At 37.2% G+C, this 117,393-nt stretch overlaps 1 protein-coding gene across 4 annotated transcripts; it reads right to left on the reverse strand.

Moving 5' to 3' along the window:
• Positions 1-24,650: 24,650 nt before the first annotated feature.
• On the reverse strand, positions 24,651-112,451 carry CDK19 (cyclin dependent kinase 19). Of its 4 annotated transcripts, XM_032215151.1 has the most exons (14): positions 109,800-112,450; positions 109,348-109,499; positions 89,589-89,664; positions 75,255-75,365; positions 67,248-67,388; positions 55,133-55,190; positions 50,960-51,091; positions 41,759-41,902; positions 41,088-41,157; positions 38,478-38,550; positions 37,431-37,528; positions 33,775-33,853; positions 30,929-31,216; positions 24,651-29,115 (listed from the first exon to the last, which is right to left on the reverse strand). In XM_032215151.1, the coding sequence occupies exons 2-14, from the start codon at positions 109,473-109,475 to the stop codon at positions 28,984-28,986; spliced, it is 1,530 nt and encodes a 509-aa protein (XP_032071042.1). In that variant the 5' UTR covers positions 109,476-109,499; positions 109,800-112,450; the 3' UTR covers positions 24,651-28,983. The 4 variants fall into 4 exon arrangements, with proteins under 4 accessions (XP_032071042.1, XP_032071044.1, XP_032071045.1 ...); XM_032215153.1 differs by lacking the exon at positions 89,589-89,664 and having other exon boundaries at positions 109,800-112,451; XM_032215154.1 differs by lacking the exons at positions 109,348-109,499; positions 109,800-112,450 and adding an exon at positions 108,730-109,044.
• Between the last annotated feature and the right edge of the window lie 4,942 nt (positions 112,452-117,393).

Below are 117,393 nucleotides of genomic sequence, written 5' to 3' on the forward strand. Positions count from 1 at the left end.
TATTAATACAGATGGATTCGGAAACAGAATTAGTTAAAGATTGTATGATAAAATGGGCTCAAAATATTGAGGAACCAATAATGTTGGATACATGGGAAAGAATCTGGGTAAGAAATGTGAAATTTACACAAGCTCAAAATCTGAGAGAAAATTTTTACAAGATGTTCTATAGATGGCATTTAGATCCTAAAAAGTTGGCTTCTATGTATCCGAATGTACAGCCTAAATGTTGGAGGTGTGGTTCTCTCGATGCTACATATTATCATATATGGTGGACCTGCCAAAAGGTTAAGGCATTTTGGATAAAAATATGGTGGGTCATGCAAAATGTTTTTAAAAGAAGGATAAAGTTTAGTCCTCAGTTATTTTTACTAGGTATATGTACTGATTTTACAGTGGTAGAGACCAACTTGACTCTGCACCTGATAACTGCAGCAAGACTGTTGGTGGCGCAATATTGGAAGAAGGAAGACTTGCCTACAATCCAAGAATGGACATTGAAAGTAACAAACTTAGCTGAAATGGCTAAAATATCGGCATATCTCAAAGATCATTCAAATGAGAGATATAAACGAGACTGGAAAAAATGGATTGACTATATACAAAATAAATACGGGACTAAGAAATTCCAGTTAGCCTATGCTTAAGATCAGAAATGATTTAAACTGTTAAAAGTCAGTTCAGTAAGAAGAAGCTAAGGTCAATCTAGAATGTCATTAATTTCTTTATTTCTTTTTTCTCAATAGATTTTAGACTGTGTTAGTTAAAAATCCATACCGTGTACGGGTTCTGGGAAGTCGGGGGGGGGGGGAAGGAGGAGGGGGGGTGGGGGGGTGGAGGGAGGGAGGGATACACACAACAAAAAAAAATTGTACTTTAATGTCTTAATGATTGACAAATGATGACATATTTGTGTTTTTTTTTTTTTAAAGAAAAATAAAAAAGTTGAATATGAAAAAGAATGATCAAGTTGCATTCTAATATCAGTAATAAATTAATGGTAATGCAGTTCAATGCTGTATTCACCAATAAGAAATAATGAGATGGGGGAAGGAGGAACTGTTGAGGCAACTGAGATCATGTCTTTGCAACAACACAAAAAGAAATTAGCAGTTTGGTCCAGTTTGGTATCTGGAACAGCCTGTTATCATTTGGAGTTCCATGAAACTAGGGTTGCAATGGTAAATGGGAACTCTGCCCATTTTAGACAGGGAAAAAACATTTTTAAATGATTCACATTATGGAAGTTGGTCCTGACCATATTTTAACTTTAAGATGTGTAAACTTTAATTCTCACATATCCTAAGACTGACCATTTTGAGATGTACTAGTTTAGAGGAAGTTGAGCTCAAGACAGTCATCCTCAAATAACAAATATACATAAGCAACAAAATTCTTACATCTGGCTGAAAAAGAACATAAAGGATACACAAAAGGCAACTAACATATTAGTCCTTTCCTAAGGAAGAGGATTTATTGTATTATTTTAAAAGATGGTTTTATATTCATGTATTTCAAATTGCCACACTATTTTAAAAGGTATATTGAGAGGATAAAGTGGAAAAAGAAGTCCATCGGCAAGGATCTCAAGGTTAAATCTAAGTGATTTTTAATTGTTCACAAAAATGAACAAGTGAAAAAAATGATGCATGATGTTAACTGACTAAATGGAGGAAATTGGTAATATTTGGGGCCCAGAGAAATATTTAGGCCTTTGGCCAAACTTTGGATTATATAGTCACCAAAGGAAAGAATAGACACTTGGTCTCAACGTAGTTGTTATAGGAACCATTACCAAGCATAAATCCTCCATCACAAAAAGATAAACATTGTTAAAATTACAAAATGAATATCTTGCCCAATAAACTAAGTAGTCTCAAGTCCTCAAATCTCATATGAACTATTTATTTCCTTCTTTTACAAGAACATCAATTTCATAGAAATAAAAGCAATGAATTCACAGCAGGCCGTTCTCCTCTTTCCTCTAGGTTAAAACTCTCCCACAAGTTTTCGTTTTTCTTTTTTCACCCATAGGCTCTCTTATATGACCATTTAAACTTAACTTAATTCCCCTCTGCTCTTTCATTCTTTTTTCCTATGATCAGATTCCTTTCTGTTCTACTTTCTTTCCTTCTCTTATTTTTTGATCTTCTCTTTCATAAAAGTCACCACCAACTAATCAAAACTTTCAATTACCGTGAAGGGCCTAGGCAGCATTGAATCCAACGAACTAATGCTGTTGAGCCCCACTAGCTAAGATTAACATTATGAAGACATCAAATCAGTTATGAAATTAGATCTTGGCACACTGACAAAATTATGCACTAACATGCAACATTCTGTATTACGGTCTAATATTGTAGCTTCAACCATTGTACGCTTTTAGTGGTTGTGTGATGTCTTCTCTTCTCTTAGCTTTGTATCAGTTTCTCCTTGAAGCATATAGCTATAGATTTTAAGATACTGCTTGAAACTAGAAACCTTAGGATGAACAAAGCATCATGTGATTATACATGTAATTGTTCCATATGGTGTGCCAATGACACTGAAGCTTTTACATTTCAGATGCTATTTTTTATTATCATCATCCATTATTATTTTCATTTACTTGTCCCTTCTCTTTCCTTCCTAAAACCTGAATTCACCAGCAGATGGCAATAAAGGCTTGAGAGAGATGTGAAATTAGCCACACCTTATTCACATGCGTACATATATAAATTCTAAAGGCTTATAAATACATTCAGATATAAATGATTACAAAATGTTTAATCAGGGACAAGGCTAACCCACTCACATTCAAAGCATAAATAACCACAGTATATTGTACATGATAACTGGGTTCAGTTCAGGTGCTTGTAGCAGCTGTTCATATTCAGTAGCATGTTGATTAAACTATATTAATTTAAGAGAGAGAGAGAGAGAGATTTTCAGAGGATTGCTAAAAAAAAAAAAAACAGAGAGAGGATTGTTTCATATGATTGCTAAAAAAAACCGACAAGGCACTTTCAAGCTTCTATTTCTTAGGCTTAAATCACTAAGAATAAAATGAGAAATCTAGATTCCTGTGCTTCCTAAAAATCTAGCTGAACATGTAAATAAATTGAGAACCAGCTTGATATATTGGTGAAGACTCCAACCTGGAAACCAGGAGACTGGAAGTTTGAGTCCTAACTTTAGGCCTGTAAGTCATTTGAGTGACTTTGGGCCAGTGATGTATTAACTAATAAGCAGACTAAGCACATGCTTAGGGCATCAGAAAGTTGAGGGCGGGGAAAAACAATGAAGATTTGTACAATACATACAAAGGAGGGGGGGGCACCAAGATTTATCAGTGCTTAGGGCACCAGTGACCCTTAATCTTTCACTGCTTTGGGCCAGTCACTGTCTTTCACCCCAACCCACTTCATGGGCTTGATTTGGTAGAGGAGAAAATAGTAAGAGGAAGGAATTTGCAATTAAAACTAAAGACAGGGAATTAAGGATTAATAAAAGGAAATGTTTTTAATACAGTTCACAATTGGATATATTCACCCCCTCAGGTTATTTACAAAATACTAAAAGGCAGAATTTAAAAAAATCTATTAAAAAATTTAACAATTGGGGAAATTTATTGGTTTTGTTTCCCCTCACATCGAGGGTCACTACTGGCAAAAAAAAAAGTCACCATCAAGCCTTTTCCTTTATTCAATATGTGGTGTGATGGGAAAGTTCACAAGTAGACAAGAACTTGTGAGGGAAGGTATAGTTTCCTACTGCACACTTCATAGATTAAAGGCTCCACAGGTGGGAGTGCCCGAAAGCTAGGGCTTTTTGGCACCAGATAAGAAAGTATTTGGAAGAGATGCTAAATCAAAGGATGAAGTTGAGGCCAGAACTATTTTTATTAGGGATCACAAAAGAAAAATATAATAAAGGTGGACTATATTTAATGCTGCATATTTTAATGGCGGCAAGACTGGTTTTTGCGCAAAAAATGGAAAAATTAAGAGACTCCCTCGGAACAAGAAATAATAAAGAAGATACTGATGTGCGCAGTAATGGACAGACTGCACGGGTGGGTTTCTCGACCCGTTCCAACCGGTTCAGTTGGAACGGGGCCGGCGGCGTCCTCGTACGCACGCATGCGTACTAGCTTCTGTGCGATGCTCCAGCTGCTCCTGGAGGATCGCACAGGCGCTGTATGCGTCTTGCACATGCATGGAAGTGCAGAACTCGTCAAAACCGGGTAAGGAGCGCGGGTGGGCGGGTGGGCCAGTCGCCGTTCCCGGAAGTTACTTACTTCCGGGTTCGCCGACCAACCGGTTCGCAGGGACCGCCACAAACCGGTTGAAACCCACCCCTGACAGACTGACTCTAGAGCTCAAAGTGTGAGATGGAATATCAAGAAATCTGAGACAAATGGTACCGATGGTTAGAAATGAGGGGAAAAGATCGGGACAGAATTGAAAAATATGGTATTAAGATTGTGTGATAGGTAGGAATCAGATATGTATTTGTATGGCTAGTAATCAGATAAAAGAAAGGATTAATGGACAGGTAATCTGACTGACTACATATACCTATGTAATGGATATAAAATGTAATTGTTGTACGATCCAAAAACAATATGGAAATGTTTATGCCAGAAATGTCGCACTATGTCCAATGTTTTTAATTTTTATCTAATAAAAAACTTTTTTTTTAAAAAGGGTCCACACCTGACTCCTGATACCTCTGGGTATAGCTGCCTCTTAAAAGAGCACTAAACTTGTGGCTAAATACACACACTTGACCAAGGACAGGCAAAGGCTAAAGGAGAAGAGATCAGGCCCACTACATTGGAGGTGTTTGCTCCTGCTTGAAGCTGGAGGCCACTCCCATACCTATGTCAGTGCATATGCCAAGTGAAAGGCAAGGCAAGGGATTTTATCTGTCTCTTTCATTCATTAATTCTCTCATTCTGTCTATTTCTCACTATCTCTCTCTTGTTCAGTCTGTCACGTTGCTCAAGAAATTGCTAGACTTTTGTTTAAAATACAAGCCTCGAATATTAGTATAAAAAGTAATCAAGCTAAAAAAAAAGAATGAAAAGAAATAAGTGCAGAAAAAAAGGAAAAATAAAAAATGAGAAATATAAAAGTAAGAATATAGTAAAGAAAAAGAAAAAATATAAAGAAGTGACTTTCCACCTTCATTACAACTAAAGTTGTTACAATACAACTGATTTTTTCTTCTCAAAGCCCATCGTTTATCATTAAACAAATCCATAAATCAATGTCATTTCAGTCCTGAAGTTAGCAAATGTCCATTAAGGATTACCAGAAGACACTGCAGTCTGAGCACAATGACTATTCCTTCCTCTCCCACAACTCTAAACCTACAGGAGACATTATCTTGATGCCTCCTTTTAAGGAGCAACTGTCTGGAGCACTTATTGGCAATCTCAAGTCCTTTCCTTTTCTGGAGAGGAATCACAAAGAGCCAATCTTCTTGCTGGCTTTTCACTCCCCTGCAAACCCACTTTCTGCAGAGCCATCATCAGTCCACTATTTGTTCTACCGCAAGTCCCAACACAAACTATTTGGAGGCTAAAAGAGGGAAAACATCTATTTAGATGTAAAAACCACTAGAGATTACATTAAGACGGCTTTCTTATGAGCTGGAAAGGAAATTAATATGTGCTATTTTTTAAAAAGGGGTTAATTATTCCACAGTCAGAGAGATGCAAACATAAGCTAATATGTGCTATTTTTTAAAAAGGGGTTAATTATTCCACAGTCAGAGAGATGCAAACATAAGCATATAATTTTTTTCCCCAGGAGAGTTGTTCAATCCCAATATATTGATTGCTCTTCCATTTTGCACTTTTTCAGCCTTTTAATATCCCTTTTCAGAACTGTGTTCAGAACTGCATATTGTACGGCATATTAAATTACAGAATTTTTCTTGACCATCATGGTTGCTTCATGAAGGTTGAACAGTTGATCCACTTACTTTTCTCAGGTTTGGCAACTGCTCCTTTTAAACAATTTCACCTGCAATATTATAAATTTAAATAGATTTTTGAAGCTTGTTGATGAGTTATCTATGCTGCACATTGATATTACAGTTAGTGTGCCACTTTACAGGCTATGATAAGGCTTTTCTACAAGCCATTCTTACAACTCCCATTCTAGGAGACATTTGCCCATATACACAGACTGTCTTTTCTAAGTTTCATGAAGAAGAGGAATGACAATCGCATTTTATCAAAAGCTTGGGTAGACTCCTGGCTTAAATCCTTAGAGCAAAGCTGGGAATTTCATCTATTCAAACCCGTTTCAATGTACATAAACCAGGAAAAACTGACCACAGTTGGAGAACAGATCTACCATGAAGAAAGAATTAGAACTGGGCTTACCTTTGAAGATGTATTTACTTTAGCTTGCTGTAACCAGGGGAACGCATTGCTTGTGTGCATTAAATTCACAGAAGAAATTCAAACAACTATCGTTGGTCTCCATGGGTGTCCCCTAATGTATTTGTCATACTTCATTTTCACTTTTGCTGAACAATAGAATATGTCCAGCAGCTCTATTTTTTTCCCTTTGTGTGTGTGGCTCTTCACTGAGCCCATTTGTCTTGGTTTTCTGGAGCTTCAAAGCTAGATCCTGGGCACTTTATTTTCTGTTGCATCAATAATTTATCAGCCACATATTTGGCAGGCAATCAAAACGTGTTTGATTCAGAATATGCAAATAGCCAAAGAATATGAAATCTGTGAGGAAAACTAGTGGATTTGCTTCTTATTACACGTATACTGTAATCCTCAGCAGGAAAGTTCTCAGGGTGACTTTTAAGAAAAAGGAAACTAATAAGTAAAAACAGGCCTAATAATAGTAAGCCATTCTGTACAATACCCAACATTATTTTATTTCACTATGACAACTGCATATGAATTCGAACTGAGATCAGGATCAATATATTTTTTTTAATTTCTGGCTTTAAAAGTGACTATTTTGATTTAGTCTATGGAGATTCTCAGCCATCCAGGTCACGATTGTCCCAAAGGTGCTTTTTCAGAAGGCAACTGGACCTTCTTGTTTTTTCTTTGAAGTGAAAGATCTTCAAAGAAAAAACAAGGAAGTCCAGTTGCCTCCTAAAAAGGCACCTTTAGGACAACCGTGACCTGGATGGCTGAGAATCTCTACAGACTTTCAGCAGTAAGTACACTTTGGGATGAACACCCTTTGAATGGTGTGGGAGTATGAATGGATTTCCAGAAAAGTTGCAGACTACAGGAACCATTTGCACTTCAGTTTGAGATGCAGACAACACAGATTCATCCCCAACAGAGCCTGCACCTCTCGTCAACAGTGAAGGGACACAAGGCAGAAAAACATCCTACAGCCAAGAAGGCTCCACACCCATTTGCACTACTCAGGTGAGCCTGAGGACACAGATCAACCTCCAAGTGGCCTCAACAACTCCCTTAAAGAATGCAAATGACCAGCTGTCTGCAAGGAATATAAATCCTTCCATTCCCCACTATCCTGTCAGAGCTGAAGAAGCTCCTTGGATGAGAAGCAAAATAAAAAGAAGTCTTCAAAGAAAAAGAAAACCAAGAAAGTCCAGTTGCCTCCTGAAAAAGCACCTTTGGGACTATCTTGATTTAGGATTACACTCAGTGACGGAAAGTGGTACAAAGTGGATCTCGAGATACTTGCTTGATGTGGAGGTAATGCTTGAACTCCTACTGGACTGGAACGCAAAGAAATGTCATGCTTGGTTTAACAACATCTTTAAGGTTTAAAAATTGCAGCAACTTGAGAACTTTAATTTCATTTTTCTGTGATTGCACTCAACAACATTGTGATATTTTAAAGAACATCCTCTTTATCAAGGCACAAGTGTCTATAGACAGCTGTCTTATTAATTATGCATTATAATACCTTTTAAAACTTGATGGTATTGTTAACATTTCAATTTGTAAATGTACTGTTTGAAGCTTAAAGATAATGTATTATCTTTAAGATAATTGTTACAGTCCATCATAAGAAACTGTGCTTAACAGTATGCTTGTCTTTAGAAATATACTGCAAAATTCCTTTTTGTATAATCAAGCACATAATGTTATTGGTATGTTTTCTATAACACTGCTTAATCAGAATGGACAATACTCATATATCTGACTATTAAAGTGTCTTTGTTCTTCATATAGTATGCCTAGTGCATATTAAGCAGCAAGAAAAGAGTATGGTGTTTGATGATTTGATGCTGCATTTGCAAGCTTATGCGATGGTTCTGAAGCGAAGACTGCCAGCTTTGTGTGAAACTGAAGTCGAGGCAGGCTTTAGGGTTAAGTTGCACATTATTTCAAAGGAACAGAGGTACATAACCATAGTCAGAACCCATCAGAAAACAACTTGCAGAAAAGCTTCTTTGTGTCCTCATGTCTTGGGATGACAGAGGAAATATTTGAAATGTCCTAAATGAGTACATGCTACAGTTCTCAAGACTTCAGGACCTCCAGCTAATTAAAACACAGAATTTTTATGCTTGGACTTGACCTAAACCACCTAATACCATTCTGTAAAAGATAAACCCCACACATCCCCATGGTCATGTGAACAAAATGTAACTGTTTTTTCAAGGTTACAACCAGAGGTGGGTTCCTACCAGTTTGGACCTCTTCGGCCGAATAGGTAGCAACCTGGCTGCCCACTCATCCGAACCGGTTCTATCGGCGGGGCAATAGGCACCGCCATATTGTTTTTTGTTTTTGTGCATGCACAGAATCAATTTTTTACCTACTGTGCATGCACATGTAGCACGCATCAAGCGCACACATGTGCAAAGCACGTCCCTAAGCGAACCGGCAGTAAAAGAATCCAGAACCCACCCCTGGTTACAACCGTTGCAGCATCCCCATGGTCATGTGATTAAAATTCAGATGCTTGGCAATCAGTTCATATTTGTAACGTTTCCACAGTGTCCCCGGGATCATGGAATCACCTATTGTAACCTTCTGACTAGCAAAATCAATGGGAAAGCCAGATTTGCTTAACAACCGTGTTACTAACTTAACAGCAGCAGCAGGATGTAAATTCTGTTTTGGTCATTTTCTGCTGTCTCAAGGACAGGGCAAGAATCTAAATGATGAAGGATCAACAGAAGAAAGATATCAGCCCCTGTATTTTAAATAAACGTATATTGCGGGGAGGGAAGTAAACAGGATGTCTAAAGTAGATGAGCACAAATGCATAGCTTTCCAAATATAAGCATGCTTTTGGCTGTTTTAAACCAGGAGGGCTCATATACCTATGATTAACTCAGTATAAGAGCCCTTAGCTTCATGGATGTGCATATGTTTGTGTTTACACACAAACACACACACATGATACAATAGTGTAGAAGTCAATTTTCCTGAACTTGGTGCTTTTCAAATGGGTTAGATCTACAATTCTCAGCCAGTATTATCTTCTTGGATTGGAATTCTAGAAGGCATTCAATTAGTAAAGGGCGAATTTGGTATCATGATCATTCAGGTTGTTATAGATGCTAATAAGTGCATGCCTAAGAAACCTGGACAACCACATGCTCCTAAACTGCTCGGTACATACCAGGAAGAAGCATACAAGTGACTAGAAATTATAGACCGGATTGCTTGTTGCCCATTCCTTTGAGGCAGGCCAGATCTAGAAACCGGCACAGCAGGCATTTCTGGAATGCCTTTCAGTGTAGTAACACAGAATAACAGAATCTTGAAAGCCTGTCCAAGTTCCTCTTTGCCTCATCTTCCACTAGACAAAATCAAGGTGGAGTGATTTTGAGTTTCTTTCTCATGCTTAGTCTCTTCCCCTCCCCCCAGGAATCTGTAACCTTTCCTGAAAGCTCCCCCTGAATGGTTCATGCACTCCATAATATACCATAAGAACATAAATGTACAATTTTAATGAAAACATTTAAATTGATATATCCCAGGATTTTTTAAACAGGTAGTCCTCAACGTACGATCACTACTGAGCCCAAAATGTATGTTGCTAAGTGAGGTTTGCCCAAATTTACAACTTTTCTTATCACAGTTGTTAAGTGAATCACTGCGGTTGATAAGTTAGTAAACCGGTTGTTAAATGAATTAGTCGTTACTTTAGTAACACCGTTGCTAAATCAATCTGGCTTCCCCATTGACTTTGTGTCAGGTGCTGCTTCATTTAATAATCAGGAAAGAAAACCACTCAACTCCATTTGTTTGAAATTAAGTGTACTTTTACTAATTACAAATGATAAGTAGCGAAGCAAAGCTGAGTCTGGTTAATTGGGCAAGAAAGCAAAGAATATCATGTATAGGTCAATCCCCTCCCCTTGGTACCCCAGTCCAATTATAATTCACCCAACTGTCAGGTGGGAGATATCTTCAAAAAACATCATCAGGGTGGAATGCCGGACAGTTAACCTTGGCGGGAAACTCCCTTCTTCCACATGCGCAATGAGATGATCAGGACAGCTTCTAGAATATTCCTCCAGCACATAATGATTCCCCTCCCAAATACCATGCCCTCCCTCCCCGTTTCAATGGCAGCCGAAGCAGCAACAAGGCAGAGGCTGACACTTTGCTTGTCAGAAGAATGCAAAAGGTTAAGGTTATGATGTGGGGACACTGCAACCATCATAAATATGAACCAGTTGCCAAACGCCTGTATTTTGGTCACATGATCATGAGCTACAGCAGAGCCATTCTCCACTGCATGTAAACAAGCAAAATGAGAATCAAAGTGTCAAGTGAGTTTCGAACACTTTCACTTTGTCTGTAGAAGCCTAATCAGATGTTCTCAAACAACCTGTGAAGGTTTCTTTTTAAATGAAAAAACCTGATCAGGCTTTTTTGGGCAAGATGAAAACCTTTAGAGCAAGAATGTCAAACTCAAGGCTCGCAGGCCAGATCTGGCCCGCTGGGTGCTTAGATCTGGCCCACGGGCAGCCCTGGAAACAGCGGACTGGCCCGTGGTAGATCTGCCAGTGAAAAGGAGTTCAATTTTCACTGGCAGAGAGCTCAGGCCACCACAGGTGCCCCTGACACGAGTGACATTGACCTGGCCACGCACCCCTCTCCCGGGACCCCGAGGTCAGACACAACCCTAATGCAGCCCTCAATGAATTCGAGTTTGACACTCCTGCCTTAGAGGCTCCTGATTCATAGTTTGAGACCCCATGCTATTCTATATTCTATTCTATGAGGACCCAGATTGTTGTTGGGGGCAATATGCTGACTCTGTAAACCGCTTAGAGAGGGCTGAAAGCCCTATGAAGCGGTATATAAGTCTAACTGCTATTGCTATTGCTATTGCTATAGATTGGATGTGATGTGGAACTGATGCAGCAATGCAATGTGGAATCTAATAAATATATACCATAGTATTTGGCACGCCCTACAAAATCCTATGCATTTTCAGTCTCAGCACTGACAAGTTAACTAACTGCTATCCTGCAACGGTTCCACCACAAAACCGCGGAGGACAAAATCGCGCTCGAAGAAAGCGCGCATTTGACGTCATCACAGCGCGACGAAAACATCGCGCTGTGATCGAAAAATGTAAAAATAAAGCGAAAACCTTACCCTAACCCCCCAAACCTAACCCTAAACCTAACCCTTAACCTAACCCTAAATCTAACCCTAAACGTAACCCTTAACCTAACGCTAAACGTAACCCTAACGCTCTAAACCTAAACCTAACCCTTAACCTAACCCTAACCCTAACCCTAAACCTAACCGTTACCTTTATGTGAATCGGCTTGCTTTAATTTTAATTTTATTTCAATTTTTAATTTTTTTCATCGCACTGTGATGACGTCAAATGCGCGCTTTTGTCGAGCGCGATTTTGTCCTCTGCGGTTTTGACGGGTCACGTCCTGCAATAAACTACACAAACACTCTTTAAAATGTTCTTGCCTGATTTTGTTAAGCTACAGACTAGTTATAGCCCATAAAACAAGACAGGTAATAAAACCTTTAATTAATTAAATTCTAAAAGCTACAATAAAACCAGAAGCAACTGCAATACAATGAATTATTAGTTTCCCCTCCTGCCTCATTCAACCTTGATACCTCTACTCAGAAATGAAAAATGAGTTCTTTACCTCCAATCTTACAGGAAAGTAAAAGCAACAAGACACCTGTGATAGGATGTTGTCAGGATTAACGGGGGAGGGAGTGCATTCCAGAGTAACAAAAGACAACACAGGTGCGATAGTTTGTGTGGGAGAAAAAGGGTGAAAGTGGATGCTTCCTAGTTGTACATGTTTATGGTACAAGTAGTCTGATTTAATTTGGTTTATAGAGGAAGAATAATAAAGGAAAGACTCAGAAGGGTCCAGTGGTGGGTTCCGGATCCTGTTGCAACCGGTACACTGCAATGGGGCCCGGCGTCTACCATGTGAACACGCGCAGTGTGCGCATGCACTCTTACCGGCCACGATGCTCCAGCTGCTCGGTGGAGCATCGCACAGGCGCTGTACGCTCTGTGGTGTGCACAAAAGCCCCAATTGGCTCAAATAGCAGTAGGGAGAGCGGGCAGGCGGATGGGCCCCCCAGAGCACCATACCAGAACTGTACCTGGTGCTCCCAGCAGGCACCGGTATGCCCGTACCGGGATGTACCAGTCATATCCCACCACTGGAAGGGTCCTAACAAGTGGTGGGATTCAAAATGTTTTACTACTGGTTCTGTGGGCATGGCTTGGTGGGCGTGACAGGGGAAGGATACTGCAAACTCCCAATTCCCTTCCGATCAGCTGGGACTTGGGAGGCAGAAAATAGATGGGCCAGAGCCAGTCAGAGGTGATATTCACCTGTTCTCCAAACTAATGAAAATCTCCACTATCAATTCTCCAGAACTGGTCAGAACCTGCTGAATACCTGCTGCTCCTAACATGTCTTTCTTGTTTTTGGAGGATGACAAGACCTCACCTATAAAGACCGCGCCTTTACTCTTTTAGATGACTCTAAATTAGAATCTAGGCTTACATCTTGAACCTAGGAAATATATACAGCTACAGAGAACCATGGTGGCACAGTGATTGGAATGCAGTATTGCAGGCTAATTCTGCTGACTGAGAGCAGTTCAATCTTGACTGGCTCAAAGTTGCATTCTTCTGAGGACCCAGATTGTTGAGGGCAATATGCTGACTCTGTAAACAGCTTAGAGAGGGCTGTGAAATGGTATATAAGTCTAAGTGCTATTGCTAGTGCTATTCCCCCCCCCCTAGATTCCTTTAAAAGGAGAAGGATAAATCAATTCTAGAAACATTCTGCATAACAGGAACACAAGACTTAAATGTAACTTCCCACTTTAAAGGTGGGAATTAATCCAGGACTTCATAGCAATTGCCGCATTAAGTAAAGATCATAGAATCATGATGTTGGAAGGAACTTGGAGATCTAGTCCAATCCTCTACTCAGATTATTGGATGGAAATCCAACTCATTTGGACAACAGCAGGCTATGGAAGGTGTGTGGAATTTATATCTGGTCTTGAAAAGGAAGTGGGAGAGATGAAACAAATACTCATCTCTGGGAAAATATAAAGCACAAGAAAGATGCTCAGAATAGCTCTATCTTGACTTTGTGTTGTTTAAAAAGGGGCAATGAAGATTTGGGGCATTCTATCAAGATTCTGTTAATATAATCTTACTTAATGTTTCTTCATGTGCTCAACTAAATAACTTAGCTTGAAAGAGAAGTCAATTCAAAAATGTTGTCTTTTTGCTACCACCTAATGGTTGAAAGGTCGAACAATAGTCACAAAGTGGCCTAAGCCCTGAAATAATTTAGCCCATCTAAGGTTTAGAATTGAAAATGCACTTTAAAGAACTGAGCTCTTGAATTTCTAAAGCCTGCCTAGTGCAAAATTCCCATGACAATAGCCACAAGGGGTTCTTGCCAATAGAATGGGAAAGAAAAAGGGAGAAAAAGAGGATGTGGCATTGTGCATGCCAATTAAAGGACACTTTTCACATACAGTAGTGGATGATGTTGGACAGATGTTGGAATATTCCACGTCAACTATATATACAGTTTGGACAGCCAAACCACATGGGTACATAAATGTGTGCTGTGGGGCCAAGAGGAACTCAATTGGCATCATTTTCAACTTGCTCCAAAATGCAAAGGGAAAACAGCTTAGCAGTTGGGCTAAGTCTAATATGAAGCATTGCACTATGTTATTTGGGTATATTCAAACTTAGCAGCAGGGAAGTAGGAAACGTTCCTAAACTAGGATTACCATATGGGCTGCTAAAGTCCAGTCAATGTGGTAGAAAAGTGATACCAATTACCTAGTGGTTATTCAGCTTTAGCCTTAACTAACTTTCAAATATCAGGAAGTTGTGTCACTATTCTTTGAAATATTTGGATTTTGTCCTTCCACGCCAGAATACCAAAACTATATACAGGCTGCAATCACATACCTTGGATGTGATTCATGGTTCATTGACTTAAATAGACAATTCTGAAGTCCTTGGTGTGTTCTGAGCTTGGTTGTTTGCTTGCAGATGTCCAAAGTCCAAGCAAACATCCATGGTCAGAGAGCACTAAGGACTTCACAGTTCAATTCTACTCTACATATATTCTCTTTTATTAGAGGTCTCTGTTAGCTTGCACTTTCATTAATATATTGTTTCTCAAATAGTCCACCTGGATCTACCACTGTGTCATAATGTTGTTAAAGTTGATCTCAAAGTCACTTTACATTTCCTTGTGTACATCATTCTATAAGGAAGAAGTTTCAATCAAAAGGTCTAAAAGAGGTGAGAAAATTGGAAATACATATACAAGCTGATATTGTTATGTTATTGTTATTACATTCACAACAATATGAAGCAACAGCTGCTAGTTCTTAATGAATGAAGGCAAATATAAGTGATGCAGAAAAATGTTGCAGGATCCAAACTGATTCTGTCACTGGGACCAGAGGTTTTGTCTTCCGAGCTTTTGGACTTGTGCTGGAGCCCATCTTCAGGGAACTTCTCTGTAGCAGAGTGTGTCCTTTTTGTGTGGTATTTATAGTGCATGTTGTGGGTTTTTAGATGTTGATTGGGGTGTGTTGATGGCTGGCTTTTAAGTCATTAGCTGTCCTTTTCTTCTGCTGCCCATTTTTCTAACTTGACAGATTGTTTGACCTGAAGTACACTCCTGCCTCCATTTCTGCACAGCAGGTTTAATCTGATAATTGGTTAGAGTGCAGCACTCCAGGCTACTACTTCTGACTGCCTGCTAACTGAAATTTGGCAGTTCAAATCTCACTAGGCTCAAGGTTGACTCAGCCTTCCATCCTTCCAAGGTGGGTAAAATGAGGACCCAAATTCTGGGGGGCAATACGTCGACTCTGTAAACTGCTTAGTGAGAGCTGTAAAGGACTGCAAAGCCAGTGGTAGAATTCAGCCAGTTTGCATCGGTTCGGGTGAACTGGTTGTTAAATTACCCTCCTCCCACCAGCTATCAAAGAGGATCCTGGGCACTGTGTTGCAGTGGAGAAATGGGCAACGGAGTGGCCAGTGAGAGGGAAGGAGAAGGCTGCTTTCCCTCTTTCTTCTCCCTGCTCCTCCTCCTTCCTTTCTGCTGGCCACTCTGTTATCCGTTTCTCTAGCACAGCGCCCAGGATCCACTTTGATAGCGGAGGTGGTGGTGGTGGTAATAATTTGTCTGGTGAAACTAACCCCGCAGTCTCCCCTACATTGGGCCCAGCTTCGATCATGCTGCCAACTTAATTCCTCGCCCCTTTCACTTTTGCCCGCAGACTGATCAACACCCCCTGCACACAGTTCCACTGGGAGGAGGGAATCCCTCCCTCCACTTCCCCCCAATTACTCACTTTACCGCAAACCTCTCGGGAGCATGGACTCCTTGTCTCTATGGTAAACCCCACTCCTCGTTCCTCGGAAACCTCACCTCTTAACGGTGTCATGTCCAGAAGACTGAAATCTCTGTGAGACCAACATGCAGACAAGCACCCTCGGAAACAGCCTTTTGGCAAAGGATGGAAATTTAACAACTGCCCAGGGTCAGGTTAGCCATCACAGAAAGCTCGTCCCACATGTGCGGCACAGTTGGAGGATGGGGATGGACCATGCCTCCCACGACAGCCAACCTGACCCTGGACGAACCGGTTGTTGAATTATTTTAATCCCACCACTGGTAAAGTGCTATATAAGTCTAAGTGCTAGTGCTATTACTAATATCACTATGGGGTGTAATGCATATTGAATAGTTATCAGGGTTGTTTTTTGTTTTTTGTTTTTTGATCCAAACTTCCTCCCATATTTGGGCATACCAGGGGTTGTGACTTTAAGTATATACCTCCCACCCTGGCTGGCTGATAAAGGAGTCGTTCTCTGTAGCTCAAATGGTTAACTCCCTGCCTGGGAGGCAATAGAGCACAGGTTTGATTCCCAAAAACTTGGGTATGGCTAGCTGATGAGAGCTAAATAGCTTGAAATAGATATGTTATATTTATGCTGATAAATAAATAAAGGGAGACTAGTATAGATCTATTTCAAGCTATTTAGCTCTCATCAGCTAGCCATACCCTATGTTGGGAATCGAACCTGTGCTAGCTGGCTAGCTGATGAGAGCTAAATAGCTTGAAATAGATCTATACTAGTCTCCCTTTATTTATTTATCAGCATAAATATAACAAATGTAACAAAAAGGCAACAGTAAAAAATATTGGGTTTCTGTCTGGATGGTCGGCTCGTCGGCTCGTCACAAGAGCCGAAGACAGAGAGTGGAAGTGTGACCTTCCTCCCATATTTGGGCATACCAGGGGTTGTGACTTTAAAATATATATATATATATATATTTTAAAGAATATATATATATTCCTCACATTTTTAACTTGTTCATACTGTGTGTTATCCAAATGTCATTCAGTATTTCAATTCCATTATTGTTTGTGATTTTACCCAAATTTATTTTTATTTAGAGCACAGTTCTGTAGGCCAAATTCCATTGCTATATCTGAATGGGAAACTACTATATGTGAATACTTTAAAATGGGAAATAAGGTAAACTGGACTCTTTCCCCTCTGAATAAAATCCCAGGGATGAGGAAATGCTATTACTGGATAAAAGTTTTATATGACTCCAGTGTCACTCTCAGCATTTCCTGAACCTTCTTCTCTACTTAGTTCAAAAGTGGACATGAACCAGTATCCCAATATCAGTATTGGGCATTAGGACTGAGGCAGCTGGAAAGTTGTAATTCAGCAATATTTTGAAGTCCCAATGCTTCCCAAATGGATTTAGATGATGACACTACCTCACAATTCAAAACATGGTGAGCCACTAGGGAACTGGCTTGCTTATTCTACTAACCAGGGCCTTGGGTTTATGCCCACATCTAGTTCCAAAAACCCTAGGAGTGATTGAATTGGACATAGGAGCAGTGGTGGGATTAAAAAAAAATTACTTCTGTGGGCATGGCTTGGTGGGTGTGGTATGGTTTGGTGGGTGTGGCTTGGTGGGTAACTGTAAAATCTCCAGTCTCACCCAATTCCAGAGGAAGGTTACTGCAAAATCCCCATTTTCTCCCAATCAGCTGGGACGTGGGAGGCAGAGAATAGATGGGGATGGGGCCAGTCAAAGGTGGAATTTACTGGTTTTATGAACTACTCAAAATTTCCACTACCGGTTCTGCAGAACTGGTCAGAACCTGCTGAATACCACCTCTGCATAGGAAGTGTTGCCAACTTTCCCCCACACACAAGCCCACTAATTTAAAATCCAAAGACATTCAATAATAGTGAAGGTGGGAATCAACATCGTATTGACAATATTATGAAATGCAAATATTTGGCTACAGTTTGATGCATTGCCAATGAAGTTAAATATTTAAAATCAAATCACCTCATCAACAAAAGGGGGGGATTATCTTTTTTGGGTTTTGCTGAGTGGAGTCCAAAGCCCATTACGCTCTCATTTATTTATTTACAATGATGTTCAGAACTTCCCTTTCTGCTGAAATTTCCAAGAGAGCAAACAAGAACTCGGTGAAAAGTTTCAACGCATTAAAATCAAATACATTAATTAAATAGTCGCCAAAAGGAGCTTTTAAAACAACAATAAAAAGCGTAAGACCAAAGAAAACACATCTGTTTTCCTCTCGAGAGAACAGAGGTGTTTGGCATTTAAATGACAGGAGAATTGATCCTGGGAAATTCCTGTGGCTAATGTTCATCTCAGAATTGTGCTGTGTGGAGTCTTTTGAGAGGGTTTAGGTGGGGCACTATGTGGTCTTGTGGGCAAGAAAAGGCAGCATGCTTCCTTTCCATGAAATCCAAATGAAGCTTAAAACTATGTGTAATAAAACATACATAGTGCTGTGAGGGGTAGAATGACCCTGTGCATTAGAACAACCTGGTCCTGATTATTTTAAGCTGAGCTGAAGGCAGTCCTCAACTTACAACCATTTCCTTTATAACAGTTCAACAGTGTCTACAGTGATGACAGATTGGGAAAAAGTGACTTACGACACATCCTCAAAAGTTACAACTATCACACTGCCCCCATGATCACACCATTGCAATTCAGGTGCTTGGCAACTGACTGACATTTACAATGGTTGCAGTGCCTTGCTGCAATGTGATCACAATTTGTGACCATTCCTGCTGATTTCCAACAAGCTAAATCAATTGGAGAGGCCACAGTCACATAACGAGGCTATGATTAGGTTAATGATCATAGTGATTCCCTTAACAACTATCGTAAAAATGGTGGTAAAAATCAGATCTGGTCACATGACATTTGCTTTACAATTGCACCAACTTATGACAGAAATCCCAGTTTCAATTGTGGTCATAAATCAAGGACTGCCTATATTTTTATTTGGTTTGTGAGATCAGCAACTGCAGCAACCTTGCCAACTGGTGTTCAAAGGCAAGCAAGATTCTCCAGAGAACAATGGAGGGAGTCAAACCATCTGCAGGTTCTGTATGGCCCACCATGTTTAAGACCAGAAAGCACTTATCCATTACAAAAATACCTCCCTACAAATAAAACCTGCAACAAAAAAGGAAAATAGAATTCGTTTGTTAGTTTATCTCAGGTTTTTTTTTACCATAATATTCTATAGTAGTGCTTGACTTACAGCAGTTCATTTAGTGATCATTTGAAGTTACAACATCACATTATGACTGTTTTTCACACTTAACTGTTGTAGCATCCCCATGGTCACATGATTTATATTCGGAGGCTTGACAACTGACTCACATTTATGACAGTTGCAGTGTCCCGAGGTCATGTGATCACCTTTTGTGACCTTCTGACAGGCAAAGTCAATGGGGAAACCAGATTCACTTAACAACTGTGTTACTAATTTAACAGCTGCAGTGATTCACTTAACAAACGTGGCAAGAAAAGTCGTAAAATGGGCAAAACACACGTAACAAATTTCTCACTTAACAACATAAATTTTGGGCTCGCTTGTGGTCGTGAATTGAGAACTTATTTACTCAAGTAAATTGTATATGAAGGAATGTAGAATTGACTTTGAAAATAGAGAAGGATTCAGTGTGCAGTTAAGAGGTACTATCAGAAAAAAAATTAGGCAGCCATGAGAATGAGAAAAGTGTGAGGAAAAAAAAATCAAATTAACCCATCATTGATGTTGGGTCAGAAAGAATGTTGAGACAAATTTTCAGGATTCTGTTATTCTACTTTACTTCAAGGCCTGGCCTACCTGAGAGAACTGACAACTCAGGGCTCTGAATCTTTAGCTGCTTTGGGGATAACACAGTCTGCACCAAGAAACTCAGATTTGGAGATGGGGGTACTTTCAAAAAGAAGTGTAAGGTGTGGCTTATTTTACTATGTGTGTTTGTGCATGTGTGTGTGTGTGTAATGGATTAAAATGTGTATCAAAATAAAAAGTGATCAAATGTATGCAAAGGACATATATCAGAGTCAAGAAGACTCAGATATTTGGATATCAGGCGAAAACAATTCATCCTGTCTGTTATGCATGTGAAACTTCAATGCACCAAAAATACTGGTGAAGAAGCAAACTTCAGTAGTAGCAAAAATATGCTCCACTTAACAATATGAAAGCCAGTCCCTTTCTTTTTCAGATGGTTCAATGTGTGGATACATTTTTTAATATTCTGTTGTTCGGCACAGCAGCTGAAGAAAAATAACTATGCAGGATCCATTCTGGGTCAGTCACCGGGACGAGAAGTTTTGTTTTCCGAGCTTTTGGACTCGTGCTGGAGCCCATCCTCAGGGACACACTCTGCTAGAAAGAAGTTTCCTGAGGATGGGCTCCAGCATGAGTCTGAAAGCTCAGATGACAAAACCTCTGGTCATAGTGACTGACCCAGATTGGATCCTGCAACATGATCCTGGGAAATGTATATTCATCTTCATTCATCCTCAAGTTTTTTGTACAGCAGATAACAAATGCCTGTAAACACTTTGCTAAACTATTCCCCCATTTTTGAAGGCGGATGGAGAAGGGGAAAAAATAAGAGCGGAAAGAAATGTTTCTAAGGCTGCAGTGATTCAAGATATTGCTTAGCAGTGCAAGACTGAGAGCAATTTTGACACAACAGATTCAGCATCACAGCTTTAGGTAAAAGGCATTACAGGCATTGGCAATAACTCAACCAATGTCTCTGGTTGCCACTTCGTGTATATCTGAAACCCTTCCTGATATATGCCGAGCACTAAGAAAAGCTATATTTGGATCAGATGGTGCCAGGGAGAATATACCACCCTTTTTTATTGCATGTTCAGGTAACAAACTGGGTGTTCTAAAATTACTAAGTGAAAAGCTACATAGGTAAAGCAAAGATAAACATACAGCACACGCCAGTGCAATTATGGAGCAAACCAAACAGTCTAACATCTGTACACACCTATGCAAATGAAATAAAATTACTCTCTTCCTCCCACAACCTTACTGATTTCACACACACAACAGATATCTAAGCTCGATTGGAAGCCGTGCATTTTCTTCTCAATGATGAGCTGTTATTGAAACAACTGGCCAGTAAAATAATGCAAAAATAATATATATCCCCCATTGCAGCTGCATAACAAACAGTACTGAGAGTTATAGCTAAAGTAATTTTTAAAGTAATAAAGTAAAGTAAGTATGCTTCTTTTATCGATTCAGAACATAATGGCATCAGTGATGTGAAGTCTGAAGGTTATGATTTTGGAATTGTCTTTTGTCTATAACTGGTAACATCCAGAAGAGGTGCACTTGATTGTAGGTTGATCACAACCTCTGTGTGTGTGTGTTGCTATAAGTCATTATCCCCACTGATACATACACCAAATGTGTGTGTGTGTGTGTGTGTGTGTGTGTGTGTGTGTGTGTGTGTGAGCCTAAAATAATTTACAATTTCTGTTAATAAAATGGAATAACTCTAGTTCTGTAATCAGAAGTTCAGGATAACCACATTTTCCTGAGGAAATAAATCTAACACACTTACTACACTTACTACATTGCTAGACTCTGATGCCTGGGGACATATCCAAATATTGCAAATAAATAACTGCAATAATCTCCCACCAGCACACTGTTTTCAACTCTTAACTTAATTGTGATCTGTGTATTTGCTTCCCAATCGCAATCTCCTTGAAACAACTGAAAAAAAGGATGGTCACTCTGATTCCCCCCTTATAGCTTTGACAATAACATCAAAGAAACAGCAATTTTCTCCACATTTGCTCATTATTTTCTAGACTTCTTTCCTTCAATGTTGTTACAAGCAAAGAGAGCTGAAGCCGGAAAAAAAACCCTCCACTTACTTAGGAATAAAGAAGTACCTACTGTCTAGTCCGCTGATAATATATAATGCAATTCTTATAAAAGAAGCGGATTCTTCTCATAAGTGTAGGAACTTACCCACTGTGGTGCTTAAAAATTTGTGAAACCTTTTGAATGTTCTGTTTCTGCATAAATATAACCTAAAATGTGATCTGGCAAACTAAATAAAGAGAATCAAATTCAACAAGTCAGTCAAAACCACGTTCATGTATTTATTGAGGGAAATGATCCAAAGCTACATATTGGTGTGCAGCAAAAGTTGTGTACCCAGTAGCAATAACTGCAACAAAATATTTTCAGTATCAGTTGATCAATCCTGCACATCAGGATTTTTAGCCCATTCTACCTTACAGAACAGCTTTAACAGAGAGATGTCGATGGGATTCCTCACATGAACTGGCTGCTTTCAAGTCCTTCCACCATATTTCTATAAGGTTAAGGTCTGGGTTTTGACTTGGCCATTTGGAAACATGAACTTTGTAGTGTATTAATCACTCTTTGATTGTATGACTTACGTGTTTTGGGTCACGGGCTTGCTCCATAATCCACTTTCTCTCGAGCTTCGCTCACAGAGAAATAGTCTTTGACGTTTTTCTGTATAATCTGCTGGTACAGTTTAGAATTCAATGATGAGAAAACCATTTTGGTCCAGAGGTAGTAAAGCAGGCCCGAAACAGGACTCTGCCACCACCATAGATGGGATAAGATTCTTGTGTTGGAAAGCAGTTTTTGCCTTTTGCCAAACATAATATTTTTAGCTGAAGCTGAAAAATTCTATTTTGGTCTCATCCATCCACAGAACATTCTTCCAATAGCCTTCTGTGGTTTTGCAAATTGTAAGTGGGCAGCAACGTTCTTCTTGCAAAGTAGCAGCTTTCTCTTTGCAACTCTACCATGCTCAGCATTGTTGTTCATTATTTTCCTGATGGTGGTCTCATGAATACCGACGCTTGCTAATGCAAAAGAGGCCTTTAGCTCCTTAGATGTTATTCTGAGGCTGAGATCTCTCAAGGTATATTACATGCCTTGTTTTTGAAGTGATCTTTGTTGGTCAAACAGTCTTGGTGAAGATTGCAATGATGTTGAATTGGCATTTATACCTAATCGGTCTCATAGTGGACTCGCAAAGTCTAAACTCTTTGGAAGTGATTTTGTAACTTTTTCTAGCCTGATCATAAAAAAACTGTTTTTTTTTGGGGGGGGGGAGGTCTCCTTTTAAAGAAATCTCCTTTCTTTAAACTATGACACAGTGGTGTTCTGAAGATCAGACTTTAGATAGTGAATACCCAGAATTCTATTCTTTAAATAAGGCAGCACCTCTCACACTCCCACCTGATTATCATCCAATTGACTAAACATCTGATTCTAATATTCCCTTCAAGTGAACTGATACTCCTAGAACAGGGCTGTCAAACTTGTGGCCTGCAGGATGGATGTGTATTGCGCTGGCTATGCCCACAATCAGTTTAGCAAAGGGGGGAGGAAGTAGCGATACGTCACATAACAATACCATGACATATCCTTAAGTTAGTAATTGAAGTAGTATACATTTTAACTCATTTAACTGGGTTCTCTTTATCAAGTTTTAGATGTTTCAGGTTATATTTATGCATAAATATTGAAATTTCAAAAAGGTTCACAAACTTTTAAACTGAGATGCCACACTCAATTTACCTAGGTTCCCCCTTTACAATAACAGAGCTGCTGCCATAAGGATATTGCAAGTCTATCAATTGTTCTCTGGTGGTGAAACATTCTAATCAGCTCATAGTTAAAGAATAATTATATTGTTTCCAGTAAGTATAGTTAATTGATAAAGGAAAAAGGATGGCAGAACCTGGGAGCAGAGTTAAAAGGAGATCAACTTAGAATCCCTATGTAGCCACAAGAGTATAAGTCCAACTCCCCTTGAATGCCGTTATCTAACTCTAAGCAAGTGTCAACTATTAGTTGAGATTCCTGTGCATGGGCTTTTAGCAATAAACCAGTTCAACTGAACCTTCACACCTGCACCTGGTCTTTTGCATATGAAAATTGCAAAAAAGACCTCACTTAGGAGAAATACCTCCAAGACTTTGAATCATGCCATTTGGGGGAACAAGGGATGTGTAAAACTTTTGAGAGATCTGTGAGTAGAAGAGGAAGGTTGTAAATACAATTGCATGTCATATTTCTCCTGCAGTCCAAAGTTTACAGATTTCCCATCAAACACCTGCTTGACTTCAAACTTTTTATTATTACAAATGTATAATATTTTATTTTTAAAAACCCACACGGAAACAATTCAAAATAATTACAACAAAAATTAAAATACTGCCGATGTAATGAATGAAAACATAGTTTTTAACAATCTATCGAGAGCAATGTAAGGACATTTTAAAAAGCACAAATATTTAATGAGGGCAAAGTTTGTTGGATTCTCTTAATTGCAAATGCCCAGTACAACAGTTCTAAATTTTAAGCCAATTATTAAACAGAGCCAGGAAAAGTAAACTTTGCTGGGGGATGTTAGGAACTAAATTCTCCATATACTGTACATATCTCTACTAACCTTTCATCTGCACTATTTAAGCAAGGCCAAGTTTGGAAATTACGTTGCACAGTTCCTAAGTAACTAGCTTACTATTCTTCTTACTTATCAATAAGAAAGCCAATTGAGATCAATATTGCTGATAGTGGGTAAAAAAAAACCTCCAATGATTAAAGTTAGGAGCAGGGAGGGTCTTGTATCCATTAAACAGTGAGCCTGGAGATGTTTTTTCTAAGAAGTTAAGACATAGACTCATACAAACAGTTATATCCCTCTACATCTTTCCTCTGATGAAATTGTTCCCACCAACAGCACCCTGTGGAGTGATTGGGGAACTCTCAAAAGACTGGGGGGACACAAAGATTAGAGAAAAAAAGGTTTGCCTCAATAACACTTTACTGATGAAAAATATAGTGATGTAATCATTTCTATTTAAGTGTGAATGTGGCATGGAATATTAACAAGTGAAAATACAATTCTCCACTGGGGACATTGAAATATCTACTGCAACTGTCTAATTGTCTGTCTATCCATCCATCCACATCTTCAACAGGCAAAAACTACATTGGTAATCATGGATTATTACTGAACTGAAGAGACATTAAAGAGGACACAAAAGGATATAACAAAAACAAATGCAAGAACTAAAGATGAATATGTGAAGTAATGCATAAAATTGAAGGCAGGCAATCTTCCACAAATAGTAATACATGAGCAAATAAAACAAACAAAAAGACAAACTACTTACAGATATAAAAATTATTAAACTGCTGTTCAAAAGGGACACTTTCAGTCCACATTACGTAATACTTTTTAGTGTCTACTGAAGACAGATATTTTTTTGAAAAAACAAATTAAATAGAATTAATTTATTACTAAATATGTAGGAGATAACAGTGCATTAAAAGACTCCCCCCCGGTCCAATAAAGCAATACATATTACTCTGATGGCAAAACAAAGATTACACATGATCTTATATACAGTATGTTTATTTTTGTCTTAAAACAGTTATCTTTACTTAATGTTGCTTAAGTACCATCAATGAAGATTATGAAGGGGAACTAAGCTTATTACGTTTATATAAAATATTATACATAATCAAATACTTCAAGCTTCCACTTCCCTAACAACAAGATGTCCTCCCAATCTCCCCCCTCCCCGGCTCCCTCCCCAACCAGGTACAGTGTCACAGATACAGTGCAGGACTTGCAGGTTTCACATGATTCTTCCTTCATTACGCAGTCTGTGTTACCGTTCATGTCATCCCTGCTTTGCTAATCCAATTTTCTTGGCCCTTTTCTTTGAAAACCAGAGAAGAGAAGCACTGCAGAATGCTGTAGCAAAACTGGTCAATTGCTTGATGTCCACTTCCAAGAGCCAATGAGATAGCGACATGAAAACACTAGGTTTAAAACAAAGCTGCACAGTTATGAACATTTCTGGTTCCTGTTTCCATAACATACAACACATGATTTATTATACAATGTATTTTGATTTGTTAAATTCCCCTGAAACAAAGCTATCTCACTTTAGCCCTGCAATGCATGAGACACTCATCATATTATACACAAATAGTTCACTCCTATAGGCCAAGTATGCCGCAAAGCCAAGATACAAATAGAGAATGAGTGCAGTAAACATTTCAAAAGTGTAAACCTATACTTTCATCTATTCCCCTGTCAATGCTTATTTGGAAGGCCATGAAGTATTGAGCACAGCTACATATGTATGCACAGACATTGCAGGGAAATGGAGCACAGCAAGCCATTATTTTCCAGCAAATATGCAAATATATGAATACAGAGTATAAACATGGCCATATTCAAGGGGATCGGAAGCTCATGGAAATAAAGCACATTCAACACAGGTTATCACACTGCATGCACAGAGGAAGCTATATTTTGACAGAGCTCACAATAGTTGCAATTGCAACAAGAAAAAGGCTGGAGTAGCAAAAAGAAAAGTGGTTGCTCATAAGCTGGTCAAAATGAAATTTAATAATCTTCTCAGCTTCTGACCAGATATTAGCTTGAATGCAGTAAGACAGATAAAATTGGAGACGTATGAAAGAAAAGGAATGTTTTCACTGAAGATTTGTATGGAAGACACAAACTCCATCCAACAAAACTAATTTAGACACATGATTGATGTGCTAAATATTACAAAAAAAATTAAAAAAAAATTTGGGGGGGAAAGATCCAGTTATATTTCTTCTAAAATAAATTCCTTGTTATTTCATGAATCCGACACCTCTATTACACTTAAAATCAAATTTTCCCCTCCAAGCAACTGGATCCACTGTCTAATTTTTTTTATTACTATTTGTTTATTTATATCCCGCCTTTATTATTTTTATGAATATCTCAAAGCGGCAAACATACCCAACAAAAATTTATATTGCAGTCTTAGTATAAAGTTTTAACTTTTGTTAAAAGGTTCTTATATATAAAAAGAAGAAAAAACCACGAGGCATAAGCTTATGCTGTATAGTGTAAATGCCCATAAAATGCCTATATAACCTGGTTTCTTCCTCCATATCTTTTTTTTAATAATTATTTTTAAAATACTGAGTGCTGCTTATTGTATATACTCTAAAGTATATATCCTTTTACATTTAGTGCAATAAAGTTAGGGCCTTGTATGCTTAAAAAGCTTCCACACCATAATGAGCCAAATTCCACACAAGGAAATTGAATTCTACAATTTGTACAAACAACACAAATTTGCATTGATATCTAATTATTCCACTTTAAGTAGTTGTGGGGAAGTAATAGTGATTACCCCTGGAAAACCCTATTCAGTCGCATTCCTTCACATTCTAAAATGTTAACTAAGAAATGTTTAGTTTATGTTATATTCATACATAGAAAGACAGAAAATCTAGTTTAAAAAAAAGTCAGAATATGGTGAATTCAACGATGAATTCTAGATTTCTGAATAAAGCACACTACTTTATTTATGTAGTTTTTTAAAGAAATAGATGGGGGAGGAGTTGCTTCATAGTCTATGTTGCTTCTGTTCACAGATACTATAACTAGTAATTAGACAACAAGTCTCCAACATATAGGATCTGTTCATAAGCTTTGTTATTTTTCATGTGAAGTGCTTGTCCAGGATCACAATATTACTTCAGGACACTTCAAGTCAAATCTTAGGGCAGAGACAGGCAATCTAGTGCCCTCGTTCAGGTGTCCTGAACCTTCATTCTTAATCATCTTAGCTAGCACAGCCAATGGCAAGGATTATAGTCCAAAACACTGGAAGAATAGCATGGAGTCTATTCCTGTTTTAGGATTTAAAAAAAACATTTCAGTATAGCATATCTTATCTATCACATCTAATCTGGATCAATCACTGCAGTGACACAACAACACCAGATGTGTATTGTACATGAGAAGGCCAAGCAACTTCAATACATTGTTCAGCTACTTCTTTTTCAGTATTTGATCTGCTTCAACTGGATAATGAAGGAATAACAGCAACATCAATAATGGCTTCTCAAGGTTCATGATTGCAAGTCTTCTGCAACTAGGCAGATACCAATGCAAGAACAAAATTATTAGTCTTTTAAGGTGCCACAGCACATTTTGTTTGTTTTTGCTGCAAGTTTCAAAAATCAAAATTCACTCAAAGTCTAGGTAAGAAACAAATGAAAGATGCACATATATATTAGAGTACACTTTGTCCCTCTACCCGGCCTCCCAAAGGAGTGGCAAAGCCTCCTTTGCTCTTTATCCCATTGATGCTGAACCCCTATTGTAGAGATTCAACACAGAGCAAAGACACCACTGCAGGTAACAGATAACCACTAAAGAAGACACTATAGACAAATTTGTTCTACTGGAACCACAAAAGTTGATGTCTTCTGCTTTGCTTCCATACCTTAATATAAAGCAAAGCTTCAGTCAATTCACTTGGAAGAAAATGACCAATCATCTATGGGATGCTCATCTGAATGATAAAAGAAACATTCATAATCTTCTGTTTGGTGTTCAATCCAAACACATAACATGTAATAGCTGCTGCAGAGACTTGGGTTGAATATTTTTCTTTTCTTCTTTTTTTTAAATATCTCATCTGAAAACTAGACTACTAAAAAGATAATAAAATACTCTGGAATAGTAAAATCTGCTGTTCTTGACATCCATGAGCAAAAGAGTAATATCCTGTGAAAATAACATAGTGCTTTTAAAAGGTGCATTATACCTGTATAGCTAAACTGGTCTGCCTAGTAAAAAAATTAACTATATACACGCTTGAAAAGCCCAGGAGTTCAAGATTCCAAAAATTTAAAATCCTGGTAAAAGGATTTGGAAAAGGTTAGATTTATGGCAATTACTACAACACGAGAAAGGTGCACCAGGAATCCTTCAACAATTCCATAGGTTAAAGAAGTTTAAGTGCTTGGTTCAGATCAGATCGAGTAACCACAATGGAACACATGCGAAAGCAAGCTGAAGGGAAACTTCACAAGAATCTCCTTTATGGCAAAAAAGGATAAAAACTGTCTCTTGTTTTAAAATAATTAGTAAATAAAAAGTTTGTAATTCTAAAATCTGCATCACAATTTGCATTTTTTTTTGGTTCTTCTCATGGTTATGAACTTCATATTGCTGGAGTCCACTCATTGTTAGTTCATTCCTTTCTAACACCCTTTATGAAGTCTCTTTAGTACCGGTGAGATTGGTGGGACGGATGGTACTGAGAACTCTGCTGAGATGATGTTGAATAGCCCATTGTATTCTGGGACTGAGAAGATCCCTGAATGTTGCTTTGGTAACTCAGGCGTGAACTGGAGTGCTACAAAAAAAGCAAAAAAATAAATGTTTTTATGAAGCAGAACTGTTTTCATAAAAGAGAGGGTGGAGGATGGCCATAAAGAATTATTGCAGCAAGCTCCCTCTCATTTTCTTTAGATGGGTTTAAGTACAGAAATGAGCTGTCATGTCGGTCTTTCCCTGTCTTCCTAACTTCTGCTTTGTCTATGGAATATTTAGCTATTGGTAATAGAGAAAACTTAGGTTGAATAATTAAGTCAGATGCTAATATTATGCTAATATTAATCTATCATATCTTTAATCTTTGAAGCTGGGTTCATAAAACTGGATTTGACAGTGAGGACAAACAAGACACTAGTGAACTTTTCCTTGAAATCTATGTATAACCAGAGCCTCAGATGCACATCTTCTTGCACAGGGAGTCTAATATTTTAACCATACCGTTACTGTTCCCATGCAAACCAGCTAACCAAATCTTTCTAGATTAAGGTGGGACTACATTCTGAACAGCTAACTAACTCTCTGAAGCAAAATCATTGTATAAGGCAGAGATGCATATCCATGTGCTGCCTACATTCCCACAAAGTCGAGGAATGGCCCCCAGATTACCATCCAAAATTTGTTCAAAGTTTAGTGACATCATATATGATGTGTGTTTGCAGCATCAGTAAACAAGCAAGCTTAGCCATGTTTCAAGCATGTTGGTTATGGAGAAAGTTTTCCATTCCATAAAATGCCAATTGGAAAGCATGTTTGATATTAGCATGCTTAAATATAGAAAACAAATTGTCCATGTAACAATTTATATTGAACAAATAAAATAAAGATGGTTTGTCTTTCTCTTAAAGCCACCCAAAGAGGAAAGTACCAAGATAAAGATAATGAAAACAGCCAGGGGAATGAAGAACAGGATTCATAAAATTCAATGCACAATATAAAGAAACAGCTTGATGACAGAACTTGATAGACCTGAATATATGTACTGATACTTCTGTATTAATTTTCTAGAAACCATTTAATGAAAATACATGCACATATACACACATACTATTATTTGTGACAGCTAATATATTTTAATTTTGTGAAAATGAATGTATCATATGACTGTTGTTGCAGTTACCATGGCCAGATGAAGTCATAAACATGCTAGAGATAATACACAGAGCCCAGTGGAACAGACACTAAAGAGTCACAAGAGAATATTATTCCTTGTAACTACAGAGATGATTACCATCAACATGTAACGACCAGACTCCTGCACTCAATATTATGAATTACTTTCCATAAGCATTATATTTCAATGTATTTGATAATAACAATACAACGCATTTCCAGTCATTATGCTCCATTGTAGTTAAGAATTATGGGAAATGGTCCAATATCTTTACCAATCAAATGGCTGGGCAAGGAAGGATATAGAATTACTGTCTCTTTGATACCTGTAACTACCTGTGAATATTAGCAGCACTTTATAATAAACTTTACTTGTGAAACTTTATAGTACTATCAGCAAAAAAAATGCAAAAAGCTTCACCTCACTGAACTGGACCTTATAATAAAACAAAGGGTATTATTTTGATTAACTGTAACACCTGTTTCTCAAACTTTGAAAACTCTCTTGAGCAAGATTTACCTAGAAAAGTGGCAATAAATTATTTCTTATTCAGGAATACATGCTTTCATCCATACACACATTCATAAATTGAGCAGGGCCCATAAAAACATTCAAGTTCTACGACAAGCCATTCTATGGTGGTGTTTCCTAACCCATTTCCCCTCAATCCTTGCAAAGCAACCAAGGAAGATATAAAGAAGAGAGGAAAAAAGGAACATACTTGATAGTCTGAAGGCATGACAGGCCCGCCTGAATTCGTGCCTGAAGGCCCAAGGCGTGGTTTCTTGTTTGGAGGCACCTGGTTGAGGCCGGAGTCCTGGCTGTGCTGGAGACCTGCCCCAGTCCCGCCACCTCCTGTCCCGCCACCCCCCGCAGTTCCATTGGTTTGGGTGCTGTTTTGCTGTTGAGGTGCTGCTTGCGGCTGTGGTTGCTGCGGCTGCTGAGGTGCTGCTTGCTGTTGCTGTTGAGGTCCTGTTTGTTGCTGATGTTGGTTCTGCTGCTGTTGATTCTAGATCAAATCCAAGGTAAGGAGAGAGAGCTGGGATTATCATGGGGTTTAGTCTTAGGGTAGTTCTTATTCCACAGAGCATTTCTAGAAATGTACACAAGCAATACACTGGCTCAGTAAGGTTGATATAATGTTTAGAGACCCTAAGGAGATAGGAACATCTGTACTAGGATGAGAAAGGCTAAACTTCACTGAGCCATAAATCTTTTATATAACTGGCTGACCTTCTCTTGCTCATCTGATATCAGATTGCTAATTGAATCAAGGAAGACTGTGTAGAGTCCTTAGGAAAATGCATGGTATAACGATAAGCAAGCTTATAGTTTAAATTCTATATTGGATTCCCTCTTTTGGTAGGTGCTCTCCATTTATTCAGCCATTGTTTGAATATCTTTTAAACATATTACAGTGGCCATCTTTAAAAAAAATGAGTTAAGGTATATGTGACACATATGTGCCTCTTAAATGAATATAGTTCTTTCATTGCCTCACCAATTTCTTCTGACTATCCTATATACACACGATAACAGGCTTTGCTTGTTCCTTCCATTTTTGAAACAATGGTATGGTTGAACATATTTATTTTTAGAGCAAAGACTGCAAATAATGGCTTTTTAAAGATGCATGTTGCTTTGCTTTCTACTTTCATATCTTCTTCCATCAATTATTTTAAAAAAGAGCCAGCCTGGTCCAGTGGTTAATGCAGTAGGCTAGAAAGCTGGACATGGTGAGTTCAAATCCTGCCTTAGTCATGAAATCTACCTGGCTGATCTTGAGCCAGTACTTCTCTCTTAGCCCAACTCATCTCATAGGATTGTTGTTGTATGGAAACAGGAAGAGAAAGGTGTGTTGGATATGTTTGCCACCTTGAGTTATTTGTAAATTTATATAACTAAAAAGAGGACAAAGGAGCAGCAGAAAGTTTGGAATAGTCTGAGGACAAGAAAAGAAGGCAACGTAACAACAAACCTTAAGCAAATCTAAAGAGTCAAACTAGATGATTATTCTTTTAACATTTGGTCCCAATGTTTGTAGACTTTTGAGTATAAACTTTCAGGAAAGTAAGTGCAATTAAATGTTGAGGTATAGCAATGGCCAAACAACCCTTTTAAACAAAAGGCTTTGAAGTCAATATGTCTTTTTCCATATGCCTCAATGCAATAAAGAACTTTCACTGTGAGATGAAAAAAGGAGAAGACAAACCAAATAAAATTCCTCTCATTAATTATGCAACTCTGTTATCACTGCCAAGAATTACAATTAAAGCCATATTTATACTTTTACTATAATAGATGACATAATATTCAGGAACGATACTGTCCTATGGGAAATGCCAGCTAGAACTATAATCTGCATTTGTGCATTAGTCAAAGAATATGATTGTGATGTTGCCCCAGGCCAAAATAGCCGATGGAATGTAATTGGTTGAAATTTAACCAGCTGGAGCCATTTGTTAACATCTGCAACAACTAAACTTATTTACATTCTGTTTTAGAATTCAGCAGACTTAATGTCACAGAAAGTGGCATTTTCCCCCCCTTAAATCTCAGAATCAAAACAGGAAGCTTCTTGGTTGTACTAGTCGCAGGGGTGTCAAACTGATGTGTCACACGCAGCCACACCCACAGCTCCATGAAGAGAAAAAACATTGCGATATGTCACGACAGCAACGGGACACCACAAGTTTGACACCCATGTACTAGTGATACTGTTTTTAGCTGTTTTATATTTTAATTCTTATGATTGTTTTCATTTTATTTTAATTCTGTTTGCTACCCAGGGTCACTTGTTGAGATGGGAAACCATATGAATTGAATATATAAACGAATACAAACATATGTCTGAAATATTATTTCATGGGAACAAAAGGAAATCATTTACTAGAATATTTCATGTCCTGAAACTTTTATACTCATTCTTAACAGACTTTTGGCTTGCTCCCACTATTTTGATCTTTGATAGTATGAAGCTCTTCTTGAAGTTTCTAATTTATTTTATTTTTCTCTCTGCTGCCATAGGAACATGGGGCATTGTTGTACATCAACAGGGACTTTCCATCTAAATTACCTATACTGAATAGCAGTAGTTCTTCAGGGTCTTCAAGGTTGGTACCTGAGCCTTTTTAATGAGAAATATCAAGGACTGCACCTGGACCCTTCAGAATGCATGATCTTTTGTCACTGAGCAATGCCCTTCCTATATCATCCGCCTACTCACATAGCATCACTACAAAAAAATCCATCAGAATATTTATTGCCAACTGATGACTTTTTAAATACATTATTAGTATATATGGGTTTAAGACCTTTCCCTTTTTTATTCCAGCTATATGTTACTTCCATTATCTAAATTTACTAAAGATTATTCAGATTTAAGCAATCTAATTTCTTATAATTATCACATATCAACATGCAGTTCTTTTTGAGTATGTCCCATGACATTGCATTACAATCATATTGACCAGAAATCCTGGTCAGTAACCTTTGATATTCTATAAGCTTTCCCCCTCAGAAACATCATTATTTTTTACTGATGGTAACATGGTCTATGAACTATACCTTATCACCTTTTTCCTCTGGCTCATCTTCATTAAGAAATTCTCGTTTGGGATATGGAATCTGGCAACCAGCAAAAACACTGGAACAGAAGAATACAGTGGAATTGCACCAGTATATGTTAGCTGAAATCTTACATTCATTAAAAAACTTATTAGAGATCAGATAAATTTTGGACATCTTTAGCAGAAATGTGATGAAATGAAAAATATTTGCATTCATTTTAATATGGTCAATATGTTGTTACACACAGGACATATTCGCACAAACTATGGCTAGAAATCACTAATGTCTTTCTTCCTGAACTAATCATAATGATTTCAGGTTGATGTTTGATTATTTTAGTGTCCTTATCTTAAGGTGTTTCATTGTACATGTTAAAAGCAGCTCAGAGTTTCATGCCCTCTATGACAATTATGGATCTTTTCCAATTAGAATTTGACTCCACATTTACAACATGTTACACACATAATTTGATAGGTGGAACTGATGGTGAGGAATCCCATGTGATTCTATTATCATGGACAAATCACTTTCTCATCAGTATTAAATTGATGTCTGCCATAAATCTGCAGTGATGGAAGATCTTTTCGAATGTTCCTGTAGGTGCTTGATAGATCCATTACAAAGATGTTGACTGTGACAATATTGTTAATGCCATGGCAGTGATGCGTAACATAGTCCATGTGTTTGTCACTATTCCTCTTAAATACTTCTCCCCTCTCACAATGCTGAATCAGGCCCCCAAATTTAACAATAAATGTATAGTTGTAGAGTAATGATATGCAAGTGGAGGAAATTTTAAAATATATAAGAGCTAGAACAGAGTGAAGACCATTTCAATTTTTATGTCAGATTTATAACATCAGCCTAGATTGGAAGCAAGCAGAAAAATTAAGATGGGAACGTTCTGCTTCTTTTCCATGCGACCCGGAAGAAGGGTCAGACTGAGCTTGTTGATTATTTTGAAAATAGCTAATAAATCTCTTATCAATCTGAGAATCTAAACCTACATTCTGTTCTACAGCACAAAAGACAATGAAAAATGCTTAATTTTCTACCTCTGCTTTGGATTAGAATGTGATATTGAAATTGGTTGCCTTGATGTATGGTCTCGATCAGAAATTGGATGAGATTACAGTAATTCCTGCAAGTTCCCCTGGATCTCTTGATATCTTTCAATACATTTTACCATGTGAACAATCTGGTAGAACCGAGAACTGAGCCTCAGGGGCATTTGTGCAGTAGTTTCTGTCCTTTCTGTTGTGCTGTGTCCAGTAAGTGATCCTGGGAAATTGTTCAAACTCTAGGCTATTGAAGCCCAAAAGGTTCCATATTGTTCTCCATGCTTTTCAGCATCTATAGGGAGTCCTTGAATTATGATCATAGTGGACTCCAGAATTTCAACTGTAATTCATTTTGGTCACAATCACATGGATTGAACTTAATTTTACAACCATTTTTACGATGGTCATAAAACAAGGCACCATAGTACTTAAGCAAATCATGTGGTCATAAGCAGCCATGTGGTTGTTAAGCAAATCCAGCATATCTGGAAGGCATTTTTTGCTAGAAAACAGCAAAAGAATTCGCAAATCACAGCCATGTGATGGCAAGACATTGCAACCAGTTGTAAATGGGATACAGTTGCCAAGCACTTCAAATGTGATTACTTGACCATGGGACTGTGGGGCCACAGCAATTATAACTTGGAGTACAGGTTATCATTAGCTTTTTTGAAATCTGTTGTAACTTTGACAGTCATTAAGTGACTGATTGTAACTTGTGGACTACCTGTACTTTTCTAATATTTTACAGCAACACACGATAGCAAAAAAATTTTTTTTTAACTGAATTGTTTTGTTGCACCAATTTATGTGCATCAGAAAATTCATTATGAAAAAGGCTGTTTTTTCCTATTTCCTTCAAAAAAAACATCAGCCAAAAGCACTAATAATTAGGTGTTGGTACCAAGATGGTAGCACATACCATTTTCTTTATAATCCTCCCAAAATAATATAAAAAGTATATAATTATTTTTGAGACTATCACTCAATATCAGTCTTCCATTCAAATCAGCTGAAAAACACTAGGTATGTGTAGCATAAGAAGAATTATTGGTTTGAAGTTTCTATCTAATTTAGCATTCATTTCAAAAAGTGTTTCTAACAGCTGAGTTTAATGTTAGAGAGTTTATTGACTTCTCTTTCTTGGGGGGGGGTTTCCCCCCTTTTTTTTCTTTTTATTATTCTTTTCTTTTTTGTTCTTTATTTTTTATTTTTTATTATTTTGTAACTTCTAATCTATTTGGTTTCAATATACTCCAGACTTTGCTTGATAAAGAACGATGCCGGGAATGGGATCTGGGAAGTCGGAAGGGGGTCAGAGAGGGGGGTTCAGGGGGTGGGTGGGGGGGAGGGTGGAAATATAGACTCAATTTTCAGAACAATGAATGCACTTGGATACTGTTGCTTTTTTTTTTTCTTTTTTCTTTTTTTTCTTCTTTCTTCTCCTTTTATTTTTCTTTTGTTTTAGTACAAAACAAATAGACCAATGAATACTAGAAATACACCGAAGCGAGGTGTAGAGGGAAAGAAGAGGGGGGAATTAAGAGGGAGTGAGAAGGGAATGTAAGGAGGGTGAGATGGTGGGAAGGGGAGAAAGGAATGGCTGAGGGGGAGGGGAAGTAGAAGAGGGGATTGTTGGAAGGGAGAAATGAAAGTTGGAGGGGTAGAAGGAAGGGTGTATGTAGGATAGAAGTGTTATGAGTTGTTTATTGCTTCTTTTTTTTAATTGCACAGTATTTAAGTGATTGTATAAAGGAAAATGAAAATGTAATAAAAGATTAATCTTGAAAAAAAAAAGAGATGCACGAAAAACCAATTGGCACACTTTCTACAAGATGTAATGTAAGATGATTATTTTTTGTGTGTGTTGTTTGCTTAATAATTTTTTTTAAAAAATGTAAAAAAAATTTTTTTAAAAAAAGTGTTTCTAACATAATTTTAGCATTACTGATGCTTAAAAAGGATTTAGCAAATAATATTTTTCCCCATCAATAAGCCTTTATTACCTCACTGAGCAAAACAGATCTAGTGTACTCATCCTTTAGGGTAAAATTCAAGTAATTTACTATGCAGTCCTATCCGTGTTTACTCAAAATGAAGTTACATATATTAAAAGGATTTAATACCCAGTAAAAGAGCATAGAAATTGAAGCAAACTTGCCCGGGGGGGGGGGGGGGGGATCCAGAGAAAAAGCTGATAATAATGTCATGTACAGTATCTATCACCTCTGCAACATTTCCTCAAAAGCTGCAAATTGTAGTGAAATCTTTCACTAGCATTAAAAAAATGTTTATAAATGACTGGAGTATATTCCATCTATTTCTACATTCAATTCTGTTTAAATATAAATGTCCCTACTATGCATACTACTTTAAGAATGGAACCTTGGGTATGCCATTTTAAATCCGAGTATGGATCTATTATTATAAAAGAGAAATACTTTATGTTATAAAATGAATATTTCAGAGATATAATCAAGCACACATTACAGCCATTATTTTATTTTAATATAAGTTTAGAGAGTTATTTGAAAAGTAAATTATGTTATACAGCAGTGGAGGAAGGGCTACAAAGAACAGGGAAAAACATACTCTGATGTAGGCAATGGGTCTTCCTGGAAGTAAGGATCCTGCAAAGCTTGCTCTGAGGTAATTCTTTTAGTCGGATCCATAGTCAGAAGTTTTTGAAGCTGCAAAGAAGCCAGCTTGTATGAATTTCTCAGTAAAACTCAATGACATGCATTATGTATTTAGTTTTATGACCAATAATACTAAAATAAAACAAATACAAATAAACTTATGGGATTTTATATACAGAAAATATGTATCATATAGTTAAAAAAATCAGAAAACATAAACTAGAAAACCTAAAATGTAGAAGTCTCCCTTACATTGATCATAGCCCAACACGAAAATTGGAAACAATTCTGGCAGGCAATAGGATCTGATCTGATCTAAGCTTCATTCCATCACACAGGTTTGCCCTCCATCTAAACATGGAGCTAACAGAAGGCTCCTGTTATACTAGTTCTCCTGCCACAATTAATATTCAGAAATGGAAAGTAAGTTGTTTGGATGAATTTGGCAATAAATGACAGAACCGTATGGAGCATCTGGCTCAGACAAGGAAGCTGAGTAGATGACTGGCCCAGCCAGTATTTTCAGCTCAGCCTATGCCACATGGTGTTTTAGGGAGAAACGGAAAGCAAGGCATGCCATTTTAATTTTTTTTTACAATTTTAAAAGAGGAGATATAAACCTAAAAATTAGTTAATACATGAATTATTAAGTATTATTATTGTCAGTGTAGGTAAAACTTTAAATAATATGAAAAATACTAGGATATTCTGGCCACCGGAAATAATTTAAGTTCTTTTATGCATTATATTTTAGATCTATACATTTTAAACCTCATTTTCTCCCAGAATATAGTAAAGGTGACAAGTTATATATCCTTTCCCTGAGACCAACGTCTCTGAATAGGGCTTACTTCTAAGGAGAAATGTAAAGGTTCATGCTGTTAACTTTACAAAACAAAAAATTACTTCAGCAGCAACAAAGTTTTCTTCTACTGCTACAGTATTTGATACTAAGAGTTTAACTTACTTAAAAAGAAAATAAAGCTTCTATGTCACTTACCAAAAGGAATACTTTGCTATCAGGCTTAACTTTGTGTTTTTCCATGTATTTGAGGAGGCTACTATTGGCATATCTGAAAAAAGAAACATTGAACGAAATCAAAAGAATAATGTAGCATCCAAATTTTTTAAAAAAAGTTTTACTACATGTTAATTACATTTCACAAGCTTTTATTTCCTGGTGCATACAATGAACCACATACAGATAGCAGTGGCACCTTTTATTAATATACAGGTGCCAATCCCATTTTATCTGATAAAACTAATCTTGAAATAGGCTCTACTGTGGAATAATTAAAGGAGTTATAAAGATACACTAAATTAGGTTTCTCTCATGTATCGTAATGTGCATGTATATACTTCAATTAATACTCCTTTTTAACAAAATCTGAAATGACTAATGTGAAAATAACAATTAAAGCATAAAAGCAATAGGCAGCAGAAGCCAAAGTAATAAAATACAGGTAGATATGGAGTCTGATAGCACCTTCAAGACTAATCAGCTTCATTGGGACATATGGTAATCTTTTGTGAATAGCAACTCCCTTGTTCAGATTCACAGAATGCAAGTCCACACTATAGATCTGTGGATGTGAACTGCAAGAATGCTAATGCCCAATAAAATCAATTACTGGTAGTCTTGAAGGAGCCATTATATTCCATAACTACCTTGTGTCCATTGAGTAATGCATATCTTCTCCCCTCACCAAAGTTAATAAAATTAGAAATAAAAATTTAAATAGAAGCATATATTCTGAAAATGCAGATGAAATCTTATCCAATGCTTAAGAAAAGTAAGATAACATCTGGACTATCATACATGGGTTGCAAAACTCCACCAGAACAGCAGCAAGGAAATACAGAAAGCAGTGCAGATTTTAGAAACCAGATATGGCAGTACTACCTAAGAAAATAGGGTCGACCATGCTCAGGAATGAAATTTGATAATCTGACCCTTTGTTTTATTCATCAACACAAATTCCAAGAGGTAGTAGAATATCTGGAGAAGGGCCTCCAATAAAGATTTTATTTGCCAGGCACATAGCCCAATAATCAGCATCTATGACTCTTAAAGTGTTAAAGATGATGGGAACTGAAACTGAACAACTTGTGTGAAGGGCACAAGTTGCTACATGTTGATGTGAGTCTGGAAACAATGCAACTCTCTCAATACTGATATAATTTACTGTCCCTGTTAGGACCTAATTCTCAACTTCTAAACAGAGCAACTAAAAAGCAATTATCCATTAAACTAGATTACTGAAAAAAGAATCTTTAAATTTGACCTAGGGTTCATTTTGATACTGATGATAAATTCTTTGGTTGATCGTTTATTCATAAGGACACAGGCAGTTAATAGCACGTATCTGCCTTAATAAGCCACTAATTTGCACCTGGACTCTGGCTGGTGATCCTTAAATTCCAGGAAAAAAATTGGCGTCATATGACAGAAGGCTGCCCCATTTCTTCTAAAGTAGCTGAAGGACAACCTGTACATCAAATGATAATAATCTAACTGGGACATAGAAAGCATTTGTATTTTAAGCCTCAAAAAGGAATCTCAGCAACCATTTCAAGTTACAACAGCTTTAAAAAAGAAACGTATAAGTCCGTGATGGTGAACCTATGGCATGCGTGCCGGAAGTGGCACACAGAGCCATCTCTCTGGGCACGTGAGCCATCGCCTGTTGCTCTTCTGGGTTCTGGCATGCCGATGTGCTGGTCTTCACATGTGGGGGAGCAAGGGAAACTGGAAGAGCAGCTGCCCGGTGTGCATGTGTGCGCCAGGAAGATGATCTTCCAGTTTCTGGTACACACATGCACACTGGCCAGCTGGACTTCACTTGCACATGCATGCCAGAAACTGGAAGACCAGGTGGTTGGTACCCATGCATGTGCTGGAAACCGGAAGATCATCTTCGTGGCATCCACACGCACACCAGGCGGCTGCTCTTCCGGTTTCACGCGTGCATATGCATGCTCCCATTTCAGCACTTGGTGCTGAAAAGATTCACCAACACTTGTATAAGTGGTCCTTGAACATGTGGCCTGCAGCAACCCTGAAGTTGTGTGATAACAATTTGGGCGCTTGGTAACTGGGGCACACATATGATGATTGCAGCATCCTACAGACATGTGATTGCTATTTCCAATCTTCAAAGCTGGCATTAAACAAGCAATCAATGGGAAAGCTTGCAGGAAGTGAAAGTCATGGTTACGGCACACATGCTTAATTGACATTATAAGCTGGGCATGGTAATGTGATGTTTTACTTCATATGACTGTGTTGTTTAGTTGCCAGTTTCAATTGCAGTTGGTAAGTGCATGTATAATAGCCACAACTCATGGTTTAGAATTATGTATTGTAATAAAAATCTCAATATGACTTACTCCCTCTTTCTATAAAGAAATGGTAATTGAGATTTAGCATACTGTCTAAATTAAATTACTTTCTTGGTTGTACTGAATTTATCCCATTATATAGAGAAGGATGAAACTTAAATCTCCAAACATCATGCTTCTTCTTACTACCAAACCTCCCAAATAAAAATAATAAAAACTACCGATAATTATATATTTAAAATATAATGACCAGAAATATATAACTTACGTTGTTCTTCTAAAATCTTTTTGAAGTGTAGGATACTCTGGCATTTTCCTAATGTCTTCCCAGTCTTTATCTTTGTAAAATAAAAATTTGGAAAATGTTAAAGAAGCCCAAGATAAGCTACTGGAAAAAGTCAATTCTATATTCTATAGTCGACTCAGTATTCTACAGTAACTTGACTTAGAAACATTAATTAATGACTGTTCAAAGTTACCACGGCACTGAAAAAAGTGACTTATGACAGTTTTTCACACTTACACCTGTTGCAGCATCCCCGTGATTATCTGATAAAAATCCAGATGGTTGGCATCTGGCATGTATTTATGATGGATGCAGTGCCCTTGGGTCATGTGACAAGCAAAGTCAATGGGGAAGTCAGATGCACTTAGCAACTGCATTACTAACTCAACAACTGCAGTGACTCACTTAATAACTATGACAAGAAAGGTCATAAAATGGGACAAAACTCATTTAACAACTGTCTTGTTTAGCAATGGAAATTTTGGGCTAAGTTGTGGGCTAGGTTGAGGGCTATCTGTTCAAGCATATGAATTTGCTGAACAAAAGCCATGATAAAATTGTATTTGAATGGAATACATGAAGAAAAAAATCAATTCATCGAAAATAATCCAGATCAAAGATTTCTTATAATGTTTTAAGGGTCACTGAATTACCTGCAGGAAATCCCATGACACTAAATATGCGATCAAGCTGATCATGATGAAAAGGATTGCTTGTTTTGATGTCTTCCTGACGACAGTGAAATATAGGTTCTGAAGTCAATAACTCAGCAAATATACAGCCAATAGCCCATATATCTAGGAAAGAAAATAAGATATAAAATTGAAAGAGTTTTTTAGAAAATAAAATATTACATTTAACTATTTGTCACAGTAGGTATATAACAGTCAGACAAAAAAATTAAGTAGTAGTATTATAACAAGACAAACAAATCATGCATAAATTTCACTTGAGAGCCTACTTCAAATGAGTAAGGTATTACCATATTTTCATTTAAAAGTTTATATTTTTAACAGCTCCCTTGGCATGAAAGAGTAGACAGAATAAAATAAAATAGACAAAAATGCTATTCAGCGCCCACCCTATTTCACTTAGAATCATCAACCTCCTACATCATTTTGGATGAAACAATCCTGTTTAGAGACTGGACCATCTCAAGAACACCACAAACACCACAAACTGTCTCCAATTTTCCCAGAATGGCATAAGTCTAGGAAAGGTTCATAGCTCAGAAGGAAACTGTAAGTTCTACTCCTGCCTCAATAAATTTTGCACATCCTGCCCAAGGATCTGCTGATACAGTTCTACGGAGGATTTACTGAGTCTGTCATTAGTACCTCAATAACTGTCTGCTTTGGCATAGCAACCAAACAGGACAGGTACAGACTTCGAAGGATAGTTAGGACAGGGGGAAAAAATCACCACCAGCCTGCCTTCCATTGAAGATCTGTATACTGCAGAATGAGAAAGAGGGCTGAGAACATATCTACAGACCCCCCCTCACATCCTTGACATAATTTTCTACTTATAAGGGCTTTGTGTGGTCAGTAAGGTCTTGTGATAGGTCTTTTTGATGGGTCTTGTGATGGGTCAGGTGTGAGTTGTGTCAACTGAGGGCTATATCATTTCACATCTTTTCTCATTTTTCCTACTATCTTCTCCTATTTGTTTCTAATGATTTAGGATCCATGACCTATTACTTGCTGTTTATAGCTACACTGTGATCTTATATGCACTGGAGATAAATTCCTTGTGTGTCCAATCACACTTAGCCAATAAAGAATTGAATTATGTTGTGTTGTCTATCCTATCCTACCCAACCCTAACCTATTCATGATCTTGTAGTAATGAATTCCAAAGGTTAGTTATGCACTGGGTGGTGCAGTGGTTAGACTGCAGAACTGCAGGCTACTTCAGCTGACTGCTAGCTGCAGTTCGGCAGTTCAAATTTCACCGGCTCAAGGTTGACCCAGCCTTCCATCCTTCGGAGGTGGGTAAAATGAGGACCCAGATTGTTGTGGGCAATATGCTGACTCTGTAAATTGCTTAGAGAGGGCTATAAAAGCACTATGAAGCATATATAAGTCTAAGTGCTATTGCTGTTCCTACCTCTTTTATCTCTTCTCCTTCCAGGTAGCTGCAGCAAAGGATTCGTGGTACCAATATTTTAAGAGAAAAAATTTCCCCCAATTGTTTTCTCCATGTTGTGCATATTATGCACAAATATACAAAATTCTAGTTTTTTTATCCCAGAGAGTTTGCATGCCTTGATCATTTTAGTTGGCTTTTTCTGCACATTTTCCAGCAGTTTTTCTGCATAATATTCCAGATGTGAGCACAACATTCCTCGTAATTTTTACTGTTATTAGAAACATTTATTTTTAATGGATTTACTGGTTTTTAATATTGTAAACTGCCTCAAGTCACCTTTAAGTGAGATGGATGGCAAACTAATCTAACAAATAAATAAGCAAATAAAGATGTACTTGAGAGACCGCCTGCTGCCAATTACCTCCCACAGACCCATTAGATCTCACAGGGTTGGCCTCCGCCGGGTGCCATCTACCAGCCAATGCCACCTGGCTATTACCCGGGAGAGGGCCTTCTCTGTGGCAGCTCCGGCCCTCTGGAATGAACTCCCCGCAGGGATTCGGACCCTCACCTCTCTCCAGGCCTTCCAAAAAGCCGTCAAAACCTGGCTTTGCCAACAGGCCTGGGGGTGATGAGTTCCCTCCCCTCTCGACATGTATGGTTGTGCGACTGTTGTTTACTTTTATTATTTGTATTTTGTTTTTTATGTTCCCCTTTTTTCCCCCTTGAATTGTTCGCCGCCCTGAGTCCTCCCGGAGAAGGGCGGCATACAAATAATAAAATTCTATTCTATTCTATTCTATGTGTACAAAGAGATTACCAAGTTATGAGTTTTACTTGCAATCTCTTTTCTAATGATCCTTAGTATAGAATTTGCCTTTTTCATAGCTGTTGTCCAACATCTTTACTGAGTTGTGGCCTCAAGATATTTTTCTTAGTTATAGGCAGTTCAGATCACATCAGTGGACTGTATGTTCAGACAAGAGTTTTGGCATTGTGCATTGCCTTACATTTACTAAAATTGACTCTATTTGTTATGTGGGTGACCATTCACCCCAGTTTAAAGAGATCCTTCAGAATCCTTTCACAATCACATTTTCAATTTGCTACTCTGAATTGTTTGATATCATCCACAAACATAGCCAGCTTATTATTTGGAGTCTGTGGTAAGACAGAGCTAAGCAACTTTTAGCTAGAGATGACAGATGGTGTCAAACTGTGAATAGAAATCTCTAGGGAGTAAACAGGAGCTAAGAGAAAGGACTTCCAAAGCTTCAATTTAAGGTTGCACTCTATGAGAATCATGTTAGGGATTAGTCAGGACATCTAGCCAGAAAAGCATACTGGGAAAATAAAAAGCATTTATTTTACTAGGAAAATCTAATACGTTTATTTATTTATTTTTTCAAAATCTAGGACTGTTCCCAACTACCGTATTTTTCAGAGTATAAGACACACCTTTTTGTCTTATACTCCGAATGCAGTATGAGCCATACCTGAGATTGGCCAGATTGGGAATATGGATGAAGTCCCGCTAACTTTTGATGTGCCATCAAACAGGACTGTTGATGTCAAAGGTGCCAAAAGCACAACTGTAAAAACTACAGGACATGAGAAGACACATTACACAGTTGTGTTGTCCTGCTGTGCAAATGGCACCAAATTGGCACCAATGTTAATATTTAAAAGGAAAATCTTCCCAAAAGAAGTGATTCCAAAAGGTGTTGTTGTGCATGTCCATGAAAAAGGATGGATGGATGAGCATGGCATGAAAGTATGGATTGAAAAAGTGTGGTCCAAACGTCCTAGAGGGCTTCTGAAAAAACCAGCTTTATTAGTGCTTGACCAGTTTAGAGCATATATTACTGACAACACTAAGAAAAGATTCAAAGAAGTGAAGACCAATCTAGCTGTAATTCCTGGGGGTTCTTACCAGCCAGTTGCAACCTCTTGATGTTTCCATCAACAAGTCATTCAAAATCTACATGTGATAAGAATAGAACAAATGGATGGCTGCTGGTAATCATGCTCTGACACCCTCTGGATTAATAAGGAGGCCCACTATCACTCAAGTTTGTGAATGGGTGAAAACCTCATGGAACTCAATGAAGGATGAAACTGTTACACAATCCTTCAAAAAATGTGGCAATAGCAGTGCCTTAGATGGAACTGAAGATGATATCATTTATGAAGGTAGCGAAGAAGAAAGTGATTGTGACCAACTGAGCTTCCTAAATTCTGACACCAGTGACAAAGAGTTCTTGGGGTTTCCAGAAAATTAGAGGAGTGCTTGAACCTTCAAGTCTCTCCTCTTTTGTTAATGACAGTGATGATGGTTCTTAATACTGCTGTTGATTTTACAGAATTGTAAAAAGTATACATGGTTGTAAAAAGTATACATGGTTGTAAAAATTCTGCTATACCGGCATTTTATTAAATAATACATTACTACACTATTTGGTTCAGAATACTTTTTTCTCTGTTTTCCTCCTCTAAAATCTAGGTGCATCTTATATTCTGGTGCGTCTTATACTCTGAAAAATACAATAGTCACAATCTATATCAATTGCAAAGAAGAAAAAAGTCCTTACACGGTATCTATCTCCTGGGTAATGAACAGTTTGAAGATTTCCTATGAAGTAAGTTTATATAAATGGGTTGGAATAATGGCTTAAGAATATGATACCTTGAAATCCCATAGATTCCCACAATGGGTCTCCAAAACCAACTTAGATGATTCTGCCAATTCTCCCTACAACTCTTTGGCACAATCAACTATGAATGCTACCAGTCATGTTACTCTAGGAAAATCCCCTTCTATTGCTGATTTATCAAGATGCAAGTGATAACCCTGTTCCTTTAAAATGCCTGGAGATCTGTGCTATCAGTTAGATTCCTTTCCCAGAATGAGACTCTCTGGCTCATTAAGAACTTTCAAGATTTTCATATATCTAGATTCAAGACTTAGAAGAAAGCTTGAAATAAAAAAAAGAAACAGTTACTTTTTGAAAGGAATGAGCTAGAAACTGCTCCATCAGATTCAGGATCTCAACAAATGCGCATACTTCAACTTAGATCTCAGTCCATAAAACAAAAACTCACATAGTAGTTGAGGCTAAAGGTGCAAAAACCATGTGTAGTTCAGGAGGTTTAATGCTACCTAATGGTAAAAACACCTGCCTTTTGTGCAAAAATTGAATTATTCCTCCTCCACCTGCTTCTCACAAGAACAGGAGCTATATTACAACTAGCTTCACTAGTGTTAATTTTCTGTCCAACTTCACTAATTTTCATCTTGGTAATTGCTGGCTGGAGGCTTTGCTCTGAAGTTGTCTTCAGCCAGCCATAATGGGGGGGGGGGGGGAATACTGAAGCAGAAAGCAAAGACAAAATGGAGGTTGCCTTTTCCATTTTTAAAACCCAGAGGGGATATTGACCCTCTTGATTGGTTTCTTGGCCTTTGATTTTTCTGGGTTTCAATTGTTTCAGTCTAGATGGACGGGTCTACTAACATGTCTTTTTAATCTTTCTATGTCTGGATCTCATGAAACAGAATTTCTGCACATTCATTACAGCTAATACACGTGGGGTGGGGATGTAGGAGAAATCAGACTGCATACCAGCATCATTGGTGTGGGGGGGGAAATCTACCATAATTTTAAAACTCTGGAAGGGCAAATTAAGTTGCTAAATTGGATACTGAAAGACTATATTTTCTGAAATGCTACATTTTCCATGTGCCAGATCAACTAAGTACAAGTAAAAGGAACTCAATGAACCAATAACTCTACTTTGGGTAGAACTTGACAATGAAGGTATATTAAGAAGGAAACCTTCATAGGATTGCTGAAGAAATTTGATCACAAGCCTTCTGAAGAGAAATAAAGATACTATGGTTGTACAATTTGTTGTAAAGAGGTGCTTTTGGAGTACACATGAAGCACCTCTCTTTGAACTGTTGAAGCAGTCACATCATTTATTAGGTTCATGTGGCTGCTTCACAAACTTTTCAACAATAATGACTTGCATGAATCATGAAGTCCAGTTCATGGCATCCTGAGCAATCTTATCTATATTCAACAAGTAAGCAAGACTTTAGCCAGGATTTCCCCCCTTTAATGTCTATAAAAAGAATTTGAAAAATCCCTGCAGGACAAAACTGTGAAGAATTCAATGTTAGTGAAAAATTATTCTTTGTTACTTTCACCATCTCAAAATAAGGTTGATAATTAGCTTTAACGTGTTTTTGTCCAATTCAGTCCAAGTCATCTGCTATCTTTGTTTCATTCTCATCACCAATGACTACATTTTATATATTGAAAGTATTATCTTGTTTCTGCATGTAATTCTGAAGCCTCACCCAAAAGGTAGTGGGTGTATCTTTTAAATAAGTAAACAAAAAGAGCAGCATATGAGCCTGGGCCAAGAAAATAACTCGAGAAAATGTCTCAAGCCGCTCCTACCTTCAGACAATAAAATTAAGTGCTGGCAAAAACACATTCAGACTTGCAAGATTCTGTTATTATATAGTAGTCATAGTAAAAATAGTGTTGAGCTATATGGCATTGGTTCCTAAGTCTGCTTTAACATTGTGGGGCCAATAGCAACCTTGTTATCTCCATGTCAGTGTATCTGTCCTGTCTCCCCCTTATCTAGGGCTTCTTTGAGAAATTTTCTCAAATTATTTTCTTGGTCTAGGCTCAAGCCCACTTATCTGACTTTTCCTTGGTAATGACTCTTCCTCTTGTCCTTCAAATCCTCTATGTTTGATTGCCTTCTACAACATCAAATCAGAAGATATAAATTTCCTATTCCAATATAAACTGACAGTGTTGGAGAATGCATTGATCAAGAATAGTAGTTTAACTTATTATGAAGTATTTATCTGGGCATCAGAAGACAGGCCCAATGTTCCTATTCTATTTAGGAGGGGAAGTAGATTAATACAGTATATCCAAGCAACCGAAGGGTTGACATGTTTATATTACCATACTGTTGGGAAATTCCCAGTCAGGCAGGGAGAAGGGATCAAACAGGGAACTAGCCTTGAATTGCTGCATAGCCACAAGAAGCAAGTTCCACGTTCCATGGAACCTTATCTAGCTTTTCCCAAGGGAAGGCAAGCAGTCTGGGGAAAATCTTGTAATATAGAAAGAACACAATAAAGTTCTTGACTTTTCACAAGTGGATTTGCTTGCCTGTGCCTGACATATGCAAGATCAAATGTTTACACCTTATTCTTCCATTCTCATATGTTTTATCAATTGCAAGAGTGGAATATGCAATGCAGGAGAAATATACAGCTGAATTCAAAATACAGCTGAATTCAAAACACTGAAGGGAAGTAAGTTCCTCTACAGGCAAGGAAGAAATATTAAGTTTTCTACAAAAACAAAAAAAACAAGCTAGACTCATCTCTAATGACTGAGAATAGGAACATGAGGCCTCCCGAAGTTAAACGGTTCCTATTTTCCTTACCCTTTAAAGAAAGTTCCCAAATTTTTACCTAGAAAAACAAGACATCCCTGGTAGTTACTAAGGCTCAACAGAGACTTCCATTTTCTTAGAGTTCTGAGGAAAAATCAGGTGGAACAACGGCGGATGACCTCTTTCTATTGGTCTACGATATAAAATGTCCTTACATGCTATATAACAGTATGGTACGCTGTTTTCAACAGCTGCGGACAGGAAGGCATTACAGAGAAAGATTAATTCGGCACAAGAAACCATTGGTTGCCCCCTAACACCACTGGGTGACATAGCCAGGTCTCGTTGTTTCAGCAGAGAAAGGAAGATGCTTAGGGATGATTCACATTCTGGTCAGTGTCCTTTCTCACGTTTACCATCAGACAGAAGACACAGAAGTATAGCCAGTCAAACAGGTTTAAAAACAGCTTTTATCCATGGGCTGTCAGACTCCTAAATACAACTACGTTCACTCCCTGCATACATGGAAACGTGACTGGTTTCTCCCTAATTACTTGTATAAGGACCATTTTCTATATGATTCATGTTGTCTTGTATTTTTGTTATGGATTGCACCAGAAGAGGCTAAATCAATTTTGTTGTATATATGTACAATGACGCTAAAGGTGATGATGATGATGATGATGATGATGATGAGTAGTAGTAGTAGTAGTAGTAGTAGTAGTAGTAGTAGTAGTATTTTTTCAGACAAATTTTGGATAATTTTCAGTAATGGACATGGCTCTGGGGCATCCATTTTGGATCAGCAAGGATAAAAAGAATGTTCAGAGTAGACCTATGATTTTTTTCCTGATCTTGTAAGATTAGAGACTTAGATCCAATAAGAAAAGAAAGGCAAGCAGAGAAACTGAAAGATAATTCCCTCCCCATCCCAAGGAACATTTAAATATTTCTTAAAAGTACAAGATTAATGAACCAAGATTATTTTACACCCAGAATATTTCTTAACCACTAGGATTCAGGAATCGGAATAGAGGAAAATTACTTTTTAAAATCCATGTCTCATGTTTAAATTCAACATTCTGTACATGTACGCAGGATCACATTTATAATAATATTACTTTGAAAAGGGCATAGACAACGAGAAAAGGAGCATGGCAGAATGGAAATTGAAATTTTAAAAAAATATTCTTGGTCCTTCTTCTGCCACATACATATTTCTGTTTTTTCAAATAAGAATTACTAATACACTAGGCAATAGAGTCCAATAGCAGTATCTCCAAAGCATATATAATGACTTCATTAATATATCATAGAAATAGAAGAACCTGAATAAATCATAGAAATATGACTATCTGAAAGATATTCAGAATTCTACATTTTCACAACTCAAGTAAGAGAGCCTACCTGTTCCACAGGTTACCTCACTGTTTAGCTGTCTCTATGTCATTCCTGGACATCTCCCCGCCCCCCGCCCCCAATTATTCCCTTAGAGAATCAGACACATGGGCTATTCTTTCCCAGGATAAACAATGCAACGTCGAGTGTGGAAAAGGAATGAGTAATAATAAGCCAAAAAATTAAATATATGAGATAGCTAACAACAAAGGAGGATGATCTCTGAAAGCAGTCATGTAATTACTGTAGATAATAGTTCTGCAGTAGTATCAGTCAGTTCAGTCAATCAAATAAAATTGATAGATAAACTACTAGAAGATGATTACTAAGTGGCCATTAGAGGAGCATGATCTTATATGGCTGCATCAGCATAGTATATTCTTCAACTCTTCAACTCCAGTAGGTTTTAAAATTATCGGCAAAAAGAAAATCTTCTTAAACCAGGCACCACCAAAATTTGTCAGAACTGCAACCCCAAAATTCTCAAGGGCTTCTGCTGGCTGGAGAACCTGGAAGTTGCAGTCCGTATATACTTGGACAACCCAGATTGGTGAAGGTAGACAGAGGAAATAATTTGATAAGAACATTTTGCTCTTTTTCTTGTAGATACAGATGGTTTCTGGACAGAGACGACCTAAAACACAGGATCTTTTACACCAGAAGACCAGAAAAGGAAATGGCTGTTGGATATTTTGGAATAAAAAGCTATTAAGTCTGATAGAAACACATTCAAAAAATTTGGGAAATATTCTCCAATAATGGTACTTTTTAAGGTGGGCATGCTTTGTATGAATTAACAGAACTGTATTTTATTTCTGAAATGGAGTAGATATTTAATGTATTGAACTACTTAAGAACTTTATAACTCTTACATTTATTATGCACATTGATAATACTGATAGTTATTGAGCTATATTTTTAAAAATCAAAACACTTACCAATTGCCTTAGTGTAGTGCCGTGCCCCAAGTAACAATTCTGGAGCTCTATACCAAAATGTCACGACAACTGGGTCAAGGTCTGCCAGGGGCTTCAGAGGAGAATTGAATAGCCTTGCAAAACCCATATCAGCTGCAAAATAATCAGTTTTTGTATTACACCAAACAAAACTTTTCTAAAATAAATTCTTCTATACCGCTATTCCTGATATTATCAATGTCTCATTTATCTCAAATCTAAGCCAAGTACACAATCTTACATTGCTGCCCTATCTAGAACTTTCCTATAAGACCTGTTTGAGGATATTATTATTTCCTCCCATCCCAAACAATGTATTTGCATGGACAATATTACTCAAAACTTTACATTAGAAATGCATTTCATCCATGCTAGCAGCTACAAACATTCCCTATTGCCACTCCCTTAACAGCATAAACTAGAAGTGCTTTTGAACATGTGTGTTGATTTGAATTGACTTCATCAGTGAAGATAACACCATTGTTTACTGTATTATATCAAATATGTCATAACTCAGGCTAAAAGAAATGTTCTGAGTAACCATTAGAAATATAACTGCCTTATGCAATTCCAAACACTTTGCTATTATTAAGACAATGTATATTCTTGTTCAGATTAATAGACTTGATATAAAACTTGTACAGTCAAATATTTTAATATCCAGCATAAAGTACATATAAGACTGATATTCAGGACATTCAGGACAAAAAATATGGTTCGTGACATGCAGAGCACAAATGAACCACCTGCAGTGCATTCAGAAAATATTCAGACCCCCTTCATTATTGTCAATTTTGTTATGCTGCAGCCTGATTCTACAGTTGTTGAAATTCATTTCTTTCTCATTAATCTACACTCAGTACCCCATAATGACAGAGTGAAGAGGGTCTGAATACTTTCTGAATGCACTGTATACTGCAGGCTAATTCTGCTGACTGCCATGAGTTCAATTCTCATCGGCTCAAGGTTCACTCAGCATTGCATCCTTCCGAGGTCGGTAAAATGAGGACCAAAAATATTGGGTGCAATATGCTGACTTTGTAAACTGCTTAGAGCAGGGGCCCCCAACCCCCGGTCCATGAACCAGCAACTGGGCTGCGCAAACAAGTGAAGCCCCATTTGTGGGATGCAGGCAGCACACGAACCACAGCCCCTCTGGTCCTCAGAAAAACCTCTCTTCACAGAATGGGTCCCTGGTGTCAAAAAGGTTGAGGAGTCACTGACTTAAAGAGTGCTGTAAACACTGTGGAACGTTGTATTAAGCACTGCGGAATGGTGTGTAAGTCTATTGCTATTGCTATATGTGGTTCTATAAAATAGCTGTTCTTTATCACAACTGTTTTCTGAAATGCTGTGCAATCTAAAAAAACAAAGCTGTTTTATAGTAGGCAGGACAGAGGTGTGTTGCTCCTGGTTTGGCCAAACTGGTAGTGATGATTTGGCCTGAGTCACAGAACCAGCAGGAACCCAGGCTGGCCACGCCCCCAAACCAGTTCCCGGGTCTCTTCTGCCATTGCCGGCATGTTTCTGTGCATACACAAAACAATTTACAGCCAACTGTGCATGCTCAAGCAATGTGTGGCATGTGTGTGAGCAAAGTGCATGCGAAGCAAACCAGTACCAATCAGTACAGGAACCCACTTCTGAGGCAGGAATGGAGTGTATGTATCCCCACAAACTTCAAACCACTTTTCTGCAATTTAAAGCACTAGAAAGCTTAACATTAAAGGTTTGGCAGGCCAAGGTTTTTTTTGGAAGCAGTAGTCTGACTCTATTCATACTGACATTATATAGATCATATTTAGGCAACAACACTCAATAACACTCATGAGATTTCTTTGTCAAAATGAAAGGACACATTGGGGGGAGGGGCATCTCTAAAGAATCAACTGATTCAAAGGACACTGTGCCTATCTCCCACTGCCCCCATCAGTCTTTTAGTCTTTTTTTTAACAATTAAAATTAATATGAAATAAATGTCTACTATAAAACTTGTGATAGAAATATGCCTTTTATTCCTTTGTATCATTTTTTAAAAATAAGTAAATTTAGATCCCTGTTAATTTGGGCTGGGCTACAAAGCTTTCCTAACTTCTGCCTAATTATCATATACTTAGACCAGTAAAACAGTGATATATCAAATGCTAGATGAGACCGATAAATTCTGTAAGTAGCAAAATTGTTGGTTACCGGATATTTTTTATCTACAAAGCTCTGGAGCTTTATAGATAATAACCAGTACCATGAAATGATCTGAGCAACACACTGGAAACCAATTTAATCACAATATGAGTAGTTTTGTACAATTTTAAAAGCATCTGCCAGAAAAATAATCAAGCTTCCCTATTTTACATTAAATGAATTTTCTGAACAATTTACAAAAGCAGTTTTGAATAAAGCAAGGTAAATGAGAAGTACTAAGGAAAGGACTGCTGTAAGCAGATGTTAAGCATAAATTGCAGTTTACACCTTCGTTTGTATTGCTTTTAGGCTTCAAAATGGAAACATTTGGTTAGAAGGGATATTAAAAGACACATGCATTTATGTTCTATAGCAGAGGGGCCAAACTGGCGGCCCACAGGCCGGATGCGTCATACGCAGGCCACAACCACCCCAGATCTGCAAAGGGAAAAACGTTGCAAAATGTCACGTAACAGCAAAATGATGTTCTGAGTTTGATCTCCATGTTCTATAGTAAACACGAGTCTCAACATAGGTACTACATACTTATCATTATGGAATATAGTACATTATTACATTGAGATTTTTTTACATTCACAATTCTTTTATAAAAATATATATAATTTTTTTAAAAAATTACACTCACAATTCTGATTGATGAATGGCAACATTTTTGCAGAAAAAAAAGTAGTGTCTATGCCACAAAACATTTTACTGGGAATTTTTGAAATAGGAAAGTCTTTTTTTTTTTTGCTATTGACATAATCAATTAATGATTAATGATTATGATAAATATAAAAGTATACATTTGAGTCTTGGTCATTTGAGTGAACCATTTTATCATTATCGATCTCAAAAGCATGAAGCAAATGGCCAAATTTCCATTGACTCCAAAAAATATGGGAGAAAAGCTGTAAATTTAAATCCCAAACAAAGACACAGAAACAGACTTCAATTTCTGTGTATTGAAGTAAACATTTCTTCTGTGCAAATATGACTTCATTAAAACTAATAAAATAGCTAATGTAGTCATGTAATGTCTATGAATTTTCACAATAAGCAAGTTCATGAATATGCAGTTCAATATCTGGAGGGTAATGATCTATTGTGGTGTCTGGAATGAACTCAAGTAAACAGCTTGTATAATTTTGCTATAAATTGCTCTGTAGAGATAGATAAATAACAAATTTTGAAATTTGGCAGGTTTTGGTACTGATCCACAGAAAAAGTAAAGTTTACCCACAGAGTTAAGAGCTTCAAGCTTTTAAACATTCAGTCAGAGCTGAAGAAGTATACTCAACTTTAATTGCTCCCTTTCAGTGGCTCCAAGAGCCAGAGAAACTGGTAACACCCGTCTTTAACATGCATTGTTATTAGTGTGTCAGTAGAGATCTACTCCTATCCATATCCTTAAAACTGGTTCATACATCACATCAATCACTCTAAACAGTTTCTTGCTATTTATGTACACAGAAATTTCTCATCTGCATTTCACCCATGGCAGTTTCCATTAGCTGTTTCTGGGGTTTTTGGAAGTAGCCTAGAAATTTTAGAGGTAATAACAACCTACCCTAGCAACTTATTATATATTTTATAATCATTGAATACGGTAATTCTAAATGTTTGTTTTTGCACTTATCTTGTATACCAGTGGAGCACATTCTTTTTATGGTATCGTCTCTAATTAAATTAAATACAAGTTACTACTGATCACTGGAGAACACGGGACTTTCTCCCATATTATTTGGCTCCTTACTTACCCACCTCTAACCACATTCAGCTGAATTCTGGAAGCTCCTGAATGGATACAGGAAACTCATTTTCCTGTCTCATATTCTCCTATAAGCTTTCCTTTGGACCCAATTATCTATACCACCTGTAACTCAGTGTGGTTGAGATATTTATGTTTTGCTTTAATTTCTATTAATTTCTATTGTACTTACATTTATAAATACAGGTAATTATAAAACTTACCTATTTTAACTCTTCCTCTTTCAGGACCTTCTCCCATTACTAGAATATTTGCTGGTTTCTGGGAAAATAAAGTAAAATATCCATATATGTCATGTATCATGCATTACTTTAATGGTACAAATTTATATATAAAAGATTTAGAATGCACAGATCATGCACTTTCCTCCCTTGAAATATTATTTAAAATTGGATATACTGTATATTTCTTTCAATATAGAAATAGAATTATTCTTTTTTTGGCAGTTGTTTGCTCTCCAAGCTTTTCAATTTAGTTTCTAAACATTTCATTACCAGACTAGAAGGGAGGGAGGGAGGGAGAGGGAGGGAGGGAGGGAGGGAGGGAGGGAGAGAGAGAGAGAGAGAAAAAGAGAGAGAGATAGAGAGACCCATTTCCCACAGAAAAGACCGGGAGCCACAAAACCTGGGTAGGCTTGGCTGGGGAGCCATGTGACTGGATGGGAGTGATGAGTTGGCAACGTCCACCCATTGTCACGTTTTTACTGACAACTGAAATATGTGATCTATGTACTGTTTCTCTGTCGAGGAAAGTATAGCCAGCCAATTTTTCCTTCAACTGGAAAAAATCAATTTATTTTTATTTTCATGGCCTGTAGCTGATTCTGGAAATTAGCTTTAATTGTTTTGACTATAATCTGCACATTTTTCTTTATATGGAAGATACCGTCAGACTCCAAATTGTCCACAACTCTCTTTTTTTTTCAAAAGAAGTAGTCTTTGATTTACTTTGATTTTCGTTTAGTGAAAGGTACAACGGCACTGAAAAAAGTAACTTATGACCATTTCTCACACTTATGATGGTTGCAGCATCCCCATGGTCACATGTTCAAAATTCTGACACTTGGCAACTGACTCATATTTATGACGGCTGCAGTATACTGGGATCATGGGATCAGCTTTTGTGAACTTCTGATAAGAAAAGTCAATAGGGAAACCAGATGAACAACCGTGTCACTAACTTAAGAACTGCAGTAATTCACTTAACAATTGTGGCAAGAAAGATCATTAAAAGGGGCAAATTCACTTAATCAATGTCTTACTTAGCAACAGAAATTTTGGGTTCAATTGTGGGCGCAAGTTGAGGACTACTTGTAAAGACATCATCCATAACTCATCTGCATCTAAATCAGTTTTATTCCATATTAGCATCTTTAAGATATGTGGACTTCAACTCCCAAAATTCTCTACCCAGAGGAGTTTAAATGCTCACATCTTAAAGTTCCTGAGGTTGAAAAACACTGGTCTAAACCTTTCTCACTATTCCACTGAAAAATTCCTTTCCCAGGCAAATTTTCCAGTGTATATTATGTAATTTCTCCTTTTTTCATCCCCACTTCAATTCTAATCTCTCATTGAGCAGCTTTTTCTGATTCATTTTGTAATTTGGCTTTTCTCTCACCATTTAAAAATCCTCCTCCTCCTGAAAAGTCTCTGTTCCCATCCTTATTTCTCTCTTTCAGATACTTTCCAAAGGTATCCCATGAAACAAGTCAAAATTCCTAATGTTTCTTGACCTCTACTTAATATTTATGAAACATTCAGGTCCTGAAGGGACCAATACAACACCTTAGTTTGTCAGAACAGAGCAAGGGATACAAAGAGAAGCAAAAGTTAGGAAGAACTGAGCTCTTCATTGTTTATTTATCTGCTACGTTTATGTGCCTCCCCAATCAAAAATTGATTCTGAGAGACTCATGTACTTCATGCAGTAACCCAATTAAAAATATCAAATTGTAATAATAACAAAGCAACAATTACAATCGAGTGGGGGGGAAGCATCAGGAGACTTACAAATATTTCCCTACAGGAAAGAACCATGCTATCTTTCAAGCTTGCTGAAAGAGCCAAATCTTAATGGCTTTATTGCAGGAATGTCAAACTCAAGGCCTGTGGGCCGGATCCAGCCTGCAGGATGCTTAGATCTGGCCGACAGGGACACCCTGGAAACAGCGAAGGACCAGTCTGCAGTGCCTCTGACAGCAAAAAGGGAGTTTGGGAGGGCCTCATCAAGCAGAGGGCTGCAGGAACACATCATGGCCAAAACAGAACCTGGGCAAGCCACGTGTGGCCTCTCCGGGCTCCATTTTTGCTGGTAGAGGGCTGCAGGAGGCCATTGTGGCAAAACACGAAGCCTTGACGAGTGATGTCAACCTGGCCATGCTCACCTTGGCCAACTCCCTGGCCACACCTATTCCCTGCACCCCCCCCCCTTTGAGATCAAACATAGCCTTGATGCAGCCCTCAATGAAATCGAGTTTGACACTCCTGCTTTATTGGATCTCTGGTGTGCATTTGCAAAGGACAGCATTTCAGAAAAGGGGGCAATGACAAAGAATGCTTCCTTATATATTCAGTCTTGCAGGGCTTGTGCTCCAAACAAGACGAATAGGCTGATCAATTGGTATGACAAAACTGTTAGAGAAAACATAGTTTTTTGAGACCACATTTCTAAGATACTATCATCTACAGGTCGTCCTCAACTAACAACCACAATTAAGCCCAAAATTTCTATTGTTAAGCAAGGCAGTTGTTAAGAGTTTTGCCCCATTTTACAATCTTTCTTGCCATAGTTGTTAAGTGAATAACTGCAGTTGTTAAATGAATCATTTGGTCATTAAGCAAATCTGGCTTCCCCCACTGACTGCTTGTTAGAAGCCAACTGGGAAGGCTACAAATGGTGATCACATGACCCTGGGATAGCGCAACTGTCATAAATAAACCCTCGGGGCCAAGCACATGAATTTAGACCACATGACCATGGAGTGCTGCAATGGTCATAAGTGGGAAAATCGGTCATAAGTCACTTTTTCCAGTGATGTTGTAACTTTGAATGATAATTAAATGAATGGTTATAAGTCAAGGACAAACTCTACGTAAATGTTCTCAAAAGATATATAGAAATATATACAAATAATTATATAGATGGAAAGAAGATTGAAATACAGATACTAAGATGACCTAAGATGAACAGGGTTCTCCAACCTTGGCAACTTTTAAGACTTGTGGATTTCAATTCTCAGAATTCCTCAGCCAGGTATTCTGGGAGTTGAAGTCCATAAGGCTTAATGTTGCCAAGGCTGGAGACCCCTGACCGAGAAGGAATCAGATCCAGTGTGACTTCTAATATTGTCTTCTCTCAGTGAACTCTTCACTGCGAAAAAAGAAAAAATATATTCAAATCTGGTATATGTTTGTGCAATTCATCTGATTCTGAAGATTTAAATTCATTCAAAATAGTTATTCTTTTAGGAAACTCATGACCAAAATTAGGGCATATTCAGTTTTGTATGAGAGACCTCTATTTCTGTCCTCCTAAATGTACAGAAAGCAGATTTGCGGGCATTTGGGTATAATAGAGAGTGAAGGAATTTATTCTGTTAGCCGTAAACATTCTGCTTACTGATGGGTCTTGCTGGTTTTCACCCTTACTTAAAAGAAAATGTTGGCCCTAGAGTAAGCCACGTTAGTTGCTATAGAAACAAAGTTTTGGAATTTCATGTTTAAATTATCAGGAATAAAAATTGAACAAAGAGATCCCAACTGAGACTAAAACATAGGGCTTGACTATCCAGTAAAGATATAATGCAGAATGAACAAGATCAAAAATAGCACAATATTTGCCATGGAGAAAATATATGCATGCTGCAATTTAAAGCAAAATCCTTGGAGTTGTAAATACTGAATTGATTATGTTATCATTCCATTCAGATTAGTGGACATAAACAATATAAACATCTCAAGGAGAAAGAGAGGGCAAAGGCAATTTTGACATGCTGTTGAATAAAACTCGTTTAACATAAAAAAGAAATCAATCCATATGAACATTGCTACTGCATCAACTCAGTGTGATCAATTCTTTTAGTATGGAGAAGGTCAAAAGGGAGCCAGTAAAAATAAACAGAAGTAAAACTGTCTGCAGTTTTGAATGAGAGGAACACACCCGATTAAGTGATAAGAGAAACAATGGACAACAGAATGCTAGCATTTTAGTAACTTTTACTGTTCCCAGGCTTATCTAGAATATAATTCTTTTGAAACTTGACATTCCCATGAGAAAAACATTCTCTTTAGCATAGTGCTGTTGTCCAGGCACGTTCTTATTTTAAAAATGCATTGTATTGCCTTATATATTATATTATGGAACTATATTGCAAGGATTTGTTATCGTACGTGAAAATATTTATATGGTAAATTAACACTGAAAAGTATAAACATTGCTGAGATTCTTGCAAAAAAACTAGAACTGAAATTAGGAAAACACCCTCTCCTAAAGAGAAAATCTAATAAAAACAAAGGTTTTAAACACTCAGTAATTCACACCAGGGTAACAGAGATCCCTGAAAATAGAGATCCTGATAACATAATCTTGGCCAATGAAAATGAATGAACAATAATGGTTATATGATTATTTAACATGGCACAATTATTATTTGATAAATTAAGCCACTGGCTTTAACATGGTCAATGTATCATGGACTTAATGCACTGGATTTCAAGATCCATTGTACATAAGGCCTTGTGTGATCATTATTGTGCAAATGTGCATGCTGACAGAATACACTGGGACTGTGTATTAGACATATCTAGTTCCTTCAATCGTTCATTATATGGTTTGGCCTCCAGACGCCTTATCATCTTTGTTGATCTTCTCTGCACTCTTTCTAGAGCCACAGCATCTCTTTTTTTGTATCACTTTGCATCATTTTGTATTTTATACAACGAATGAGAGCTTTTATTAGGACATTCATGGGCTTTGTACATTTGCATCCATTGCACTTTTGATCCTGTAGTTAACTTTAATGAAAAGCCTTGGGGCACAGTTTTAAATAACAGGAAGAAGATTCGTAAAATACTGGAAGGCTTGCCACCTGGATATCAAGTCTTCTGAACTACTTAGTTAGAATGAATCACTGCACATACCTGAAATATAAATTTATAAGGGAGACAATATAAAAGTAAACAAATATTGATCATATGATGGGCTGGGTACATCAACATCTTTATTAATGGCATAAAAAGTTTCAGTAGTCTCAGTGTCAAAGAAAATATGAATATTTCCAGAGTAACATTCTTTTTCAGTTCATTCTAGGAACTGCTATAGTTCAGATCCCTTAATTAGGCTGAGTTTGTCTTTACATGATTGGCTATGATAACCCGTGTGATTAAATCAGGAAAGAGTTAATCAGAAAAGAGACCTGTGTATTATTTCTTTAAAAGGGGGAGACTTATCTGCATCTTGGATCTTTTTGAAAACCAATAACCCATTTATTTGCACATGACAAACAGCAGCATGGGAAAAAAATAAAAGTTAGACTCAGCCAGCAACACTACAGTCTTGATGTAATTATTTGGGAATTATCCTTGTAAAAGAAAAGTATAATAGAATATGTAAATGTGAAATTTGAAGGTTAAGTCTAGCAGTTCAAAGCTTGAAATGTGAAAACCCAATTTTATAATGTGTGGTGATTCTGCCCATGTGATGTTTTGTCAGGCTTGTCTAAATAAGAGAAGTACTTAGAAAAATTATCTTATTTCAACTAGGTCCAAATTCTGAGAAAGAATAAAAATATTTTCTAACAAATAATACTTGAAATATGTGACATATATGAGTTGACCATCTGATTGAACTTGATGGCTTTAAACTAAAATAGGATTTGAGAGGGGAATAAAAGAAAGGAGAAGGGCAAGAATGTGACCTCATTATTTATAGGGGTAGCCTGAAGAATTTGTGTCTTTTTATTTCTGCCTGCAATTGGTGGGGGGGAGTGTCTCAAAGGAAACTTCTTTGTAACTTAAAATGGTAAGCAAGAGAGAAATATTTTTTCCCACCAAACAATATGTGGCAATTGTTTGATGAAAAAAAAATGTTAAGAAATTAAGGTATTCTCATAGAAATTGCATATTTTAGAACTTTTTTTAAATATTGTAACAATAGTACCACTATACTCTAGTAAAAACAGTGGGATCTGTTCACAATCTGTGCCTGCTATTCTGAAAATTGTTAAAATACAGTCAGCAACATTGTGTCATAGCAGAATTCTAAATATGCTCTTAAAAATGTCCCTTGAAGGACATATTTTATCCAGAAGATATAAACAACGTTCATAAAATGATTGCAAATGGAATCTCAGCATAGTAGGAAGGATAAACCAAGAGATTAGCATAGTTTTTGCTGTCCTACTGTTCAAGTGTGAAATGATGTTTTGCCATTGGATTGAGAAGGCAAGGAAAACAGCTCTGCGCTATCAGTTGAGTTGGAATGGTCATGAGGCAGCAAGCTAAAAATTAGCTGCACTCACAGAACACCTACTTTAAATAAAAGGTTCTGATAAGGTTGCTATCCAGAACAAAAGTTGTCATGAGATTTCACTTCAGAAATAATACATAGCCATGAGCTTATGAAGGGAACAACTTTAAAGTACAATTGGGTAGCCCTTCCACTTATCACTTGTTTCAGATTTTTCAATTTCAGCTCAGAAATGTGTGGAAAGATGGGAAGAGATGAAGCAGGATAGGACCAAAGAACAACTCAGGACAAAAGGACAAACCGGGAGGCAGAACCAAAGAGAGTACGAAAAGAACACAGCGAAAGATATAGGAAGACTTCGTTGCTCAGACAGGGCTGAACAAGAACAACATTTTTCCCTGTGAGGATCCAATTTCTAATCTGGGTATGCAGTCAGCCTAGGACTTTGAATAAAAAAAAAATCCTTGACTTCAGTACTCTTATTATCTTGGAATACTGTTTAGCAATAGCACTTATATACCGCTTTACAGTGCTTTATAGCCCTCTCTAAGCGGTTTACAGAGCCAGCATATTGCCCCCAACAATCTGGGTCTTCATTTTACCCACCTGGGAAGGATGGAAGGCTGAGTCAACTTGAGCCTGGTGAGATTTGAACTGCCAAATTGCAGTCAGCTGGCAGTCAGCAGAAGTAGCCTACAGTACTGCACTCTAACCACTGCGCCACCGTGGCTCATGGTGTTCCTAGACATTAAGTAATGTAAGCTGATGCTTTTCAAAAAGCAATTGTTTACAACTTCAAGATTATATTTTCAAATACTGTTGATGTCAGTATAGGCCACAACTAGAAGACCTTCCTCCCTGCTATTAAGTCATGACTATGATATGAGATAAGCTAACCATTTTTTAAAAAAAAAATGCTTATCACAATTCATCTAGGTTCCTAATGAATGAACTGCCTACTGCATACATTTCATCATCCATCTTTATATAGATACATTATGCTGAGATAATAGATGGATCCCCTATAACTGGGATGGCGAACCTATGGCATGGATGCCACAGGTGGCACGCGAAGCCATTTGTCATGCCAGGTGTTGCCCTGTCAGCTGGTCAGCACACATGTGCATGCTGGCCAGCTGAGTTCAGCCTTTTTAAAAGCCATTTTTCACCCTCCCCAGATTGCAGAGGCTTTATAGGAGCCTGGGGAGGGCAAAAACAGCCTCCCCCCCCAGAGGCCCTCCAGAGGCTTCAAAAGCTTCCCTGAAGCCCCCGTAGTGCAAAAAACTGGCCCTGTGGGCAAACCGGAAGTTCAGGAATGGACGTCCGGTTTGGTCGTTTTTAGTCTTCCAGAGCCTCCAGGGAAACCTCCTGAAGGTCCCTGAAAACTCCAGAGGGCCTCCCAGGGAACTGGAGAGTCTGTTTTTGCCCTCCTCAGGCTCCTATAAAGCCTCTGGAGCCTGGGGAGGGTGAAAAAAGCATGAAAAAAATGGGGGGAGTGCCTGTCATGCGTGCATGCGCACTGGGGGGGGTCACACATTGCATTATGGGTGTGGCACGCCCATGCATGACCCCCCTGCACTCCCCCCTACTTATGACACGCAAGCCAAAAAAGGTTCACCATCACTGCCCTATAAGATGTAGTCTTGTAAAGGACTGTCTAATTTGTTTCTCCTATGCTACGATTTTTATTTCCACCATAGCCTTTCTAAAGGGTCAAAATAACATTTACATTAAATAAACCAAAGCTATTTCAAAGGAAAAAATATTGTATTAATTTATACTGAGTAGACATACAGAAACTGCTACTACAATCAGCAGCACCTATCTCAGATTAAAACTTAAGTTATTATTATTTACCATAGAGAGCAATGAGCATGGACATGAAGAAACAGATACCAGGTAACTGGTACAATTTCAGTATTAAGAACTAGTACGAAAAGTTTTATTAGTTTCAGTGAACACACTTCTGTTTTTGTTCTTCCTAGTAGTGAGTCATGATTTACCAAAAAAGGAGACTCTTCTTGAAGGGTTTATTTGTATCCCCCCTGTTCTTTAAGATTCTACAATCATCTCTCCTAATCCCAGCCTTTTTTCTTCACCCAAAGGCTCTAAACCGCGAGTGTCAAACTCGCGGTGTCATGTTGCCGTTATGTGACATTTCATAAGGTTTTTCCCATTTGCAGAAATGGGGTGTGACGCGTCCAGCCCATTGGCCATCAGTTTGATACCCTACCCTAAACCAATTTATCCTCCAAAGGCCTAAAAACTATGTCTGAGCTCCAAAGGTCCCAAGTACCTTCTGTGACTCTTGTTTCAATTATTAGAGCTGGCTTATTTCTTTGTCTTCCTTTAAAGAATCCCTGTTATAGCACTTTTCTTGATTTCCTTAAAAAGCATTGTACCTCTTTTATGAACTGAAGGATGGCCATGTCAGCCCTACAAGATAGGTCAGATCAGAAAGCCAACTCCATAGGAAGAGTAGAGATATACTTTATTGAGAAAGAATATAGTATCAGAATCTTACAAGCCTTATTGTGCTTTATCTCTTTTCCCTTTTACACCTCAGTGCATCATGGGAAGCGTCTGCCTAAGTCTCTTCCAAACACAATCTCATTTATCAGAACTTAAGGAATGTTTCAGCCTCAAGGTCTTGATATTCTACAGGACTTTTGCTTTGCGGTTTGTGCTTTTTTTTCAAGGATTGCAAGTTGTTCTCGAGCAGGAGAACAAACTTGCCACAAACACTACAGGTCACAACTAAAACCTCCCTGCTTCTTAAAGCAGTAATAGTCATCCCTTATAATTTCTCTTGTTTCTTTTGCAGACTTTAAGTTACCGTATTTTTCAGAGTATAAGATGCACCTTTTTCCCTCAAAAAAAGAGGCTGAAAATCTGGGTGCGTCTCATACACTGAATACAGCATTTTTTGTCTTCCGAAACTCGATCCCCTTCACCAAAATGGCCATGCATAGCTTTTAGAAGGTTTTCAGAGAGCTCCTGTGGGCTGGGAGGGCAGAAATGAGCGAAAAACATCTCGTTTTTTGCCCCCAAGCCTCCAGCAGCACTCTATAAGCTTCCTAAAGTCTATCCATGCCTCTTTTTGACAAAAAACAGGCCGGTTTTTGCTCATTTTTGCCCCCCCCCGGGCACTCTATAAGCCTCCTAAGGGTTATTCATGCCCTTTTTTTAAAAAAAAATGCGCCAATTTTCACGAAAAACGGACCGTTTTAGGGAGGTTTGCAGAGTGCCAAAACTTTTTTTAAAAAATTCTCTTCAAAACCTTGCTGCATCTTATACTCTGAAAAACACGGTAGCTAAAACAGGCTGCATTAGAAGGAAAATTGTTAAAGTTCTTCCTACTGAACTCAAAAGCAACTCCCATTTGCCCACTCCCTATTTACTTGTTCTACCAATACTATAATATTCCTAGACAGCAGTGTAGCTGTTTCAGGGTATACAATTGGATATCATTTAACATCGGATTGAGAAGGTAGCTCAAAGACACAAGGCCTTATAATAATGTTAATTATTCCAGTAGTTCTTTAAAGAACAGAAAACTCAAGAAAAGTCTCATCTTTTTTAAGCATTAAAATTAAAATTAAATAATTTAACAATTTTAATTTAAAAATTTAATAATTTTTAATAATTAAATTTAACTAATTTTCTTTTAATGGTCTTTTCTGTTTTGAATGGAATTGTTTCTATACCCAAAACACTACAACCCTACGAATCCTTCAAGGTAGCTCAGGTCAAGAAATAGTCTCTACAAGAACTAATGATAATGATATTTTACTTTATCATTATAGGATACAATAACAGAATCTTGAAAGCTGCCAGAATTTCCCTCTGTTCTCATGCAGAATCAACGCAGGATTATTTTAAGTTTATTTTTTGACAATATTTTCAATATTATTAAGGAATCATTTATCTGATGTAGAATTATGTCACCAATAGAAATAAACTTTAAACTTTGTGAAATGTTGAGAGAATTTCAACAAAATGATAGCTATAGTTTTTATAATGGTAGAAAAATACAATAGCCCTATTATATTTTAATACAGTATCTTCCATTGTAAAATGTAGCAGACTCTATAGCTGTTTTTAAGTGTTTTAAAACTGTCCTGTAGAATATACTATAAGTAAAAATATCCTAAGATGTCATTAAAATGAGCCATGGAGTGCAGTGATTAGAATGTAGCATTGCAGGCTAATTCTGCTGACTGTAGATTGCCAGCAGTTCAGCAGGTCGATTCTCACTGGCTCAAGGTTGACTCAGCCTTCAATCCTTTCAAGGTTGGTAAAATGAGGACCCAGATTGTTGGGGGCAATATGCTGACTCTCTAAATCATTTAAAGAGGACTGTAAAGCACTGTGAAGACTATCAGTCAATTTCTAAAAGTTATTCACCAATTTTTTACTGACAGAGAAACAATATTTTACTCCAGATATACAGGCTGCTAAAAACAAACATGGCAGGGGATTGAAATGGTTGCAGGCATCACTGCTGAAAAGTATGGGCGACTTTGAAGATTACCGTATATACTCGAGTATAGGCCGACCCGAATATAAGCCGAGGCACCTAATTTTACCACAAAAAACTGGAAAAGTTATTGACTCGAGTATAAGCCTAGGGTGGGAAATGCAGCAGCTACCGGTAAATTTCAAAAATAAAAATAGATACCAATAATGTTTTTGAATATTTATTTCAAAGAAAAACAGTAAACTAGCGGTGTATTCAATGAAATACTTCACTCACCTCATGATGCTGATGTCCCGCTGTGATGATGATGTCCCGTGCAGCCGCGGGAGCGATGTCCCGCCTCCTATGACACACGGCACAGTGATTCCTATCATTGGATCACTGTACCAGAGGAGGTGGGACATCGCTATGTGGCTGCTTGCCATAACAAGGAGGAGGTGGGACATCGTTGCAGAGCGGCAGGAGGGGGAGGAAGGGGAATCGTAAGACAGCCCTGCATTACATTAGAACGTGAGGAGGGGGGATGGTGCGGTGCGCGCTGCGCGGCAAACTGACACAGAGGGAGGGGAAACTCACAGGGGCACTGGGCCATTCACGAGTGTCACCCAGCGGCATGGCCCCGCCCCTTTTTCTCCTCCATTTCGGGCAAATTTTTCACTGACTCGAGTATAAGCCGAGGCGGCTTTTTTCAGCCCAAAAAGTGGGCTGAAAAACTAGGCTTATACTCGAGTATATACAGTAGTCCTTTTGTGAAATTACTAAAGAGGACTTTTCTTTTCTTCTCTGCTAATTATTTCTTCTCACCTCATCTCTAGCTTTGTCCTTCCTGTCCTTTCCCATTTATATCTATTTTTCCCTCACCTCATTCCATTCTGTTTTCTTTTTTTGCTATTTCTGCTATGTTTGGGACATAATAGTTGATATGTAGGGAGAGGGGATCAGTTAATTTGATAAATGAAATATTTAATTTTTACATAGATTTTTAAAAGTTGTTGTTTTGTTGTATCTTTTGTTATTGTTGCTGTTCCTCTCTGCTATTTTTAAGTGTGGCTTCTGGCCAATAACTGCTTGCCTGTCTATCAACTGCTTACAAATACTGGAAGGAGAAATGCTCTAGGACTGGTTTCAACTGAAGCTGGCAAACCTAGGATGACAAGCTTGGAACTCCATGGGATTTCTCTATACATTCTGCATTATCTTTGAAATGAGCACCTTTACAATCTGGCTCATCCTGTTATTGGGTAAATATGGTAAAACTTTCAGAAAGAAGTGTAGTAATCCATGAGATTAATATTTTTCATTTTTATCTACTTTTCAAGAAATACAAATATAACTGTCTATTTGTAGGCAGTTAAAGTCACAGCACTTACTAAGTCTCTGTGAAGCACCCAGTTTGCATGGAGATAATGGATTCCATCAAGAATCTGATAAAGTAGTGATTTGACCATAGATCTTGGCAGTTGCATGGGTTTTTTGTTTGCTTTTGAGGCACGGTGAAACTTGATAATATGCTGGAAACAAAAAAAGAACACAAACATGAAAGCATCATGTAAAAAAAAAATCCCACAAAATAATTGCAAAAGATGAAAGCCTTTTAATTTTGAAATCTAAAATTGGAATTAAGCATGAACTTTTTATAACTAACATTAAAGAAAATGTAACAATGAAACATCACATTGTTGCCTCAGCTTTAAAAGTACATGGACTGAAACAGGGGTTTTTCCTTGCTCTTCACTGACATATTCACGAAATTATCTTATAGATCTAAAATCAGTTTAGGATAATGCCCCCTAATACCTTTAAAAAAAATAAAACTAAAGACTTAAAAGCTGTGAAATATTTTCTGGACCGCATCTGGAACAAATGTCAGAAATACAACAAATTTGCCTATTGGCTTTGCTTACCTTACAGGTTGATGATAAAGCAATACAGATCAGGATTTTTTTTTGAACATTTGTCAGTAATTGGAATAAGAAAGGAAATTGACACTAAAACAAAATGAAAACAGGAGCAATGAAGTCCATGGGGCCCTAAATACTGTATCTAAACTTTCCTTTGGTTCAAACTTCTCAAGCTACTGCTCACTAGGCATGTTAGATTACAATTTCCAGGATTCCCATTCAGTGTGGTCTGAAAGTTTGAGAAAGCTAGGCTTTTGACTGATCTTGCATTCAAAATCCATTTCAAACACAGGGTACCCTTTTCAGATCAGAAATGGGCTCTCCAGGGTATGAAAACAGTAATGCATATTTTTTCTAGATATTTAGAAAAGACGTTGGCAACTCATCAATACTAACAGAAAATTTGAATTTAAGATGATCCATACATTATAATGTAGTAAACTAGAACGATTTTTCCAGTGCAAAAACTGAACTAGGAAACATTGCATAACAAGATGCAGTCTCTTCACTCTTCTGTAGAATATCTCTCCTTTACTTGTGAACTCCAATGTAGAAATATCTGGAGCTTTTCCAAAATGAAATTTTCAAACTGGAAACAAACCCAGCAACACCCATTCTTCATTCTGTCTCTAGCATAAAATCCTGTTGAATAGGTCACTTTAAAATTAAATTCAGTTTTATATCTGAATAGAAGCTGCTACGACCTAGTCATCTATGGATGAGGATCAGATAAGATTCTATACATTTATTTCAAATTCCAATAGATGGTTGGATTATATGGTTCCATTAGAAGAAAACATATGTAGCTCAAGGTTGAATGATGTTCTGGTGCTCTCTGAGCTTGGTTGTTTGCTTGCATTGTGGCAGAATGCCCCAAAATATATAACCCCGACATCACTTGGTCCAACTGTGTAATTACCAGGAATCCTAACACGAAACACAGCCAAAGAATGTACAAGAGAGTTTACACCTCCCAGAGGGAAGCAAATATTTCATCGACTCCCCCACTACAGTGCCTTCAGAAAATGAAATACCTAAAATAGATGATGAAATTATGGTTTCATTCCATGTCCCAGCATTCTTTACATCCATAAATCTAGAATCAGTGAAAGAATCCATGGCAGAAGTATAACTCAACATACCTAACCTAGTCAAATATACTAAGATTGAAATACCAGAATCATGGACCTCATCAACCTTTGCTTACTATCTACTTTCAGTTTGATAAACTAATATGCCAGGAAATCTGAGAAACACCCATTGGATCACCACTGTCAAGACTTATAGCAGAGACCACAATTCAGTGTCTAAACACTATAGCACTCCCAGATATACCAAAAGTATAGAATTTTCCTCATGATAAAAAAGAAACAATTAGAAAAGACATGAATTCATCAACATATTCAAAGGAATAAAATTCACAAGTGAAGAGGAAAACAACAATACAATACCCATCTTGCATATCCATATCAGCAGAGAAAATAAGTAGCACATTGGAAATGCTACTTCCAAAAACCAACCCCACTAACCAAGTGTTGCATTACTAAAGTAACCGCTCAACCTCCCACAAGAGAACCTATGTAAAAATATTACTCAAATAAGTACAAATGCACTATAGCAATCCAGGGCACCAAAGAAATAAAACAGACCACCTATATAATCTATTCCAGACAATTTTATATCCACACTAGCTGAATACCTGTGTTTCACTACGAAACTATGTGATCGTCTTGATAAATTGACACATAAAGCCCACCGGCTGGAAAAGTCACATGCTGGCCATGCCCACACCCGGTCTAGCAAGGGGAAGGGGGAGTAGAACGTCTAACTCTTTAGCATCGACGCATGTTAAGGAATACTGATGATCTGATGGTCATTAGAGAGCACCTAGAAGCCAAGAGGAACATATGTGCCAAATTTCAAGTTTGTAGGCTTTACAGTTCTAGAGATTTAATGATGATGCATGTGTGGTATTTCGCTTTTATATATATAGATAACTTTATAGAAATGTGCATCACCACTCAACCCACCAACGCACAACTAACACAAACTATGAAAAAGATAATGCTACCACATATATAAAAAAATTCAGAAATAAGCAACACAGTTACTACACAACATTATTATAGCACACAAAACAACCAAAGCTTTGCAAAACTTTTTAAGTAAACAAAAAGACCCAGTTACATGAGATAAAAGTCATCTACAATATAGAGTATAAAAAGACTGTAACAGTCATTATGTAGGGCAGATAGGTAGAAGTTTAGCAGAGAGTATCCATGAGTACCAACTAGCAATTAGAAGATGCAATCCCATAATCTCACATGGAATAGAGTCAACCATAATTTCAACTGGGAAACTATGAGCATCCTAGACCAAACTAAATTCAAAAACACAAGGAAATTCTTGGAAGTTTGGTATTCAAATAACTTAGCAATCAACAGTCACATAGAAAAGTAGTAATCATATTTATTCACCACTCAAAAGAATGAAGAAGAAAAAAGAATACATTTTCTCCAGGAGCCACCACCCAGATAAGCAAGGGTTAACACCAGGGAAACAATCAAACAATAATCATGGAATTATCAAGTAGAAAACCACATCCTTATCAAAACTGGCAGGGCAAGCAATGTATATAAACAAGAATCAAACCCTGCACCCAGTTGCACTGATGGTGTTACCTAGTTAGATAGTGGAACATTTGCAGGCAAACAACCAAACTGAAAGAACATCAAGGACACCACAACTAGATGGTTACTATTCGTGACAAATGTAATGCAGAACTTTATTAAAACTGCCAAGGAAAGGGATGGGAAAATGTATATGAAAGTGTGAATGGGTAATGAGAAGAAAAATGTCAATTTGGGGCTAATTTGCAAATTATGGTTAGCAAAAAGTCTGAATTACATTTGCACCAGATCTAAATAAAACCAGGGGAAAAGTGTGGCTTTCATATACCATTGAGATTTCAAATACTAAATATCATTCTTAAGGACTGAAGTGAAGAAGCACAAGTTATCCACAATATAGAGTCTTTATAGAAAAGGAATCCAAAGGACTCCAACCTATAACTTCCATAAAAGTAATGTTGAGAAGTAAATTTATTTCAATTATTGCTTACCACATGTTGCTAATTAAATACATAGAAAAGAGCCCCATACATTAATAATGAATTAAAGCCAAAACAAGTATTGTTTGTCTTGTTGACAGATCAACAGAAAAACAAATGGCAGTACTGCAAATGCTCATTGCTCTTGCTTACTTTTTTCTCCAATTAAATTGGTATGTAACCATAATAAAAATAGGAAAAGTCAATGCATAACAACATCCTTTCAACAAATGAATATTTACTTAGCAAAAAATCCTTAAAATATTATTGATATAGATTATCAAGAAATGAAGAGAATAGTTGTCCCTAAAACAAATTCAGTATAATAAAATTGATGGATGTTACAAATGGTATAACATCAATTATCAAATGTCAAAGACTGCTGTGTTTTTATTCAATATCTTCACCCACCAAATATGGCTTTGCTGTTTTGTCATTAGACTTGCTCCCAATCTAGGAGACAGAGTAGTGATAGGCAATCAGCCCAAAGTTTATGCAACATTATAACTCTCTTCTCAGTTCCAAATTGGGAAGGGAAATTGGGGATGGCAGAGTTAATATGTGAACGATACGAAGATGCTCCAACTGATTTCTCAGTACGTAACTAATTAAATTCTCAACTCTCATACAGGAAAGAGTTTTCTGGAGAATGATCAATATCAATCCATCAATATTAATGGCCACATAGGGAAATTATCTTTGGACACAGAATTTGGTCGTGCAAATTCTGGGTTAGGTTAATCCTGATAATAAATTAGTTAACATTTTAATCTGTATATTATAAGAGGAAAAATATGAAATGAGAAATTATGCCTGTTCCAAGGCAAATCAATGACTTCTGATGACTTGTTCAAGATTTAAATTGGGTTCTACTGCCCCCTACCCCTACCCCACTATTTACCAGCTATACCATGCTGGCTCTCAGTATCAAATATATTTTTAAAAAATCACCTAAAGGACATCTTCTCTGTCCTATAAAGTTTAAATGCTATATAAAAAAATTAGAATGAAGCATATAAACTAGTAGAACACAGAGAATGTTATGGTGTTAATAAAAGAAATATGCTCCTAAGCATGTGGATTTCAACACTGGTTTTGTTTTTGTTTTTTGAAGGAGGAGAGCTTTACATACGTTGACGGGGAAGCTGTTCCAAGTGTAAGAGGCAGCATGGAAAGAGATAAAGTTGGGAGTGAGCAAAAAAGACAATGGGGAAATATGGAGTGATGCTTAGGATAACTGAGAGGAGTTATTCAGACCATGAGGGATATTACTTTGGGCCATCATCACCAAATGCCAGAAAACAATATTAAACAGTTTCAACTCTGTACAGCAAGAAAGAGAAAAATTCACGGGTTCAAAATCTGGCAGTTATCTCCAGGACAACATTTTCTTCATATTTAATTTTGCTTAAAGTTCTTCACTAGCCCCAAGTTATCATTTAAAAAAAAAACCTCTTGGTCACAGAGGTGCATGATTATTCAATGTTAAACCAGTACGACTGCTTTCTACGCTTTATTGAAAGGGGGGGGAGGGAGAGAGAGAGAGAGAGGGAGAAAGAAAGAGAGAGAGAGAGAAATCTGTTTGGAGGGTAATAATGTTGCTGACTTCTAGGTTTCAAGAGATGATTAATTGTTCCTGTGCAAAAACAAAACAATAAGAAAAGTTGCACTAGAGAAAGTGAAAGGTTGTGGAAATGACCAATTTATATTTACTCCATTGAATGAGAGCACTTAATATAGAACATTCCAAGAATCAAATAGGCAAGGTCAATCATGTGAATACTTCTCAGCCAAGTGGGAGAAAAACATTTGAGTGGGAACAGCATATGTCCTGTTCATCTGGTTTGTGCCATATAACAATAAAAATTGCATGGGAACATACTATGCAGGAAGTGGCTCCCTGAACAATGCAGGTAAATGTGAAGTGGCCATTAATTTAACAATTGGAGGGGAAAATATATATATAACTTTTACTGAGTTGCATGCTTTATTTCAAGAACACTAGAAAGTGAACGGGAAAAAAGAACATTCACAGTACAAACACATGCAAATACTGGTAGCATTTATATGAAATGATATAGCCTAGGAATTTGTGATAATGACGTATTGCATGTATCGGGACACTGGAAGCTAGGGAGAATATTAGGAAGAATGTACACTTTGCATTATGACTTTACAACAGACAATCAACAAGAAAGAGTACCCCTTCAAAACTATTGTTAGATGGCTCTTTTTCAAACAAAGCATGCAGTATTCAGGTGGCAAGAACTGCAAACTAGGTTATTAAACATGCTTCCTATTATAGCAGCAATACATCCTTGTGCAGTTGCTTTTAAAAGCAAACAACTGAAACACAGAGATAAAGTTTTGTGCACATCAAATGAAGCTGTTCATAATGAGACTATGGCACTTTTGAGCTATGAAGTGTACATTTACTTTGGTGTAATTAACTTTGATGGAGAAAGCTTCCAGAATGGGTGCAAGTTAGTAAAACTACAAGAACAAGACTCTCCAATTAAATTATATGGCGCATGCAATAGCATGAAATCTCATGACTTTATATTATTGTGATCCAAGTTTCTCTTTGGTTGGAACAGTTTATACATGTAATTTTCTTGACAGTAAACTATTACTCATGGGTTTCATAATGAATTTTCATCATACCATTTAAGCAATACAGTAATTTGTCTCTAGCAAATCTAACTTTCATGTTAATTTCATATTCATTAAGTATAGCTTGAACTGATTCGGCAAAAAGAGAAGAGGAATATTTCCCTATGAAACCCATCACAACATGCTGCAAAAGGCAAATATTTCATTTCATATTAAATGTAATACTTCATAAACATTACACTAATTGCACATATAAAATCCTAGCTTACAGTCGAGATCTTAATGAGTTCGTTCTTATATTGATCTTCAAGCCCATCTTTAAGTTATACTGCAGCTGCCAGCATGTAGTGCAGAGCTTTCAAAACCTTTACTTCTAAAGCACTTTCTGAGACCAAACTGGAAGAAGATAAATGGGAAATCTGCCTAACATTTTGGTTTCTTCATAAAAGCAGCCACTGGGCTTCTCAAACTGGATTGTCGATCAGAGGTACTGGAGTGAGAGACAATGTCAGTTCCTCCCTCAGCTGGAAATTTGCTCCTCTGAGGAAAAATACAGGGAATCTTTTAAATAGAAGGAAAAATTAATTATTTATAATTGCTATCTAAAAGGTCCCAATATCACTTTCTGTGGCAAAAAGTCCTGACATAGTTTACAAGTCCACTACAAACAATCCACTGGAAAAGAAATGTCAGTGGTTGGGAAAAGATGGTGCCTGGGAAAGGCTAGCACCAAAAGTTCAAATTTTACAAGGGACCTAAAGGATATACTTGTTGGAGTCTTGAATGTGTACACCAGTTCAAATGAAGAAAATTAGAGGAGGAATTACTAAATGTATATTTCTTTATGAAAGATCTGTGAGCTTCATTTAGTTCTGATCGGTAAAATAAATTCCTGATATTGCTGTACTTAAAATCTGAATGTATGTGTGTATTTCTCCCCCATCAGACAAAAGAAAACTTTCTAGTCCTGTTCTAGACATGCACAGATCCTTACAATGTTCTAGTCTCTGAGCATATACAATATTACCTTTCATTAAGTAGCTCTATTTTATAACTGTGGAAACCTACAAGCTCAATGATATAATGATAGAATTGGCCCACAACTCTTAACAACTGAGTTATAATTTCCAAAATATATTTTTAGAAAAAATGACATTGATCTTTGGCAGGGAGAACAGAAAACACTTAAGCTTTTTTCACTCTTAAATCCTGTGGGAAAATGACATTGAGAACAGTTCTTGTGCCACACTGCTATAATTTCTGAATTGTTATATTTCTCAAAACGGCGTTAGGGCCTTCTCCAAAATGCCTCTGCCTGTTTCTCCTTGTTTTTTGTAGCCAATCATGTTTTAAGATAGTGTAAGGCTTTCAGAATATGAACTCTAAATCACATCATACACAGAACACACAATTAAGTCTCTAAAGATTTTAATTACTTAAATAAATGCAGAGCAATCTCAACTTCTCAGGAAAGGCTAGCAGGGAGTTTTTCAGTTTATGTTATTTTTTAAAAAATCCTGAAAACATTCTGCATCTTCAAAGACTACCTGATCATATCTTATAATGAAACTTTTCCATACAGATACATGGATTTCATCATGGTTCTTCTTTCCTAACATGCTTTGTGTAGCTACATAGGTTAAGATACCACCTTAGATTGTGCAAAGGTTTCAAATCCATTCGGACTGCAGTTACTTCTTTTAAAACATAACATCATTATAGTAAAAAGAAAAAAAAGAAACTTCAGAACTTACCCACAAATCATGTTCAGCATAATCAAACAGCAGCCACACCTTTCTATCACTATGAGAAAGGAAAACCTTCTGTAATGCAATCACATTAGGGTGCTTCAGTTCTCTCAAAAGCTGCAAGTAAAGAAACAAATAACATAAATCTTTCTATACAGTACCAATAAACAAAACACTTTAATTAGTGAAAGAGATGTCCATAAAATCATTCTTTTTCATTCCAATAACTCTGGAATAATCTGTGCACAAAAGGGGGAAAGTAAAAAGCTTGTTTTTCCATTTAATAGAAAACAATATTTTTTAAAAAGTCAATTGCTTACTTCGATGCAAGTTTTGCTCCCTGTGCAAGAAACATCCAGACCAATTTTATTCAGGAAATGCTCCCATTGATATAAGAAAAATTAGGGTCCTTGGTTTATCAAAAGTCTTCTATGGAAAAACTGTTTTAATATCTAATTAAACAGAACAACATACCGAGATCCATCAAAATTTACCTCTATTATCTATGTGAATAAGAGAAATATGGAATCTTTGTTGCTCTATTCTCCCATTCTTATTTCCTTTCTAAATGTATGTTCAGTAGTGTAGGATTATAAAAACTCTCTTACTCATCACTTGTTCGTTTTCACACAAGTTGATATAAAATAGTTATGAAAATTGTACTGCTTTAACATTTACATGTATCTAATACTTAAAACATGTTGTATCAAAACTATATTACTTGGGGCAACAAGCTACGCTCTATCCAAAGTTATGATGAGATTCAAGTGGCTAGGGCAAGAGATAGGATAGACTTTTCAATAGCTCCCAGTTCAGACTGAGTTATATGAGGTGGTCTCTTTGTATTCTATGGATAGAAGCATGAGAAAGTGGTTATAGCCTAAATCAGTGGTGTCAAACTCACAGCCCATGGGCTGGATGTGTCACATGCTTGCCATGCCCACAGCCATTTTAGCAAAGGGGGGGCAGTTGTGATACGTCACGTGATGACATGAGTTTGACACCCCCTGGGATAAATTGTGAGATAGGCAACATATTATTCCTGCTGTGATCCTTTCCCCAAGCCTTGAGATTTGATTGGGGAGGGAATAAAATGTATATAGGGAGGGATTATAAACCAAAATTACAGTTGTTAAGTGAATCACTGCAATTTTAAGTGAATCTGACTTCTCCCATTGAGTTTGCTTGTCAGAAGTCAGCTAGGAAAATTACAAATGGCAATCACATTATCCCATGATAGTGCAACTAAACTAAATATATGCCAGTTGTCAAGTGTGCAAATTTTGATCACATGACCCTGGGGATGTTACAATGCTTAGAAGCATGGAAACTGGTCATAAGTTACTTTTTTAGTGCCATTGTCATCTGAAACAGTCGCTAAACAAATGAAGGTCGAGGACTATCTATATATAATTTTATTAGTGAGTCAATCTAGGTTTCTTAACTGAAATGTGAAAGATTTTTTTATATGTACAACTTTCATAAATCATTCAGATATTGTATTATTCAAGAAATATCCTGTGCTGGTTTATATTTTGTATTTTCTTCCTTTCAGTAGAAATGAGCATGAAAATTGAAGTAATATTTCAACATGAAATGTAAAACTGTCTCCATAATGTTTGTTTCAGGTTTCAGACTATATCACTATAACCAAGCTTTACATATTTGGAATGCCAAATGAACAAATTAAATAAGCAGCCTGTTTTTTGCTCCACTGACTATTAAGAACACAGTATTATAAACATTTGATAAAGTATATATGTCATTAAAATAATGAAAATTAGTCTTACAATACATTGTATTCTGTACTTCACAAGAAGTCAAGCATGAACTTCAAAAAGGTTACTCTTTAACTAGTCATTTCACAATAATTTGCTGTTTCTTTTACTCAGTTACTATTTAAAACATGTAATTGGATTCAACATTTTGAAATGCAACCCTTGGTGAAAAACTATCCTTTTCATTGATGCACTAAAAGGATTTTGAATCACTTCAATACATGAATCTTCTAAAATTATCAAATGCTAAACAAACTGCAAAATTAATATCTTATACATTGGGTATGCCATTATGAGTATTTCCATAATCTTTGGATGTAAATCTTTGAAAGTATCTTTGTAACAGAATCTACACATAATAGAAATTTAAATATATTGCTCTGAAAGTTCATGAATAATTTGCAATAACAAAAAAATACAGCAGTGAAGCAACATATTCTCATATAAGATAAAACAACAGACAGAGAGAGAATAAATCTTTGTCATAGAAGTATTACAAAGCTCAGAGTTTTATCTATTTGACATAAATTTGTAGTTGATTAATAGGCAGAAGCTATTTTTAAATCAGAGAAACTGTCAATACAATTTGCTTTTTAGATCATTGATTTTGCTGGGGTATTAAAAAGGAGTAAAAAAACAAAGATTAAGATAGATCCTCTTTGAACATATTGAATATATTATAACAATTATTTTATTTATTTCATTACCTACAAAATTAAAATACAGAAATGTCTGCATATTAAGTAGGTTAGTATATTGATCACCTATTACTTTTACTTTATGGCCTTGTTTAAACCCAGTAACGCTTCCTCTACAACATCTGCTTGTGGGAATCTCTTGTTGGCTTCTATTTTACTATGCTACTTGCCAAGTCACAAAACATAGTGCAAAAGAAAATGAACTGCTGCAAGCCAGTCTCCACCCATTTCACCTAAGCAACTCTTAGAAGCAAAATCTAGATGATATTACAGTGTCTGGGGAGGAAAGGCCTGTGCTACCTGCCAAGTCAATTTAATGACACAGAGAAGGAGAATGGTTTTGCAAAATTTTAACAGCAGCAAAACTTGGAGAGGGATAATCTGGGAAGCAACTTTGCTAACTTACTCCCTTGGAAGATAGAAATACAATACATAGCTTATAAGATTTGTAAAAATGTAGTTAAATGCACCTAGTAATGGATACAGCTTCTAAAAACCTAACTTATAGGTGTCTAATTTGTAGGTTTCTAAGAGAGAAACGATTCATCCCAAAATCATATGCTTTTTTACAGCTTTGTTTTTGAGATTATTGGAGGTACAAGACTATTTTGTAAAACCATTAATTACCGCCATCCTTTAAAAAAAAAACTTGGATGCTAAGGATGCTAAGTTATGCAGTTGCATATCTAGCTCAAATCAAATCTCAATGAGTATCAGAATTAATAAGACAAATTGTCCTACCAATTAAGAATAGCTATCCACTGCCAAGAAGAGCAAACAATATTTAGGATTTGAAACTCATGGATTATATACCGGTAATAATAAATTGGTTCTTGTTTTTTGTGTATTGTTTTTGAGAGAAGTCTCCTTTGGCCACAATTGCTCATGTCACGTAACACCCTCATTTGGTAATAAGCATTTTGAAAAGCAATTGTTCTATAAAAAATTTCACTTCGGAAAACGTTCTGGCACTGCTAAACAGCATTCTTCTTAAACAAAAGCATTGCAAGTGATTTTTTAAAAGGATTATACTATGCCTAAAATAAAGGAAACGAAACAATTAGCATTGTGTCTTTTATTCTATGGCGTCTCAGAAAGATTAGAAATAAGTTTCTAACAACTTCTACTGATAGATGGATGGCAGTTATATATCCTATCCCCAACTGATACATTTCTAGTCCAAAGATTAAATACATCACATATTCCTAGATTAACAGTTGTAGTGGAGATGGGCAATGTAAACATTTATGGTAATAAATAAATAAAATCAACATTTACTTGCTGCTAAATTAAATCAATGTATTTGAATGCACATACTAGGTAAAATAATAGTGAACTTGTGTGAAAATTTAAGGGAGTAAGAATTATAAGCAACATTTCACATTCATACATTTTTCTACACCAATTGAAACTCTACTCTACAAAAGTTAATGGCCAGAAGTTATGCTTTCTCAACAAGAGATGAGTTATTTTACCTGATATGGAACTACCACAGAATATGCCCTATCTAGGAAGGCATTTCAGGGGGACTTGCCCCCGTTTGACAAAATAAAATAACCAACCATTCCGAAACACCAAGGAGCACTAACTTTAGTTTTTAATTCTTTATCCATAAATTCTTTATGACCAAAGATTATCCACTAGTGGAGAAGGTCTCACTGAATCCAGAAATCATGCTGTGTTATACTGTGCTTCTATTAGGATATAAGGCCCATTTCAAAATCCCAAATTGGTGAAATACTCAGGCAATTTTGATTTGAGGTATTTGACAATTATTTCAGACAATATAATGCATTTCCTTGAATATGGAAAAAAATGTTATAGTATTTGTAAAACTCAAGACTCCCTGATCATCTTGATGACATCTTGATATTATGTTTTCATTTTATTTTGTCTGAAACAGAAATTGTTTACTTACTTTCTTATCTTTCAGAATTCAGGTCAGGGAATCTAATAAAAATCTTCCAGCAGCCTCAGCATATGTTACAATTCTCACTAAAAGTTAAAATAACCAACTATTTAAATATTTGAAGAACATTAAAACAGAAGAGTCAGTCATAATGGTGTAGTATTTAAGATAACACCATAAAAACCAGGAAACTAAGAATTCTGGTCCTGTCTTAGGCATGAAGCCAGCTGGGTAATATTGGGTCAGTCACTTTCTTAGGAAGAAAACAATGGCAAACCACTTCTGAAATCTTGCCAAGAAAACTGCACTGACTAGTCTATGCAATCATCAGAAATCAACAGTAACCTCAATATACACATGCACACATGTACAAAAACTATTTTAGGATTCCATCTTCATTATATTGATACAAATGAAAGAGTCTCTTTACTTAGTCTCCAAACTACTTGTTTATTATACTTAGAATTCAAAAATTAATAAGATGTAAAAGAAGCCTCTCTCTTAGAACCAGTAACTGTGAGTTCTCAAGTGACAATGAATTCACATAAATGATATCTTGCTTATGCAGAAATTACCTGGAACCTTCCAGAGTCTGGGAAGCTTGATGGGACATCAATCCATTCTATACGTGTCCTAAGAGAGAGCACCCAGTCACCCTTTAGTTCCCAGAATAATCACAACAGTGTACAAACCAATCACTACATGATACCAAACTTAGAACAGGAAGCAGGTAATTGAATTCAAAAAGCACTTTAACAATCATAATAATCGGCACATAGCTAATTCTTCATTATAGTATTGGCAGCCCTACAAGCTAGACCATAAATCCATACCGGTCATGACTACTTTTATTGTAGCAGTTATAGTAACAGAATCTTACATATCTGACAGTGTTATTCCACCGCCACTTTATTGCTGTACGAACTAGGAAGGATCTTCTGAGAAGCTTGCTCAAGTTAGCTTCTTGATCTGGCTCAAGCTCTTCTTATCTCATGCTAGCATTTCCTTTTGTTTTTCAAGGCTCCCTATTCCTTCCACAAGTACCTACGATTCACCAAAATGGGTGAATTTTTATACAATTCTGTATAGCTCATCAATATAAACTGGTCCACCCAGATGTGATCCATTCTCAAGCATTCAAACAGCCCTGACTACTGATAATAATTCAAGCTTCTTAATGGGACATTTCCATGGACAAATTCCATGGGTTTGGAAACTCCATGAATGATATTAAGCACAGTGGAGCTAAACCAATTTTCAGGTACTGTATTAGGTTACCACTGTTATGAAAGCAGAAGAGAAAAATGAAATTCCTGTCAGCATGTCATCTAACAAGTTCAATATCCAGAATTTCTTGTAGAAGTAGGAATGCAGGCTAATCTGTATCATTTGATACTGAAGGTACTGTGCCTCTAGAATAAGGTGACCAGATTTTAACATTGGTAAAGCGGGACACCATTGACCGGGGGGGGGGGGATTCTTGATTAAAAATTTGGTCTATGGTCATAAGAGACTCCACGTAGATTAAAGACAAAGTATTTCTCCATTATCTACACCGGCCGCTCCTCCCTTTGTGGGAAGCTCAGCTGCATCACGGCGCGGTTCCCCGCGCGGTGCCAGCTTGGCTCGCATCCCAAAGCCACCCCGCTTGGACTGGGAAAGCAAACGCTGATAAAAGGACAACTCATTTAAAAGCTTCCTTCCCTTTTCTCCCTTCTCTCGCCAGGCCGACGGTGACGACCTGAGACCCAAGAACAAAGGCGACTCCCAGAAATTGGCTTTCCGCACACTCCCTGGCCCTGGGCTTCTCCCTAAGAGCGGAACATCCCCTGAACGCAAGCAAGGCGCTGAACGAGGCCAGGCCGTTGTTCGTTCGCCCGAGAGCTTCCCTTCCCTTCATTCACCCCTGGCCCCGGTCAGATGGGAAAGAACCAGTCTTAATCCACCTGGCCGTGGGAATCCCCAAGAGGAAAAGGAAGAGAAAGGGGAGGGATAGCACTTTGCACGTGCTCAGAAGTGCCGTCTACGCTTCCACAGAGCCTTCGAAGCGGAACCCCGGGCAGAAAAGGACTCTCTCTCTCTCTCTCTCTCTCTCTCTCGCTCCCTCCCGTGGAGAAGCAACGGAAGGAGGCGTGGGGCTGGTTTGCAATTGCGCATGGGAGTCAAAGGGGAAGGAAAGAGCCAAAAGATAAGTTTTCAGGACGCGGAACAATTCGGCGAGTGGGGTGGGGGGGACAATGCCTAAGATGTCCAGAAACATCCTCTCCCACAGCCCAGGTTATAGTAATCGCCAGCATATTTACCCTGAAATCATCCCCACCGATTCCATTGTTTCTCCTAAAAGAAGGAACAAGCCCGCTTCCGGATTCTGACAAAGGCGTCAGAGCAGGTCGGGGAAGGACCAAACAGCCCAGTCTGTGACAGCGTTACTCTTAAAAAAAGATTTGGGAAGTCTTCGCAGCCTTATTTGGATCATCCCAGCCCGCCAGGGTTACTCTCTGGTCTAACAACGTCTTATGGGGAACTCCTGAAACCCAGTTTTAATCAGGAAAGCGGCTTCCATCCCTGAGGCAGAAATGGTTCCGGGTCAGCAAAAGCAGTAGCCGACCTGTCGCGCTTGGGGGCTGTGGAGCTTTGGAGAAGCCAGCGAAAGGGACAGTCTGGGGAACTCTGGTGGCTCTCCCAGATTGAGGCCGGGGAAGGGGTGCGTGCATGTGCAGAGACGGAGCTCTGGTGTCTCCCGCCATTCCCTAGCTTTTTTTTTCAAAAAATCAGGACTTTTTAAAAACACTGCGGGACAAATTGTTCAAAATCGGGACTGTCCCGCCAAAAGCGGGACATCTGGTCACTATACTCTAGAATACACATCAAAGCATGCTAAGCAATGTAATGTCTGTGGCTAATGCAATGACAGGGTGGGTCAAGAACAGATTTTGAGGACCAAGTACTGAGTACTGCCAGATGGAACATTTTAATCAAGTGTTTCCAAGAACATGGAAGAAAAAACAGAAAACCTCGTATACAGCAGAATAAAAAAAAGGTGGCAACAAAATCTGGAAGGCTCAAATGACAACAGAGAATAACACCCTGGAGAAAACTTTCCACTATGCTACCATGGTAATTAAAAAGGAACCCAGGGTCAACAAGAACTGTGTGCTAGAAAAACATGTTCAGGAAATTCAACACATAGTCTTTAGCACATGAGAACTGTGTGTGGGGATATATTGCCACAATATTATCTTCACTTAACCAACCTTATATTAACATCTTTGTAATCCATAATATGGGCACTGGAAATACTATCTGGTATAAAGTTCATTTTTTATAATGTTCACTATATAAGAAAAACTTATTTGTATAGGATGAATTGACAATAAAGTTTTAATATGGAAATTAAAGTTATCCAGATCAGAAACTAACATCGTGATAGTCATGTGTTTGCACATGATCTATGCTACTGACTGAAAATCTGATAAAACCCTGTTCTATAATCTGCTATTTTGACATTTTCTGTTTTTGAAAACTATTTCTGCCATATTTAAGGAACTTTTAAAATTACCTATCTCAAACCATGCATAAAACATTATAACACAAAGTTTGATAAACGTATGGAACATTACAAGAAAAATATTACATCCAATAATCTCATTGTTATTCTCTTTTAAAATGCTTTTCATGTCAGAGATAGGTATAAGTAAAAGTTCAAATACATATGCAGATGTGTCTATTTAAACTCCATGAACAGACTAAACACATATGAAGAACTACTTGGAAAATGATAGTAGATGTCATGGTTTACGTACTTACAAATTGCTGGAAGAATAAAATATGACCTTAAAAATGAGAGAGGGCTTTTAAGAAAAATGAAAGGATGGTCATAAACAAATAAGACCACCTAGTAGGACACATATATAAACTCTCTCAGATATGACATGGAGATAGAAATAATAAAGGTTGCATGACAAGATGGATGCACAACTTTAAAGAAATAGTTGCCACACAACAATGGGAAGAACTGAAAAATTACAAGAAAAAAATACATAGCAAAATTCAGAGAAATTTAAAAATAAATTTTGAAATTGAACCACAATTCTTTTTACCAGGCATAATTCTAAAATATTCCATCAAAAATATCACAGTCGACTAAGATACATGTTTAAGGCAGCAAAGATAGCTTTAGCACAATATTGGAAAAGAAATACGTTACTAAAGGTAGCAGATTGGAAACTTAAAACTTGAGAATATGTAGTGATTGCTGGTTGGTTAGGGTATAGTATCATGATTCTGGATGCGGCCTAGGGTCTTGGAGGAAAAAGCAAGAAGGGAATTTGGTCTAATGGGGAGATGGACGGACGGACAGAGAGGAATATTTTGATGTTGGTAGGCAAAAGAAAATATGATAGGAGATAGCAGCAGGCCACTAATGGGGAAGATAAGTTTGGTGTTTACTACTAATTCCATCCTCCAGCTTCCTCAAGTGACCCCCAGAGACTGTAAGATTGTTGGTGATCCTGGCTTCCAGCTGTTGCTAATTGTGCTTAACACTACCTTGTTCTTATTGTTTATTTTTATGACAACTTTTCAAAATATGTATTTGGTCAACTGAAAGTGGTAACATACCTACAGTTGCAAGAAAAAGTATGTGAACCCCTTGGGATTATGTGGAGTTTTGAATGAATTGGTCATAAAATGTGCTCTGAACTTCATCTAAGTCACAACAATAGAAAAACACAGTTTGCTGAAAATAATACTACACAAACATTAGATGTTGCCATGGTTTAATTGCACATAACATGTAAACATTCACAGTGCAGGGAGGAAAAAGTATGTGAACCCTTGGACTTAATAACTGGTTGACCCTCCTTTCACAGCAATAAACTCAACCAAACGTTTCTTGTAGTTGCAGATCAGACCTGCACAACGATCTGGAGTAATTGTGGACCACTCCTCTTCACAAAACTGTTTCAGTGTAGCAATATTCTTGGGATGTCTGGTGTGAATCGCTCTCTTAAGGTCATACCACAGCATTTCAATCGGGTTGAGGTGAGGACTCTGACTGGGCCACTCCAGAGGGCGTATTCTGTGCTGTTGAAGCCATTTTTGTGTTGACTTACTTGTATGCTTTGGGTCATTGTCCTGTTGCATCACCCATCCCCTGCAGTTGGCAGACAGATGGTCGTACGTTTTCCCGCAAAATGTCTTGATAAACTCTGGAATTCATTTTCCCATCAATGGCAACAATCTGTCCAGGCCCTGAGGCAGCAAAGCAGCCCCAAACCATGATGCTTCCTCTGCTATGTTTTACAGTGGGGATAAGGTTTTGATGTTGGTGTGCTGTACCTTTTTTTCTCCACATATAGTATTGTGTGTTTTTCCCAAACAACTCAATTTTGGTTTCATCTGTCCACAGTATATTTGCCAGTAGTGCTGTGGAACATCCAGGTGCTCTTTTGCAAACTTCAAACGTGCTGCAATATCTTTTGGGAGACAGCAATGGCTTCCTCCGTGGTGTCCTCCCATGTACTCCATTCTTGTTTAATGTTTTCCTTATTGTAGATGTGTCAACAAAAATGTTAGCATGTGCCAGAGATTTCTATAGGTCTTTAGCTGACACTCTAGGATTCTTCTTTACCTCATGAAGCACTCTGCATTGTGCTCTTGCAGTCATTTTTACAGGACGACCACACCTAGGGAGAGTAGCAAGAGTGCTAAACTTTCTCCATTTGTAGACAGTCTGTCTTACCGTGGACACATGAACATCAAGGCTTTTGGAGATACTTTTGTAACCCTTTCCAGCTTCATGCAAGTCAACAATTCTTGATTGTAGGTCTTCTGAGAGCTCTTTTCTGCGAGGCATGGTTCACATCAGACAGTGCTTCTTGAAACCAGTAAACCCACAACAGATGTGTGTTTTTAAAGGGCAGAACAGCTGTCAGCAACACATCCAATATCATCACACTGATTGGAGTCAAGGTTGGCTCACTCCTGGCTCCAATTAGTTCTTGGAGACGTCATTAGGCTAGGGGCTCACATACTTTTTCCTCCCTGCACTGTGAATGTTTACATGTTATATGCAATTAAACCATGGCAACACCTAATGTTTGTGTAGTATTATTTTCAGCAGACTGTGTTTGTCTATTGTTGTGACTTAGATGAAGTTCAGAGCACATTTTATGACCAATTCATGCAAAACTCCATGTAATCCCAAGGGGTTCACATACTTCTTCTTGTAACTGTAATTCTTGTGCCTCCTATTTTCCTCACATCAACAATCCTGTGAGATGTTTTGAACTGAGAGTGACTAGTCCAAAGTTACCCAGTTAGCTTTCACATCAAGGGAGGCCTAGAATTTACAATTTTTGATTTCTAAGCCAACCTCTTAAATCACAATGCTAATCGGGTGCTCTGTAAGTTAGCCTGTAATAAGTCTCTTCGCATTCAAGATCAAAGATGAGAGGACTCACCTGGCAAGTATAATCAGAACACAGATAGCACTGAGGGATATGTAGCCTTTTGGAGATGTGCCCACCTTTGTATCAAATGTGGCACCAACTAGAATCTTAAAGTAGTGATGGTAAAGTGGCTATTGTTTCAGAGGGGCTACTCTAAAAGTAGCTGGATGTGAACCCAGTTTGTGAAGCTGGCCTCTAGGAAACTGATTAAAGAATGCTGCTATACCAGCTACTAGATGCCATGGTAGAGCTAGTAATGGAGCATCCCAAATTTTGTTCCGTTGCCAATCTCCTTCTTTTGTTTCTTTGTACTCAAGCTGTAGCTTCAGAGGGCCTTGAAGGAAATGGATTATGTGAGTTATCATCAAGTTTCAGGCCTCAGTAGAATACTCAGTACACATTCATTGTTGATAACTTTATTCTTTATGATTATGACCGAAATGGGATGAGAGGGGTACGGTCTGTCCATCCTGGACCTTTCTTATCTCTTGATAGCTTTCTAAAGAATCAATCCTGGTATTCTTCTGAACTGACTCAGAAGGCTGGGAATGGCAGGCATAGTATTCTCACATTTCCTTTAGGATTGGTTATAGTCAGTATTGGTTATGGGGCGGGGAGGTCTGGTTTTAAGGTTTTACTTGGAAACGTGCTGTAGGACTCAATGCTCTTCTCTCTATTTATTATTTATATGAAGTCACAGGTCATCCAATGGCAACATGCCGAAGACACCTAGTTATATATACTCAATTGTGGGATTCTGAATGGAAATAGACTGAAGCACAATCTTAGCAAGACAGAGTGCCTGTGGATACTGAGATTACCTGAAGCTGGAGATCTTTCATGTTTAGTTCTGAGTAGGATTGGACTACCCGGCTGGAAATAGTTTGCAATTTGTGGGTCCTCTTGTGTTTATGGCTCTTACCTGGGCTAGGAGAGCCTTTGCATAAATCTTCTGTGCCTGATTCTGAATCAGGAGTCCCTGCTCAAAGTCACTCCTGCATTTGTAATATACAAATATTACATAGGACTATACATAGGAGTGTGGTTGAAGGTCAGAAGCTACAGATGGTTCAGCAGATAGCAGCATGCGTAGTTATGTATATATTCTACTTCGGTGTTGCCACATATCACCCTATAAAATAGGATTCCCCTTGAGATTTAGATGGTCCCAACTCTGCTGGTCTTTATAAAGGCTCTGAAGATTTGCCTCTTTCCTCAAGCATTGAGGCTGTAAAATGAGTCATCAATTCATGTTAGTTGGGTTATGTGAATGATTGTTTCCAGTGCTATATTCATTTCTTTGCCACTTTTTTATTTTGGATATAGTTTTTTTGATGTTTTAAATTGTCAGCCGCCAGCATCACTTGGTGAATGGACAGCCATATATAATTGTTTGATTGGATAAGATAGACAACCATGCTGATATGATGTAGCATAATTATATAATATAATATTCTCTATTTCTTAAACAGATATCTCATGAAGTCCATATTTCCTAATCAAACAGTCAAGAAACAGCAATCTATAGTTTTGCTGTGTACAGTAATGGCTTTTTCAATGATACCTTCCAGACTATAACTCCTAACCCATATGGAGAACTTTAGATGGAGGAGAGCTAATCCAACTATCCCCACAATTCTATAAACCCTAGAAAAAGTTATTTGTATACCATTTTAGGTTTTTTAAAAAAAAAATCTTAGGACTGGTTAACACATCACTTGTTAATTCCGACAGAGTGAGATTTTGCTGAAATGAAATCAGGTCCACAAATGCTGATGCATTATTATTCTTTAATTGCATTAAAGATTCAGTGTCTATTCTATTTGTTAGATTCATGCAACAGACTAACCAAATGCTTTATCAGAAAGTTATATACATGTATAACATACCATATTTTTTTGCACTATAAGACGCTCCAGACCATAAGATGCATCTAGCTTTTGGGGAGGAAAACAAGAAAAAAAATCTGCCTCTGCCTCCTAACAATTTGCCTCCTTACAGCAAACAGCAAACAGCCTGGTCAGCTTCAGCACAGTCTGATTTAGCACGAGCAGCTAATTGGTGATTGTATCGGACTCCCGGAATACCGCCGATCGGCTGTTCCAGGTTGTGGGGATCATTGCGTGCCTCATTTTCGGGCTGTGCACATCCTGTTTTTGGGCCACTCCAGGTGGCGATAGGTGGCGATCTCTGCCGTCTGGAACGGCTGAAAACAGGACACGCAGAGGCTGAAAATAGGGCAAGAGGAGGTGGCTGCAATGGGCAGCAGCGATCCTCGCAGCCTGGAACAGCTGATCAATGGTATTCCGGGAGGTCGATTCAACCGCAAATCAGCTGATCGTGCTAAATCAGGCTGTACTGAAGTGGACCAGGCTGTTTGTTGTTTGTTGCAAGGAGGCAAATTGCTGGGAGGAAGAGACTGAAGACCCGCGAGTGGGCAGGGCTTCGGCAACATTCACTGTATAAGATACACAGACATTTCCACCCACTTTTTTGGGGGGGGTGCGTCTTATAGTGCGAAAAATACTGTATTTGTCATAGATTTAATATTACAGAGCATTTTGCACCCCATTAAATGCACTATATGTTAATACACTCAACTGCAAATAATCAAGTGGTGCAAATAAAACAGTGCACCTAAACAGTAAATCCTTGATTTAGTAGACTTCTGATTTAATAGTTAAAATTTACTTCCAGACATCATCCCAAAATAACAATGTCTGTTTGTATTCAGAATAATCCAGACATTTTATGAATATTATATCATTTATCAATTTACATTTGTGTAATGACAGCATTACACAAACAATAAAAATGCATGCAAATTATGTGAATTACAGCAGACCCTTAACAGACCCTTACATTTTCCATTAATTAGGAGTTATGGAAGTTTTAGAATTTTAAAATTAAAATTAATCTAATTATTTTTAAGTATCTTTTAAATGTGGATTACTGTCTGTATGGTATCTTTTAAATTTGAATTTAAAATATACCATGTTATTTAGGTATAGATGTCAAATGTGACATTTGAACCAAGTATATTCAAATTTATGGAGACTTTTAAAGTTGACATTTAGCAGAACAATTAAAAATTAACATGGCACAATTCAGCTAGTTTCCCTCTAGAAATGTTAGGTTCTACTGGCTGATAAAAGATGGGCTTGATTTCAGCAATACTCCTTCCCTTTTCAGTCTGACTTCATCCATTATGCACATTCCTAACTAGTCCAGAGCGGCATTGAAGTATATATCATAGTTTATAATGGAGAAATTAAGTCTCCCCTTCTCTGCTGAAATAGGAACAGAGGAAGCTGCCTTACATATTAATTTGGATTGTTGCTCCAACTAGCCTAGCAATTTCTCAATTAAATGCCAAGTATTGCAGATGGAACTTTCTGCAGAGAAAGCAGAATGCACTGCACTACAGCTTTCCCCTGATGGAAACTAGTTGGATTCTCCCCAATGCTGTTAATTGTAGAAAGAGTTTTGTTGTGTTCACTTACTGCTATTTCTCTACATGCCGACATGGATATTCCTGTGCCTTCAATCTGTTTCAGTGCATATTCCTTTTCGTCTTTTCTGCAATAAAAAAGGGGATTATACAGGACTTATTTACACTTGAAACATATAACAAGACTTGTACACTTAATCTCTATTCTCTTATAACAGACTAATTGATGGTACAGTGCAGTTAATGATTCATCCTATTTTTCCATAACCAATTATCACTTTGACAGGCAGCTGTTCAATAGGCAAAAACAACAACAACAATAAAGTGAACACTGTGATCTAATGAGAATACCTGATTTTCAAGTGATAACTTTTAAAATATCCTCCTAATTAAAGATGTGGAAAAACACAGTGAGATGGCAATTTTGGCAAGGGTGGAGCAAAACTAAGTGTAGGAAAGAATAGTTGCCCTGAATAAGACATCATTGCCAAGAGAGTGGCAATTAGCACTCTATCAGTACCCATTGACATAACGAAACAGCTTGCTTATAACAGGTTGTTTTATCCATTTAGCTGTGTCCACCTCTTGGCAACTTTATAAGCAAGTGCTCTTTATGCTACCCTGTCAAGCACAGGTTCTTTCAGTTGTTCGATATTGGTCTTTATATCAGCTTTGGTACAAAGTGATACAGAGTGAAATCAATTTTTAAAAAATGTTTTTAAAAGTAGTGCAGTTATAGCTACTGTGTATCTAATTACTCTAATGCTGAACTTCTACATCTAGAAATTCTATGTTACTGGCATCATTAATTTTAAAAAATCAGGTACCAAACAGATAAGACAGATCCATACCTAAGATATAGCGCATAAACAGAAAAGTACAAAATCTTGAGTCAGATGAAAAATTGATACAATATTGCACAACTTTCTATGTAAATTTATTAGACGTTTCCACTCCCCCAGTATTTAGGAAAATAGTAAAATGCATCCCTTTTTCCTGTGTAATTATTAATTATTTTAAAGAATGCTTTTTAGGAGTTGTGGTGGTGCAGGGGCGAGAATGTAGAAAGTCTGGTAAATTTAATGGTAAATTTATTTTCAATTAATGGTGCATAAAAATTCAATATGCATAATGACATAATTTTAAGCAGAATTGATATTCAAAATCTCTACAAACTGACATGTATTAATTTAAAAAATATTTTATGTAGGATCTCTCTCACACACACACATATACACACACATTTTAAATCTATACTATAAAATCTTGTTTGCTAAAATTTACTTTGCTTTTTTCCTCCCAAATAAAACATAAATATTATTTTTAAAAATAATATACATAATTTGAAAATCAAATAGCAAGAATAATACAAGCAATTCTTGTAAAAGAAACTATACAGATATCATAGATGAAATTAAATTGCTCCCAAAAGGCTCATGTATTATGCAAGAATACAATGATGAAAACAATGACCAAATTCTGTACAGTATTCCAAAATATTATTCTACTCAGTCACTGATTTTCCATAAATCCATTCAACATTAGTTCAAAAACAGTCATTTAATATATTTTTTTCATTTTCTGGCAGGCTCCTAGTAAGCTAGTATTAAATTTCTAAATTTAATTAATACATAATATAGCTGCCATTAACAGAACTGTATTGGCATATGTAACATTCTCAGAGTTACATTTTTTAATATAATTAAGTAGACATAGAGGAATAGTTTGTATCTGTAGTTTAAATATTATCTTATTTAATTTCAACATCAACTTTTAAAAACTTTATTCCTCTGTTGCATTATCTTGTATCATGTATCTGACTTTGGGAACTTGACTATGCCAAAGGTTTTCCAACACACTGTCATAAATATTACACACATCTTTGATACCAGCATACTATTTTTATTCTCTGCTAACTGCTATTAAAATTTGAGCCATTCTGTTAAAAATGTACTGTATATAAAGAAACTTAAATAGTTATTTCATTTGGCTTAACTGCAAAGATCTATAACCCCATGTACATTTCATATTATCTTTATTAGGAACACTGATTTTAGTCATAAAATATTTTTATTGATTTAATACCAATTAAAACCCATGCCTCATATTAATTCGTTTTGTTGGTCTATATAACAATTTATTGGTATAACAGAGTATACTAGATATCTATTATATTTCTGAAAGGTTTTACATTGTTTAATTTAAAAACAATATAATGTTATGCACTTTCACATTTGTTGTGACATTAATGTATCAAGAAAGTTTAGATTTGATAAGAAAGCAACTTTGTGAAAATGTTCAGCCTCTATCTCAAAAAAAATCTTTCCATATCTTCAGTTTTTCCAGAAATTTGATGTTGAGACTAACGCGGAATTGTATTCATTTTTCAAGATCCATAAGGAGTTTGTTGACTTCTGCTTTGGCATGGCCTCTGAAAACATAGCTATGATTCACGGAATCTAAGAAACGTTGAAGGTTTGCCAGAACAAATGCTGACATTTTTTCCCTTTTAGTTTTGAAATGAACTTGGCTGGAGGCAAGACTATGGTTTTTATGTAGCTGACAAGCTGGAGGCAAACAAATGTCTAATTAAAAATAAATGTACCACCCATGTTTGCATGCACTCTTTAAAGAAGACAATCAAATTGCATTGGCACACATAGAAAAAGGTACCAATTATTAGATATTAAGGTAAAATGTCAGTACAAGTAGTTCTTGTTTAGCGACTGCTTTGTTTAATGACTGTTTGCAGTAATGAAGATGATGAAAAAGTAATTTTACAATCAAGCATTGTATTTATGACCCTCACAGATCTGTAAAGGAAATTAAAGATGAAGTAGGATCATAAGCACAGTTCTGGTTTCACTTAGAAACCACTTCACTTAACAACTCAATTGCTGGTCCTAATTGTGGTCTCTAAACAAAAATTACCTCTTTATATCTACGCACTAGCATATTTTTAAAATAATATTCCAGAAGCAATGTTTAAATCCAATTATTTCCAAATATTTTGGAGAAATATGTAATGGTTTATAAAATACAATAAAAAGAATCTCTCCTCCCTCCTGAAGTTTTCTCGTAACCAGAACAATATTTTTCTAAAGAGAAAGGAAAAGTTTATGTTCTTTTTTTAAAAAAAAAATCATCCTGCCTAGCAGATCAATAGTTGTTAAAGTATCTAGCAAATTTTATCTTTGCAATCACCTTTTATGAACCTTGAAATCTAATTTTCTGGTCTAGTTAAAAATCAGTTTGGGGATACTAAATCTAATATTAGTAGTATTTCTTGTAATTTTAATCTATTTACAGAATTCCATTTACTATATTCATTTTCTAAAAATGCATCATTTAGGGATAACAATAAAAAAAGGATTAGCAAGCTGATTTTTTTTGTTTATTATTATTAAATTTATACACTATCCATCCCACTACCCAAAGTGACTGAGTGATTTACAGTGCAATAAAATCATAAACATAAAAGCATTAAAATTAACAATTAAATAAAGACAAAAAACCATGACCATGAATGATACAAGGATGGGGTCATATTTATCACCCCACCAACTACTTCCAGTATAGCATACCCACATCAGTGCCCTAAGCCAACCAGCAGATCCAGGTTTTAAGGCCCTTCTAGAAGGCAAAGAGAGTAGTGGCAGATCTCACCTTTGGGAAAAAGATGTTCCAGAGGGCAGGGGCTGCAGTGGAAATGGCTCTTCTCTGGAAACAGGGCTAGTCAAATTCCTTGACTGCAACAAGCCCCTTTTGGCGGAATGAGTGTGGCAGGCCAATCACATTGGGTAAGATATTTCCTCTGATAATCTGATTCCATGCCATGAATGGCTTTAAAGGTGATAACTTTAAAATACCTCATCCTGTGGTGTCAGATGATCTCACCCAGCAGCTTCACATAGAAGTTAAAAAGGAGCAGAAAGAGTATCAAGCCCTATGGCGTACCACAAAAGAGCAGCCTTGGGATGAACAACCTTGGAGTCCCTATCAACACTGACTGGGACCAGCCTTGGATAAAGGAGCCATATCAGTGCAAGACTGCATTGCCTAGCTCCAAATCCCACAATAGATACAATAGTCAATATATCAAAAGCCTCTGTGAGGTCAAGGAGGGAGAGGATGGATGCACTAATCCCCATCCATTACTTGCCAGAGATCCTCTATAAGTGCAACCAGTGCTGCTTCTGCCCCATAATCAGGCCTGAAATGGGACTGAAATGGATCCAGATAATCTATTTTTTCCAGGGCTCTCTGGAGCTATAGTACAACCACATTTCCAGCAACTTCCCCAAAAAAGGAAGGTGAGAGACTGGAAAAAATTGTCCATATAGATAAGGTCCAATAATGTTTTCTTAAGACGGGAAAGACCAAGGCCTCCTCAACTGGCATTGATGCTGTCTGGAGCCACCTGGAAATCACTATCCTGGAAGTTTTAACCAGCCAGGGGGAACATGGATCTAAAAAGACACCATTCTTTTGCAAGAATCTACCCTCACAGAAAACTACCGTATTTTAGAATTGAAATAGAATTTTAAATACAGATTTTAATTTTTGTTAAGCAACTGATTAAATTGCAGATGACAAAACTATTATTAAAATCAAGTATAACTGACCATGATGGTTATCCACAGAATCATGGTTTTATCTGGGGAAAAATACCTTGCTCCACTCACAGAAATTCCACGCAGATGATAAGTAACCAACTGTGTTATAAACAAAATATTATCTTTTATAACTGGGATATTTTTTTGCTGAATATGCATATTTCTTTAAATGACTGCACTATTCTTTTGATGCTTTGTTGAGCCCTGTAACTCCTTGCTCTGGATGTTCTGCACAGTTGCAGCTTGGGGAGTAGAAACAGCAAATAGGCAGGGACACTGATCTAGTTGCTAAGTTGAATGATTACGGTAAATAGGAAACTATTTTTTTGCAACTATTTTTACTACTTTTTTCTATCCCTCAGGTTTCATTTTATTTTCTCATATTAAAATCTTGAAAAAGAATTACTCCACCTCTCCTCTTCATCTGTTGAACACTAGAAATGGAAATGATCTGCCACCAAACCAAGAAAGCTTCTTTTGACAGAGCTCTAGCTTCCAGCATACTTTAATCTAAGAATTAAAGGATATTGTTTTTAGAGGTTGGAACAGAGGATTAGCCTCATTAACAGAAAGTTATCCTAGCATGAGCATCTAGATTCTAGACAAAAGGAAGCTAGTTTAAACTAAATCTGTAATAAACCTTAAGTGAAAACAAAGTCCCAAAATCTGTGTCAGGAACACATATTAGGATCTTCATTTTACCCAAGTTGTGTCAATTTGGACAAGTGATATCCAAAAGGTGCTTTGTAGTTCTATGCCAGGCAGGGTATTCCGAGATAAAAAAAAACCAGCTATGTGGGTTATTGCAATCCAGGTGCGCCCTTTCACATTATACTGTAGCACTCAACCCTACAACCCATTTTACTAGAAAACAATAGATTTTGATAACATTTATTTGAAACAACACAGTTCCCAGTTCAGCTCAGGTAATAACAATTTATTTGCCTTTTCTGACTTAAATTGGGTTATCTGAGTGCATGTAACTTGATATGATATTCAAGAGTGTTGTCCTGTAGACCATTACAATATGGATTGGGGAAGTTAAGGGGGAAAAAGGGGGTCTGAGGGAGCCTGTCTTAAGGGCAGAGAATTCATCTAAAAGAACCTCTGGTTTATATTCAGTTCTTCTAAACTTCTAATAAGGCTGTTCAGTCACATGCTATTATTGCAACCCTAAAATAATTTCCTGCTGAGAGTGCCACCTCTGAAGCCAATTCTATTCTTGTCAGGAAAAGGAATTCCTAAAATGAATGACTTCAGCCTTCTTGCAGATATAATGCGCACTGAAAATTGTTACACAGTATGGAGCAGTAAGAATTCTTAACAGAACTGAAACCACATAAGAACCATCTTTATTTTGCAATTCTGCAGAATATTTTTCTCCATACACTTTACTTACTTAGGCACAGATACAGTACAATTCAGCAGCAAGACAAAGAGAGATGATGCATATCTGAGCACCTAGAATCACCATAAAAGATAAGTTCCCTGTACTTGTTCCAAAGGAAATAAAGCACATTTATATTTATAGTTCTCCTTTACCTCAGGAAATAAAATTCAATAAAATTCAATTCATTCAAACCATCTGTGTATATGCAGTGATATTCTACATGCAACTATCCTATGTTCTGCCCTGCATAATTATTTAACATTTTTCTTACATGTGAATGGTATTCATCCAATAATGACACCAAATTTCAAGTCGCCTTAAAATGTCCCAGTTCAAACACTATCATGAGCAGCCACTCTTCATTATTGTCCATAAAAAGCCATAGTAGCACAGTGGTTAGAGTGGAGTACTGCAGGCTACTTCTGCTGACTGCCAGCTGACTGCAATTTGGCAGTTCAAATCTCACCAGCCTCAAGGCTGACTCAGCCTTTCATCCTTTCAAAGTGGATAAAATGAGGACCCAAATTGTTAGGGGCAATATGCTGACTCTGCAAACTGCTTAGAGAGGGATGTAAAGCACTGTAAAGTGGTATATACAGTAAGTCTAAGTGCTATTGCTAAATTTCTTTATATAGCCTAAGTCGTATCAATCTTTAATTGCAATTACTGTATTTTTCGGAGTATAAGACGCACCAAGATTTTGAAGAGGCAAATTTTTAAAAAAAGTTTTTACACTCTGCAGACCTCCCAAAAACAGCCTATTTTTCACCAATACGGGCCCCCTTTTTGTCAAAAAAGGGCACGCATAGCCTTTAGGATGCTTGTAGAGTGCTCCTGGGGGCTGGGGGGGGGCAAAAACAAGCAAAAAACGGCCCATTTTCCCCTCATTTCTGCCCTCCCCAACCCCCAGGAACACTCTGGAAGCATCCTAAAGGCTTTACATGGCCATTGTTGAAAAAGGGGCAGGGTTTCGGGAGGCCAAAAAATGCTGCATTCAGTGTATAAGACGCACCCAGATTTTTACCGTCTTTTTTGAAGGAAAAAGATGTGTCTTATACTCCGAAAAATACGGTACTGCAGTAGAAGCAGACCCATAGCAGCTGTTGAAACTAAAACATTATCACTGAGGAAAAGAATATTTATTTCCATTTGTTTCTGATGAGTTTATGTAAAGCAAAAGTCTCAAATATCTGACTTCAAGGATGATGTAAAAGAGATTATCACCAAATTCTCTATCAAATCTCACACTGCAATAAATAGAGGGTTTGAAATTAAATATTACACAAATTTTCTCACTTCCGAGTTAAGAAAAAGATTTAAGTGCTAACAAAGTGTAAGGAATTAAAGAGTCTAATAAATTATGCAAACTTAAGTCGCACAGAGTAAGATAACCAATATAATATATATTTATTGTGCAGAACTTCAGCTTTTATTTAGGCTGGTTTCATGCATCATGCTAAACCATATGTTTGATTTTAGTTTAACTTGTTATATGGTTCCAGAATGCCTCAGATAAATATCCTCCCAGAAATAAGCAGCAGGCAATTATATATGCATGTGAAAATACATCAGAAATGTCTGTCTTCCCCTACTCCCTTCATTTCTGCCCCTTTATTCCTACTGTTACCGGTGGACCCTTGTAGAATGGAATGCAGAGGAAGAGTAGACACCAACGAAAGGGCCATCTTAATTTCATGGATTATATGAGCAGCTCAAACAGGCAGTCTAATGACATGATTGGCCATTAAGCAGGATCCCAATGTTATACATGTATTTATTTTTCACCTTCAAGGACTGCACAGTACTATGTCAGTGCACACTCGCACGCAGGCACACATTATGATGCCAGAAGGCAGCACTCCTCTTTACCTTCTGCTGAATATCTTGCTACCTCCAAGGCTTGAAGTCCATATACGAAACCCATTGGAATCTATGAACACAGCAGAAGTAAAAGGCAGAAATTTATGTAGATATACAGGATTCACACCTCAGAACTCAGCAGTACCTAGTATCTAGATACCCATGGAGCCAGTCTTTAATAAGCAGACACACTATCTGGAATCAAGATCATTGCCAAACTGAATCCTCTTAAGTAGTTGAAAAGGAGGTATTTCAAAATCAAGGGAACAAATGTCAAGGGAACAAATAAGCAAACATGGTTCTCTTCTTCTGATATACCCTAAGTTGGAAATAGTCAATCTTAAAAAAGTGAAAGCCATTTGAAAAACACTTTGCATTCTATGGCATACACTAAGTCTGCTCTTTCGTCTGACAGTTAATTCTGGTTACGCACATTTTACAACTATAACTTTTAAAAGTAAATGCTTACAGAAGCAGAAATAGGATGAGAACCTTTCTTTTGAACCACCTTCAACTCAGTGGAAAACCACAACTATTATTTGTTATCCAGCCTAGCACTGCTGATTCACACACTGCACAAAATCATCATGAACAATCTGATTTGTGCTTTTGAAAGTAAATACAAATACTTATTTAAAAAAAATGTTTTTCGTTAATATCTGGGCATATCCTTATAGTATGAGGGAAATAATCTTCATTGAAGGAGGTATTTCAAAATCTTTGCCATTTAACACAAGAAAAGGTTACAACACCCAGCACAGGATTCATCAATCACTTTGAGACAGGAAAAAACTCCATAGATGTTGCTTCAAGAGAAAGTGGGGATTGCATGATGCTAAAATATTACGATGAAAACATTTAAGAAAAATGTATATCCTAGAGGCATTAAATACAAATTAAAACTTTATCTGTAGGGAAGGAATAAAGAGTGATAAAGCTAACTTGTCATCAGTGATGCAGGTACCATACAAATTTATATATATTTATATATATATTTATGTATGTATGTATGTACATACATACGTACGTACGTACGTACGTACTTATTTATTTATTTATTTAGTGTCACAACCCCTGGTATGCCCAAATATGGGAGGAAGTCTTGTTGCTTCCATTCTCTGTCTATTGGCTGGTCACAAGAGACCATCCAGACAGAAACCCAATATTTTTACTGTTGCCTTTGTTACATTTGTGTTGTATTTGTGCTGATAAATAAATAAAGGGAGACTAGTATAGATCTATTTCAAGCTATTTAGCTCTCATCAGCTAGCCATATCCTTACTGGGATTAGAACCTGTGCTGTATTACATTTTAGGCAGATGTGTTAACCACTAAGCCACAAGGTTCTCCTTCTTTATCAGCTGAGCCAGGGAAATAGGTATGTATTTAGTGTCACAACCCCTGGTATGCCCAAATATGGAAGTCTTGCTGCTTCCATTCTCTATCTATCGGCTCGTCACGAGGCTAGCTGATGAGAGCTAAATAGCTTGAAATAGATCTATACTAGTCTCCTTTTATTTACGGGCATTGCGTTGGGCCTCCAGGAGAGATCCCAGGGGGCACAGTCCGGGGGTGCCCGAGCTACACTGGGTGACAGAGTCACACGAGCAGGGACACCTACAAAGCCACTTCTCACCTGCCTCCAGCTGAACTTATCCGCAGCCCTTCCCCCTGTCGGAAGAAGGGGAGATCAGAGACGCTGACCTCTCAGGCGAGGATGAACTGGGTCCAGAGAAGCCCACGTGTGCAGGCCTCTTTCCCCCCACAATGTTCAAGCCATTGCTGACTAAGGCCAAGGCGGATTCGGCTACCGCTCCCGGAACCAACAGCCGTATCGGCAGCCGAGAGGGGGTCAATCCAAAAGATCCTTTCGGGGGGACGGTAACCAATACTACCGCAAACTTAGACTGTTCCAGGCACAGACTCCCATTGGGGGAAGACTGTGACTTTTCACAGACCAATGGGAGTCCACAACTTCTGACGCCTCGGTCAGAGCCACCATCAGGTTCAGTCTGGCCTTGGATTTTTTCTCCCACCCCACTAGTTCCTTCCTTCAGTGCCCAGTTTCTAGTAATCCCCAGAGGAGGTTGTTAATGTGTTCAGCAATTCAATACCTCCTGTGTCACGTTCTGGCGTTCACGTTGCATACAAACAGAGATTCAGTTTGTTTGGTGAAAAACTTTTATCTCTATGTAAGAAACTACATGATAACCAGCACTAAATGACAATGATACAAAGGTAATCAAATTCAGGTCTAACCAAGTTAACACCATCAACCACACATATGTATGTATGTATGTATGTATGTATGTATGTATGTATGTATGTCTGTCTTTAGTTATTCGGGTTTTCTCCCACGTAAAATTGGAGATGTCTTGGCGACGTTTCGATGAAGTCTCATTCGTCATCTTCAGGCTTCGTGCTTCCAGGAGCAAAGTGAGATCTCGGCTGTTTCTTCCTTTTAACTGCCAGTGGGGGTTTGAGCTGATTGGGTGGGAGCTTGGCTGTGTTCTGATTGGGTGGAGGTGTGTTCTGGTTTGGGATTTGTTTCATGTAAGCATAGGAGGGGTTTAAAGTGGCTGATGGTGCAGTTGTAGTCTGGCTTCTGGTCCTTCTGAGTGTGGACCTGGTGTCATTCATCATGTTAGAGACTCGTTTATCAATAAGGGCAGGCTTCCAAATGGCTGGCAGGCGGGAGGTATCGTCCCGCCTGTTCATGCTGTATGGGCGTTTTTCTATTTCGATGGCTTCTCTGATTATTCTGTTGTTAAAGTGTTCAGCCTTGGCAATAGTTCTGGTCTTTTTAAAGTCAATTTTATGTCCTGTGGCTTTAAGGTGTTGGACCAGGCAAGAAGTTGGTTCCTCTTTTATGATTGCGTTTTTGTGTTCTTCAATGCGTGCACTTATTTTTCTGTTGGTTTGTCTGATGTATGTGGTGGGGCAGATGGGGCATGGGATTTCATATACTCCTTGATTTTCTAACTCAATTCAGTCCAACCAGAGTACGGACAGTGTCAACCTATTCATGGATGCTATCTCCCCCTTATTAGAAGAGGCGTATCAGTTAAGTACCAACGCCCTTTTTCTGTAAACTTTTTCTCAAACCTACTGAATATTTTTAATGTTCCTTGTGTTAATACCTGTTGGAATAACTACCAGTTATGGAGTTTCACATTAAATAGCTTATAATCTTAATAGACACCAAGACTCTGGATTTAGTAGGCATATTGATTTAGAAAGATCAGATTAGCCGGCTATATCAGCATTTTAGAAAATCAAGTTCAAAAATTCAAGGTTGGCACAATAATAATACACTATACATAATCAATGCAACTCAGAATACTTCAGAGTTATAGTTGCTACAGACAAGTAACTTTCTAACCAAGCATTGCAGGCATTCATCAATTCCAACATTAGGTTACGTAGATTTAAAATATGCCAAAATTGCAGTATTTTCCCCCCCACTTCTAAACCTCATTCCTATAAGATATAGGCCATATGAAAGGCTTTGGTAAGTTTACCATATACATAACAGAATTAAATTAGTTTACCCATATTTAAATTTATGAAGCACATTGTTTCCTACTCATATGCAGTGATAGCATCCTAACAGCATCCTAATCAAGTTGCTAGTAAGCTCCTTTGCTAATATTCCATTTGCATGTCCCAGCAAACCCTGCAAGTGCATTTAAATGTGTCTCAAGAAGCATGGAAAGCTGACATTTCATTGTGGCTAATTTCATACATAAATCAAATGTACAGATAGCTGATCAGATAAAAAAGAAAATTTTACTGACTATGCTACTACACACTGAAATCAAAAGTCCCACTACTATATATCAATAACTTGGCTGAAAATTAATCGTTTTAGAAAGATTCACAACTTATGATGTGCAATATAAAAATACCTATGCAACCTTATTGACTAATTAGATTCTAGAATACAAATAGATTAATCAACAAATACATAATTATAATGATGTATCAGGTACTAAATGTTTTCAACCTTCTGAGAAGGCAGGCAGATGAAATAATCATACATTTGTGTAAGCTGCTAACATGGATTTTAGCTTTACTGTAGCAGTCCCTTGGTACCATGGTGATTAGAAAACTATAAATATGCATTACTGCTGGGTTTCTATGGAATTTTAACTGACAACACTGCTACAGGCTTCCATTAAAAAAAAAACCACACCAAAAGTTTGCACAGATTTCTTTAATGAAGAGACTAAGTCCTCTATCACCCCTCTGGTCACTACCCCTTTTATTTTGGCTTCTCTTCTAAAAATTATTTATTTTTATTTAAATGTGCTTCCTTAGTATTTGTCAATGAGGTAGGTCAGGTCAGAAAGCAGATATCACAAGCAGTATGGCAACTCTAAAGTTAAAGGGCATTATATTAGAACCTTGAAAATCTGACAAACAGAATCAAACACTATTATCTTGAATTGCCTTAAACCCAGAGTAAGCTTATTTAGCCATTCTTTCTTCAAGCTTATCTCCATTCAGTACTTTTCTACAGAACTGCATAGAGTTTACTAGATCCGGCACACTCATTATACACTTCTGTGTGATTTTAACATTTTAAATGAATGTTCACTAAAGCTTTATATTTATAATGGAGTTAATTACAGATGTATTTTAGTTTGTAAAATAGATTTCTAAGCAGCAGCATCAACCATTAATTTATTTCTCCATTAAAAATCATAATGAAAGACATATCCTGAATTATCTTTCCAAATCTCTAGCCTGCTTTTGAAGAGCATCCAACTCAATGTAATGTAATGAGAAATTGACAAGTTGGTAAACCGTACAACCCTAAACACGACTACTCAAAAATAAGTCACTGTCAATGAACTTTCTCCCAAATAACTATGTATACTATTATCATTAAAATTTCAGTTAAAAATTTAGATGTGCAAAATGGTTTCCCATTGATTGTATTTATTTCTTGAGTATTTAAACAGCATGTCCCTGCACACACATATGGACACACACATGCACTTCCTTCATATTAAAAAAATGAACTGTCCAAAACTGAGAATAAGGTAGAGTTCAAAACCAGTCACTTATTGGGCAATGTCCAACATATTAACAGAACCAAGCCGGGAAGAACAAATCAAAACTTTTTCTGTTGCAATCTCTGTCACGTCAGAAAAGTCTTGATATTTTCTATTGAAGTAGGGTTTACAGTTCCAAATAATAATACCATTTTCATAATTATAATTTAGGAAAGTCCTTCCTAAAAATCCACCACTACCCATGTTACAGTTGTTTGCTATCAGTAATGCATAATTAAATGGGAATACAACTCTTTAAGTTTGCCTTCCTCAAGTTTTAGTATATATAAATTCTGAATTTAAAATTCAATACACAATCTAAATTATCAGAAAGTGACAAAGTGGCTCCATAATTATTACATCAAAATTACATTGAACCAAGTATACTCACATATTTGTACTGTACAGTACATTTTAACAGTAACAGATTAAAGAGAGAACATTATCACTATATGAATAAATCATGAAAGTCTCGCTGATTTTCCACCCATGTTTTCATTTGCCTTACAGTTTGCATCCCTACTAGCACAGACACTATCATCATTTCTCTTCACCTAATCTTCCAATGCTTATCTGACCCTTTAAGACTAAAAAAAAGTGCAGTATCCAATATAATGCAGTGTATGTTTCCAAAGTTGGAAGATTGGTCCAGAGTTCACAATACTCTAGATGAGGCTGAAATTGGGTATTTCTTCCAAGTTTTTTTAGCTCCACATTGAAATGAAAATGTATACAGACAGAAAAACAGAGACAGGGTTAGTAATGGCATGCTCATAGAGGAAGCTTTCAGTTGCACACGATGTCTTCCCAATATCTCCAGGATAATCTGTTGCTGTATGATTTCAAATGGTCCAAAGCTAACTGTTGGATGCAACATCTCAGATGTATTAAACTTAATATAATGCATTGTTCATTCCAGTCCAAGGATAGATCTATATTTAATTTTATATCCAAAATTAAATAATCTTTGGCCATATAGTCACATTACCAATCAAGCTGTCTTTTGAGTTTTGAAACAAAATTCAGTAAGTAACCAATTTATTATTATATCATTAGTTATATCTATGTTTTGCAGAATTTTAAACATATTGTTGTAGATGTACAATCAGAACACTATGTATACTTAAATATTCTTAGAAAGAATACCATACTAAGAAAAATCTACCTTCTGTCAACTGTCAAAATTGTCAAAATTAGGGTAAGAAAACCAGTTGAGAGCTACTCTTAAAAAATGTTTAGCCATTGAGACATATAGAAGGTAATGATACAATGATTATATCAAAACATATCAAAGCAGAATTTTTCCATCACTTCCTGAATGAGGAGTGATTGAGTGTATTATTATTATTATTATTTTAAAACTGAATTAAACCTGTTAGAGGTATTACAAAGCTGAGTTTCCTGTTCCAGAAAGATAACTCTCATGTTATTATTTGGTGGTCTGAAGCCAAATTTCAGCAGTTTGACCTAGGGATATTCTTGAGCCTACAAATAAGAAATGGAAGCAACTTATAGCAGCCAATTGTTCACCTGGGATACATTATGCAAACTGAGCAAAATTTAGAGCAAACAGGCATATAAGAAATGTATTCCATTCTCTGAGCCTACATTTTCAAGAAGTTCATTTAAAAGCCAGACTCAAAGCTAAATAAGATTTCAACAGGCATTTCCAATATATATTTTCAACATATCTTCATATTTATAAAGATTACCAACTTTTTTTCCCTTTTTCAGTACAGATTGTTCAGAAGCTGAAGTCAATTCTACTACAGAATTATGGGATCTATATTGTTCTGAATATGTCTTTACTCAAGTCTTCATCCAAAGAAAATACTACAGCAACCACTATGACAAAAAGAGAGATAAAGTGCCTGACTAACTAACTAAAAACAGCCCCACTTAACCTTGCAATGAGTAAATTCCATTGCTATTTCCTACCATCTAAGGTATCAAAGCAGGAAAGGCTTTGCTTAGACATTTTTAATTCACAGTTAGCAACTATCACAATGATGACGTTAAGAGACAATTTCTAGCCATATTTGCTCCGTTTATAAGAAAAGTAGGAAAATTTCTCTAATTTTAAGAACATAAAGTGGAGCTGGTCTGAGTCAGATCAAAATACACACAAAGCTTTTTGTAATCTTTTGAGCTCTCATATTCCTTTAACTCAGTTGTCATCCTATAATTTAACCACCTATTCACATAGTTTTTAATAGGAATTTCCTATCATTAAATTATTTTGGAGATGATGTGTCTTTTAGTCTGTGTCTTATTATGCTTTTATTACTGCAGCCTACACTTTATGATGTAGAATTCCTTGAAAAACAAATGCTCCCTGGTTTCTGTTTAGCCCATTATACCTTCTATTTAAACCATACATTCTTCATCTTGACTTGAAGACTTTTAGCATAGAAGCTTATATATTACCCCTCTTCAAATGTCAGACATGTGGATTTACCCTGTTCCCCTTCAGATCTTTGACTAAATACTTTTTCAGATGAGGGCATGATCATCATCTACTTGGAAGTCAAAGCATTTGAAGAATGAAGAAGATCATGCAGAATGTAAGTATAACAAATTAGTCCTCATATATGCAAAGAATAATAGGATAGTTACTCCCAAACCTGTCCAATGCTCCATGTCATAAAGGCCTGAGTAATTATAGTCTTTTCCTTTTAATCAATAGCATTATACAATAATTATTTCAACTACCATGTTGCAGTACTTCAATGACTGTCAAAACCTTCTAAAATACAAATATAATTCGCATATAGAATTTCTTTTAAAGTACTAGTTAAATGGGTAAAAAATAAACTAGTGTGCTAGGAAACTATAATTTTGTTTCAAATGGGCATTTTGATCCATCAATATGACTGTGATTTTACTATTAGCTTGGAATATCTATTTATTATTCAAATTTATATAGCTGCCCATCTCATATATATGACTTTAGGAAGCTTAAAAACAATTAAAATATAAAAACAAAAAAGAACAGCCCAACAATGTAAAAAGAAGAAGAAAGCCTATTTAAAAACTCACTGCTGAGGCATCCTGCTCATGACAAAAGACCAGCAGATTCTTGGCAGGGTAACCTCCTTCCAAAGAACAGGAGGGATGGGGCTGGCAGGAAAGAGATACATGGAAGAAAAACACCAAGACATGCTCCCCAATGTTATGTATAATTTACTTAAAAATAAATGCCACTATGTTTATTGTCTTTTCCCCCCAATAAATCTATACAAAGCTTGCAACTTTGAATTTGAAAGTATTGGAATCACAAATGCTTTGGTCAACAAAGTATGTACATAACATGTATACAAGATATCCAACAATCCAACAAAGAGGTACTCTTCGACTTGTGCATTTTTAAATTACTCAGATCCTGAGTAGTAAAAAAGCTATAAAAAATTCCAATGGCTCTGAGGCTGTGTGGTCTTTTTCAATGTTTAATTTCAAAATGAGCCCCCAAAGCAAATTTAATTATTTGCAACAGCTGCAACCTTATGCACAATGACACAAACTAGTGACAATAAAGGACTAATTCTAATTAGTCACATATTCTCATTAGTTCACCTTTGCTCTGGCTTCAGAAGACAAGAAATCATTAATGGGTAAAATGTTTCCTACTTTTAGGTGCCTCTAGGGGAGTGGTATCTAAGGATCCCTTTTTTCTGTATTAATAGCAATAGCACTGAGACTTATATACTGCTTTACAGTGCTTTTACAGTCCTCTCTAAGTGGTTTACAGAGTCAGCATATTACCCCAACAATCTGGGTCGTCATTTTACCGACCTTGGAAGGATGGAAGGCTGAGTCAACCTTGAGCCTCAAACTGCCAAATAGTTTTATTAATAGTTTTATTTGGCATGCACATATCCAAGCACAGTACAGATAGTCCTTGATTAACAACCATTTGTTTGGCAACTGGTTCAAAGTTACAGTGGCACTGAACAAGGAAACTTACAGCTGATCCTCAAAGTTCTAGCCATTGCAGCATCTCTACAATTCATGATCACAATTCATATACTTGGCAAACAGCTTGCAATTGCGACAGTGGCAGATATGATGGTCACAGCATCCTGCAATCCTGTGATCACCATTTGCAACCTTCACTGCTAGTTTCCAATAAGCAAGTCAATAGGGAAACCAGCAGGAGGTCACAAATGGCAATCACATGACATCATGCCTAATGATTGTGTGAGAACATCTAATGAATGCAACTAGAATTGCCAATATAAGTCAGCATGGTCAAGTGATATTGAACTTTACTATCAAGTTGCATAGTAACAGAGTTCTTGGTTCCAAATACCATCATTAACTGAGGACTACTTATATCAGATCTGATGATTTTTAAAGGCAGGAGCCAATTATTTCAATATCCAGTGCAATGAATTTTTCAAATCCTTTCTTTCTCCATCATCCCCCATGCAGAACAAATCACATTATCTGACTGATTGGCTCCCTAGAACTTCTGGGTATTTCCTAAAATAATTTATCCTTTTTAAAAAGTAAAGTCTGGGGTATACCACTAATCTTGTGAAGAAGGGAGATATTTCCATGGTGTGCCGCTTCCCTTGCTTTTTTTTCACTTTCCATCAACTTATGTTTTTAATTTTTTTTAATTGTCTGTAACTTGGAAAGGTACAGGCAAACACTTAAAAGTGTGTGTGTGTGTGTGTGTGTATGTGTGTGTGTGAGAGAGAGAGAGAGAGAGAGGGAGGGAGAGAGAGAGAGAGAAGCATTTTTAGTTATATTGCATACTTTCATGGTATTGTTTTCTTTGTACATTTGTATTCATTTTGGTGTTTGGAATTTTAGAACAGCTGTGTAAGTTGACACTAAAGTGAGGTGTGATTGCAAAAAGTTTAGGAACCGCTGCTCTAGGGTACAGAAGCAATTTTAAGGTGGCTATAAATTATTATGGAATCCTCAATCCTGATTATTTTTCTCACTTTTTCCTTTTTCTATTTCTCATACATTTTTCACTTATGTCTTTCAGAGAGACGTATTTCCTGTGTAATTTAATTGCTAACGGGGCAGAAAGATTACTACATGCATCCTCCTTTCCTCTTCTACTTTACAGTCCTGATTTTCAAAAGGGTGATTAATCTTACCTGTATAATGAACCAAAAGCAGCTCATTTGTGAAGCATGCCATTAAAATAATAAATAGTAGTAGAAATAGAGATATCCTGCCCCAAGATCTTTGGAATCGTCTTCTTTAATGCATCTAAGTTTGGCCATTTTGCTCTTGCATTTCTCTGCCCATAGGGATATTAATCAAAAAAAAATATACAAGCAACCATTCCTGTCTTTTCTAGATGGTGATGCAGTACCAATAGTCCTCAATTTACTTCCATCCATTCATTGAATGTTCAAAGTTACAATGCCACTGAAAAAAATAACTTACAACCAGTTCTGTAAGTTACGGGTGTCACAGCATCCCCATTGTCAAATGATCCCAATCTAGGCATTTGGGTGTCTGGGTCATGATTATGGCCACATCATGTAATAGGTATTTGCTTGCTTCCCACAAGCAAAATCAATGGCCAGCAGGGAAGGTTTCAAGCTGCCCCAGTAAACTGCTCCCGCTTCTAAGAGCCCACTACTGTATAGGGTAAGAGATTTCAGGGAGTAGATGCTTCATCTTATTCCACCCCTATTCTGAGTGAGGACTGGATCCAATTAGCATACTTCTTCAAACCACAGAATGAAACAGAAGAACCATACAGGCATTTTTTTCTTATACCCAAGTCTTTCTTTTTGATGATCCCACTATGCCTAATCCTTCCTGCTGCACTACCAATGACAAGGATGCATATGTTCATTGCAAAGAGTGAGGGACAGCAGCAACCATGCAATCCCTTCCATCCTTGGGAAAAGGAAAAACAGAAGGCAAACAACTGTATAAAGGCAGCAGCTGATCTTGCACTAAACAAATGATCTTTCCTCACTTTATTTCCCCCCCCCCCAGAAAGTATATAGCAAGAAACAAGTTGGTGAACTAAGTTGAATGCACTCAAGAGTTGCCAAAAGAGAATAAATGAGAAGATAAAATGCCCCAGCATTTAGGACTACGGTAGTCTGCTCTCTATGTTGTGTTGTTCATACACAGCAAGCATTTGGATCAAACTGTCTGTTCAAGCAAAAAGTTTAGGTAGTGTTGTGGAACCAATCTTCGGTGCTGTGATAATGCAGGGAGAAAAAAGTACCCATGACTTATACTCAAACGGAAAAGCAAAAGTTTTTTCCTTCCCTAGAAACTGACCTGTCCGCTTTCTAGCTAGGGAAACTCACTTATGACTCTCGATCTTAGTTTCTTGTTGAAAGAAAAGAAGGAAAGCAGAAGAAATGACTTGCTTGCATCAATTTCATCCAACCGGCGGCTCCTTTTCCTTACACGGCAGAAATCGCTGTGCTAAGCAATTTCTTTTTTTCCAAACAAAGATATAATTTCAATTTCAATGGGACAGCCTTTGACCTTTTTTCCCTGCATGGGATTGGAGTGACACAGAAAAGTGTCAACACACCAAAGATGTTTTTGCTATTTCGAGGGTTCAAATCCCGGCACGATCAATCCGTCCCGTAGGTACCTCACGCTGTCGGGAGTTTTCTGGACTCTGGCTCCGCCCACCACTGGCCCCGCCTACGGTGACCCTTAGACCCGCCCACCAAAGGCTCTCCCTGCAGTTAGCTGCCCTGCCCTCCAACCCCCCAGCCGCCCCAACCCGACGGGTGCGGGAATATTAAGCCCCGCTGCTGGGACGGCGCCGCGGAAGGAGCAGGGCTTGAAAGTTCAGTCGCCGCGGACCGACGCCTCCTAACCTCGGCTCCCCCGGGCCGCCGCCGCGCTCTTCCCGCTCCCCGCCTGGCGGTTTCTTCTTACCCGTCCTTGCGCCGCGCTTTGTAGACGTGCCCGTAGGTGCCTCGCCCGACTTTGCAGCCCTCGTACTCGAATAGATCCTCCACCCGCTCGCGCTCGGCCGCCAGCTTGGATTTGAACTCGTAGTCCATGTCTTTCACCCATGGAAGGAGCGACTAGAGAAGGAAGAGAGGGAGGTGGACAACGGGGAAGGCGGCGGCGGCGGGACCGGCAGTGTTCAAGCGCAAGGGCACGAGGCTACCATACTGGGCACCATTTCCTTGTTTTGGGTTTTTTTGGGGGGGGGGGAGATTGGGGGGAGTCCCCTCAGCCGCCACCCGCTTCAACCACGGCTTCCAAGAGTTAGAGTCGCAAGGGCTTCTGGGTCAGGTAGTAGTGATGGAGGCGCGAATTCGCAGGCGCTTGGGGAAGACTGGGAATGCCGGAACTACAAGGCCCAGAGTCTCTTGCAGTACCTTAGCTAGCAAGCGCCTGCGCGTTGTGGCGCGCTCCCTCGATTATTGCTGAGTGGGTGCTGGGAAGTTGCTGACTCTTCACGTTGTGAACGAGTCGCGGATGGCTCAGTAGAGAAACCGGGATACGAGTTTATTCCCTTGGCCCGCCACCAGCTGCCGCCTTCTGGAGGGAAAAACTGGACTACGGAGCTCGGCTAATGGAGAAGTCTCGCGCAGGGACTTGTTTATCTCCCGAGCTGTCATTCAGGTTGAAGCCCTACCCTTCATTCCTTCACTCGCTTCTATTGGACAGAATTCGCCCCGCCTGTTCTTCCCCGACCAATGAGGCGGCCCACTCTCCTAAATTAAAATACTGCCCTCTCAATCCTTTAGTTGGAAGGGCGGAGTTTTGCGCTGAATGTTGCGGGCAAAGGAGTCGGCTGGAGTGGCTGGTCCCCTCCTCGCTCCAATGCTTCGTGTTTCCCGCCCTTCCCCCGTCCTGGATACATTATTAATGACTCTGGTCGCGCGATTCCCACCGATGGCTGCTCGGCCTTGGCATAACCCTGGGCGAAAGAATAATGATCGCAATGAACAAGGCAGTTGATACATGCCATTAGATGGGTGGCATTGTTCTACAGGTAATGCGTATAAAACCCGTCACTTTCCCATGAAAATTTAGGGCACCTAATCTTATTTGAAAAGAATTGGAGATAAAAGTCTAACATCTTTAGGCTGTATATACCTACTTAAATGAAAAGCCCAGTGCTTCGAAACGGACTTGGAGAAATTATTTTACAAGTATCTCATTTACTATCACCAATTCCTGATGTACCCACAATACAATTCAAAAATGTATTTTGAAATATTCAAAATACAAATTTCAATAGTTCAAAAGTCAAAAATTCGCTTAATACGTGTTTCCACCTATTCTGACAGGCTTCTTGATTCTTCAATAAAAAATACCTGGAAAGGGAGGGGAGCGTCAAATCTAGTTAGTTTACAGATTTAAAAAGGCTCAAAACTTCAAAATGCTCACCCACAGAATAGCCTTATATTTTATCCTTTGTGGTAAAATATTGAGGGCTGTGCCAACATTTTGACATGGAAATGTGCTTGTTTTTTTATTTTTTAAATGTTTTCTTTGCATTATGAACAAATATTGTAAGTGGTATCTAATCACAGTGTCATTGTGGAGAAACTAGGAAGAAATATTAGGTATGTCCACTCCTTGGCTTACTTATAAAGTAAAAAGGCAGGATAAAATATTGACTAAATAAACATGTATACTCAAAAATGGGAAGGTGGGATTTATATATATATATCTATTTGGGAATTGAAATTCCACATGTCACATAGAAAGTAAATTCAGAAGGAACAAACTAGCCGTAATTTTCGCTGCTGTATATCTGGAAAATACCAGCTTCCATTGTGCTATTCTGTAGGTGTCCTTTCTATTGGACGCACTGCTCAACAGAATACCTTACTTTCTTATCACTTGTTTACCAAAAACCTTGAGCCTTTGACCATCAAACATCGACCTAGAATGAAGTATCCCTTTATTCAGAAGAAATCAACAAACTACTTTTTCCCCAATTACTTCTGCTGGTTGTTTGCCCCCCCCCCCCATTCCCAATTCTTTAGTTACCCTTTGGAACACACACACACTCTCCTTTCTTGCACAGTTCTACCAACTCTCTTCTCTTTGATCTCCCTGCCTTGGCAAACAACTTGTTTCTGGATTTTTGTTTACTTTATTTGAGCCATTGATAGAGGCCCAATTGGATTCCTGCTTTAAATCCATTCCACTCTGGCCTGGTGAAGACTTGCCATGGGTCCCGAGTTACTAAATTTGCTGCTGCTTTAAATATAGAATTACATTGAAAGGCCAGTTTGATTATTTGATTTTTTTTAATGTCATAAAGAAGATTAATGTATGTTAACACTTTTGTTTGCATAATCTCCTGTCCTTCAATTTAACAGCTACATTTTAATCTATTTTAATGTGAACCAAGCTGTGTGATCAATTTATTCTTATAAAACAAAATGGATTGTATAAATCATGGTTGTTAACCATGGGTAATCATGTCATGAATGTAAGAGCCATTAGTTATTGCCGATCCTTTAAAATTATTTTCTTGGTGCTGTTTTTATTTAAAACTTCATCATCCATATCTTTGTTTTTAGAAGTTAAAAAATCCTGAGAAAGGAAGAGCAAGGTTTCCATGCTAACTAGGAAAAGCATACTCATAGCTGCCAAGGAATGTGAAATAAGTTGAAAGTTATTAAAAAGTTTGGGGGTATAGATGATGGCAGAACCTGGAAAGGACTGATTGGCTCATTTACTAACTAGTTACAACCTGAAAAAGAATCTATCAGATGTCAACATCTTACACATTTGTTCTTTTTCAAATATTTAGGCATAGTTCCATTTATGTAAAATGAAAGTATATGTATAAGAATATACAAGCAAATAAGGGCAATCCTATAATTTGCAAAAGCAGAAAAGAAACTTTAAATAAAAAAAAAGCTACAGGAGAAAAGAAATGCTTAGAGGCCATTAGATGCAATTGGAATGGTGAGACACTATTAAACTAGTTGAGAAAAAGAAACAGTAACCTAGAACAGTGTTTTTCAACCATTGTGCCGCGGCACACTAGTGTGCCGTGACATAGTGTAAGGTGTGCCGTGGGAAAAACACTTTATATATAGTCAATATAGGCACAGAGTTAATTTTTTTTAACATTTTCTAATGGTGGTGTGCCTCGTGATTTTTTTCATGAAAAAAGTGTGCCTTTGCACAAAAAAGGTTGAAAAACACTGACCTAGAAGATACAGCTCATCAACTCAAATGTACAATTTGTCAACCTTTGTTGAGGGCTGTACCACTTCTGTTTTTTGCAACTGGGCCATGTTACTATCACTTTCTTCCAAATCCTAACACAGGCAACATCCACCTTCTGTACTTTACAATGCTGCCTGAAAGAAGCTAAGTTTATGTCTTACTCTATACATTGGAAGATAGCACAATGTTAATCTATGCAGAATGGAGTAAAATGTACTGAATGCAGCATAATCTCCAACTATCATATCATTTGTGTAATAAAACACTATGGTTTACTATTCGTGTATGCTTTAGATTTTTTTCTGCCATGTTGTGATTGAAAGTGCTAGAGGGCTTTTTTGCACTATAACTTTAAGATGCTTGTTTCCCATGAATGAACTAAATAGAAATGAAGCCTGCTTAAGAAATCCCTTTCCCGGATTCAACCCATTCCTCTGCTTTAATGATGAGAATAGCGAGGTGTTGTATCCGGACTGCAGTTAACACAGCCCTTGCTTCTTTTCCACTAATTCTAAAAAAGCAAATGTCGATTGCTTTTGTTTTTGTGGTCATGTCTTTTGAGGGCCAGTAGAAAAGTTTTAAAAAACCACTACTGCTTTATCATTCTTCCTGTCGCTTGTGTTAAAAGAGGAAACTTGGCAGAACTTTTGTAAATTTCACTTTTAAAAAACAGCTAAACCAGTTAAGGAAAAAAAAAGCTATCCAGCATTGCCAGTGATAATGAAAACAAGGGTGTTTCTGGATATCCTAAGTTACCCACCCCGATATTAAAATTTACTTCAAAGTTGTAATATATATTGATTCTTAAAAAGAACATTTTATAATGACAGCATTAAACATTCCAGTCTGCTTCCAAGCTACAACTTATATGGAATAGAGTAACATAAAAAGGAAATATAAATATATATCTTATTGAGACTGAAATTATATATAAGACAATTTGCACTAAGAATTATGTGAATTTAACACATTTCTTTTGCAAGTTAGATTTTTCAACATTCCTGGGTATATTGGTTATAATCATAACTAATTGGTTAAGAATCATTTTTCTTGTTTATACTATATAGATTAGGAGTGTCAAACTCGTGTCACATGACATATCGGGACTTTTTCCCCCCTCGCTAAACCGGGCATGGGCGTGGCCAGCACGTGACGTATCCGGCCCATGGGCCATGGTTTGACAGCCCTGGTATAGATAGAAGTACTATATAGAAATAACATGCAGAAATTTTAATGAGTTATTTAGATGTAACTGACTGATTTATGGCTGGAATTCATCATCTGGAAGACTGTATATAGCCTTTTATATATATAGCTCTATTGTTAACGTAAAAATATCCATATAATGGTAACTATCACTCAATAGAAGATTTTTTTCAAATAATACAAAAAAGAAAAAAGTCAACTGTTTTATATGTTCTGGTTGCACCATAAACATTAGTTTTATATTAAAATTTAGTTGAGAAGCACTATTTCTGATTCTTCCATTTCTAAATTAATCGATTTCTATAGAACAGTTTCCCTTTTTTAGTATACATATATATCAGAAGTGGCATGCAGCTTAAACTGGTAGTGGCTGCTGCTGGAGACCTCACCCACCTGCCCCGACATAATATGAGATCTGTGCATGTGCAGAATCTGGCACGTGCAAGCGCACTCACATTTGCAAATCGGTAGCGAAGTTAAGTGAATCCCACCACATATAAATACTCAGCATGACAAATAATAAAAGCCACTCAAAAGTCATTTTCCAGAGTGAGATTGGCAGCATATAAATTTAATAAATAAATAAATAAAACTAAGAGCAATGCAAAACAATAAAAAGGCCTATAAGTAAATCTACAGAAATGATTTTATAGTTAGGATAACACAAAAACAAATAAAGTTGGGAGGGATCTTGGAGGTCGTCTAGTCCAACCCTCTGCTCAAGCAGGAGACCCTATACTATTCCAGACAAGTGGCTGTCCAGTCTCTTCTAAAAGCCCTCCAGTAATGGAGCACCCACAAGGCAAGCTACTAGTTAATTGTTCTCAGTATTAGGAAATTTCTCCTTAATTTTAGGTTGCTTCTCTCCTTCATTAATTTCCCTGTTTCCACTGTTTCTTGTTTTGCCTTCTGGTGCTTTTGAGAATACCCCCTCTTCTGGTTGCCTTATGGTGCTTTTGAGAATACACCCTCTTCCTTATGGTAGCCCTTCAAATATTGGAACATTGTTATGTCAGCACTAGTCCTTTTCACTAAATTAGACATACCCAATTCCTACAACTGATCTTCATGTTTTCACCTTCAGCCCAGTAATCATGTTTGTTGCTGTTTTCTGAACTCTATAGAGGCTCAGCATCTTTTTTTATAATATGGTGACCAAAACTGGAAGCAGTATTCTAAGTGTGGTCTTACTAAGGCTAAAGCAGTACTAATACCTCACATGATCTGAATTATCTGCTATAAAAAAATTATCTACTTAGCATTTATCAATACTAATTTAATCAACAAAGATACAGCATTTCATATTGGACCAAATTCAGATTTTCAATATATTCAAATGTTCACTTACCCCTAAGTCTCATACCTAGCTCTCAGTTTAATAAAATTCAGATAAATTACATACTGTAACTAAATGATTGGAAGATTAAACTTTACTAGGCAGGATTTTGTCTTATTTTACCATATTTTCAAGTATAGTTCAAAGTATAATTTACAAATGGGTCTAAGACTTGTAGTTTCAATAAGTACAATTCCAGGTTTAAACCTGGAATACTTCTGAGTACTTCCTTTTCTTATATTTAATGGAAAATAATTATAAATGAAAGTTATCAATTTCAAATACTACCCAATTATGCAAGCTAAATTTTCCAGATAATGGCAAATACCTGGCATGAGAATTTCTATTTCTATTTCTAATTACTGTGTCCTATTACATACATGTAATTCCATGGTAATAAGATGCGGTTTAGTAAACACTACTGTCGTTACAATTACAGGACATGATGCAAATGGCGTAATAGGATTAAAACTGTTAACTTAGTCTGTACTTTCACCCTTACTAAAAAAAAAATTCCATGAAAGCCTTAACCAATCAAAATCATGATTGATAACAGAGGGCAATATTTATGGGCACATCTGGTGATAAGCATATATGTGGAAAATTATGACGTAGGAATATATTATAAATGATAAGCAGTATGAATGAATAAAATGAACCAAATAAAGGTGTGTTCTGTGTTTGGGAACTTAAGAGAAGGCAAAGAATGTACTATAGCTTAATAAAGGTGGCCTAATATTGGCAAGTAGAATTAGTGAATCTCAGGATACTAAATATATATTACAAATGAAATAACTAAATTGTAAAACAATATGAAGTGGTGTTATCTAGATCAGTGGTCTCCAACCTTGGCAACTTTAAGACCTGTGGACTTCAACTCCCAGAGTTCCTCAGCCAGCTTTGCACTGACCACTGATCTAGATGATTGTAAGTACATATGAAAGTAGGAATCCATCGGTAAATGACACTTTAGTGTTACATTGTGTTTGTTTTTAAAGTTTTTATTTTTGATTTTTAAATATAAGCATTCCATCTTTCCTTAAAACAGTGTGTTGTCTGGGTACAAACATCTCTGTGCAATAACCATCAAAGTTTACAACATTATTTACATTCATATTAATTCTCTAATCTTAGAATGATAGTATATTAAACCGTTGAACATAGTGAACCTGTTTGCTGTTTTCCTCTTAATGTATCTTCTAATAAAAATATATTAATAACATTAAACAAATTAATCATCATACCAACAATTATCATATTGTTTATATCTCTATCAACATATTTTCTTCTCCTTTAATCTTTTTATTTCCAGCTTCCATTTTTATTCTCTAACCATTGATAAAATAATTCCCATATCATATATAGTATTCAGTTTGTTTTTCTCCTTAATTGCCAGTGTTAATCTGTTCATTTCTGCACATTCTATTTTTTAAAAAAATATATTAAATAGTTTTTCCCAATTTTTTAACAAAATTATCTTTGTAACATTTCCATATTCTAATATTTTCATAATCACCTTCTCATCAATAAGGATCTCTTCACTTCTCCAATGTTGTGCAAATACAATTCTAGCTGTGGTTAATATGTGAATAATTAAATAGGTGTTCTCTTTACTATACGTTTCAGGTAAAATCCCCAACCAAAATATTTCTGGTTTTAAATCAATGTGCTGTTTTATCATCTTTTCCAACCATGTATGTATTTTTGTCTAATATATTTTTGCTTCTACACAGGTCCACCACATATGATAATAAGACCCAGGTATCTGGTGGCACTTCCAACATTTAGCTGGCTTATCTTTAAACATCTTTCCCAACCTCACCGGTGCAGTGCCATCTATAAAACATCTTATACAAATTTTCTTTATATGCAATTGATATTGTTAATCATCCTACAGTTTCTCCCATTTGTCTAATTCTACTGTGTGTCCAAAAATTTTTGCCCATGTTATCTTTGTCTCCTTTATTTGTTTGTCTTCCAATTTTATGTTCAATAAGTAGCTATACAATTTCTTGTGGGAACCGGACAGTTACCCACACAAGGCTTTGGAACCCCAAGGAAGAAACCAAACTACAGGCTTGGGATCCTGAACCAAGAAACCCACCTGTAGCTGCTAGTGCACAGCTATCAGGGGTACCCCATATGGTGATGGGGTTGCTGGTCCAAGTGCCTGAACTGGTAGTGACAATGTCACCATGGACCAATGCAATATAATAGTAGTAATGATG

This window comes from Thamnophis elegans, chromosome 4, assembly GCF_009769535.1.
Source record: "Thamnophis elegans isolate rThaEle1 chromosome 4, rThaEle1.pri, whole genome shotgun sequence".
NCBI lineage: Eukaryota > Metazoa > Chordata > Lepidosauria > Squamata > Colubridae > Thamnophis > Thamnophis elegans.

Excerpts from the sequence above, each read along its gene's own strand:
- CDK19 (XM_032215151.1), bottom strand. The coding sequence starts at position 109,475 with ATGGACTACGAGTTCAAATCCAAGCTGGCGGCCGAGCGCGAGCGGGTG. Across the intron at positions 51,092-55,132 it reads AAGAGGAAGAGTTAAAATAG|CTGATATGGGTTTTGCAAGG; the intron begins GTAAGTTTTATA and ends ATTATTTTGCAG. Across the intron at positions 33,854-37,430 it reads GACCCATTGCCTACATCAGA|TGTTTTTGCTGGTTGCCAGA; the intron begins GTATGTTTTTCC and ends CTTCTGTTCCAG.